General features: G+C 37.6%; 1 long non-coding RNA gene and 3 pseudogenes across 3 annotated transcripts; 2 read left to right on the top strand and 2 right to left on the bottom strand.

Annotated features, from left to right (window-relative positions):
• The first annotated feature begins 5,771 nt into the window (after positions 1-5,771).
• On the top strand, positions 5,772-6,546 carry LOC102135634 (peptidyl-prolyl cis-trans isomerase A pseudogene; annotated as a pseudogene).
• Positions 6,547-10,366: 3,820 nt separating this feature from the next.
• On the top strand, positions 10,367-43,267 carry LOC135968184 (uncharacterized). Of its 3 annotated transcripts, none has more exons than XR_010582746.2 (4): positions 10,367-10,585; positions 20,083-20,233; positions 38,134-38,207; positions 42,861-43,267. It is a non-coding gene; the product is annotated as an uncharacterized lncRNA (long non-coding RNA). The 3 variants fall into 3 exon arrangements; XR_010582745.2 differs by lacking the exon at positions 38,134-38,207 and adding an exon at positions 38,081-38,101; XR_012427060.1 differs by lacking the exon at positions 38,134-38,207.
• A 15,174-nt stretch (positions 43,268-58,441) lies between these two features.
• Positions 58,442-67,900, bottom strand: LOC135968209 (pre-mRNA-splicing factor RBM22-like; annotated as a pseudogene).
• Positions 67,901-91,019: 23,119 nt separating this feature from the next.
• LOC102144620 (proliferation-associated protein 2G4 pseudogene) lies at positions 91,020-92,493 on the bottom strand (annotated as a pseudogene).
• Between the last annotated feature and the right edge of the window lie 29,403 nt (positions 92,494-121,896).

The following is a 121,896-nucleotide window of genomic DNA, read 5'->3' as shown; positions in this document are numbered from 1 at the left end:
AATTCCAGTGCAAAGAAATTTTTTATTGAGTTCCTATTATGTGGCACATACAAAGCCAAGGAATGGGGGTACAAATATAGGTTTAAACATGGGCCCTAATCTTGGAGACCCTACAATAAACTGCAGGTAACCTACTCATAAAGCGATCATTTTAATATCATAATGAATACCTTCTACACACTAATATTGTCAATTCCAGTAGGAGAGATAGAAGATAATATATTTGCTGCAATGATCTAAAAATAAGCAAGTTTATTCATTTGTGAGGCAAGAGATTGAGAAAGAACAGTTTTTAAGCAACCATGATGGTGAACTCTCATCTGAGAATTTTTGATAGATCATTCAAGGTTGTGGATAATAAGCCTAGACACAAATATATATAAATATATGTGTGTGTGTGTGTGTTTATGAAGAAGACAGAAGTCAAATGGCACCCACCGAGTGTGTTGTAAACCACTTCAGTAAACAGGGTTCTGCAAAAACACCTTCCCTTTCTGTTTCCCAAGTGCCCAATCACATTTGACTAATTGCTAATCCTGTTTCATTTGATAATATTCTATAGGAGAGGAAAATGCTGAAGAATTGTTCTTTTCTTCCTGTGCATGTCTCTCCTCATAGAACTGCATTTTCTATAGGATTCCCATTGGTAGTCCATAGCAAAGACACAGAATAAAGATAAAAATGTAGAAGAATGGCTTCCAAGAATGATGATGAACAAGACGAATTGTGGAGTTAGAGGTCACTGTTGTCTGGTGCAGTTAGAGATGGAGGCCCTGCCAGTGTGTTCAGGAAGCCTGCACCATCACTCAGGGCACTCTGTCAGCTCTGGGCACAGTGCGAATCCCTGATGCTGCTGCAGCACTTTGCACCACCCATTACAGCATCTCAAGGGCAGACCCAAGCAGCAGAGAGGAGCGTCTGCAGTTGGCAGTATGAAAGATAAGTTTGCACTTGGTGCCACAGACCAAGAAATGATAGTTTAATATCAATCATCACAGACAATTGTGAGAGAACTGGATGTTCATACATAGAAGATGTATTACCCATTATGAGGCAAATCTATCACAAACAGTACCCCAACACTTACCAACTGAAAACTGAATAAGCATCATATCTCCAAGAGAAAATAAGTTTAAATATATGCATTTGTCAAGATGAAATTGAATTGACCTTCAAGTGCCTTGTACTTCTAGGTTACCGACTATAGAATACCATGATTTAGGGCTTCATTATCATAAATAAGTAGGAGGGAAACTTTTGACATTGTTGTGAAATGCTAATCCTTTTCAACCTTACTTCATCATTGATATATATATACACATTTTTTCCTACTGTTGTATTCCTGAATCACAGAATCTGAGATCTAGACAGAACCTCAGAGATCACCTACATATTGGTACCAAATCTTACTCATAGCAGAATCACCAGGAAGGGTAGAGTCTTTAAAATACAGATTCTCTAGTCACATTCCTCAACATTCTGAGTTAGCTGTTATGATAACTTCTGGGGCTGCCATAATAAAGTACCATAAGCTAGGTGGCTTAAAACAAACAAACAGGGATTATTTTCTCATAGTGCTGGAGGTTAGCAGCCTGAAACCAAGGTATCCACAGGGCCATGTTGCCTCTGAATCCTGTATGGGATCCTTCCTTGCTTTTTCGTAGTTTCTGGGATCCTTCCTTGCTTTTTCGTGGTTTCTGGTGATGACCAGCAATCTTTGACATTTCTTGGCTTGCAACTGCATTGCTCCAAACTCTGCTTCAATCTTCATATGGCCTTTTCCCTTCTCTGTGTGTCTCTGTGTTTCTTCTTCTCTTCTTACAAGGATAACAGTTATACTGGGCTAAGAGCTCACTCTACTCCAGAATAATCTCATCTTAACTCATCTGCAAAGACCCTATTTGCAAATAAGCTCACATGGTCAGGTACTGAGGGTTAGTATTTCAACATACTTTTGGGAGGATATGATTCAACCCACAACATAGATTTTGGAGTAGGACTTGAGAATCACTTCTGTGATATGGAGATAGCTACATTTGAGAACCAATGGTTAATCATTCCAATTCTCCTGTTCTACAAAAGAAGAAACTGAGGCCTAGAGATGTCTAGAAACTTTTAAGTGACAGAACAGACCATGAATAAACCATTCACATATCTATGTAAACTGCCATTCTCTTGATTCTCACTTTAATCATTATGATTAAAATTATGCCTCTTTGAATTTGGATTAGGATCTCGTGATATTCTTCTATTTTAATCAAAAGCTCTGTAGAAAAATACTCTATTTTGAAACCTATTGCATAATACTTAACCTAAGGGTTTTACATTAAAAAAAAATTCTGGCAGCAATATTACTCAGGTAGTCAAGCAAGGCTGAAGAGGTCAAGGGCATTTGCAACTATAAAGAAGCACACAAAGGCAGAGACATATACATTTTATCAAAGAAAGTGAAACGTTTTACTTGCTGGATTCCTTTGTAGAAGGGGAAATCACTTGGGGCAACACACATATGATTAAATATCACTGATTTAAATAAAATAGTTTTTAGGTATGTGGAACATGTGTATGGAAAATCTTAATAGTAAAATAAATGTAGAGTAGCTTTGAACTCTGCCTGATGTATGTGCCTCTTAAAGTTCTCTTTCCAAGCTATGCTCAGGGTAAGGAAAGTTTGTCAAGTGGTAATAAAATTAATTCAGAAACAGGCTTATGGTTTAGAGAAAAAAGACAGAAAATGGTTTCTGTACAATTGGAATTATGCACAATCACTGTCATGAAAAAGTGCAAAAAATTTGAGTGTATGTTACAAAACATGGGACAGAACAATTGAAATAAGGAATAAATAGGGAAGTCATGGCATCTGTGCTAAATGTGTAGAGGTTACAATAGCTTCTAGAAGAGAAAAGGAAGGCAAAATGTAGGTCTGTGTTGATATAAGATCAGGGATATCAATTCAGAACACAATTGTACTTCCTGCCTATTCCCTGACCAACTTCCCCAATAAATTAAGAAGAAATCTTTAACTATTTTTCTTAATATAAAAATAAAAATGTTGGCCAGGTATGGTAGCTCACACCTATAATCCCAGCACTTTGGGAGGCTGAGGCAGGAAAATTACTTGAGGTCAGGAGTTAGAGACAAGCCTGGGCAATATAATAAGACTTTGTCTCTACAAGAAACAAAAAAAATTAGTCAGGTGTTGGGAGGTTGAGGCATGAGGATTGTCTGAGCCCAGGTTTCGAAGCGGCAGTGAACTATGATTGCACCACTGCATTCCAGCCTGGGCAACAGAGCCAGACCCTGTCAAAAGAATGATAGAGAGAGAGAGAGAGAGAAGGAAGGAGAGAGGGAGGGAGAGAAGGAGGTAGGGAGAGAAGGAGGTAGGGAGCGAGAGAGAGATGGAGGGAGGGAGGAGGGAGAGAAGGAGGGAAGGAAGGAGGGAAGGAAGGAAGGAAAGAAGGAAGGAAGGAAGGAAGGAAGGAAGGAAGGAAGGAAGGAAGGAAGGAAGGAAGGAAGGAGGGAGGGAGGGAGGGAGGGAGGGAGGAGAAAAGAGGAAAGAAAGAAAGGAAAAAAAGGAAGAAGGACGGAAAGAAAAGAAAGAAGGAAATAAAGGCAAATATGTTGAATAAACAGAATTTACAATAGCAGAGTCATCAACTGGGACAATGTACTCTTTGAAGACAAATATTTATATCTAGCCTATAAATTTATCATGATTGAGAGGCACTCAATCATGTATGTATGTACATTCTTATGGTTCTGAATACAATTTAATGAAGGGAAATGACCTGGAGAAACTAGAAGATTTACACATGGGGGAACTTGAAATTTGCAACCTGTAAATAAAAAGTTGCCACATTTTGTGATTATGAAGTTACCTCAAATTCATTTTCTTAAAAGTTGAAAAATTTGGTTGTGATATGACCCATGTATTTAGAGAACAGGATGGCACACAAAATAACATAAAGATATTAATCAAGTCACTTTCAAAATATTAGTGACTGACCGTCAAGCAATAATATACTGATAATTCTCGAGCAAAAGAACACAATTAAACATTTTAAGATAGGCATTTCCAACTTCAGACATAGTTAAGAAAAAACGCAGGAAAGTTGAAAGATAAATAATGAACCTCAAAAAACAAAGAAGTATCATAGATCAGAAACAATGAAGAGCCGAGGTCAAGCCTGCTAAGAAACCTAGAGAGGAAACTCTGAGCAAAGCTCAGAGATTACAGAGACCAGCATCAGAATCTTCTGCTTCATTTGTTAAGATAAAAATTTCTGGACACCGCCCCAAACTTACCAAGTCATAACACTGCTTCTCGGTACATCTTATCAAATTCTCCCCTGTGATTCTTAAGTACCCTTAAGTTTAAGAGACAGTGCCTTAGATTCTATAAAACAGAAAGTGCAGTTCAGAGGTGAAAGCTATAAAGAATATAAAGAAGCTGTATAGCATGGAATTGAATAAGAAATTGTGGATGGAATTGAATAAGAAATTGTAGTACATAATTGAAGAGGTCTATATGAACTTCTTTAAAGAAATAGAAAAGATAAAGGGCAAAGTGCAAGTTCATCGACTGACACCTGATTCCAGGAAAGAAAATAAAATCAATGATTTAGAAGCAGGGTCTCACGTTCAACAAGGAAGGTGGCATGACCAAGCTCGGAAAGAATGGCAGTGCCTTGGGACGTGCTTCTATAACTGAACGCCTACGACTTTTGAAAATTGTTTGAACATACTTTTGGGTGCAGCTTTGAAAGGCAAACAGGAAAAATATGGTGAAATGGTCAATGTGTAGAGAGAAAGGAGTAAAAAAATGTCTTTATAAAAAAGGCAGAAAGAAGTGTGAAAGGAAAATAAATCTTAGGGCCCCCAAATTACTACGCTAAAGAGAAAAGTCAAGTTGGGAACTGCTTAGTGTCAACTTGCCTCCCATTCTATTCAAAGGCACCCCTCTGCTCACTGAGATCAATGCATATCTCATTGACTCCTTTGGAGAGGCTAAGCAGAAACTCAAAAGAACGCAACCATTTGTCTCTTATCTACCTAGGACTTGGAAACCTGCTCCCCATTTCAAGTCTTCCCACCTTTGCTTCAAGATGTCCCACCTTTACAGACCAAACCAATGTTTATCTTGCATATGTTGATTGATGTCTCATGTCTCCCTAGAACGTATAAAACCAAACTGTGCTCTGACTACCTATGGCCCATGTCATCAGGACCACCTGAAGCTGTATCAAAGGGCGCAAATCCTCAACTTTGGCAAAATAAACTTTCTAAATTAACTGAAACCTGTCTCAGATTTTCAGGGTTCACAGAAAACATTAGAAATCAGTGTTATCTCATCATTATAATGTACCTATAGAGATACTGCAGCAATTCTTATAAGAGACAGTGTTTAACTCAATTCTAAAACCATCTATAGTTAGGGCATAAATTAAGTATAAAGCTTCATAGTATATGCTCAGGGTTGTATACCAGTTCCTCTTCTCCAGTAATTCCAGTTCTTGAGTAACTAGACATTCAAGCACAAATGAAACTTCATTAGTTTCAAATAGTATTTAAACACATATGTGCCAAGCACTGTACTGACTCCTGAGACCAGAAGAATGAGTTAATAAACTGCCGTCATTCCACGGTAAGTGTGAAGTCAAAGACAGAGCTATGCACAGGGAAACAAAGTATAAGAACAACTAATGGATACAGCAGGGAGGTGATAACTGATTCGAGCGATAGAATGAATCAGATAAAGAAATGTGGAGGAGGCTTTGCAGACACTGCCCCCGAGGAAAGTCCTGTACTACTAGCCATGGTCAACCCTACCGTGTTCTTCGACATTGCCGTCGACGGCGAGCCCTTGGGCCGCGTCTCCTTCGAGCTGTTTGCAGACAAGGTTCCAAAGACAGCAGAAAATTTTCGTGCTCTGAGCACTGGAGAGAAAGGATTTGGTTATAAGGGTTCCTGCTTTCACAGAATTATTCCAGGGTTTATGTGTCAGGGTGGTGACTTCACACGCCATAATGACACTGGTGGCAAGTCCATCTATGGGGAGAAATTTGAAGATGAGAACTTCATCCTAAAGCATACAGGTCCTGGCATCTTGTCCATGGCAAATGCTGGACCCAACACAAATGGTTCCCAGTTTTTCATCTGCACTGCCAAGACTGAGTGGTTGGATGGCAAGCATGTGGTCTCTGGCAAAGTGAAAGAAGGCATGAATATTGTGGAGGCTATGGAGCGCTTTGGGTCCAGGAATGGCAAGACCAGCAAGAAGATCACCATTGCTGACTGTTGACAACTCGAATAAGTTTGACTTGTGTTGTTTTATCTTAACCACCAGACCATTCCTTCTGTAGCTCAGGAGAGCACCCCTCCACCCCATTTGCTCGCAGTATCCTAGAATCTTTGTGCTCTTGCTGCAGTTCCCTTTGGGTTCCATGTTTTCCTTGTTCTCTCCCATGCCTAGCTGGATTGCAGAGTTAAGTTTATGATTATGAAATAAAAACTAAGTAACAATTAAAAAAAAAAAAAAGAAAGAAATGTGGAGGAGATGTAATGGGAAAGGGGTTTGGGATGAGAGCCCAGGCAATAGGGAACAGCATCAGGGCAAGAAACTGTTGCATATGTTTGGGGAACTGTAGATGCAATGCAATTTTATTTTACATAACCGCAATCATGTAAATTAAAAATAGTAAAATACAAAAGTATTAATGAAGTATGACCTTATGTACAAAATTTGAAAGGTAAAAAAATTCCCTAAACTTAAATGATTCATTTCAATGCTGACGAGCTGATAGTTTCCATTATCGCCATGTGGTCACTTTAGCTAGTAAACAGAAATAACTTCCGCCCTGTGTCTAATCACAGGATGTTTACCTGTATTCACACTTCCATTAACGCTTTCAGTGACTTTCATCCTGTAACTTTAGCATTCGCCACTCTAGAATTTAAATTATTTCCTCATGTCCTTTAACAATAGAATCGAAGTCCTCATTAAATAGTGCTGCTAGGGCTAAGGCTAAAATTCGGGCCCGAGATAATACCTGAAAATCCATAACTTTGAAACAGGATTTAAATGCAATAAAATACCATGACGAAGTTTGAAAAAAAACCAAAAACCAAAAAAACCCACTCTCCTTTGTTCTTTTGTAAATATAAGAGCATGTATGTTATGAAATAATAATAGATGCAATGTTAGGTCAAAGAATGTGGAAAGAAAAATAACTTATAATGGCAAAAAACCACCTGCTTCAAAATGCCCCACCAAGGTTAGATTTTTTTCCACATGGGAAAATTTTAATTTTTGCATAACAGTTTTGAATTGCATAGGACTTCGGTAATTCATCACTTGTGTAAGATAAAAATCCCTAGTGCTGCTGAGGCCTAAAGCATATAACAGGAAGTTGCAGACAAGTGGCTGGAGAAGGGGGGAACAAATCATGGGGGCTTCGTATGTCATATAAAGTCTATGGAATTCAGCCTCTGAGAGAGAGAGATGACTGCAGTTTTTAAACTAGTGTGACATGTTCAAGTTCTTGTTCTGGGGAGATCATTCTGACACCAGTGTGGTAGAAGACAAGACTGAAGGCCAACTGGTCTGTTAGGTTACTGGTTCTGTGAGTAGATCAAAGAAGATGGAGACCTGACTATCAGTGGGGGCAGTTTTGGAGAAGAAAGCATCATTTAAGAAGTATTGAGCTAGTCAGTGAACAAATATTAAGTGAATGCCTACTATGTGCCAGCGACTATTCTTTGTCTTGAGAGGTGAAATTCATAGCACCTGGAGCTTGACGGGATGTGTTGCTTATTGCACAGAGTAACTAACAATCTGCTAGGGGAAGAGGAGAAAAGGGAGAAGGCCTGTAAAGGCTATTTAGAGCAGATGGAATTTGAGTTTGATCATGAGTGATGGGGAAACTTTTCAGAGGCAGAGACTGAAGAGCAAGGGTACAGCTGGCTAAGCAGACGTAACAAGCTGAGCCAGGGCTGGGATGTTCCAGGTTGGACAGTGTGAGGCCAGCTTGTCTAATTGGATACTGGGGTCTTTCTGCTTGTGATGGGAAATGAAGCTAATCTTTAAATAAGTCATACATTGGGAAGACTTTTGAAAGGCAGGATAAGGCCTTTGGATTTTATTCGGAATGCAGTGAATGGTCACTGAGATATTTCATTTCACAACAAATTCTAGATCATACTTAATAGAATATTTAAGAATGAGATGAAGACCGTGTACTCTAGGGTGAATTCAGCACTGTGTTAAGCAGATAGTTGACTTAAAAATAAACTGTATCGGATAACAGTTATTCAATGATGTCTCTTATGCATATATAGGGTATTTTGGATAGACTGAGTCAAGTTGTTTATAACTCACACAGTGTATTATTATCTAGAATAAGATTATGTACTGTCCCAAGACCTGCCGGTTTTTCTTCTATGTTGAGGACTTTGTATGGATTTGTTAGATTAAACGACAAGACAGTTTGATATAAAATCTTTTACTTTTCTAAATCACTACATTATGCTATTTTGTGTCTCATTATAAATGTCTATTTCATATCAAATGCTAGTTCCATTTCAAAGAAATCATTTGCATTAAATCAAATGTTGCATTATTCTTCCTGTTCTAAAATCATAACACAGGTATTTAATCAGAAAGAAGACATTGCCAATTTTAGAACTTTCTTGTCTTTTAATTTGCAATTTACACATTCCTGCTAATAGCTCATTCAGTCCTATGCTAATACAACTAATGATTTAACAACAGTTGGAAATCAATTTTAAGACTAAGATTGAAAAGGTATATTTATATTTGTATGCAATTTCTACCCAACAGTGTTTAGACTGGTCTGCTGCATGTACTGTAGTGGCCTATACCTTTAAGCGAAAGTATCAATTATTTTTTTCTAAAACCTCATTCAGAACTCATTGCCTCTAGGAAGCCTTTAAGGACTAATTGTTGGCACATGTTTTTTCCTTATTCTCAGTAGCACCTCAGAATTTAGTCATTTTCTGCTTTTGTAAGTCATACCCGTTATTTAGTGGGAAACAGGCAGCAATCATATAGGTTCCTCAGTAGTGTTTAAGACTAACCCCTCCCTCCACCACACAACTGCAAATACATAGAACATTTAATCACTAATAACTCCAAGGAACAATTGATAAGATAAACATATGGCAACTTGAATGTTCCTTCCGGGCAAAAAATGTCTTGTCAATTATATTGAGTCCATTACAGAACCTAAAGAGAAAGCATTTAATACATTTCTCATGCCCTCCACCAAGTTCAAGGCAATCCTGAGCTGGATCTTCAGAATTGGATTTCATGGGAAAGTGAGGGAGGAGAAACACTTTGGTTCCTAGGGAGCAAAACCTTTGTAACCTGCTCCGAGAGAGAGAGCTCAAAGCATTCACGGGGAATGCTTCTGGTTATCCATGAGCTCAGGCAGTGGCCACTGCTTTGGATTCTCCCTAGGGTTGAGGTTTCAGTGCTTCTGAAGATGGTAGCAAAATATCTCAACCATTTGTAAAATATGACAGGCTCCTGCAGTGAAAACCGATTCTGGCTAGAAGAATGATTAAGTTAGGAAACATGAACATGATGGGGAAGTCAGGCTGCCAGCATGCCCGTGGCCCATGCTACCCCCTCACCTCTGAGCACCTCAGACATGTGAAAGGAACTCAGTGGGTTATTTTGTTAGACTTTTCATTTGTGGTGTTTGGCTCTTTTTCTAGATTTATCAGAAAAGCATTTTCTTTAGCCAAGTGTTCACAGGTCAATAACTACAGAGCCTTATTGATCACTTTCTATTTTTCTCTCTATATATGATGAAAAACTCTTTACAGACCGTGTTTACTTTGGTATGTTTTGCACAAGATGTCAGTCTTTCTGCAATCCATATATAGAGTATATGTAATTTTTTCCCTTTTAAAATCTTTTCACAAGGTGTCAATTCTTCTGTGATCCACACAGACAAAGTAATACTCGATGGGTGATGGAAAACTAAGAAAGTGCAATCATAAAACAGCTTAAAAAATGGGCATATAACATGGCATTCTTGGGCTATGCTGTTTACAGAAAAGTCAAATATCCACATTGTAATCAAGTGCTTAACTTGAACCCATATCCATAGTGATTGGAACTCTGGTTCTATCAACCTCCATTCCAGTGACCATGGTAACACTTTCGAGCTGAGAAAATGCCCTTTTTAAAGGTAACCCAAAAGAGCCAGCAGTTAGGTAGAAGCATTCATTGTAGTGAGCCTGTGGCATGAAGGTCCTCTCCAGTAAATGTCAGCCTGCAAACAGAATCACTATGCTGAGCAACAGTGTCGTAGTACTACTGGAATGGTGGTAGAAGGATCTCTTTACCCGCTAGACTACCATGGAAGATTGGAATCCAGGAATCCACAGAGAGAACATAAGATTTCTATCTAGAAAAAGGGAGCAAAAGAGAAAGGAAGGGAGTGGAGAGGGCAGGACTCTGTAGTTCAGGAGCCTGAAGTCTCTGCACCAGGCCACCAGGAGACCTGACTCAGAGAAGAGACTAGAAATCAGCAGAAAGAAACTAAAGAGCTGTCTAGTAAGCCAGTGATTAGTAACAAAGACATCTTCAAAATAAGTTGAGCATTATCTATTAGTTATCCCTGAAATGTAGCCTGGTCAGATACTAAGCTGCAGGGACATACATATCTCTTGGGAATTACCAAAGGGGAGAGAAGCACAGCCAACATCCATTCTTCCACCTTCTCCAGCGATAACCGGGCTTATCACCTCCTGTTCAGCACTCAGACTCTTTCTCTGCGACACACCAGAAACACCGTGATCCTAGACTCCTGCTGCGGAATCCAAGGCAACTTCTAAAGAAACATCTGACTTACAACTCTTCAGCATGGGGTGGCTATACAAATAAGGAGGTCTTCCAGCTGCTCTAGCCTGAGGGAACTGGATTTGGGAAAGAGAAATGACCAGTCAAGCCTTGGCAAGTCCTCTAGACCTGCACAGGATCAGAGAGTGGATCTTTAGTGGCCTGAGAACATTTGCACCCACTTTAAAGTTGCTTGTGTTATATACAGGCTAAATCAATATGTGAAGAGTAGTACTGAGTTTAAAAAATGAAAGAATAGCCCCATGGGTATAGCCCAAGAAGAAACTTCCTTACCCAAAAGCCTGAATGAATGAAACAGGAACGGAAAGGTGGAATTTGAGACTTCATGGCAACAGCTCACGATATGATTTTGATGGACTCTCAGTTTTCAAACATAAGACTAAAAGAGGGAATAAAAGGCTTGAGAGAGATGAAAGGGAAATGAACCAGAGTGCATGCACAGCCTTCTCTCTTGTTACCTCTACCAAACGAACCAGGAGAGGGGATAATTGAGGGCCTCCATTTAACCATCACGGGCAAGGTTAACTTAGGCAGTCAGTGTTTACTGTAAAGTATGTAACCAGTAAGTGAAGTTAACATTGACCTTGGCAGAGTTACTTAACTACCCTTTGCCAGTGAGACTCCTCCTTGAAGAAAGCTCACTTTTTCATCCAAAAAAATGCTTTCCTTTGATCCCCAAATCCTCAGAATTTTGCAAAAACATATTTTTGAATCTCAAAGGGCTATCTTTAATTAAACATATCAAACATATAAATATTCTAAAAAGGAAGTTATGGTATGGAACAAATTTTGGCAAATAGCTTTGTCACCACCTACTATAATGGTTCTTCACATTAATTCCATATACATATGGAATGCATACATATATGTAGATTTTCTATAATGCATACATTATAGAAAAAATTCTCAATTGTCTGTATATGTTTTTACATGTTAATTCCTATAAAGAATTGAAAAGTCACAGTTCAAGGGGCAGGAATTACTTCAAAAGAGTCTTTTTAATATGTGGAAAGAATGAATCATATAAAAGAGTTCATCTCTGCTATGACTACGTTGACTTTTTGTAAAAACATGATACTCTTGTAAGTTAGATCTATGGAGATTATAACCTAAAGCAAAGGATGTCCTTAAAATTATCAATTACAGGAAAGAGATCTTCCCATAAATTGTTAATTGACATTTTCTGTCAAGTCACCTTTGCAAATGACCCCCAGGAGTCGTACATGCTGTGAAAACATCCTCACATTCAGAATCTGCCAATCTGCAGGTAGGGAGCTTCTTAGGAAAGTGGATAGAAACCAGTTACCAAGAGGTGGGAATGCTTAGGTAGACACCCTTGCCGCAGGCTGACCAGGAGCCGGCATTCCTCAAAATCAAACTCCAGGTTGAATTCATTGTTTTCAGCTACGTTGCTGCCTTCAGGTTTTTGTGGTTTAACCCAAGGATTTTCTGAGCCAGCCAGCCCCCAGATTGAGTACTAGCTGTGTATGTTGTACTCTTCTAGGTCTTTGGAAAATGAAGTAGTATTTCTAACAGCTATAAAAAAATAAACAGGGTCAAGCAGGTCCTAGTTAAGAAAGAGAACTTTATTTTCCTTAGGTCTTAAGGAATCTAGAAATAGAGGATTTTCGTTTGTCATAGTGAAGAAGGATGACTTTTATATTATAGAAGCAGGTTAAGAGCTAAGCAGAATATATCTTAAAGTATTCCCCAAATGAAAATGATTTGTATCTAGTTATACATTCATCTCTGGGTCTCTCCATTTTCTTATCAATAGGCTTTAAATAAAAGTCTTATTTAAATATGTAGCCTCTTTTCAATTTTGCTACGAAAAGGTATACTGGATGATGAAGAAATGTCCCCAGAGGCCAAGGAAGTGTTGATGGCAGGAAAAATGAGGGGTCCTCATGGGAAAGGTGTAGTCAGAGGATTAGAGCTGGGGATAGAAGAGTGGATTTCCCCCTTCAATTGGAAAGTATTTTTCCATGGCCAGCTTCCAAGCTTAGGGTTTGATTTTATTGGTTGTGGCAGTGTTTTCTTTTTTTTAATTGATTTTATATAATGTGAAGAACTGTGCTAGGTTCTTGGAACATAAAACAGATAAGACCTAGGCATTTCCCTAAGGTGGTCAAGTTATCTTGATTAATTTGACTTTTTTATCAAGGAAATTTTGATTTGCAGGGCATTTGTCATGTCATTGCATCAAAATATAAAATGACCATTTTAAAATAGCAATAATATTCATAATCACACCTTACCTAATTTCTACCCCTCTTCCCAATTCTTACTCCTCCTACTCACGGGGCAGGAATGGAGTGGAGCCAAAAGTAGGAAAAGAAGCACTCATTTTTTAATTTTGAAAGTTTGAAATATAATGGCTAATCGTTAAGGCCATGTAAAACTAGCTGTTTCATTGTAACTATATCTAAATGGCTGCATGAAATTGTTTACAGGGAACTTTCTTGGCCTCCTGACTCACAGGTTTCAATAGAAATAAGAAGCTGTCAGCCTGGTCATCTGGGTTTTCCAGGAGAAATGATTCAGAGCTGTGGTTTCCAGCTGGGGGAGGTGCAGTACCGTTGACTGTTTTTGCAAATACTTAATGTTGGAAAAGTTAATGATTACATCTGCTTTAAATCTAGAGCAACCTTGGAGAAGAAAGGTTTCACCCACAATTTATCTTGTTTGATTTGATCAGAATCTCAAATGAGACCAACAACTGACTTGTTGACTTGGTTGATACTTCCTAAGAGTTACTTTTGGCCAAATAGCTCTGTGCACTTCCGATTTACAAGCTAAACTAGATTTGATCCTCTTTTAAACCTGTCGCACCAAGGCATGCATTTTGACTTGTGTGTTCATGCTTGACCACACACTGAATTGCAATCAACTACTTAGACAGTTCCTTTCAATGTAGTGAGATGTGATATCCCAAACTACTCATCTTCCCAGTGTAGAACTCTCCAAAGTATGTGCTACAGAACATTAGTGGCCTGAGCTTTTAGAAACTATTCTATGAACAACAAGATTTTTTTCATCAAATGAGTGTGGAAAACCTTGGTCTAAACAATGTGGAGTGGATTTATTTACTCCAGGATTTCTCGAAACTTCAAATAGCGAAGTGAGGGAAGTGAATTAGCTCTGAGTCCTAGCTCTACCTCTTCGTAATTTTTACCTTGAGCAAGTTATTTAATCTTTCCAAGGTTCAATACACTTACCTGTAAAATGGGGATACAAACACCTATGTCACAGAATTGGTCAGTGGATTAAATAAGATAAAATACCAAAAGCGATAATTTTTGCCATTTGTTTTCGGGTGTATTTTGTATCACTGTGTTTCTACATCATCATACAATTTAGGTTATGTTTTGGCATACCAAAATGTAGATTCAACTTTATTTTTTAAAATTTTATATATTTTTCTTTACTTTTAAAGAAAGGGTCTTGCTCTGTCACCCAGGCAGGTGTGCACTGGCGTGAGCATACTTCACTATAACCTTGAACTCCTGAGCACAAGTGATCCTCTCACCTCAGCCTCCTGAATAGCTGGGTATACAGGCATGTGTCACCACACCCTGGGTCTACAGGCAGGATCTGCAGGCATGTGTCCTCTCACCTCCAGCTATTCATAAGTCTGGGGTGAGAGGATCACTTGAGCTCAGGAGTTCAAGGTTATAGTAAACTATGATCATGCCAGTGCACGCCAGCCTGGGTGGCAGAGCAAGACCCTTTCTCTAAAAGTAAATAAGAATATATAAAATTTGTTTAAAATTCTATTTAAAATCAAATCCTAATTTTAATTTGCAAACAAAGCAGAGGTATTGCTGAGCATTTAAAATTCTACTTAATCACTCTTCTGTTAGATGCCCCATTGGAAATCACACAGCAAATCTCTGGGAATTATCTGACCATTTAATGTCCATTTTTATGTGACCTTAGTATTATCTTATACTAGTCATTGATTTTTCTATTGGAATTCTATAGACCTTTAAATGGCCTTCCGCTGATGATGCCAATGTGTTTTAAAATATTGGAAAGGTAAAGCAGTGCTTCCTACATACAATGCATCCTCTTGCTGAGAAGCTGAATCTCATCAGAGGCCCTGATCTTTGGTCTCATATTACACTGAGTTGAGTTGCCCAGATTACTACTCAAGAGCCATCAGGATGTCTGAACTCTGGGTTTCCAGCCATTTACCATATTTATTGTCACATTATCCACCTTCATCAGGGTACAATAAACATCTCTGCAGAGGGTACTATCTTTAAAATAGTTCACGTATTGGATTCAGCCAAAGAAGAACTTGAGTAAATCATACCTTTTCTGCTCTTTAGAATCTTTCCAGCCCGTTTCATAATAGATCCCATTTCAGAGATGGAGAGGACTTTATATATCCTTCAAATACTACCTTGTAAGCGTGCCCTTTGGAAAGAAGAGAGAATTGTGACTACACGTAAGAAACCTAGTGATACACTATTGTTCACCTCATCGCGTTCTCTCTCCCCCATGACTGCAAACAATAGGCATTACATTTTCAGTTATTATATGAAGATTCTGAAGAATGGTAGCATATAAGTCCAATTCCTTTTTTGTACATGACTGTATTAGATATGAAACCTAGGTAAGAGCTAAATAAACAGTGTTTGCTGTTTCCTATTAGGCATATATAATATCAAAGATGGGGTGTCTCATCCACCTGTGGGGCAAGCAGGTTATAGTCAAGATTTTCAGGGAGGCTATGGGCTCTGTGTGGCGGGATGGTGATCCCTTCTAAGTACACAGCTTAGGTCAGTCATAGTGTATTGAGGACACCACAAGTGCCTTCTATATGCCAAGCTCTAAAGAGTAGCACAAAGGACCTCTGTCCTCAAAAGTATATTTATAATACTAGGACATTCGAATGATGAAAGGCAAAAATAAGGCAACAGATAAATACATGGTGCATCTGCAGATGCTTCAGGAAGTCAGAGGAGAAGAGATGCTAGTGGGCTGTAGACAAGCAAAATGACTTTCTTGGAAGAAGAAAGTCATTGGAACCTTTGAACCAGAGTAAGATTGGATTGGCCAAAAAGAGAAGGAAAGGATTCCTGGAAGTAGGAAAGGAGTGGCAAAGAGCAGAGTGTGAAGAACCCAGTGAAACAATTGCTGCGAGTGAAATGAATTAAGAAAATAGCAAACGCTTTGGACAAATAGCTTAGAGCAAGTTGAAGAAAAATTCTGAATCTATAATTTGGCTTTGATGGGTAGATTATGGGTGATATTGTAGGTTCTATAGTGAAGAAATGACTGTAGGAAAACAGAGCCTCAGGAAAATGGATTGGGTAGTTTTATGCAGGAAAATTGGAAATGAAGAGTAAGGAGAGAGATTGCTGGGATGACCTAAGGGTGAGGTTACTGAAGACTTGGATGAGGGTCAAAGGAGGTGGGTGAAGATGAGATAAACAGAGAAACATTAAAGATAATATTTTGCAATGCATGGATGATATCCTGAAATGCTTAGAAAGTGTAGTTAGTCAATGATGTGAGGAAAGTGTTTCATTTGAAACGCACATGAAATGCTATAAAAGTTATGGAATTTAGAATTGTACTTGAGTTTGAATCCCAGCTTGCTTCTTCACAACCAACAGTGATCTCAGGAAAATCATTAAATTATTTATACTTAAATTTTCCCAAATCTAAAATGAGAATAAAGTTGTTTATGTTTATTAAACAAACTAACACATAAAATGCCCAACACTGGTAGGCACTCAAAAAACATTAGGCCTTGTTTCTCTCAGGTAATCCTAAATCACGCCACAAGGAGCTAGAAACAAGAAACTGGAAATCAGGTGTAAGTTCAGTAGCTAGAAGTGAAGTTAACCACCATCTAAAAAGAGGTGGCAGTCTGAAACATAAGTAAGGTCCACAGTTGTGTTGAGGAAATAAGTAAATAAGGAAAAGAAGAAAAAGTGCATAAGATTTAGAGAAAACTTAAGATGAGAGAAAAAAAGGAAGCACTACATAAAAAGATGAGCAGTACATAAGTGGTGTCTTTAGTATTGTATTTAGAACCTAGTCATCAATCAGTAAAAACTAGCTGTTACTATTGTTGCTGTTATTATTGTTAGAGATGATCAAAGGTGTAACAATGAACCCTGGCAAGAGCAATGTCATGATCATAAACTGCAGTCAACTAAGAGGTGATTCTCTGTGTCCTAAGCTGCCAAGAGATTAGGATAGGATTGCAAAGTCATTTCATTCAAATGAAAGTAGTTGGCGACCAAAGTGTTTGACCTTTGTAATTCTCATCTCTAGTGGAAACTCCATCTTAATTTAGGAACAAGACTATGTGATGCTCACATAACCACCTGAACATGAATGATGCATGATTGGGTTAACCATCGCCAAAAATACCTCGCCAGCTGATACCCAACCTGCCACAGAAAGAACAAAGAATCAGTGTCCCTAAAATAAATGCAACTGGCAAGCTATTCTAACATAGAGAAAAATAGGAAATTATGAATTTTCAAAAAATATAATTCCCTGTGATGATTTTTAATAAAGCCAAATGCCAAATACTGGCTTTCCCTTTTGTTGGAAAATGAATAAACAGTTTTGCAGTGACCTGGAGGCTTGGATAGAGAGAATAAATGAATTATTGACACATGAGGAGTAGACAATTCTCCATCCACTGTTGAGCTTTTCATTTTTTTGTGGAGCAGATGGTCCAAATAAAGCAGCCAAAAATAACAGGTGGGTTTTATTACATTAAGCCACTGAAAATACTAAGCATTTACAGTTTAAGTCATGTTCAAAATATTAAGCCTTAAAATAACTTTTTGAAAATAGTCTTTCATATTTGTAAGACACCTTTGTCCATCATTGATGATATCAAAGCACAGGGACCAAAGCATATATGAAAACATTTTTAGGGACAACAGGGGAAAGGCAGATAGGAAGAAACAGCTGCTCTTCATAGAAATGGTTTTACACGGGGTTGTTAAACCATGCGGATAAACTCTAACTGAAATGGATAACATCACCTCTTCTGGGGCCAAGCAAAGCTTGAGTCTAAGTCATTGTTATCATAAGTCTGCTGGTTTCGCATGTCCTACACATCACCATTCAACATATGAACAGCAACTACAAAGAACTCAAATACATTATCCCTCCTGTAATTTGTCAAACGCATAACTTTAATTAGAATTCAAACTCCAATCCAATAACACCTAAGCTATATGCTATATGCTATGTATGTGCCTTTTAAGGTATATTTTCACAAGTCACGGAAGGAAAAAAAGAGTCTGCAAGGTGGGAAGAGATAAGAGAAAACACACTGCTTGGTTCCTCAACAGAAGAGATAGTGTAGCTAACACTGTTCAGAGGTTGTTGCTGTTGTTGTTGTTTGTATAGTATTCCTTATAACTTAAATACATTTGATGACTAGTTTTAAAAATAAAAATCATGTCTTCTTACCATCCTTCTCCAATCTCCCACTTCCCTGGAATAACTACCATTAACATTTTCAAGAGTAACCTTCAGAATCTGAGCATGTACTTTGACAGTTGAAATGCTCAAACCATTAAGCCCACAATGAATTTTAAGAATCTTTTACATTTATAAAACATCTTCATCCCTATTGAATAATTTAAAACCATAGGCACCTTCCTGGGTATGAAGCATGAATTATAAAAAATGGGATTATGTCTCCACTCAATGTTTGAAACTTTCTCTAAAAAATTTCAACATCGCTTCATGGATCACTTTTACATGTACATGGAGATCTACTTTTCTTTAGGTATATCCCAGTTTATTTGATTATTCCCCAAAGGATAGGTATTTGTTACCTTCAAATGTCACTAACATAAAGCTCCAATTAATACCCTTGCTTATGTATGCTCTTACTTGTGCAATTGCACAAGTATTTCTAAAGAATTTATTGCTGGAGGAAGGCTGGATAGATCAAAGATTTTGTGGATTTTTATTTCAATACCTCTTGGAATACCCATTTTCAAAACTTCCTCAATTTTCTTTTACTTTCAACAAGTCATACTACATTTTTTTCTCTTTAAATCTCAAGTCCCTATTTATTTAGGAGACATTGATGCCTCTTATTCTTTCATCTCAGGTTGGCTGCATTTGAGAATCACTTAAGAATCACATATTTTTGCTGATCATATATGGGACAGGGAAGAGGATCTGGTGAAAGATAAAACAGTTTAAACTGTAAGACGTGAGCTCAGATAAATATTGGCATTGTCACTGGGACATGGAAGTAGTAATAATTAGGAGTAATAGTGTATATTTCATTGATAAATCACTTGATGTGTAAATATGCCTTTTGGGCTTTGATTGTCAAAAAATCTATCCTATGTAAGCTCAATATGAATACAGATGCTTGTAAAAGAAAATATAGGTGGTGGGTATGTGGTGGTGGGGGGCGGTTAAGAGATCATTTCTGCCTGACATAACAAAGGAAAGGTGTGACAAGTTGTGATTATGGTAGTTGGAATGAGCCTATATATATGAGAATAAGCACAGGAATGAGAAAAATAAAGAAATCGATCCTTTAAGAAGATCCTGAAGAACTGGAAATAAGAGCACTTTTTGATATGCGGAATACAGAGATGGTAACTAGCTATGAGTGTCAATGAGCTATCTCAGGCCTTGTCTCCCAATAATCAAATTATATTACATGAAAATAGACAGTGGAATTGTGGTAGAGGCAGACTAGAATTAGAAAGCACAGCAAGTAAGGTCTGAGTAGGACCAGCCTCACAGCAGGGGACATGAGAAGGAGAATCTGGAACTCAGAAGATCTGGAACTTGGAAGATTCTTCAGTTGCTTAATGCAATAGTCCGGTGCATCTGGACTCTGAGGAGTGTCTGCAATGTGATTTATTTTACATAGGTTTTAGACTCAGCACAGCAAACATAGATAGGGCAAATAGAACTGTCCCCAAATAGTGAGCAACTGAGGCCAAGAAGGGTCACATCACTCAGCTCTACTGAGGAAAGAAAAGACAAACCTGGAGCACACTACTTTGACTCAAATAAGTTCAATTAACTTATTTTCCCTTAGCTGGGATCTCACTTCCAGACCCACAGAACACTTCCTTTTTGTAAGTAATATTAGCATCGAGGCTAGAGGATATTAAGTATTGTTGGCTTATGTTTTCCTAGTGTAGACTGAGTATTTTGTGGTTTTGCAGATACGTATACAGACACACAGTTGTACATGTGGATCCCAATTTATAGCTATGCAGAATATTAAATGAGGAACAGACTATGGGGTCTTTGATCGTCCTTCTCATCAAACTTGCATCCCACCAACTTCAGGCCTTTTGCAGCTAGTTATTCTTGGTGAGTCAAAGTGACTGAGTTCTCAAGAGTTATTTTGGTCCATATGGAGTACCGTTGTATTCTTCCCATGTTTACACTTTCTCCAGGTGTTCAATAAAATGATTGGTCCTTCTGTGACTGGCTTGTTTCACTAGCCAGTGCCTTGCAGATTCATCCATGTTGTCACACATGATAGGAATTCCTTTCTTATTAAGACCACATAACATCCCATTGTATGTGTATATCTCATTTCATGTGGGCTAAAACAGTTCAACTCATAGAAGTACAGAGTAGAATGGTAGGTGCCAGGGACTGATGGGAGGGAAAGATGGAGAATTGTTCAAGAGGTGTAAAGTTTCAGATATCCAAGATGAGTAAGTTCTAGAGGTCTGCTGAACAATCTTGAAGTATACTTCACCATACTGCATTATGGACTTAAAAGGTTTGTTCAGGCCGGGCGTGGTGGCTCACGCCTGTAATTCCAGCACTTTGGGAGGCTGAGGTGGGCGGATCACGAGGTCAGGAGATCGAGACCATCCTGGCTAACACTGTGAAACCCCGTTTCTACTAAAAATACAAAAAATTAGCTGGGCGTGGTGGCGGGCGCCTGTAGTCCCAGCTACTCGGGAGGCTGAGGCAGGAGAATGGCGTGAACCCGGGAGGCAGAGCTTGCAGTGAGCCGAGATTGCGCCACTGCACTCCAGCCTGGGCAACAGAGCGAGACTCTGTCTCAAAAAAAAAAAAAAATGGGGGTGGAGCAAGATGGCCGAATAGGAACAGCTCCAGTCTCCAACTCCCAGTGCGAGCCACACAGAAGACCGGTGATTTCTGCATTTTCAACTGAGGTACTGGGTTCATCTCACTGGGGAGTGCCTGACGATCGGTGCTGGTCAGCTGCTGCAGCCCGACCAGCGAGAGCTGAAGCAGGGCGAGGCATCGCCTCACCTGGGAAGCGCAAGGGGGAAGGGAATCCCTTTTCCTAGCCAGGGGAACTGAGACACACAACACCTGGAAAATCGGGTAACTCCCACCCCAATACTGCGCTTTAAGCAAACAGGCACACCAGGAGATCATATCCCACACCTGGCCGGGAGGGTCCCACACCCACGGAGCCTCCCTCATTGCTAGCACAGCAGTCTGTGATCTACCAGCAAGGCAGCAGCGAGGCTGGGGGAGGGGCGCCCGCCATTGCTGAGGCTTAAGTAGGTAAACAAAGCTGCTGGGAAGCTCGAACTGGGTGGAGCTCACAGCAGCTCAAGGAAACCTGCCTGTCTCTGTAGACTCCACCTCTGGGGACAGGGCAATAACAAACACAGCCGAAACCTCTGCAGACGCAAACGACTCTGTCTGACAGCTTTGAAGAGAGCAGTGGATCTCCCAACACGGAGGTTGAGATCTGAGAAGGGACAGACTCCCTGCTCAAGTGGGTCCCTGACCCCTGAGTAGCCTAACTGGGAGACATCCCCCACTAGGGGCAGTCTGACACCCCACACCTCACAGGGTGGAGTACACCCCTGAGAGGAAGCTTCCAAAGCAAGAATCAGACAGGTACACTCGCTGTTCAGAAATATTCTATCTTCTGCAGCCTCTGCTGCTGATACCCAGGCAAACAGGGTCTGGAGTGGACCTCAAGCAATCTCCAACAGACCTACAGCTGAGGGTCCTGACTGTTAGAAGGAAAACTATCAAACAGGAAGGACACCTACACCAAAACCCCATCAGTACATCACCATCATCAAAGACCAGAGGCAGATAAAACCACGAAGATGGGGAAAAAGCAGGGCAGAAAAGCTGGAAATTCAAAAAATAAGAGCGCATCTCCCCCGGCAAAGGAGCGCAGCTCATCGCCAGCAACGGATCAAAGCTGGACGGAGAATGACTTTGACGAGATGAGAGAAGAAGGCTTCAGTCCATCAAATTTCTCAGAGCTAAAGGAGGAATTACATACCCAGCGCAAAGAAACTAAAAATCTTGAAAAAAAGTGGAAGAATTGATGGCTAGAGTAATTAATGCAGAGAAGGTCCTAAACGAAATGAAAGAGATGAAAACCATGACACGAGAAATACGTGACAAATGCACAAGCTTCAGTAACCGACTCGATCAACTGGAAGAAAGAGTATCTGCGATTGAGGATCAAATGAATGAAATGAAGCGAGAAGAGAAACCAAAAGAAAAAAGAAGAGAAAGAAATGAACAAAGCCTGCAAGAAGTATGGGATTATGTAAAAAGACCAAATCTACGTCTGATTGGGGTGCCTGAAAGTGAGGGGGAAAATGGAACCAAGTTGGAAAACACTCTTCAGGATATCATCCAGGAGAACTTCCCCAACCTAGTAGGCCAGGCCAACATTCAAATCCAGGAAATACAGAGAACGCCACAAAGATAATCCTCGAGAAGAGCAACTCCAAGACACATAATTGCCAGATTCACCAAAGTTGAAATGAAGGAAAAAATCTTAAGGGCAGCCAGAGAGAAAGGTCGGGTTACCCACAAAGGGAAGCCCATCAGACTAACAGCAGATCTCTTGGCAGAAACTCTCCAAGCCAGAAGAGAGTGGGGGCCAATATTCAACATTCTTAAAGAAAAGAATTTTAAACCCAGAATTTCATATCCAGCCAAACTAAGTTTCATAAGTGAAGGAGAAATAAAATCCTTTACAGATAAGCAAATGCTTAGAGATTTTGTCACCACTAGGCCTGCCTTACAAGAGACCCTGAAGGAAGCACTAAACATGGAAAGGAACAACCGGTACCAGCCATTGCAAAAACATGCCAAAATGTAAAGACCATCGAGGCTAGGAAGAAACTGCATCAACTAACGAGCAAAATAACCAGTTAATATCACAATGGCAGGATCAAGTTCACACATAACAATCTTAACCTTAAATGTAAATGGACTAAATGCTCCAATTAAAAGACACAGACTGGCAAACTGGATAAAGAGTCAAGACCCATCAGTCTGCTGTATTCAGGAGACCCATCTCACACGCAGAGACATACATAGGCTCAAAATAAAGGGATGGAGGAAGATTTACCAAGCAAATGGAGAACAAAAAAAAGCGGGGGTTGCAATACTAGTCTCTGATAAAACAGACTTTAAACCATCAAAGATCAAAAGAGACAAAGAAGGCCATTACATAATGGTAAAGGGATCAATTCAACAGGAAGAGCTAACTATCCTAAGTATATATGCACCCAATACAGGAGCACCCAGATTCATAAAGCAAGTCCTTAGAGACTTACAAAGAGACTTAGACTCCCATACAATAATAATGGGAGACTTCAACACTCCACTGTCAACATTAGACAGATCAACGAGACAGAAAGTTAACAAGGATATCCAGGAATTGAACTCATCTCTGCAGCAGGCAGACCTAATAGACATCTATAGAACTCTCCACCCCAAATCAACAGAATATAAATTCTTCTCAGCACCACATCGTACTTACTCCAAAATCGACCACGTAATTGGAAGTAAAGCACTCCTCAGCAAATGTGCAAGAACAGAAATTATAACAAACTGTCTCTCAGACCACAGTGCAATCAAACTAGAACTCAGGACTAAGAAACTCAATCAAAACCGCTCAACTACATGGAAACTGAACAACCTGCTCCTGAATGACTACTGGGTACATAACGAAATGAAGGCAGAAATAAAGATGTTCTTTGAAACCAATGAGAACAAAGATACAACATACCAGAATCTCTGGGACACATTTAAAGCAGTGTGTAGAGGGAAATTTATAGCACTAAATGCCCACAAGAGAAAGCAGGAAAGATCTAAAATTGACACTCTAACATCACAATTAAAAGAACTAGAGAAGCAAGAGCAAACACATTCGAAAGCTAGCAGAAGGCTAGAAATAACTAAGATCAAAGCAGAATTGAAGGAGATAGAGACACAAAAAACTCTCCAAAAAATCAATGAATCCAGGAGTTGGTTTTTTGAAAAGATCAACAAAATTGACAGACCACTAGCAAGACTAATAAAGAAGAAAAGAGAGAAGAATCAAATTGATGCAATTAAAAATGATAAAGGGGATATCACCACCGACCTCACAGAAATACAAACTACCATCAGAGAATACTATAAACACCTCTACGCAAATAAACTGGAAAATCTAGAAGAAATGGATAATTTCCTGGACACTTACACTCTTCCAAGACTAAACCAGGAAGAAGTTGAATCCCTGAATAGACCAATAGCAGGCTCTGAAATTGAGGCAATAATTAATAGCCTACCAACCAAAAAAAGTCCAGGACCAGATGGATTCACAGCTGAATTCTACCAGAGGTACAAGGAGGAGTTGGTACCATTCCTTCTGAAACTATTCCAATCAATAGAAAAAGAGGGAATCCTCCCTAACTCATTTTATGAGGCCAACATCATCCTGATACCAAAGCCTGGCAGAGACACAACAAAAAAAGAGAATTTTAGACCAATTTCTCTGATGAACATCGATGCAAAAATCGTCAATAAAATACTGGCAAACCGGATTCAGCAACACATCAAAAAGCTTATCCACCATGATCAAGTGGGCTTCATCCCTGGGATGCAAGGCTGGTTCAACATTCGCAAATCAATAAACATAATCCAGCATATAAACAGAACCAAAGACAAGAACCACATGATTATCTCAATAGATGCAGAAAAGGCTTTTGACAAAATTCAACAGCCCTTCATGCTAAAAACGCTCAATAAATTCGGTATTGATGGAACGTACCTCAAAATAATAACAGCTATTTATGACAAACCCACAACCAATATCATACTGAATGGGCAAAAACTGGAAAAATTCCCTTTGAAAACTGGCACAAGACAGGGATGCCCTCTCTCACCACTCCTATTCAACAGAGTGTTGGAAGTTCTGGCTAGGGCAATTAGGCAAGAGAAAGAAATCAAGGGTATTCAGTTAGGAAAAGAAGAAGTCAAACTGTCCCTGTTTGCAGATGACATGATTGTATATTTAGAAAACCCCATTGTCTCAGCCCAAAATCTCCTTAAGCTGATAAGCAACTTCAGCAAAGTCTCAGGATACAAAATTAATGTGCAAAAATCACAAGCATTCTTATACACCAGTAACAGACAAACAGAGAGCCAAATCAGGAATGAACTTTCATTCACAATTGCTTCAAAGAGAATAAAATACCTAGGAATCCAACTTACAAGGGATGTAAAGGACCTCTTCAAGGAGAACTACAAACCACTGCTGAGTGAAATCAAAGAGGACACAAACAAATGGAAGAACATACCATGCTCATGGATAGGAAGAATCAATATCGTGAAAATGGCCATACTGCCCAAGGTAATTTATAGATGCAATGCCATCCCCATCAAGCTACCAATGAGTTTCTTCACAGAATTGGAAAAAACTGCTTTAAAGTTCATATGGAACCAAAAAGGAGCCCGCATCTCCAAGACAATCCTAAGTCAAAAGAACAAAGCTGGAGGCATCATGCTACCTGACTTCAAACTATACTACAAGGCTACAGTAACCAAAACAGCATGGTACTGGTACCAAAACAGAGATATAGACCAATGGAACAGAACAGAGTCCTCAGAAATAATACCACACATCTACAGCCATCTGATCTTTGACAAACCTGAGAGAAACAAGAAATGGGGAAAGGATTCCCTATTTAATAAATGGTGCTGGGAAAATTGGCTAGCCATAAGTAGAAAGCTGAAACTGGATCCTTTCCTTACTCCTTATACGAAAATTAATTCAAGATGGTTTAGAGACTTAAATGTTAGACCTAATACCATAAAAATCCTAGAGGAAAACCTAGGTAGTACCATTCAGGACATAGGCATGGGCAAAGACTTCATGTCTAAAACACCAAAAGCAATGGCAGCAAAAGCCAAAATTGACAAATGGAATCTCATTACACTAAAGAGCTTCTGCACAGCAAAAGAAACGACCATCAGAGTGAACAGGCAACCTACAGAATGGGAGAAAATTTTTGCAATCTACTCATCTGACAAAGGGCTAATATCCAGAACCTACAAAGAACTCAAGCAGATTTACAAGAAAAAAACAAACAACCCCATCAAAAAGTGGGCAAACGATATGAACAGACATTTCTCAAAAGAAGACATTCATACAGCCAACAGACACATGAAAAAATGCTCATCATCACTGGCCATCAGAGAAATGCAAATCAAAACCACAATGAGATACCATCTCACACCAGTTAGAATGGCGATCATTAAAAAGTCAGGAAACAACAGGTGCTGGAGAGGATGTGGAGAAATAGGAACACTTTTACACTGTTGGTGGGATTGTAAACTAGTTCAACCATTATGGAAAACAGTATGGCGATTCCTCAAGGATCTAGAACTAGATGTACCATACGACCCAGCCATCCCATTACTGGGTATATACCCAAAGGATTATAAATTATGCTGCTATAAAGACACATGCACACGTATGTTTATTGCAGCACTATTCACAATAGCAAAGACTTGGAATCAACCCAAATGTCCATCAGTGACAGATTGGATTAAGAAAATGTGGCACATATACACCATGGAATACTATGCAGCCATCAAAAAGGATGAGTTTGCGTCCTTTGTAGGGACATGGATGCAGCTGGAAACCATCATTCTTAGCAAACTATCACAAGAACAGAAAACCAAACACTGCATGTTCTCACTCATAGGTGGGAACTGAACAATAAGATCACTTGGACTCAGGAAGGGGAACATCACACACAGGGGCCTATCATGGGGAGCGGGGAGGGGGGAAGGATTGCATTGGGAGTTATACCTGATGTAAATGATGAGTTGATGGGTGCAGCACACCAACATGGCACAAGTATACATATGTAACAAACCTGCACGTTATGCACATGTACCCTACAACTTAAAGTATAATAATAATAAATAAATTAAAAAAAAAAAAAAAAGTTTTGTTCAGAGGGTAGATCCCATGTTAAGTATATTTACTGTAAAGAAAAAAAACCCAAACAACAACAACAACAAAAATAACCCAGGGGCATGAGAAAACTTTTGTAGGTGATGGATTCATTTATTACCTTGATTGTGTGAATGGAAACAGATGTATTTCTATGTCCAAACTCATAACATTGTATACATTAAATATGTGCAGTTTGTTGTATATCAATTGTATCTTGATAAAACTGTCAGTCATTTGATCTGTCCCTATTAACATATTTAAAAGAAAAGATAAGATAAGGAAAGCCAATGGTAGTTAGGAAGGCAGGGATTAAGAAAAACACCGAACAATTTAGAGGCAAATATTCTCCCTGTATCATTGTCTAATCTGCCTATGTCCACAATTACCTGCTCACCACTGGCAGACTGCTATTGATTTCTAATCAACTTATTTTTGGGTTGGCTTTTTTGTGTGTGCTTCACGCTCCCTGTGCCCCTAGTGCCAGAGTCTCTACAGCAAATTTGTGCTTTTCCATTGCTGCTCCAAGATCAACCTTTCTTCTTTTCATACTACAATGCTTTAGAACCTTAAAATCCTTGCTATGTCAATCATTACTCTCACTGTAGCTTCCTTTCTTCTGTCTTTCCCTTCCTCCTTTTTTCTATTCATGGTGGTTAAACACACGCACTCTAGAGTAAGATAGCATTCAATTTTGGCTATATCTATTAAACAGTAGTGTAATTTTGGTTATTTACCTTTCTGAGGCTCAGTTTCCTTATCAGGAAGATCAGGAAGAGTAAATAAGTTGTCCATTTTGTGTGAGAATTAAAATGTGATAATGCATAGCAAGTGACTGGCATAGCATCTGGCACCAGTATGCAGTAACAAGAATAATGACCTATTAGCCATATTGTTTATTAGTCTTGTTAGTATTAAGCAGTTTGTATTTTCTAGACACTGTGTAAGGCACTGAAAATATAAAGTTAGCTTATTATTTAAATAAACTATGGTTCCTTGAGAAATGTATAATCTGGTCAATGTCTCCAGCTAGACTTTATTTATTTATTTTTTGAGACAGATTCTTGCTCTCTTGCCAGACTGGAGTACAGTGGTACGATCTCAGCTCACCCAACCTCCGACTCCCTAGTTCAAGTGATTCTCCTGCCTCAGCCTCTCGAGTGGCTGGGATTACAGCCATGCACCACCACACCCAGCTAATTTTTCTATTTTTAGTAGAGACAGGGTTTCACCATATTGTCCAGGAGGTTCTCAATCTCCTGTCCTTGTGATCTGCCTGCGTCAGCCTCCCAAAGTGCTGGGATTACAAGCGTGAGCTACCGTACCCGGACGACTTTATTCTTATTGCTGGTGCAAACACGTGGCTAGGTTTCTACCTACCTTTAAAAACAGTTTGAACAGAACTAGAACCTCCAAAGTGTGTTGCTCATATTTTAGCTCTATAACAAAAGTTTATTTCATACAGAGTGCAACATGGCGAAACCAGCCCAGTCTTTTGGACATACAGTCAAGTTCCTGACTCCGAATTTCCCTTCTTACATGGGCAGAGAAAAAGTTCTTTATAACCATATTTATTGTGTTTTATCCTGTAGTCATACCTCTGGTATCAGGACAAATGATTCTATCCTCCTATACCCCACGTTTTCTTGGGCAGAGGTAGTTGGAAGAATTGGGAAAATGATCCCATGTTCTTAGTTCCTACAATCAGTTTGTTCTAAGCATTTGGTCACTCCCAGGGAAAGGAAGCCACTCCTACTGAGAACTAATAGAGCAAAAAAGGTTTTTACCTCCAATGAAACAAGGAAGTTTTCACAACTTCAAACTGTAAGCACATCTACCAAATACTGCAACAAATATTCCTGTATCACAGAAACATTCAACCTGTTAGGTCTCAAAGAAATGATCTCTGAAAAGGTCTCTGCAAAGATCTCAGGGTAGATGTAAGGCTTCAAAGAAGAAATTATAAGACAAAGCATGAAGAAAAAAAAAATGACCTAGCATGATTCAGAGGAAATATAAGAGAAAACTAAACTATGATAAAGATAAAAGTCATATTAGGAAGAAAACGATCGATGGAAACAACAATGATGGCTTGGAAGTTGATATGTATGAAAGAAAAAGAGATCCTGTCTATGCATAACTGGTGTCTCTGAAGAAGAGTATGGAAAACATGGAGCAATTAAAATTACAAAGCAATAGCACAGGTGAAAATGTCACAGAAATGAGAACAAACCTAATCTGCAAATTGAAAGTGCAGTCTGTAAAATTGACACAGAATCGTCCGAGACATTTTGGGAAACTTACTGAACTTTAACAATGCAGAAAAACATAACGTGAATGCTATGGACTGAATGTGTCCCTTCTGAAATGTACATGCTGAAATCCTAATCCCCAATGTGACGGTCTTAGGAGATGGGACTTTTGGGAAGTAATTAGGTCATGGAGCTGGAACCCTATGAATGGGATTAGTACCCTTATAAAAAGACAAGGGGCCGGGGAGAGGACACACGAGTGGGCGCTTGTTTTATCTCTCTCTGCTCTCCCTCATGAGAAGGTACAAAGGTAAGAAGACCATCAACAACCAGGAAAAGTGCCCTCACTAGATACCCACCAGGAGCTATTGGTGTCTTGATCTTGGACTTTTTATACTCTGATGGTGAGAAATAATCTCTGTTGTTTAAGTCAACCATTGTGCGGTATTTTTGCTACAGCAGCATAAACAGACTATGACAATGAGCATGGGACAAGAAAGGCAAATAGTGTACAAATGGGAAAATTGGGTTGGCTACAGATGTCTCTAAGGCAATGTTCAATTCCTGAAGACAGTAAACAGTATCTGAAAAGTCCTGAACGAGTAGCCCAGTAGTTTATACCATCTACTCTTCAAACAAAACACCACGAGACATTTCCATGAAGTCAGCAACTTTGTTAACAACTTAGGGACCAAAGCACTCTTTAGTAGAATGGATACCAGTCAGACAAGAGATGAAGCATAATAAAAATTCAATGATGAGCCAGACATGTGGCTCACACCTGTAATTCCAGCACTTTGGGTGGCTGAGGCAGGAGGACGGCTTGAGCCCAGGAGTTTGAGACCAGCATGGGCAACATGACAAGACTCTGTCCCTATAATTTTTTTTTTTTTTTTAGTTAGCCAGGCATGGTGGTGTGTGCCCTTAAGTCCTAGCTACTTAAAAGGTTGAAGCTGGAGGATTGGTTGAACCCAGGAGTTCAAGGCTGCAGTGAGCCATTGTCGCATCACTGCTCTGCAGCCTGGGTGACAGAGTGAGACCCTGTCTCAAAATTAAAAACCAAAAACTTACATATGGAGAAGATATGGTAAAAAGACTGGCTGTAAATAGTGAATCAATTTAAGCACAGAATTATAGTTTCAAATCAAAAATAAAAATAGATACAATTTAAAATACAAAAGTAATTTTGTATAAATCCTTTTATATTAAAATGTAAAGATTTTTAAGGGATTAAATATCTCTTGAAGAAACCATTATTTTGGTTTTACTTAATTTCTTTTTCTTTATTTGGATTCCACAATTTTTATTTTAAACAGTAAATATAGCATGATAATACTTTACAATTTTTTTTTTTCCATTTTAGGTTCTGGGGTATATGTGCAGGTTTGTTACATGGGTAAATTGCATGTCACTGAGACTTGATGGATGAATGATTCCATTGCCAAAGTAGTGAGAATAGTACCTGAAAGGTAATCTTCAAACCCATGTTTCCTCCCACCCCCTACACTCAAGCAGTCTCCAGGATCTATTATTTTCATCTTTATGTGTATTCTTGTTTATCTCCCATTTATAAGTGAGAATATGTGGTTTTTGATTTTCTCTTCCTGCGTGGGTTTGTTTAGGATAATGGCCTCCAGCTGCATCCATGTTGCTGCAAAGGACATGATTTCATTCTCTTTATGGCTGCATAGTATTCCATGGTGTGTATATACCACATTTTCTTTATCCAGTCCATTGTTGATGGGCATCTTATTTGATTTCATGTCTTTGCTACTGTGAATAGTATTGTGATAAACATACAAGTGCATGTGTCTTTTTGGTAGACTGATTTATGTATATAACCAGTAATGGGATTGCTGGGTTGAATGGTAGTTTTATGTTCTTTGAAAAATTATACTGCTTTCTACAGTGGCTGAACTAATTGACATTCCCACAAGCAGTGCATAAGTGTTTCATCATCTCTGTTACCTCGCCAGCATCTCACCAGCAACTTTTTAATAATAGCCATTCTTACTGGGGTTAAATGATATCTCATTGTCGTTTTTATGTGCATTTCTCTAATAATTAATTGTGATGAGAATTTTTCATTTATTTGTTGGTCACATGTATGTCTTGTTTTGGAAAGAGTCTGTTCACATTCTTTGCCCATTTTCAATGGGCTATTTGTTTTTTGCAGATTTGTTTAAGTTCCTTATAGATTCTGGATATTAGACCTTTGTTGTATGTAAATAAATGTTTGTAAACATTTTCTCTGATTCTGTAGGTTGTCTATTTACTCTCGATAGTTTCTTTTGCTCTGCAGAAGCTCTGTAGTTTAATTAGATCCCATTTGTCAATTTCCTGTTTTGTTTGTTTGTTTGTGTTTTTTTTGAAATAGAGTCTCGCTCTGTCGCCCAGGCTGGAGTGCAGTGGTGCAATCTCGGCTCACTGCAAACTCTACCTCCCGGGTTCACACTATTCTCCTACCTCAGCCTCCCGAGTAGCTGGGACTACAGGTGCCTGCCACCATGCCTGGCTAATTTTTTGTATTTTTAGTAGAGACGGAGTTTCACCATGTTAGCCAGGATGGTCTCGATCTCCTGACCTCGTGATCTGCCCTCCTCGGCCTCCCAAAGTGCTGGGATTACAGGCCTGAGCCACCGTGCCTGGCCAATTTCTGTTTTTGTTGCAATTGCTTTTCAGGACTGGGTTATAAATTTTTGCCAAGGCTGATATCCTGAATGGTGTTTCCTAGATTTTCTTCTAGAGTTTTGATAGTTTGCAGTTTTACGTTCAAGTCATTAATCAATCTTGAGTTAATTTTTCTATATGGCGAAAAGAAGGGGCCTAGTTTCAGTCTTGCCCGTATGGATAGCCAGTTATCTCAGCATCATATATTGAACAGGGAGTCCTTTCCTTATTGTTTGTTATTGTCAACTTTGTAGAAGATCAGGTGGTTATAGGTGTGTGGCTTTATTTTTGGGATCTCTATCTTGTTCCATTGGTCTATGTGTCTGTTTTTGTACCAGTACCATGCTGTTTTGGATAATACTTTTTGCTCCATTTCCTATTGATCTCTCTGTAAGGAGGTGTATGAAATGGTGCTCAGCAAATAACTAGAGTAATTTGGAGGTGGTGAAAATTCATATGGTTTAAAGAACATGTTTTCTTTATACTTTTTGAACTGCTTGGCTTTTTCTAAACAAGCAACTATTAATTTTACATAAAAGGCATTTACTTAGCTTCAATTCTAATAATGTAGCAGAAGAAACGTGAATGGAAAGGAAATAAAGCAGTAACCATTTACTCTTTCTCTAAAATACCATAACTCAATCAGTGAGTTCAAAATCAGTTTAAAGACTGGTCACAGAATCATTCTATTCTGCCTACATTTGTATTTGTTTAATACTTTCCTTAAGACACATTTTTAAAACACTCAATTTGTAAGTTATTGAATAAAAGACCAAACTTTGGCATACATATAGTCCCAGAACATCTTAATATTGTGCCCGAGTTTCACTGTGAAAATAAAATGTCCTTTTCTTTTGTCTAGTTTGGCTGTTTCTCATATTAATGACAAAAATATTGGAGTCAATCAGGGATGAAAATTATTACTTCTATAGCTTTTCATTTATAGAGGTGAATTTGTATATAAATTTTTTAGTCAGAAAAGGCTGAGTTATACAATCTTTCTTTATAGTTCTCATTTTAAAAAATTGTTTTTCATTTGATTTAAAACTAGACTAATTCAATGACAAAGTTACAAGGGAAGTAAAATTATGACAGCTGAGGTTGGGCAGGCAGATGAATTTTGATGTGGTATCTGAAGCTAAAACCATGTTATAAAACTCATGTGATTCTATTTGTTTTAGTGGAATTGCTAAGCATTTATTTGCCTCTCATTAGCAAAGTGTTTCATTACTGAGTTATAGAATTTTCATAAAGTCCAACAAGCTTTTGTGTGCCAAGAAAAGAGGGAGGGAGGGTTGAATAAAAATTTAAAAAGAGCAAACAAAGTATTTGTCTCTCTTTTACAAAACCATTTAAAGTTCATTAAGTCCCCTTTATTAGCTAACCCAGTGTCACAAACAAAATACAAGGGAGAAGACCGTAATGTAACTTTCTGAGGTCATGGAATGATCAGATTCATGAAATGCTGAAATAGGAACTTTACTCTTCTGACTCTTCTTCCTTGTAGTCAAGCCATGAAAGGCAAGAATGTTCAAAGTGACAACTTTCGACCTTATTGGGTCTCTGAGTGGTACAGTGAATGTGATGTTAGGGCAGAGAATAGAAAATATTCTATCTGCCATTTTCTTCAAAAGATTTTAAGAAGTGCTCACCAAGTCCCTGCACTACCTAGGAAATGACACTAATATATTTAAGCAGATACAACTCCAGTTTTTCCAGGACGATGGTTTTTAACTTGGGGACCATGGATCTGTTGAACCAAGAATAAGTTTCAGAGGGTCTATGAAATTTTTACATTTCTATGTTTCTATATATATGACTTACAGAAGAGAGGATCAGAAATTAGAAAAAATGCTCTAGAAGTTATTTATCTGAATAATATTACAAGAAGTAAATAATGTTTTAAATTACATTAAATATTAATTTTTTTGGAAATAGCACCCCATAAAATGTTGGGCTCAAAGGAAACCTCCGAATACTAAAACGGAACTTGTTCTATACATTTTATAAACCTACAAACTAGGTTCTCCCAACCAAGGACACTCACAAACCTGACCTGATGACAACATACCTCAAAAATCCTAAGTGTACGTATATCTTCTGGGCTGGTGAACATGGTCTCTGACTCCTCAAGTTTTATGCACAGTAGTAGAGGTTAGAAGAGGAAGCTCAATTTGAATCCCAGGTGAGTCTTTCCCAATTCCCCCACAAACAAAATGCAATTAACATTTACAGAATAGAACAGTGCTATTGCATTCTTTTGGAATTTTAGTAAACTATTATATGAGCCACGATACTTTCTACTTCTTCTCTTACAAGACTTATCTCTGAGAGGCCAAGAAAAAAATAAAGTGTGTTATCAACATTACTTAAAACTCTATAAATCAACTTTGTGGGTTGCAGGTATGAAGGGAGGGTTATGAAGCCCACCAGCTAGAACTTTTCATATATCTCAGGAGAACATCTCTTGGGTCATATGTAAGAGCATATTCAGGTTCTAGTTCTTTTCAAAGTAGTATATCACTGATGGTCTTGGTCTTCTGTTGGCCTTTGTATTATTCAACAAATACTTCATCTGTCCTTGTGATGTTGACATGTCAGAATTTCAAACCTAACTGTAAGAATGTTAAGTTGGAGGAATAATAAACTAGATCACCTTTGGAGCCAAAAACTGATGTGATCATGCCAAGAAAACATGAAGTTATAGTTTAGTGTTTTTGAAAACACTGAACTCTATACTTCCATTTTTGTTCCTCAGCATACCAAAAGGCATTTATTATGTTCTCTAATTGTTTGCTGCTTATATATGATGGAGTATTAAGTATAAAAATGGCACATCTCTTTTTCTTTTTTTTCCAAATTGGACATGATGTGGTAGAAATGGGAGGGAAAAGAAAGGAACAAGTTAGTTATGTTCTTCCCTATCCCTATGTCTCTTGTCTTTGCAAGTGTGAGAATATTGTCTTTCCAATTCCTTCCATTAAGTATGCCACTTTTGGATTCTGTATTTGTTCTGTCTTTCTAAGAGTAGCTGACATGATACTATTTTCATTCTCATCTAGAAATATAGGAGACATTTTTCACTGAGAAAAATTCTTAGCTGAAAAGCTATGAAGTAAGTTAAAACCGCAGTTCTTCTAGACAAAGATGTGACTACAACAGCAATTGGCCTAACTGGCAATATTCTAAGCCAAAGAATATGATTAATTACTTTTCTCTATTGTTTTCCACCTTTTAACAGGTGTTATTATAAATTGTGAAACAATGGGGTTCCAACAGCTCATGAATTGTTCAATGTTAATGCTGTCCATGAAATATTGTGTCCTGCTTTCTAAAAGCAGTGAATGTGTTTGCTTTCTTGTAACACTCTCAAATTTATTAGCATATAGATTACAGTGTGAAACACACTCATCATTCCGCCAAGTTGCTATAACCAACGTGCCTAGAAGACCAGCACTATTAAGTCACTTCATATATCTTGGTGACTGAATGGTTGATCTTTCTCATCCCATTGACTAATGAAGAGACACTTGAAGTGATCTCTAAATTGGTATGCAACATGCTCTTGATTTATAGCAGCACCAAACTTTATATTTATGAGATCTACACTGCAGAGGTGCCTGTAACTATAACATTTCTTCCAGGGAAAATAACTGTGGCACATTGACAAGTCAGCAGAATCTCTTGTCCTCAACTCTTCTTTTTCTCCCCTCTTTCCTTCAACCTTTCAACTATTACCCAAAGTCCAATGGGACCACATTTTGATATTTTTATTTTGAAAGCATTGTAATTCTAAGCTTTTACGAATTGTCTTTATCACTAGTAGATAAAGTCCAGATAAGGTCATGGGGGGCGATTATGGTATAATGGTGGCATTGACAATACCTGTTTGCAAAACACATTTCAGTTAATAAAGTTTTATCACAAGCATAATTATCTCAGTATTACCCATAATCAGACTGGATCTCTAGGAGATTAATTGACATGAGCAATGTCATGGCAGACTGATTGGCAGATCCATGATTTGGGCCAGTTCTTTGAGGTCTACTTGGGTGCTCTTTCTACTATATCATATTGTGACTATGCAGCCATTTTGTTCCCAAAAGCAACATTTTCAACAAGGAAAGAGGATTTTATAAAGGCCTACATAAGGAGACAGTGACAGAATATGATTTGAGCACTGCTATGTGACAGCGTGACAGAAAAACTCACTCATCTTTAAATCCCTCTTCAACTAGACTATAACAAATGTCTAACATTTTAACATTAGTAATACATTCCCTCAAGCAAAGACTTATTTTTCATGCATACCCCTGTTAAAATGCAAATATTCCAAAAAGGCAAAAATTCAAGTGACGAAGAGAGTCAATTTGTTAAATTTATTTTTAATGCTAGGTGAGAAGAAATTGAACACAGGCAGGTGAGTATTGAGTTTAGGAAGATTTGTTGTAAATGTGTCCTGCTAAGGAGGGCAGTTCTGAGCATTTTGTGACAATAGGGTTTTTTTCTGGATGAAATCTTGGCAACATTACAGTGCTTATGTGGGCCTCGAGTGTTTTTTTATTACTGTTTATTAGTCTTGAGTGTTTGTATTAGTGTTTCTTAACCAAGACACTAAAAAGAAGCCAGATTTTCCTAGCAACAGAGTCCAAGGGAAAGAATCATAAAAAGGAGTCAGAAAAATTGTGAAATTATTCATCTGGCATACTGTTTAGTGACCACTCTTACCCACCTCCTTTTTCAATCATTCTTTTCATATTTTCTTGGGAAATTCTACTGCTCAGGAGAGAAGGTAGACAATAGGGACAATGAAAGGAAACTATAGGCTTGGTGTATTACTCAGGGGTTTCCAGAGACACAGAACCAATAAGATATAGGTAGGTAGGTAGGTAGGTAGGTAGGTAGGTAGGTAGGTAGGTAGATAGATAGATAGATAGATAGATAGATAGATAGATAGATAGGGAATTGGCTCACCAGAAATTGTGGGGGAGGAGAAATCCCAGCATCTGCTGTCTGCAAGCTAGAAAACCAGAAAGCTGGTGATGTAATTCAATCCCACTCTGAAAGCCTAAGAAGGAGGTGGGGGAACTGCTGGTATAAGTCCCAGTCTCTGAATGCCCCAGAACTAGGAGCTCCCATGTCCAAGGACGGAAGAAGACGGATATTGAAGTTCAAGAAGAGAGGGAGAGAATTCACCCTTCCTCCTCTTTATGCTCAGCTCCTCAATGGATTGGATGATGCCTGCACACATCGATGAGGCTGGATCTTCTTGACTCAGGCTATGATTCAAATGCTAATCTCTTTGCATAAACACATTTAGAAATAATGTCTTACAATCTCTCTAGGCATCCCTTAGCTCAGTCAGGTTGACACATAAAATTAATCATCACACTTGGGGTCTGGAATAAGGTGGAAGAAGCAAGACTAAAGAAAGTCTGTTGAGATCTCTCTGAGATGGAATTATCATATCGGCACTTCCTAGTGTTTCGAGTTATAGACATCTTTATATATTTGATAAAAGCAATCACTCCTGTCTCCAGAAGAATGTATATAACATGGCACAAAATTTTACATGGAATTTTGAAAGAATCATGAGCTACCTGAACACCAAACATAGACTAAGGGACCTATGGAACTTACATATTAAAATTTGCACTAGAGGCCATGATTCATAAATATAGGCACATCAATCTTTTTGTTATTGTACCCTCAGTGCCAAATATCATGTCTGAGCACATGGAAGGTACTCAACAACTAATTTCTAAATAAATAAACTTCGATAGTAGTAGGCACCAGTAAGAAAAGAATAAATGGCTGCTATATACAAACACATGTGTTAATCTTAAGAAAAAATGTTGAGGTTGGGAGGGAGACAATTTTCCTTGGATATCTCAGGATGTATGCCTGATCTAGGCGTTCTGAGTAAAGGAGATGTTTTTGCAAACATGCCCTAGAAGCTAGAGATGGTGTCTCCCTAAAGATACAAACCCCTAGAGATATGGAAATTAATAAAGTCTCTTTCTTTTTCAGATACATTTGTTCACATTACAGGTTAGTAATCTTATCTTCTTCTTCTTTCCCAGATGATACGTTTAAATTGCAGAGTAAAGGTCTTTCTCTCTGGGAAGGAGAGTGACAGGTGTACCAGCCAGTATATGTAAGTTGCAAGTCTCATAATTCGGGGTTCCTCCCTGGTGATGCAAGCCCACTGCATATGTCGGTAAGCATTTGGCTCTCACTGCACCAGTTTGTGGGGATTGGGGAACAGGAAACTGCTGCTGAGATGCTGCTTTGTCTACTCTTTTTCCTGTAAGTAATAAACAGTCTGTGTCTCTTACACAGAGCTTTGTTTTCTCTTGTCAGCACATGTATATAAAACGATGACAAGCTAACCTGTTATATCACACATGGAGGTAATCACAGTTCTGTTGTAGTTTCAGACAACATGAAGGAAGCCAGACATTAATAGAGAAAACTTTGTATGATTTCTATTACATTCAGGAAAAAGCAAAACTAATCTTCAGTGATAGAAATCAGAGTTGTGTTTTTCTCTGGGGTATATGAACTGAAAAGAGAAATGCAGAAGTCTTCTAGAGTGTTTAAAATGATCTATACATTGCTTTAGATGGTGGTTACATGAATACAAATATTCAGTTATCACCTAAGATTTGTGTAATGTACTGCATGTATGCTACACCTCAATAAAAATATTCCATAATAGAAAGGCCAACAGAAAAATGCCCTTTAAATTTCAGCAAGTTGAGAAGTTAAGTTTAAGAAAAGAGCATATGTCTCCAAAAGCTTTTTAAGAGGTACTTGAACTTCTGTGACCTATTTTCACTGTTACATAGAATCAGAGTGTGCCGTAAATCACCTAGTTAATTATTCCTGCTGCCAGAGCTGGGAAACCTGGAAGGCTTGTATAATGGCTAATTTTATACGTGTTGACATGGCTAGGCCATGGGTTGCCCAGATATTTGACAAGATCAAACACTATTCTGGGTGTTTCTGTGGGATGTTTCTGGATGAGATTAACGTTTAAGGTGATGGACTTTGAGTAAAGCAGAAAATCCTCTTTAATGTAGTGGGCCTCATCCAATCAGCCAAAGGCCTGAATCAAACAAAAAGATCAGCTTCCCTTGAGCAAGAGAGAATTCAGCAGACTGCCTTCAGCCTTCATCGGCAACATCAGCAATTCCTGATTCCATAGCAGATGGCCTCAGACTTGAACTCGAACATCAGCATCAGCTCTCCTGAGTCTCCAGCCTGTCAGCCTATACCCTGCAGATTCCGGACTTGCTGGCCTCCATAATAATGTGAGCCAATTGTTTATAATAAATATTTTTATACACCCTCCTGTACACAAAGATGATCCCTGACTTACAATGATTTGACTTATGATTTTTTGGACTTTACAGTGATACAAAAGACATACAAATTCAGTAGAAACTATGCTTTGAATATACATAGAACCATTCTGTTTTTCACTTTCAGTACAGTATTCAATACATTATATAAGATATTCAACACTTTCTTATATGATATGCTTTGTGCTAGTTTTGCCCAACTTCAGGCTAATGGAAGTGTTTTGAGCACATTTAAGGTAGGCTAGGCTAAGATATGTTTGTTAAGCTAGCTGTATTAAATGCATTTTTGTCTTATGATGGGTTTATCAGGATATTACCCCATCATAAGTCAAAGAGCATCTATGTGTACACACACACAAACACACACACACAAACACACACATTCTATATATATATGTATGTGTACATACACACACACACACACACACACACACACACACGCACCCCCCACACATGTACCCTATTGGTTGTGTTCTCTTGAGAACTCTAATGGAGCTTATCAATCTCAAAAGTTCAATATCACCGTTGCTTTTACTAATTATACAGCCTTGCCTGTCCTGTCTTATTGTCTCCAAATATGGCAGAAAACCACATCTCAATCCTTACTACATTCCGCCTAAAGTCCATTCCTTCCTTCTCATTAACGATCTCTACTTCTGCTTGTTTTTTACTGAAATATCAGGTGTGCATGGACAAAATCATGAAATCATACTGAGAACATCATGTGATTGGGAGCTCAGAAGGGCCAAAGCCTGGGATGTCATCAAAAGTCAATCAAAATTATCTAGAAATCAATATTGTAACAGTATCTTTTTCTTTTTCTTTTTCTTTTTCTTTTTGAGACAGAGCCTTGCTTTGTTGCCCAGGCTGGAGTGTAGTGGCGTGATCTTGGCTCACTGCAACCTCCGCCTTCCGGGTCCAGACAATTTTCCCTGCCTCAGCCTCCTGAGTAGCTGGGATTACAGGCACCCGCAACCATGCCCAACTAGTTTTCATATATTTTAGTAGAGATGGGGTTTTGCCATGTTAGCCAGGCTGGTTTTGAACTCCTGACCTCAGGTGATCCGCCTGCCTCAGCCTCCCAAAGTGCCGGGATTACAGGTGTGAGCCAATGCACCTGCCTGTGATAGTATCTTTAAACTAGTCTACTCCTCAGTTTTCCCCTCTTCTTTCTGTATTTTGCTGTATTCTTCATTACATTCTTGCTAAATATGCTATCTCCATTGAACATATGACAAGATATAGCATTATTCAATAGTGGATGACGATTGGAACATATAATTCTGGCTTCCTGATTATCATGACCCTTTATGTCCATTTACCTAATGTCTTTAGAAGGTATAACATATCGAATACATTTATTTTAGTCAAGTTTTATATCTGGTAACAGCTATTAAATTTTACATTTAATCCTAACTGGACTAGTTCAAAATTCATAAGACTAAACATATTTCTCCGTTTTTGCTTTTTTCTCTTAGTTGATTTTTTAAAGCTATATAAGACCAACATTCACATAAAAGACAACTTTTACCAACTATTGTGTTTTCTGGCTCCTCAGGTAATTGTACTAATACATATTTTAAAAGAAATTTGTCAATCAGATAAATGTCTTTTTATATGACAATATAAGAGCAGCAGTGATGGCTGCTGACATTTATTGAAATATGCACAAATGTCTCATCACAGCTTGTTAAATAACTATTTTCCTGCTGAAAATATGTTTAACTTTTACCACCTCAGCAAAAGTGGATCTGATAGCAATTCTCAGAGCAGGTCTCTAATTTGGCAAATAGCCCACAGAGGTATTTTATTTACATGTTTCAAATCCTTTTTTCAAAAAGTAAGGTCTACATCAATAAAATGGAGGGATATTTTACACACACACACACCACACACACACGCACACTCTCAGACTTTATCTCTAAGAAGAGTATGGTGGCCATGAGAATGTACTTTACAAATCACAGAGCATAATTTTCTGAAGGCTTTCACTTCTGTATTCTGAAGTTTATCTCCACATTCTGACTGAGGCTATGGCTTCTACCAGCTGCACCCAGCCAGTGCCTGATCGCATCAGGGATACTAAACCAGGCTCATTCCTGATACATGTAGAACTCCTTTGGTGAGTGACTGTGGCTCAAGACCTCCCCCTACTGAACTTGGCTTAGAACTACACTGCAGGCTAGGGGCTTCCACCCGGAGCATCCTCAACTCCGTCTCTCCTCTCAGGATGAGACCTCCACCACCGCGGTCTAATGACTTTCCAGGTCTCCCCAGTCTCCCTCTCCATTTTCTCTGCCTGGTATCTTCCATAATAGGTCATTTGCATGTTTAATTCTTGATATCTGATTCTCAAAGGGCAAGAACTAACAAATATAGAGTTATATTTCATTCTTGAAACAGTTTCTTGAGATGAAGACTATGTTTTTAATGACTTCTGTATAGAGAAAGAATACACTAAAGGATAACAGAGAAAGGGAAATAGAAAAAAGAAGATGGTACTCAAAGGGCTGGCAGAAAAACAACATCAAAGAGAGGAGAAAGATAGAAGAGGTGAAAGCCAGAGATTCCCAAAAAGGGAGATAGTAAAAAGGAAATAGCATCAGATGATGAATACAATGGAAAGAAAATCTGACTCCATGTTCCCAAACTTGGCAATGCTGTCAGCTTCTTGCTTATCCTTCACCCCAGGGTGCTGTGGATAAGGAGGTGAAAGAGAGGGAAAAGTTACTGAAGAGAACAGATACTCATCTAACATCATCTTTCATCTCTAGTCATTCTTCAGGTAGTTTATCCTTCTCAGTCAGAATAAAAAACTTTCTCTAGAAGCACCAGTGTCTACAATTTCAGATATTAAAAGGCAAAATTTGCACCTTTTTTTTTTAGTTCTTGTAAACATCTAGTATATTTTATAATTCAGATATCTATTTAAAGACTGGTCCTGGTTAAAATGCAAGATTGATAAATTAAGGGACATTTTCCCTCATCTTAAAACATTTAGTCATTCTTAGTCAATCTGGACTGCTCAAACAGAATGCCATAGACTGGGTGGCTTAAACAACATTTATTTTTCACAGTTCTGGAGGCTGGAAAGTCTAAGATCAAGGCATCAGCAGATCCAGTTTCTGGTGAGGGCTCTCTTTCTAGTTTAAAGACGATGGTCTTGTATCCTCATATGGCGAAGGGATATCATTTCTCTCTTGCTCCTTCTTATAAGGGCCCCAATACCATTCATGAGGTTCCACCCTCATGACCAAATTATCTTCCAAAGGCCTTACCTTCCAATACCATCATAATAGGAATTAGAATTTCAACTGAATTTTGGAATGATACAAACATTTAGGTCATAAGAGTAGCCAAGATGTTCTTTCATTTAATCTTTTTCTTTTCTTCTATTCCTTTATCTCCTGTTGCTTAAAGGAATCATCATTTTTCTTTTCTAGGTGTCAACAATTTTAGCATTGCAGAAGACCATGGAGACAACTTTTTTATTTCTCCATCACACATGCACTGAAGATACAAAAATGAGTTTTTCTTTCCTATGGCCTTGGACTAGCTATATACTATAGTAATTAGCAAGCAGGCTCTGAATCACACAAGCCCCTCCCACTGACTCTTGTACTTTTTAGCTATAAGAACCTAAGCATGAACTTCGCAGAGCTCCAGTGCTTCTGTTTTGAAAAGAGATAATATTTCCTATGGGATAGGGTTGTCTGGGGGTACTAAATGAGAAATACATACAAGGTACTTAATGGAAGGCGAGGCATGTAGGACTCAATAGAGGTAGCTATTAAATGGTATGTAAGTAACAAATCCTGATAATGTTCAATTCTGAATAAAACTTAACTAGGTAGTTTTATTGTCTTTATTATTTTTTACTGATTAGAAAACTGATCCTAAAAGAAGTTAGTTAATTTTCCCATAGAAATACATTTGGTGTACAAATTGGTGATTTTCGAACCCAGATCCATTTTCCATTGTCTTGCAGCAATGCTCTACAGAGCTGGGCCCGCCTCATGCCCTTGGCATAGCTGTGAGTTAGCGTGTAAGCTGTGTTCACCTGCTAAAGAGTTCATCTTCCAGAAAAATCAGAGAGATACTATGAGCAAAAGCCCAGAATTCCTTAAGAGTATAGGAGGAAGATGTACAACGAACACTCCCACCCACTAAGTAGGCAGAACAATTAAAGACTGAACTATGGTGATGCCATATTTTTACATCTGAAGGCACTGCACCACAGGCCCACAATGAACATTTAGCTCTCATAGTCTCCACATTCTTTATTCTGTTTTTGGAAAAGCTTCCTGTTTCTAATTTGACAAGCCATCTGCCTTGTTAGCTTTGCTTCCTTTATCACTTTTTTTTTTTACCTTTGAAAATAAACTCTAGAAGCAGCCCCACGTAAGGCAAAGAAAAATAATGAAGAAAAACATGTGCCAAGGGCTCCACTGCCACAACGTTCATCCCTAGTGTTTTTAATTTGTCCATTTGTTTTGCTTGATTGGAGGTCCACTGAATAGGAACATAATTTCTATGCGACTGCCTGTATGCAAATACAATCATTCACTATTTCTTAATATAAAATTGCAAGATGGCTTACTTTTAGAAATACAGAGGGAAATGTAATTAAGTATGAAAAAGAGTTTCTCTTTTCCAGTCAAAAGTGTCTTAATAACTTCTATTTATATACTACTCTGTAATTGCCAAAGCACTTCTATATGTATTGTTAGACTTAATCCTATTTACCATCTCTGGGACTAAATTAGCTTATAGTTGAGGATGGGGTGGGGTAGATTTTGTGAAAGTTCTACAGATTCTGCCGTGTGCTCCCTTCTTCTTGTTTAAATACTGGGATTTTAGGAATCTGAACAGGTCTCTTAATTTATCACATAGGCCTCAGGTAAAAAAACTGGTTTAGGCACAGGGTAAAAACAAACTTAACCTGTCCCTTCCAGGTAAACATCTGCATTTTAAGTGCGTTTAATTATCTCTGAAGTTCTGCCTTTGACCCTTTCACCTTCCCCAAAAACTTGCTGGGAAAGAAACCATTGGTCTGTACTCCTTGAGAAGCCTCATACAAGTTGCTTAATATTTAAAGGCTAAAAAATAATTACTTGGGCTCAAAATTAACAGGTTTTTGCTTGTATTCCCTGTGATCTATGAGCAAATTACTTTATTAGAAAATCATTAGAGCATAATTTGCTTCTACTTGTTGCTGTCATCAATTTTTATTTCTTATAATTAAAATACAGGTTCTTATAATATGTCATTATTGTAAATAGCGTGCTGCCAGATATTGATGTGAAATTGTCATTAACCCTAACACCTATGCCTTTTTTTAAAAGTGTGTGAGTTTACCAAGGTTACGCCACATTTAGACCCCTTCACCCTACTTATACACAAAGTGCTCTTTCTCCAGACTGCCGGGGATGGGTCTCACAATGAATTTCCATAAATATTTCCTTTTGCGTTGTCTTGCTTTTATTCTTGAAAGCCACGAAAACCCAACTGAATTTGTCTGGATCGTTCTGAATGAGTTTCTTACTGATGTAGGAAACACAATATGAGCAAAAGCAAAATCAGAGTCTAAGCAGGACTGAAGAAGATGGGAAGTCTGTTATTTATACTATTGTAAGAGGGAGGCTGGAAATCAGGACATTTAAGAGACAAGGATGCACAGAACCCCAGCTTAAACTATCTGTTAGAGTTTTAGTCTTGTCATCAGTCTTGCCTTAAGGGACAAATATGCTGTAGTTTTACAGTTCAACATGCACCAAAAATTCTACCTAGCGAGAGTTTCTAGGCTATTCTCTCCTTGGAAATAAATTATACCTCTCAGAAAATTCAGCCCAAGAACCAGTTCTAATGCTTCTGAGAGGGGCCCGTATGTGACTTGAGAAATAGAAATTGGAAGAAAAAAAAAGTTGATTATTTTAACATGCACACTTGGTAAAAAAAGCATGTGAGTATATGCATGCAGGCAAAGTCTAAGTCTTCTCCTGTGCACACTTTCAAAATAATTAGTTTTTTAAAGTTTAATAGTCATTTTGTGCATGCCCCTTTTCTTCATTGCCCGTGGTTTCACTTGGCTATAATCAAATAAAAATGGATTCACTGGTCCTCTTAACAATACAGCAGATTTGAGAGCAGAAAATAGGCCTTTAAAATATCAGATCATCTCAATTACTTGGGATTCAGCATGTGTCCTGCTTTGAGAAACCTTGAACTTTAGCAAAGAGTTCTTGACAATATATTAAAACTTCTGCAGCCTCTTACAGACCCATTTAACTCACACTTAATCTCTTTTTTTAAAGGCATGAGTCCATTTCATGAGGCTTTTTTTCCTTTTCATGATAGCTGATTTGTAATGCCTTCATATGTGTCACATGATTGTAGAAATCATTAGATAGCATCATATTTGTGGTTCTCAGACTCTAGATGATAGAAGAAAACGTAAGCATTCTATGTCCAATTCTCTGTGCATGAAGAAAAATAAGCTAAACGATGTGCATCCAATAGCTATTGACTGTGCTGGAATTAAAATTTAAGCTATTTACTCTGAAATACTATGCACTGTACTATGCTGTCTCAGGAACTTATCTTCTGAAAAAAGACTTCTAGGAAGGAAAAACTGGGTACTGTTCTATTGGAAGCTCCTCTCTGGTAATCTTTGTTCCTGCCCTGGTCTCCAATCTGGGAGTTCCCAGTTGACAAGTGTGTTAGTAGCCTCGCCTCTCCACCATTTAGGAGCTGTAACACGGTGGTTCTGTATCTTAGCTACACATTCCAAATCACCTGAGGAGTCTAACAAAAAAAGAGCTTCTATTTCTGGCCATAATTCAACAACTGGTATTGAACTTACCCTAAGTGAGTTGTAAGTAAGTATAAAATTGAACAAAATACCAGGCAATTGTTTTCATATATTAGACAATCAGAGTCAGAGGACTGTGATATTAGAGAGGATGAAAATTTAAGAGATATGAATCATTTTGCCCCAGGTTTTGCCTGGCAGTACTTTCCCAATCTAAGTACAGGAAAATGGAATGTGAGTAGAAGGCAGGTGCCTCTCTGAGCCACTGGGCTGAGGATGGAAGACAGAGAAGGCAGCTTGGGATTGCTGAAGGCCTTAACTAAACTACAGGCCTTAATGATTCTACTGGTGAATTCTTTCAACCATTTAGGGCAGAAATAATACTAATGTACAAAGCTTTCAGAAAACAGAGATGGAGGGAGGGAGCACTTCCCAACTTATTTGATGAGGTCATCATAATTACAGACCAGTATTACTCATGATCCCAATATTACTCAAAACTCCTCAGACCAATGTTACCCAAAAATTATTAACAAAATATTCATAAGTGGACCCTAAAATATCTAAAACAGTTTATATTTAAACTTTTTCATAGGAATGCAAAACTAGTTTGTTAATTTGAATGTGAACCAATACAATTCATTGTGTTAACCGAAAAAGGAAAAAATGTTTTATAATCACTTCAATGGATACAGGAAAAGCATTGAACAAAATTCAATATTTATTCCTGAAAAGATAGTGAAATTAAGATTGGAGGTAAATTTGTCAATTTGATAAAGGCCATCTATGAAATATGTACAGCTAAATATTTTACCACTAAATAGTAAAATATTTAATGCTTCCTAAATACATGCAGTGATATATCATGCGCATTGATGGATAAACACAATATTGTTCAGATGTACATTGTCTCCAAAGCAATCTATAAACTCACAGAGTTCCAACTTCAAAGGAATTCTAAATCTGATTCTAAATTTTTACATGGAATAACAAAGATTCAAATAGCCAATACGATCTTGAAAAAGGTCATCTAAATCGGAGTATTTATACTACTTAATATCAAGAAGTACTATAAATTGAAGTACAGTGTGTAAGGGCAAATAGATTAATAGAACAAAGTGGAGTACAGACATAGACCCAGCTGATTTTCAGCAAATGTTTCAGAGCAATTAATCCAGTGAAGAAAATACAGCCTTTTCTATAAATGGTTATGAAATACTTCTGTGGAAAAGTAAATGTATGAATGAGTAAAGTTGATCTCCTTCTCATCTCATATACCAGGGGTTGGCAAACTTTTTCTGCAAGGTTGGCAAAGTAAATATTTTTACCTGTATGATCTCTGTTATTACAACCATTGAACTCTGCCATTATAGGGCAAAAGCTGCCATTATGTAACTACCTGAGTAAAACAGTTTCAATAAAACTTTATTTTTTTAAAAAAGGTGATGGGGTAGACTTCATTGGCATGCTGTAGTTTGCCCACCCTTGACATTAGAAAAAGTTTTAGAAGAATCTCATATCTCCATCCTAAAGCTAAAATGGCAAGTTTCTGGCACAAAATGTAGAATATCCTTGCAACCTTGAGGTAAACAAAGATTTTTAGATAAGGCACAAAAGTCTCTAACCATAAAAGGAAAAATAACAAGATAAATTGCACTTCTTTAGCATTCAAAAAATCTGTGTATCAAAAGACACTATAAAGAAAATATAAAAATGCAATCCACAGGTTAGGGAAAAAACAGCTACAAGTAAAATGACTGGCTACACAAAATAGAAAAACCATTTGTAAACATTTGTCAGCACTCACCTAGTTACACACTAAAGATCAGTGCACTTTGCTATATGTGAAAATTATAAAGTACATTGAATTTCAGCTTTCAAATGAAAACAAATGATAACACTGATTCCACAGCTCCCTTTACCCATCTCCCTTCCCGAGATTCTGCTTTGATAGATATGGTGGGTGGAACTTCAATGTCCCATGGCAGGAGAGGATGGATGTCCCGGTTCAAGAAGACAGAGAGAGAGAAAACCATTTTTCTAAAGGTTGGATTTTGTTCTATACGGGTCCTCAGCAGATTATATGATGTCCACCTGTACCAGTAAATGGTGAATTTTCTTTATTCAGTATGGTGATTCAAATACTAATCCCTTCCAGAAATATCCTCAGACATAACCAGAAATAATGCATAATATTTTACCAACTATCTGGGCATCCAGTCAAGTGGGGATATAAAATGAACCACCACATCAATAAAATACATTTTTAAATCTTCACTAATATTACCCGTTATTTTCGAATGGGATTTTCTAACAAACGCTGTGCTCTTCTAATGGTGAGGACATTAATAGGAATAGAGTTCCTCTACTAAAAGTACAAATTCATTTTATTATATCGCTAGTAATACAACTCAAAAAATTAATGGATTACATTCTAATGATTTGTTTCCTAATGAAATTCTTTATATTTTAGTAAAAAAGCTATGCAAACCCTTGAATGCTCTAGACAAGCAGATAACAGGAAACAGAAAAAGAGGTAGCTAAGGAAAAGCAATGGTCTAGACTATTGTTATTTAAATAACTTAACTACATATGCAAATTATTTAGTAAAGACTTATTAGAAATGCTTAATAAAAGTATAAGAAAACCTCTATAGTTCATAAATATGTATTATATAATTGCAAAGAGCTAAAAAAATAAGAGCATATTCCTTTTCTGTAAATACGTTCATTCTTTAATTCGACAAACATATTTTTAGCCATCTATGACGTGTCTGGCATTGTTCTGGGTCTAGGGTTTTATCAGTAAATAACACAGCACCTTCTACCCATGGAGCTGACATGAGAGATCTGAAATGTTGGTGAAATATAATAGATTTACATGATGGAGTTCTAGTGCTTACAGAAATAATTTAAATGGAAAGTAGCACCTCTGGTATAAATACCAATCTAGGGAATCCAAATTGAAAGGAAAATATGAAATGCCCAGAAGAAGGCCATATATAAGTTTGGGAATTTATAATGTTTGGAAAAAGTGAGACTAACTCCTCAAAAATTTATGTCTACTTTTGAAAATCTAACCAAGATTATGAGCATCATATATAATGCAAACAAATTCCATAGGGTAAATGAATATTAAGGTAAGATGAAATGTACTAGATGTTGGGGTATTATGAAAAGTGAATCCTAAAAATAACCAATTTCCTTTGAAAATACTGTGAATTCTACATACATGACTATCTTTTAGCCTCGTATATTCTGGAGAACTGTTGCAATGGAAGACAGACAATGAGTTCCTGGTTTTCCAGGTGAAAGATTTTACCACTTTAAACATTTTAAAATCTTAGGAAAATCTACATGATATCAAAACCATTATTTGTTGAATACTCCTTGTATTCTATGCATTACAACTGATTTATGCACATTATCTCATTCTATCTATTCTTCTGACATACCTGTGGAGTAAGTTTTATTGTGCCACTTCATAGAGAAGGAATTTGAAGAGCAGAAAAGTTGTTCACCTGTGATCACAAATGTAGTAAATGGGAGAGCTGTGATTCAAACCCCTATTATGGTGATACCCAAAACACTGCCATATGTTATAGGCTCCCCAGGCTATCGTTCATGACATTTGTTCATGTGTTCATTCAACAAATATTTTATTGAACATCTACTATATTTTAAGCCAAGTGCTTTGCATTCCATCCTATAGTTTATTTAACCCTTGTGACAACAAGGATAAATACTTCTCATTATCCCAGCATGGCTAGGATAAAAGCAGGCAGAAGAATGTGGAAGGACTAGACTGACTGAGTCTTCTGGTCTCCATCTTTCTCCCATTCTCAATGCTTCCAGCCCTCAAACATCAGACTCCAAGTTCTTCAGCTGTTGGACTCTTGGACTTACCCCAGTGATTTGCCAGGGGCTCTTGGGACTTTGGCCACAGACTGAAGGCTGCACTATCGGCTTCTCTACTTTTGAGGTTTTGGGACCCAGACTATCTTCCTGGCTTCTCAGCTTGCAGATGCCCTATTGTGGGACTTCACCTTGTGATTGTGTGTGAGTTAATTCTCCTAATAAATTCCCCTTCATAAATTCATCTTTCCCATTAGTTCTGTCCCTTTAGAGAACTCTAATTCAGTAGGTGAATAAATGTTTCTCGAACATTTGAGCAAAAGCTCCTTGTCTATTTGGTATCTGAAGAAGACAGACACCTAGGATATAAATTAGTAATTCGGGCTATCATTTTAGCAGAATAATAAAGCCTCAATGGGAAGAAATAGAAGCTAGTGTCCAGACTGATTTCAAGAGAGTGGTCCCAGGTGCCCAGAGATAAACAGACACTGCCAAAAGGCAGTTTGCTTCAAACATTTATAGGAAAAATTTCTGTGGGAGTTACAAAGAACCGTGTCTCTCCTTTTTTTCCCAGGAGGGATGAGCACAGGGGAACAGAATGACGGCAGTAACAGGCAGTCGCAGCTCTACGCTTGTTTTTCTCTCTGAGGCTCTCATCAATGTCACATGCTATAAATGCAAGCTGGTGTCTTTGATGGAAGAAATGGCGAAAAGGTAAAAAAGGTTGAAGAATGCCTTGCAGGACTCTGACAAAATAAGAAAGCCAGGAAGAATAAGTCCCCGAGGAAACAACAGGAATGAAAACAGGTGTCCAGAGTTGTAGCTATAAAAATGCAACACAGAAGAAAAAAGAAAGTTCGTCCATCGCAAGCATAATGGGTGGTAATTTCAGGTGGCATACTAAACATAAACAGTGTCAAAACTCTGAAAAAAAAATAAAGTGATTAACTAGTGCTGGAAGGTGCAAATGTAATCTAAATGCCTTGTTCAGTAAAAGGTTAAGGGCAAAGTTATTCTCCAGTTAAATGGTAAGCCCTTTTGAGGGCAGGAACCACGACACATTGTATTAGTCCATTCTTGCACTGCTATATAGAAATATCTGAGAATGGGACTGGGTAATTTATAAAGAAAGGAGGTTTAGTTGGCTCATGGTTCTGCAGGCTGTACAGGAAGCATGGCTGGGGAGGCCTCAGGAAACTTTCAATTATGGTGGAAAGGGAAGCAGGCACTTCTTACAGGGCTAAAGGAGGAGGAAGAGAGTAAAGGGAGAAGTACTACACATTTTTAAACAACCAGATCTCGTGAGAACTCACTCACTATCACGAGAACAGCAAGGGGAGAAATCCACCCCCATGATTCAGTCACCTCCTACCAGGCCCCTCCTCCAACACTGGTGATTACAATTCTACATGAGATTTGGGTGGGGACACAGATTCGAACTATATCACACACATAAGTTTCTATGTTTTGAAGCTTGCACAATACCTAACACATTAGTGTCTGTTGAATTGACTAAACATAAACGCATACAAACAGGAACTGGAAGGTGTGGTAGATATCTTCGAAGGATATAATAGCTCTGCAGATCTCAGAGTGCTTAAAAGAAGCAAGAAATACAGAAATAGCTTATCCTACCAGGAAGAACCAATCAGCAGTTACCAACAAAATGGAAAATCATGAACTACAGTGAGTAATACCTAGTGAATGATAACAGCCTCAAAAGTATGAAGTCAGTGGTTCATTGGGAAGGACACAAACAAAGAGAGCCAACAACTGAGAGCCCTTCTGAAGGCCTGGGGTCCAGAAGCAGAGAACAAATATTAGAGGAAACAATAGCCAGTTTGTAGAGAGCAAGAAAAAAAGTGTGGAAAGTATGAAGGAGAGAGAATTCAGAGAATTCATAAGAGAAACTGACTTCATAAGGGATTAATTAAATAACAAGTGAATTGCAAAGAGTCTGCCAATTTTCTGAAACACAAATAACAGAGCAAATGAAACATATGAAAACCTAGAAAATCAGCAGTGTCTTGAGTCACTAGCCTAGTCAGGCTGTCTAATGAACTGTTACTGACCATCAGTGTGGACCCCCAAATTTAAATTACCAGATCGTAACTGACAGAGATATGGGTGTAATGAGTTTTTGGAAAATAAGGAAAACTATAATTCACAGTATTTAGTTTCACTATATAAATTTTGTGTTCACCCACAGCACAAGTTGTATTTAAATAACCCTATTTTGCCTAAATGCATAATAATGAAACTATAATAAGGCATCTCAGAGTGAACTGAATGGAGTGAACTTTGATTGCCTTGTTATAGGTCATCGAGGCCATGCCTCGATGAATTTGCTGAACCTCTAATCATTTGGCAGACAAGAACAAGGGGTTACAGTCTTGGTATCTTGACATGAGGAGACATTCCAATGAATCCTATTAACCATGAACTAATAGTTGAGGGAAGTGGTAATTGCTGGGTCTCTGTTAAAGGGTATAGAGGTAGCTCACCAGGAGGCAAAAGCATGAGGTAGGATGGAGAGAACTTTTAAAATTCATCACTTTCTTTAGGTGTCATTCACTTTTCAGGAAAATTAGAATTGAGGCTATCTTCCTAAGAAAGTTGGAATGCATTTCTAATGGATGGTTAATAGATTTTTTAAGGTTATGAATTCATTTGAAAGGTTTGAATTTTCTCCCTGGAAAAATTCACAAAAACAAAAATGAACAATTTTATGAAATTCTCCAAATCCTCTGAAGTTTATCCATGAAGTCATATAGATTCCATAGAAGTTGGGTTAAGAAGCCGGGCTCCAGTGACTTTCATGTCTTTAGTTAAAAGCTAAGAGGCTTGGAAAAGTAGAGAATTTATATGTTTGACTGTTTTAAATTGAAAGTTGTGATTTCACAAGGTATGAGAACCTAATGATGTCAAAATTACAGTTTAATTTTTGAGTCCAGATAAAATTTTTTTGACATTGAGACTAACTTTTTTTGAACCTTTACCTGATAGTTTTGAGGCTAATATAAACTAAATAAAATAGATTGCCTCTCTAAAGGTTTAAGTTAAGAACTTTGTGTTATATCAAAAGACAGAATTGAGTCATTTAAAAATAAATTGGACAGAATAAACTGTAAATCATAGAAATATTTTCTCTAGGAGTGAGAGTCTGAATGAGGAACAGAACTAAGAAATAGTGAAGATGCTGACCTAAAGAACAATAAGAAAGAAATTAACTCAAAAAAAATCAATGCTCTAACAGAGAGGGAGAAAGAGAAAGAGAGAGGGAGGGAGAGAAGGAGTGAGAGGCAGACAAAGGGGGGAGGGGAGAGAGAGAGAGAGAGAAACTCCTGCTTGCTTTGTTTTCCAGACAGTTAATTTTCTGTAACATATTAACAAATTGGAAGAAAAGAAAAACCATCAGAGGTATCAAAATCACCAGACAAGGCCTAAATCAAAGCAGGAAAAACCAAAAAGTCCTTTCACCCTTGTCAAATTTCAGATTCCCTTGAAATATGAGCTTTAGCCTCAGTGACACTAATGGGAGTTACATGTGCATCTGGAGAAAGGAATCACCCAATTATGAGAGCTGCATAACTAAACACCATGAATCACGTTGGACAAGTTCCTAGGAGCCAGATCCACGGCCAAAAGCCATGCAAACCCCCAAGGAAGGAATGAATCCTGACTTTGTAGAGGGCTGACTGTTGGGAAAAATGAGATCCCATTAAATCATTTCAATGCTGCTTTTTCAGATGGTAAACCCCTGACATAGAAAGAGAGCCCGAGTAGTTTGTCCCCTATTCTGAATATAATTTCTAACAATGCCAGAAGAGGAAGTCTTACTTCAAACCACGGGCAGAGGACATAGCCTGAGGAGTAGAACAAAACAATTTTCTTAGCTCTTCGCAACATACCAACAAAATGGATAAAATTGAACTATCCTTACCATAAGCAGTTTTAAACCATTCTAACAGTAAGCAAAAACTGGTTGTTTGCCTAAACGCTAATGATGATTCTTCACTATCATGGTGGATTAAACTCTATGTAGTTTGGTGTTTTGATTTTAGTAAGGTATATTTCCCAGGATCGTTGGTGCAAAAATGATTAGTCCATTCATAGTGGTGAAGGGTTAGGGCTGGCCTTGTGTGGGGGAAGTCATACATATCATTTCAAACCCACTGGAGGGTTCCTTTGCTGTAACAGTGACCTACGTATCTGATGTTTAAAATGTCAAAAGTATATTCCTTTATTTTTTGGTTATACCAAATGGACACTTTGCTCTGTCTTAAAATGTAAGCATCTCTTAAAGAGGGAATACTTTATGCTGTCTTAATCATTTTCAACTCACAAAGATATTACATGCAATATCTTTTTTTTGCAATTCTCTCTTTATGGATCCGATTCCTTACACTCTGTGGCAAGATAAAGAACCAGAGCTGGAGACACTGCAGGTGGCCAAACAGTGTACTGTGAGGATGGCCTAATACGTATGCGGAGTAGGGAACGCCCATGAACCTGTTGGAAATTTGCGTGTTACTATGATTCTCAGTCTCTGAAATAATATTTTCCACAGGCAAATATTTGGAGTCTTTTTTGTGGCAGAGTCACCATTTTGGACATTCTTACATATTAGATACAAGAGGGTTAGTGAAATGCATTCTTATTTCTTGGTCTATAATAGTATATTTTTAAAATCTTTGATATTTATATTAAAAATAATTCATGTTGAAAAAAGTTGCTATTTTTTGTGGAACAAAATGCGGTTAGCACTTGGTGGCTAAACCAGCTGAAAGTGCATTATTAATGACATAGTAGAGAACAAAATTTTAATATATTTATTTTTAAAATGTGATTTATGCCTACAGTTGAGCATGGATATGAAATGTCCTTCAAATTCATTTCAAACAGTCTTTCAAAACGCACTATTTGTATCAGTCTGAACACTGGTGCACATATTCATGCTGATCTGCTATAATTTTTTAAGGATTCCCTTAATTTAGGGAAAATAGCTCCTTACAGACCAATGTAAAAGCGCTGCCTGAGATATCTCCCATTACTTGTTTTGCAGTCTACTATGCTCTATGAAGTTATAACACATTAAAGTTGCATAAAAAGATTTCTGAGACATCTGAAAATTTGAAAGAAAAAAGGCTCTAAAGGCCAACTGTGCCTACTGGTACAGAGATTTGAAAACTATGGCCATCATGCCTATACACCTCATACTGGAACGAGTGAGTAGTGCAAAGTTCACCAGAGGGCCAGGGAAGCAGAAAACAATGGCTGTAAGTGCTTTCTTTGTACCTGGATTCCTGGACCTAGGGAACCCTAACAACTGTGTGTTAGATCTAAAGGTAAAAAGGCCTCTGTAGGGAAACTGAGTAGAAACTGTACTGAAATGTATATATCATGATCATTGTATAAATGACCATACCAAGACAATCAAAGTGAAATTGATAACATGAATGACCCTACAACCATTGAAGATTAAATTTAAAATTAAAAAGCACCTAAAAAGGAATTTCCAGGCCCAGATGGCACCACTTGATAATTCTGCTAAACATTTAAAGAGGCATTAACATAAATTTTATACACTCTCTCCCAGAAATAGAAGTGGACTAAACACTTCCCAACTCATTTTGTGAGGCTAGCATTTTGCTGATACTAAAATTAGACAATCAGGTAAAGATAGCTTTAAAAAAGTAATAAAGGAAAAAAGAAAGATGGCTACAAATGAGTATCTCTCATGAATTTAGATTCTCAAATAAATATTAGCAAATCAAATCCAGCAATATATAAAAATAATTATACACAAAGATCAAGTGGGATTTATTCTAGGTATGCAAAGCTGATTCAACATTAAAAAATCAATTAATCTAATCCACCATATCAACAGGCTAAAGAAAAAATCATAAATCATGTAATCATATCAACTGATGCAGAAAAAGCATTTGACAAAATCCAGCACTCCTTCATGATAAAAGCTCTCAGAAAACTAGAAATAGAGGGAAACATTTTTAAGTTGAAAAAAGCCCTATACAAAAACCCTGCAGCGAACATCATACTTAATGGTAAAAGACTGAATGGTTTTTTCCTTAAAATTAGGTAGGTAGAATGGAAGAATGTCTGCTCTCATCATTCTAAGTATTGGAAGTTGTAGACAGCACAATAAGGAAAAAAAAGAGAGAAAAGAAAAGAAAAAGGCATCCATATTGAGAAGGAAGAAACAAAACTGTTGTTATTTGCAGGTGACATGATTGTCTATGTAGGAAATCCCAAGGAATCTACAAAACACCTCTTAGAACCGATGAGTTCACCAAAAGCAAAGGATAGAAGTTCATCCTAAAAAAAATTAATAGCATTTCTGTAAACTAGCAATGAACATTTGGACATTTAAAATATAGTATGATTTATAATTGCTCTAAAATAAAATATTTGATGTAAATCTAATAGAACACATACAAAATCTGAATTCCAAAAATTACAAAATGCAAATGAAACAAATCAAAGATCTAAATAAATAGAAACTCATACAAAGTTAATGGAATGGACAAATTAACATAGTAAAGGTACCAATTGTCCCAAAGTTGATCTATAGGTTGAATGAAATACCTATTAAATTTGAAACCGGTGGTTTTTGGCACAACACAACAATCTTAGTCTAAAATTTATATATAAAGGCACTGGAGCTAGAATAGCTAAAATAATTTTGGAAAAAGAGAATACAGTGGTAAATATAACTCTACCTGATGAAAAGGCTTATGTATAGCTACAGTAAAATCAACACCTATCATAGACACACTGATCAACAGATGAGAAAAGAAAACTCAGAAATAGACCTATACCAATATGCTGAAGTTACTTTAGATTTTCGACAAAGGTGCAAAAGCAGTTCAATGGGGGATAGTCTTTTTAACAAATGATGCTGGAGCTATTACAGGCAGGCAAAAAGAAAATGAATTTTGACCTAAACCTCACTTTCTTATACGAAAATTAACTCAAAATGGATGACATACCCAATGTAAAACATAACATTATAATAGTTTTAGAAAAAAATATAGGAAAATGCTTCAGGACTAAGCTAGTCAGAGTTCTTAAACTTGACACCAAAAGCATAATTCATAAAAGCAAAAACTGATAAATTGATAAAGTAAATCTCATTAAAATTAAAAACTATTGCTCCACATAGACCCTGATAAGCAGATAAATAAAAACAAGCTACAAACTGGGTGAAAATATTTGCAAACAACCTATCTGACATAGGAATTGTATCTAGAATATGAAAAGAACTGTCAAAATCCAGTAGTTAAAAAATCAGTTTTAGAACATTTTACCCACTTCAAAAGAAACTTAATGCTCATTAACAATCATTCCCAAACCTACCCTCCTACTCTTCTACCCAGACCCAGGCAATGACTAATCTAATTTCTGCCTTAATTGATTTACCTATTCTGGATATTTTATATAAATATAATCATACAAGTTTTGACTGGCTTCTTTGACTTAGCATAGTGTTTTCAATGTTCATCCATATTTTCACATGCATCAGTACTTCATTCCTTTTCATAGGTGAATAGGATTTCATTTTCTGGATATATCACATTTTGTTCATCCACTTATGAATATGAATAATTGACTTGCTTCCACGTTTGGCTATTAAGAATAATGCTGCTCTGAACACTCATGTCCAAGCATTTGTATGGCTGTGTGTTTTCCGTTCCCTTGGGTATATATACACAGAAATTGAATTGTTAGGTCATGTGATAACTTCAGGTTTAATATTTTGAGACGTTGCAAAACTGTTTCTGAACTGGCTGCAAATTTACATTCTCACTAGCAATTGTACAAGAATTCCAATTTCTCCATGTCCTGGTCAGCACTTGCTATTGTTTGTCTTTTTGATTATAGCCATCCTAGGGGATGTGAAGTGGTATCTCATTGTAATTTGGATTTGCATTTCCCTAGTGACTGAAAATGTTGAGCACTATTAGCGATACATATTTTATCATTTGTATGTATTCTTTGAGATATATCTATTCAGATACTTTGCCCATTTTAAAATTAGGTTCTCATTTTATTATTATTATGAATGTTTAAAAGCTTTTTTACTGCAGATGAATTCCCCGACCCCCCTTAAAAAGAGACAAAATGAACGTGTACATGGGATGGGAACTCTGTTGGATCATTCAATTCACCCAGCCCTTTGTTGACCACAGAGGTGGGGGGAACAGGGAGTAGGTGTTATTAGTCAGGCTATCATAGCAGCCAGATGTTTTGATGGCAGTTTATTTGAGGTCCACCGATGCTTTGAATATGCATAGAAAAGCATGACTCTCATTTCTTACCTGCACACATCTTAACACATTCAGATGCCATGGAAGCTACAAAGAAATAAAAAAGTATATTCATTCCGAGATTCATTGATTGAGATTTTTAAGTGCCCCCTTTTTCTCACAGAGGTCCCGAGCGGTGATAATGTGCCAGAAGTGCTGTGTTTTCTGGTGTGAGCTCCCATCTTCGGGTGGTCCTGAGACAGTAGATTGATCCTGGAGTCTTGCTGAAATGAGCAGGTGGTCCAGTTGGGTGGGATATGTGTAGCCCGAATCCTGGGGGGTGGAGGTGGAGCAATGTTCACCATAGCTGGAGGGCCACTTGAGAGTAGGTGGAAGGAGTTGGCAGATGCATCTTCTGCTGCTGCAGGAGGAGAAGGAGCTCCTAGCAGAGCTGGAATGAGCTCTAGCTGGATCCCAGAGTCTGTGGTTCTGTCCTTTTTTTCTTTTCCTCTGGCTGCTTGGGATTTTCCCCATTTTACACTGAGTCTGCAGCCACTGACAGTCAGTTTATTAAATTGACTTCTCAGCAGCCACTTCTGCAGCCTGCCCTGTGGAAAAGCAGCACACTGCTGGCCAGGCGTGGTGGCTCATGCGTGTAATCCCAGCACCTTGGGAGGCCGAGGCGGGCAGATCACCTGAGGTCAGGAGTTCGAGACCAGCCTGACCAACATGGTGCAATCCCACCTCTACTAAAAATACAAAATTAGCTGGGCATGGTGGCATATGCCTGTAACCCCAGCTACTTGAGAGGCTGAGGCGGGAGAATCGCTTGAACCTGGGAGGCAGAGGTTGCAGTGAGCCAAGATCATGCCACTGTACTCCAGCCTGGGCAACAAAGAGTGAAACTCTGTCTCAAAAAAAAGAAATTAAATAAAATAAAAATAATTACATAAAAATAAAAGCACACTGCTGTCTCTGCACAGTGATCGTCCAGATCTCTCCACATAGGTAGAGATGATTTGTTAGCTTGGTCTCAGAAATAATACCCTCCAGACCATCAACATATAGTGAGGTGATAGCCTTATCCTCTGGTGGATCTAGATGTCACATTTTTAAAGTCTGCCTTAGAAGCTTCTATGCTCCAGCTCCAGGGTCATTGATTCTGTAATACTGGTCTTTAATATTCTTATCAGCAAGGGTATTATCTGGATGTGTAGGCCTCTCATGTCTATATGGACGCTCCTCTCTTCTCTCACTCTCTCCTTTTATCCAGAAGGAGCAAATGTGTGCCTTATTTCTTAGGTGGTAGGATATGGCCTGGGCCAGTTTGTTCAGCATATCATTGCTAGATGTGGCTTTCCCCAGCAGACCAACCGGCTGTGTTCCATCAGAGTTGGAAACCTCTCTTTCCGTATTCTGAATGGAGTACTTTTGCTGACCTCCAACTTTGGCATGTCATCTTTTAAGGATAGTCCTGCATCATGAACCTGGATGGGTGGGCCATACTCTGCCACTAAGAGGCAGGCCTGACAGAAATTAGTTAATTTGCTGCAGCTTTGGTACCCTTCAGTCTTCTTGAAATGCATGTGAACCCCAGGGCACCAGCCAAACACTGAATGGTTTGGCACAGCTTTTGCATTCCTTCCCACACTTTTCCTTGGTTATTTGGATATCTGCGTTTTCTGCAAGACGTGTCTACCACAGAACGGGGAAGTCTGCTTCTTCCCAATTCTTCCTGCTGTAGGTGTGGAAATGCAGAGAGGTCACCATCTTAAGAGCATCTGGAGGCAGTGGTAGCTTTCGAGGTGAGAGAGAGGACCACTACAAATCCCATCAGGCCCAGCCCTAAATTTCATGATTTTTTCTTCAAGAATAGTAAAATGGATGATCTTGAAGTCCAATTTCTTCGTAAGTGACTTTATGCAATATGAGATTAATTTCCCTGTTAACAATAGTTCCAAGACAGAAGTGAATGTAGAGAAAAGCGGATGAAAGAGGAGATTTTCGGTTTATAAAGACCTTTATGCTTTGTCTTTTTTTTTTTTTTAAGTGCATGTACCTCTTTTATAATTGGAGATAGAAGAAATATGATGGCAGATGCTGTTTGGCAGCAAAGCAGCAGTGTTACCTTCATCACTATTTGTATTCGGATAGCAGGAACCTTGTGATTGTGACAGTGTCTCCGTGAAATGCTGCGTTTGTGACTAGTTGTGCGCAAAGTTTGATGTCTGACAGATCAGCAAGGGACTGGGATCCTGCCACAGCCTGTTCAGGGTTGCTATGATTATACTTGCCTTCCAGGAGCTGGGTGCGCCTCGCCCCTTCCCTCTGCCCTTCCTCTTCGCCTCTTATTTTGTTATTGAGTTATAAGAGCTCTTTATATATGCTGGATAACAGTCCATTATCATATGTATGATTTGCGACTAGACAGAATTTTAAGCATCCACAAGCATAATCCATCTTTTATAAATGTGTGCCAAGGATTAGAGACATTAAAAGACAAATGATAGATCATTGATTTGGGGCAGAAACAGACTTGCATCCAGTTGTCCCTACTATCAGTGTGGGAGGATACTGCAAATGCAAAATAAATGAAGAAGCAAAATATCTTCCAAGCTTCATACTTCTTTACTTCAGCTCAGCACTAAACTAAATGCTCTCATGAAGTAACCGAAGTGTTTAACTCCACTGAGCCCAATATTAGGAGTCACAAAAGAACTTCTCTGTGAATTTCATTTAACCTTCCTCACCAAGGAGATCTTTTCCATTGAAATAACATCTAATGGAGCAATTTCCAAGATATTTTTTATTGATATGTGTAGCAAGAGATCCATCCTGATTGTACAAACCCCCTTAAAAGGAAAACAGGTACAAAACAGTATATTATTAATGAAGATTGTACTCAATGTATAAGACCACACGAGGAATGTTAAAAATCACAGAGATTGTGTTGGTTTCATTCTGGGGCTTTAAGAAATACTGTGTCATTAGAGCATATGTGACAGTCTAGTTTGAAAAATATAACAAATTAAAGTGGGACTTTTCAAGAGGGATTTCTTTCCGAAAAGGTCAGCTATAAAAACAAGGAGTGGGGGAGATTTCTTACTCCCAAGATCACCAAAATAACATCATTTATTGGACTTGATGCCCATATGTGAAGTTTTACAATGTTCATCACTAAATGTAACAAATGTAGTTAGAAAGCAGTAAACTTAGAAAAGAATCAATACCAATGATATAGGTAATAATAACAGAGAAAATTGAAAATTTTTTGTCTTTTCCCAAATACATATATTATTTTATTTTTAGGTTAGTCATTTTAGGATAAAAACTAAGATTTTTATTTTGGGGGGTGGTGGTTTGCAACCTCCGTCTCCTGGGTTCAAATGATTCTCCTGCCTCAGCCTCCAGAGTAGCAGGGATTACACCCGCCACCACGCCCCGCTAATTTTTGTATTTTTAGTAGAGATTGGGTTTCACCATGTTGGCCAGGCTGGTCTCGAACTGAGCTCAAGTGAACCACCTACCTCAGCCTCCCAAAGTGCTGCAATTACTGGTGTGAACCACCGTGCCTGGCCGTGTGCACAGATAGTCTGTCTTATGGTTCACCTTTTGATGTAAAGAGACAAACCACACCTCATTTTAATGCTAAAACCCCACCGTAAAGTGAACACGTGATGTATGTTACATATGTCACATGTATGTTTACCTATTATGCATGCGCTCAGCTCCCCTCATAAATATGTATAGCTTTTTCCCCAAACATGCTGAATATGTATGACACAGACCCTGTAAGGCATAAAACCCAATCTGTCCTTCCCCTTATCAAAGAGAGAGCACCTTTGTTCCACACTGGAGACCTTCTTTTCCCAGCTTGGAAACCATTATCACCAATAAAGCTCTCTTCTACTGTTTAGCCATCCTGGTGATCTTTTGGACAACAGATGCCAATAGCTATTTCTGCACTTCAGCTCACAGAGGCAGCATTTTGGGGAGAAGAATTATACTTTCAGGGCTGTTTGGCCCCAAACTTTGGACGGAGGAAGAGATGGAAATAACTAAAAGGAATTTATCTAGAAATAGTGAAAGAAGTCTCTTGCACGGTAAGGATTGGGGTTGAATTTCTGCAGAAATTCCTAAGGTATGTGAAAAGTTTGGAGTTGTTGCTGGTGGGCCCAAAGACTAAGAAGTGAGAAGAAAAGAGAAACCATGTGTACCTAAGCAGGAGAGGGGCTCTGCAATGTGCCAATATGCTGAGGCCCAAGAGAGACAGTTAGCATGACATCTCTCCATCTTTGACAAAGCATGGGTTAGGGGCCCTCTAGGAGCAGCTGAATTCTGACTTGTGCCTTTTTGTTAATTCTCTTATGATAGTCTCAAGTCACTTATAAAGCTTTTTGAACACAAAAGTCTAAATTCAGTGGGGCTTAGGGAAATGTAAGCTGGAGCTCTGCAGGTAGGGCAAAGCAGACCAAGGAAAGTCATGCAATACAGGAAGCAGTTCAGGAGACAGCAGGAAGAAATGAAAGAAGATGCCCGGGTGGCAGTCTGAAGGGAGAGGTGACAAGTGACACCCAGTTTGCATGAGGTACTCCCCAAGCATTCTTAACATTTCTTAGGAAAGGGCCCAGAACATCTTCTGAATTAGGGACTAGAGTTACTTTATTTCCTCCAAATAATCAAACCCACAATAAAATCTGAAGAAACTTAGGGTGCATTTGTAAATTCTAGATTTGCAGTGCTAAACTGGAAAAGCTCAGGTCTTCTACATCACTTTAACACTTTAACAATGCCATGCAGCCATATGCTGGCCTCATTTCCAACAACAAAAAGAGAAGAAACAAAAGCTGCAGATCCCTTTGTCTGAATTTTCTGATATCTATTTTTTATAGAATGATCTTTCTTTTCCTCCTGGCCTGATCACGTCACTCGTGGTGCTCAAGAGTGCTTCATAGGGAGACTAGCGACTTTCTCAAGCACGTGATTGGATGGCACAGAATTCTCTTTGGCTGAAGGAGCAGTAGCGTCTTTACAGTTGAATAGATTTCACAGTCAGCAATCTCAGAACTATATTAGAAGATAATTTCTTGCTGACTAAACAAATCATGGTACAATATAAGTTAGACACCTTCTCTGGAATTAAAGCAGCCTTGGCTGCTCTAAATATAAAAAGAGAACACTGACCTTTCAATAGTGACCATACAATGGCCGAATATCTTTGCTGCAACATTTGCAATTTGCAGAACAAGGAGCTGCCATAGCTCTGTTGAATGATCATTTGTTGGATTCCATTAATCTCAAAAAAATGAAAGGATCTCTCTTTAGGTTTTTCTGTGGCTATCAAAGTAAACAGGTCAGATGAATTATTGATAGGCTTTGGATCAATGAAGTGCCACTGGAATTACAAATGATAAGCACAGTAAAACTGTCACAATCCTTATTCCCCAAATACTGTTCACCAATTCCTCCCACCTAGCCTTACTTATATCAATCTATCTCAAATGACTTCTTCCCCTACAGCCACCACACACATTTTTCCAACGTCAACTAATTCTGTCTTGTCTCGTAAGACCTATTTGTAGGGTCAGCTACCCCATGAAACCTTCTTCAAATAATCAAACCCACAATAATTTTCTATCTTCTCAACACTCACTTTTAGAACTTCTATTATTTGTACTAGGAATTAAATTACCTAAAATCTATAAGGTTCCTGGTACATTCTAGCCCACCCCGTGAAAAGATCATTGAGTTAAAGTCTAAAGCCTTCATAAAATTGTTAGTTCCCTCTCCACCTACTTCTCTATTGGCACTTAGCATAGGGGACCATATCTGCGTATTATGGCTTCTTAAGAATCATGTCTTCTAACTTTTTCTTTCTTTTGTACCTACTATCTATCCTCCACAAATATAAAGATTATTTTAATTATCCATTTCTGCCATGACACTGAATTGCAGAGAAGTGTTGGACTAAATATTGCCATAGATCAATATTATAAAAAGGTCCTATTCTTAATCTGGTGCCATCCATGAAATGGAACAAATATTAAGTAATATGAAAAGTGACATTCACCTATGGATTGTGCCATAAAGTAGTGAGCTGTATGTCAAACATAAATGCGTTTCAAATGTGTATTCAAATTTCAGGTATAGTTTATGGAAGTTTACCTATAGCTTCTCATCCTTGGCCTTTTGTGTATATATTTATAACTTTTATTAAAAGTATATTAAAAGTTCTAGGAGAGCAAATCTATGGCAATGTCAGACTTACTGTGTCCTGAGACGGGCCTCTTTAAGAAGCTCTTAGGAATTCCAGGAGCCCCACTAGTATCCTTTTTTATTCTTAGTTAAGTGCTACAATTCATTAGTATGGATGGGTTGCAGAAATTCTGTCATGACATATTTGCACCAGTAAGCTGAATGTTGAGTTTCTTAAACTACAGCTAGCAAAAAACAAGGGACACAGGAATGCCTGTTTAATAGAGCAGAATCTCCATCCTCCAACCCCACTTTGAACCAAATATGTTAAGAAATGCTTTACAACAGAGAATTACTACAGGGTGTAAAGCACTACTATACTTCAGTATGAACTAACAGCATTTTTTGTTGCTACCTTTAAGAAACTAATTTTAGTTATATAGTACATATACATAGGCTTAGTGAAGGAGAACCCCCACCCTGCCCAAATATTTTAAACGTAGAGTTGATTTGATAAATAATCTAGGTCATTCACAGCTCCCCCCAGAAAATATCCACCCCAAATACTCTAAGTTGTAATGGTTTTATACTGAATTTTTCAGATGATAAAATCTGTGTAAACCAGGGTTTCATAAAAGATAAAACAATGTGACTTATTAGCTACAGAACAATGATAAAGTGAGATAGTCTCCAGGTATAAATATCACATGAGAAAGCTCCATAATATGATGGTGCTTGTTTCAGCCTCATTGACACCCATTGACAAAAACCATTCTAGCCCATAAATGGTTCCTCAAGTTTATATACCTCTGTCCTCAGAGACTATTTGCTGCTACTGATTGCATGTCTTTGGCAATGCTGTCGCTCCCCATTTGCATTTGCCAAAGTTGGGTTAAAAGGATTGGATGCCTTGGTGTAACACTTTAAACCTACTCCCTGCTGTGGTCTTTAGATGTTGGTCTTTAGAGGCACATTTGTTGATATATGGTTGAATAACGGCACTGCACAACTGCTTTTCTAGAGAATATATTCCATAACAGAATTCCTTAAATTCATATTTTCAGTTATTTGCTACAGAGACATACAGATCCACTTTATTGCACCCTATTATCTACCCCCTACCGTGCCTTCGGCACTTTAAAACCTGCTTAGCACAAGATAAATTACATTTGTACACTTAAACTCTCACTGTCCTGGGGAGTTTTCAAATATAAAATTTATTTTTTTAAAAGTATATCTTTGAAAACAACCAAAATGTGGTGAAACAGTCTTTGAAATGCAACATGGCAGATGGACAGAAAACTTTACTAGCATGATGGATGGTTCCTTTATTTATTCCTCTGTGAATGGCTGCTGATCATAATCACTTTTATAGCTTGACTGCAATGAAAAGGATTATTTCTTTTGTCCTGGAATCTCAGGATGAGCATATTTGTTCAGAGGATGAAGGGGACCAAATTAGACCGAACCACTGGGGCATAATAAATTCACAGCAGTCACAAGCCAATGTTCTTTAATTCTTAAGACGCTATCAACTTTAAATATTCTGATCCTCTCACAGTTAGCTCGCTTATCCTTTTGTCCTTATTGAATTAACTGCCTTTTCTTTTACATTGTCTCCTGAGGGGACCTCATTTTAAATCTTTTCAGTTTAATTCCATTAATTGGCATATTGTCTGGTCTCATGTTCTCCTCTTGGGTCTTGAACTTATGTTCCCCTCAGTTCTTAAACTCCTTAGCTATATTTTGTAGCTTTGAATGACAACTTGCTCCATCTGTAGACAAAGCATGTGCATTCTTATCTTTCACTTCCAGGCTAATGTTTAACAATGAATTCACAATCCTGGCAGTTTATCAGCCCATTAAGTAAACCCAAATATAGAGTTCCTTGATTTTAAAGCCATCATACTGAAATCCAGGGAAATTTGCTCACTAATTTGAGCATAATTTAAAAGCTAACAATTCTAAATTATGGTAAGTGGATCCAAATAAGACATATTTATCTTTGCAGGTCCTCCTGCCTACAACTAAGACAGATCTAGGGGTCATATTATCTTGGGCTTATATCCATTTCATCTTCACCACTTATTAGCTAAGTAATCATGGGAAGGTTATATACATCTCTAACTCTCAATATTTTCCTCTCTAAAATGGGGGTAATAATAAAAGTTCATTTTAAACCATAGAGATGTGATGAAGATTTAATAGGATAATTGTCATGGAATGCTTAATATAATGCCTTGCACATAGAAAATAATCAATGCTAGCTATCATTATTGTTATTACTATTAAAGTACCATCACACCTATTAGTGGTGTACTTATATCCTTCCTGCAAAGCATATCTAAGTCTTACCTTATCTGAACCCTCAAACTCCACATGGAGAATGTCATGTTGGGAAGAAGGCTACATACAACTTGTCACTTATTCTGTTCCACTGTTATAGTCATCCCTTCTCTTTAATTAAACTGCAAATCAGTTACATAGAGAGACTTCGTCATACCTGTTTACAAACCATGCTCTCAGCACAATATCTTATTCTCACAAAAAAGGTGGCATACTCATCTATTATCAACAATAAAAGTATGAGAAATCAGATATTATTTTCAACTTAGTTTTAGAAAGAGGCCAAAACTAGAAGCAGATGGTAGGTTATTATAGGGAGATGTAAGGATTATTGAGTTAATAAGAGGGGAACAGTTTAGGGAGATAAGAGGAGAGATGAACCTGTCTCTCAGGCAGTCTTGATTATCCATAGAAGATAAAAAGAACAATTGGGTGATAAACAGAAATCATAGTGCTCACTTTCGCAAACTTATATTTAATAATTACATGATCTCATTGCATTCAGTCATCAAATACTTACACAGAAGATTCGGAATTGACAGTGATGTCTGCACAAGGGCTGACTAGAAGCTTCTAGTGCTCTTCTCCCATATGAAATAACCCAAAACAATGAATAAACAACTACATTTTGCCCAGCATAACTAAAGGAGTACCAAATAATAGCAAAGCAGCAGCAGAAATCCTGTAGAACAAGAAATCTAGAATGCTGCATAGAGAAGGGCAGGAAACAACTTGCTTTCGCCACGCACTGCTCTGGTTGAGATCAGCTCAGCACCAGGAGGGACTTCTGTCCGTGGAGAAAAGGTAAGCAAGAGGACCCCAGAAGCCCCTACCACTGCTGCAGACACCTGCAGTTCTCACAGGTTGGAGCCCAGCTGAGGGAGTTCCCCAGAGTCTACATGCCAAGCTACCCTCTGAGAAGGAGCCAGTAATGCTGTGTCTCCCCTTGTGTAGTCAGTGCTGCTACTGCTCTGTGTCATTTTGGAACTGGAGCCACTGCTAGAGTGCATCCTGCTTCAGGGACAAGTAGCCCTTGCATCCCTCCATCCCTGAGGCTCAGCTTCCATTGCATTATGCTCACTGACAGTGCATCATCCCAAGACCAAGTTATCGCCAACTCCCTAAGGTTAAACTTCCACAGAGCCAGTCCCTCCCCATCATCCCAGTCACTGGTGGACCCTCCCTTTATGTGCCCTACCCCCATGCACACAGAGCCTCAAACTACCAGAGCAGTCATGCCTCCAGTGTCATAGCTGAGGCAGCACCCCTATTCCCAGGGACCTCATGCCTCCTACACACCAGACAGTCACCATCTTCAAACCATAAGAATCCAGAAGCTCCACTGGCCCATGTAGCACTACTTTCTGGATCCAATCACATGCAGTGCCTTGCATTCCAGGGAATTAGAATCTTGGCTGAACTGTGCCACCCACCCTCCAGAACAAACAACTGCAGCACCCTGCCTCCTAGAACTGGACTAGCTCCCCTAGTACAAGCTGCTGAGGCACCCCACTTCTCCTGAGAATGGAGTCATCACTGTGCTGCTCTCTAACCACTAGGGTCCAAGCCACAGTGGCATCTTGTCATTCTTGGGTCTTTGCTCCTGCTGCAGCTGGCTTCACAGAGCCTAACATGCTGCCATATCCCACTATCCCAGGCCCAGATTCACCCCTGGATGGTACTTCATTCCTTGGAGCCTGAGCTGCTAATGTGCCCTGTTGTTTCTGAATCATGAATTACAGCTGTCCCTAGGGCTGAAGCTTCCAGAGAACTTCTTCCCTGGAGCCATACGAGTACCATGCCCTGCCCTTACAGGTCAGCACTACAGCTATATCCCAGCCCCCTAGGTCTAAGCTACTAGGTGTGTCTCAGAACAACAGATCCTAGCTTAGTAGAATTGCATCCACTAATGGCTATGCCTCAAGTCCTTGGTGCTACAGTAGTTTTATAAGACCCCAACCGCAGGAACTGAGACTCACAGCTGCTCTGAGCCCCTGTGCCCTGGATCCCAGTGCTGCTGTGGCTGCCTGTGAGCCATGTGACCCAGAACCAAGGAGGTTCTCTCAGCTGATTCACCACTATGAGAAAGACAAGAACAGGATAATCCCTAAAGCCTTGCTAGGGTGGCCACCATAACGTAGGTGGCCACCATAATTGCCACAAAATCCTGCAAACTAGATGACAGAGGAACCTCCCATCATTGCTAACACTGATCACAACTGAAGAAGCTGCATAGAGACTCCATCACTGCACCCACACAGAACCAAAATCACTGCACCCTGCCCAGTGTGCACCCTCAGGTTCATCTACAGGTGAAAATCTTCCTTTATGAAAACCACTTTGTAACATTTGGAAGACTGCACCACCAGATGCACAGATATCGAGGCACAAACACAAGAAACATGAAAAAGCAAAGGAACATAATGCTACAAAAGAAACGCAGTAATTCTCCAACAACTGATCCCAAAGAAATAAAAACTTAAAAATTGCCTGAAAATAAATTCAAAATGATGATCATAAGGAAACTTGGATATAAGAGAATACAAACAGACAATTCAATCAAATCAAGAAAGCAATTCATTGTCTAAATGATAAATTCAACTGAGACAGATATCACCAAAATGAACCAGACAGAAATCTTAGAGCCTAAAACTTCAATCAATAAAATAAAAAATAAAATCGAGGGCTTCAACAACAGACTAGATAAAGCAGGAAAAAGAATCTGTGAACTTTAATATAGGTATTTTGAAATTATCCAGTAAGAGGGAGGAAAAAGAATAAAAAAGAGTGAAGAGAGTCTATGGGACATTAAGTAAACAAGTATTTGTACTATGGTATTTCTAGAAGGAGAAGAGACAGAGAAAGAGACACAAGCTTATTAAATGAAATAATTGCTGGAAATGTCTCAAGTCTTGGGAAAGATATAGACATCCAAATCCATGAAGCTTTAAGCCTCCCAAATAGATTTATTCAAAATAGGTCCTCTTCAAGGCACATTATAATAAAACTGGTAAAAGTCAAAGACAAAGAGAATTTTTAAAGCAGCAAGAGAAAAGCATCTAGTCACATACAAGTCAGTTCCCACTAGACTGTCAGTGAATTTCTTTGCAGAAATCTTACAGGCCAGGGGAGAAGGGGATTATGGTATCAAAGTGATGAAAGAAAAAAAAAACAAACTACTGTCTGCTAAGAATACTATACCCAGCAAATCTGTTCTTCAGAAATGAAGGAAAAATAAGTCATTGACAAGCAAAAATTGAGGGAATTCATTACTACTAGGCCTGCTTTACAAGAGTGCTTAAGGGAGTTCTTCAAGGGAAATAAAAAGATGACAATTACTTGCATAAACACATGTGACAGTATAAAACTCACTAGAAGAAGTGAATATACAGTCAGATCCAGAATACTCCTGTACTGTAATGGTGGTATATTAATAATACATACCTCAAGTACAAAAGCTAAAAAGAAAAATGGTCAAAAACAACAATAAGTTGTGAAGTATTATATGATGAGGTAAATTACGACATACAAAATGTAAATTGTGTGCATAAGGGATAAAGGTCTAAGGTTTTTGTATGTGATATAAGTTAATTTGTTATCAGCTTAAAATACAGTAAGTCCTCACTTAATGTTATTGACAAGTTCTTAGAAACTGACTTTAAAAGAAACGATATATTAAAAAACCAATTTTACCATAGTCTAATTGATATAAACAAGAGTTAAATTCCCATGGCATATTTCTAGTCACAAAAGCATCACCAAACTTCTAAATAAAGACCCCAAATACTTCTAATGTTAAACATTGAAATAAATATGAGTTAAACATACGTTTAAGAAAGATTAATTAAAAACTAAGATAATTATTTACCCAATTATTCCAGTTCAGTTTCATGAGTGGCTAGAGATATTGTATGATCTCTATTATATGTGAAATCTTAAGAAAATTGCAAGTTACAGAGACAACAAAATAGTGGTTATTAGAGGTGGAGAGGGGAAGTGGAAACATGGGTCAGAGGATAGAAAGTAGCAGATACATAGGATGAATAAGTCTAGAGAACTAATGTACAACATGAGAAATATAGGTAATAAAAGTTTACTATATATGGGATTTATGCAAAATGGGTAGATTTTAGCTGCTCTTATAACAAAAACAAAAATAACTAGGTAACTATGTGAGATGATGAATGTTAATTTGCTTAAGCACAGTAAACATTTTACTATCTATGTCTATATATCCCATAATATGTTGTATAACTTAAATGTATATACTGAAATTTATTAGAAAAATAATTTTGATGAATATGTTCATTTGCTTCACTATAGTAACCTTTTAACTATCTGTATGTCCCATAATATTATGCTGTATAACTTAAATTTACACAATGAAATTTATTACAAAATAATCTGGAACATAATCTAATACATAATTTAGATAACAACCCATCAAAGAGACTAATACCCAACTTAGGTAAGTGAAAAGTGCTTCAGTGATAACATACTAAAATAAAATGCAAAGCTGTATTTCATCACTCGGACTATAAAAATGGTGCTGAAGGATGGTGTTCTTAAAAAGGTTATGTCCTGGAGAGATCAAATTCTCAAACAATAATCAACGCTCACCCAGTTTCCTCAAGAATCTCTTGTGGTGACATAGAACAAAACTGGATTGATGAACCTGTTGGACAATCCAGTTGTTCCCCACATTTGAAAATTTAAAGGTGGGCTTAGTTCAGGTTATCATGGGTTTAATCTTATTTCACCTCCATTTCTGCTCATTAACACACTCCATCAGCATAAAGATAGTAACAGCCAAAAAATGAATTCAAAGGTTTCATAGCATCTACTTAGAAAATAACAAATTTTTGATATTGTAAGTACAACTACTTGGAGGTAACTGAATTCAGGACTTTGAAATCAGATTACAGAGTCAGAAACTTACGACTTTGAAAGGGTGGTAAAACAGCTAATATATAAACATAATTAGGAAGAAAAACTAGTAGAATTTCATCTTGGACCAGTCATTTCGTAAAGTCAAGCAACAAGCCTAATGAAATTAGCTTGCAGGACACAGTTCTCAGGTAGGCAAGTCTCCTTGGTTTTATCCCCATGGCCCTGCTAAAACCCAGGGGGCCATCTTACCGTTACTAACAAGGGGGCTGCATATGTATAATAAAGACAGACAAAAAATTCTTCTATCATGATTACTATGGTTTAAACATCCCCCTTTAATAACGCTTGTTGAAATTAACTGCCACCGTGATGGTGTTGAGAGATGGGACATTTAAGAGGTAGTGCTCTCATGAGATGGTCAATGCTCTCATTTCAGGAGTGGGTTAATTATAGCAGGGGTCTGCCTACTTTTTCTCTCTGTTTCTCATGATTGCTTGTCCTTTGTCACCATGGGATGAGGTCCTAACCAGATGCCAGTGCCCTGCTTCCCAGCCTCCAGAACCATGAGCCAAATAAACTTTTATTGTTTTTAAGTTACCCAGTTTGTGGTATTCTGTGATAGTAGCAGAAAACAGATTCATGACTTAGATGGCAACTTTAAATGCAGACATCAGAAATGCCAGACCAGGATCACTCCCTTTGGAAATAAAAGAAAAGGAAACAATAAGTAGAAGTTTGAGGATTAAAAAAAAAAAAAATCACTGAAGTAAAAATTATAACATTAGGATTCTGTTTAGCTTTATATAACAGAAACACAAATAATGTGTTAATTGAGTAGGAAAAAAGTTTATTTCTCTTTCTTTTTTTTTTTTTTTTTTTTTTGAGATGGAGTCTTGCTCTTGTTGCCCAGACTGGAGTGTAGTAGCGCAATCTTAGCTCATTGCAACCTCCACTTCCCAGGTTCAAGCAATTCTCCTGCCTCAGCCTCCCAAGTAGCTGGGGTTACAGGCACCAGCCACCATGACTGGCTAACTTTGTATTTTTAGTAGAGATGGGTTTCACCATGTTGGTCAGGCTGGTCTTGAACTCCTGACCTTAAGTGATCCACCTGCCTCAGCCTCCCAAAGTGCTGGGATTACAGGTGTGAGCCACTGCTCCCAGCACAAGTTTATTTTTCTTACACAATGAGATGGCCAGAAGTTGGAAGTCCAAAGCTTGCCTGGCGGCTCCATAACACTATAAGGAACAAGACTCCTGTTCTTCTTCTGTTTCCCCACGCTTAATGAGCAGATGCCATCTTCATGATTGCAAGGTGTCTGCTATATCCCCAGGTATCTGTCCCTACAGATATTTTAAAAGTGGAAGAGCAAAGGCAAAGGGGAAAATGCAAAATAGTGCATGCTGTGAGTGTCCCTCACTTAAGGAGTTTCCCACAAGTGCCATCTCATATCTTTAACCTACATGCCACATGGCTTCCTTGAGAGCTTGGGAAACTTGGTTTTTCTGCTGGGCATAATACTGCCCAAGAAAATATTTAGGGTCAGTTAGGAAAGAAGAAGAAGAGAAAGGATCTGGGATAGACAACAGTGTCTATCAAAAACTCCTAGCTTGTCAACATTTTTCTTTCAATGAATAATGTGTTTCAATTATTTTACAGCCTATATTCTCTTGTGAGTAACAGGCTCAGAGATCCAAATGGGAGTAAACTCCAATGCCCCTGAGTTTTCCAGCCCCCAGGGGTTACCTGTCTATTTAATGTCTAACTAAACAATCTAAATCTCATAGGAAATGACTTCACAGACTCTACATTCTCTATGGGGAATTTGTTTTCTATTATCATTTCTGAGAATCCCACAAGACCACTGATGTTTTTCACAGATTTATTTTGGTTGTCTTTTACCATGGGCCTTGTCCGGAGATTCTCTTCTCATCACTTCTAGCTAGTTCACAGCTGCTTTTTCAGACATGCACACAGTTTCTCTCTGTTGATTACCCCAAAGCACAGTCAACACAAGTCTATAGTTTAAATCTTTGTTAGTTTGTTTGGTTTAACTGAGGCCTGAATTAACATAAGAATCTTACAGCTCAGAAGTGAAGACCTTATGTGAGATATCGGACATCATTGTTCCTAGAGTCTAATTGCCATGTCCCTGTAAGTGCTCATTCCTTGCGTAACTCTCCGCTAATTTCCTGCCTGATACCACATTGCAGAGATCAGATCATTTTGCATAGCGGAAGCCCCTTTCCCATGATCTTTCTTCATTAAGCCTAGAAAACCCCATTTTTCGTTTTCTACACTAGCCTCTTTAAACTGACTGCAAGTTACCATTATAAAAATTCATGCAGGGATGCCCTGATACAATTAATTCTATGGAGAATGATTTAAAGTTGGTACTTCGAACCATCATCTTAACCATCTGCATTTGGATCATTTTCCTCACTTGGGGCTTTCCCAGGAGTTATTTGAGAATAAAGCAAATGAATACTTTTTGCCTAGAAAATTTATGAATATGACTAAAAGGCTTGCTCCTAGAATAAAGTGAGGGCCTAAACCCTTTCAAATATCACTTTCCAGATGACACAATTTTAAGATCCAGGCTCCAACTACAATAGGAAAACAACATTAGCCTCTCTAAAAGGCAGTTTGTTTACACTATTTAGGAATCTACAGTGCTATTAACATCCAACATCATGAATTTCAGCCCCACAGGAACCACAGAGACAATCTAGTTTGGCCTCTTCATTTTAATTTGAACCAACTGAAACTTGAAAGGGTACCTAAGGTTATTCTGAGAGTCAAAAACAAAACCAGAGATGAAGGACCTGGAGTTTTCAAGCACTGTTCATTGATAGCAACAACCAGGATGGTGGTGATCTCTGACTGCTAGAGGTAAGGGTGGTTATTTAGGAAGTCCATGACCCTAATACTTCAGGTAATTTTCTAAATCTCTTCTTATATGAATGCTTCTGTTGTTTCTAAAAGCTCCAGAAGGTGTACTTCTGGGCATGGGAGGAACACAGAGTGAGAAATATCTGTGATAGAGCTCTCTCTAACACCAAGAAAATATTTCATCAACACCCATGTTCAAGAAAAATGTTATACAAACATCCATGTTCAAGAACCCTATCATTTCTTGTAATCAGCTAAATCTTATCCTGGATTTCAGTATGCTTCCCTTTACAAGAGAAATTCTCAGAATAGTTTCTTATAATCATGGATTCCAACTCGTCTTCCCCCATCCTCTTTAAACTGACTGCAATCAGACTTTTACTCCCATTACATTACAGCTTTCTTACCATAGTTACCAATGACCTCCATGGTACATAATCCAATGACTAACCTTTAATCTTCCTACTTGACTTACCATCAGCAGTTTGGAATAGTTGAACATTCCATACCTAAAACACTTTTTCCACTACATTCCACAACTGATTTTTTGGCCTACTTTACAAACCTGGTTTTTGTCTTACTTTACAATCAATCCTTCTTAGTCTCCTTTGCTAGTTCTTTAATATTCATGTTAACCTTTTACCACTGGAATTCTCTAGTGATCGTTCTTGGGTCTTCTCTACTCTGTCCTCTGTATCTTGGTGATCTCTCTCAGTTTTATGACTTTAAACACTGTCTTCATTCTCATGATTCCTGAGTGAACATTTCTAGCATGGAACTTCCCCCTAAACTCTTACTTTGAATATTCAATTGCCACTGGCTATTTCCAATAGATATCTAATAGAAATCATATAATTCATGTTTTAAAAAACAAATTCTTGTTCAATTCTGTCCCATTCAACTTGCTTCTCCTATGCTTCTTCTCACTGGGATCACTGCAACCTCTGCCTCCTGGGTTCAAGCGATCCTCCTTCCTCAGTCTCCCCAGTGGCTGGGATCACAGGTACCCACCACCACACCCAGCTAATTATTTTTAGTAGAGACAGGGTTTCACCATGTTGGCCAGGCTGGTCTCAAACTCCTGACCTCAGGTGATCCACCCACATTGGCCTCCCAGAGTTCTGGGATTACAGGTGTGAGTCACTGTGACTGGCCAGTTAATGGCAATTTTGTAGCCCAGCTGCTCAGGCCAAAAAGTTTGGGTCATCCTTGACTTTCTCTTGTATGTAGCACTGAATCAATAAGCAAACCTTGATTATATATTATATTATACATATTGTATTACATACTCCACTTGTATTTAGGATCTGTCATCTTCTCAACACAGCACCCCCTGAGGCTACCCCCGATCCCTAGCCTCAGTTATTGCAATAACTTCTTAAGAGTTCTCCCTGCTTTCGCCCTTGCCTACTCATCTATCCCAAATAGTTTATTTTATTATATAAAGGAGAAAGATTCTGTTAATACATTCAGATCCTGTCACTGCTCTGCTCCAATCCCTGCAGAGCTCCTCACCATTGATTAAAAGCTGGAATCTTCAATGTCCCCACCCCAAGGCCCTCCAAAGCTAGAATCTTTTCAGTGGTCCCAGGCCCTCCTGCTCTGCCTATACCTCTCCTACCTCCTCTCTGAACCTGTCTCCTCCTCATATCCTCACTGATTCTGCTCCACCACGCTAGCCTTCTTGAAGTTCCAAGGCAGTTTCCTCTCCTAGAACTACTTTCCCTGAGATGTCTGCAAGAGTTCTTTCCTTCTTCTCATTCAAACCATTGTCCAATACCTTTTCCCTGATCATCTGACTTAAAATTACTCCTCTTCTCTCCCCACAGCAATCTCCTCTCCCCATAGTGATCCTTGGTTTTATTGCACTTCCTATACTCCACCTTTGCACCTCTCTCTACTTTATTTTCTTCTAAATTTCTATGTGGTTTTCTTGTGTATTGTCTAGCTCCTCTGCACCTTAGAAAGTAAGCTGAATGAAGGCAAGATTTTGTCTCTTTCATTCACTGCTGTCTAGATAGTTATGGGTGTAGAATTATTAGTGCTTAATACGTATTTTGGAATGCATAAAGAAATGAATTAATTACAGTGAATAACAGTATAATTAGTTCAAATGAAACAAACCAAAACGGAAACAATCTGTGACCTGGAGTACCCTTGGTAAGCACTGCCTTGAATCTAAATGATATTGGACTTTTCCAGGAGGTAGATGCTGTCAGTCACTGGGTGTTCAGGGGGCTGAATTCAGTTAGATGGCAGATTGAATGTGTGAAAATCTGTACTCGTTTTAAAAACTAATTTAAAACATGAGACTTCTTGTAGAGAATTCATACATAATGGGTGACTCTGAGAAGAATTTCCTATTACAAAATCTCTAAAAGCAGTTGTGCATTTGGTTAGAAAACTCCTGTAAATTTGACCTTGCAACAAAGGGCATATTTTAGACCATCTAATAAATAAAGCGTACCTGCATTTAAACTTTTTCTCTATAAAAACGTTAAAAAGAAAGGTTTCAAAACATAAATTCAATGTCTGAGTGAATTGGCTGCAGTTTTATGATCAACAGTAAAAGCTGTCATCTGGTTTGTCAATTATATACAAACTAAAAGGTCTTCAAGAAGGTCTCTACACAAAGGGCTTTAATGACTCACAAAAAGTCTACATCAAAGTATGTGTCAAGCAACAGCTAATTAATAAGTGTCTGGTAAAGAAAGACTGACATTAATGTAAATTAATGACATTATGGAGTTTAGCAACAATTTGCAATTGGGGATTTACATAATCAGTCATTATAGTTCCCTGTTGTCTCTCAGGTCAATAATGTACAGTTTGAAGACATGCTAATACATATTTACTCATTAATCTACAATGCCTTCCAAGAGACAGACATTGAATTAATTCACATTTAAATTATAATAGCAGATAATTGTTTCACAGATTGGAAGAAAAATACACGAACTCAAAGATGCAGATTAAACATAGGTCATTTATAAAACTCTTTCTGTTTATGATTAGCGTAGTAAAGACAGCTTATGATCTACCAAACATCATTGTAATTAGAGGCTCAAGTGAGGCAGTGTCTCAGATCTCTATTTGCTTTGGATTGCCTGAAAAGACTGAAGGGTATCTTTGGTGAGGATGGAGGAGGTAGAGGTGGGAGGTGGGGAAGAAGAGAGAGATTTGTTACATTTTATTTGGTCATAAAAGCACAGCAGAGTCTCAAAGCAAAATGGCAACAGTGACGAGAACAAAATATTCCAGGTCCTAGGTATTCTCTGTGACCCTTAAAAGTGAAAAATCACTAAGTGATAATTGCATTTGACACTTTCAAGTAAGTAGTCTATTTTTTTTTGCTTCCAAGTTACTGCAATCTATCACAAAAATGAATTATAAATAAGACTTGCTACTTTGATGGGGCCAATCATATTGACCTATTTGTTTACATAAATTCAATACTCCCTAAACAATGTACTAGCCAGACAGACTTACTCCTACTTTTTCCAAGTACAAATTTCCTATGTGTTGTACGGTACTATTTCATAAATATCTAGGGGCTATTCTGCTGCCAGAGTCTTTACAGCCCAACCTGGAATATGAAAAATATGTGATTAACAGTGACTATGGTCATTGTTAAAATTACTTAAACATGAAAGCTAAGCACTACTTCTTACTGCTAGTGATAGGGGCCAAACCTCTTCTTTTAAGATCTAAGCAAAATAGTGTAGGCTTTTCTCCTAGAAGCTAAACAAAATGTTTTCACGTTCCCAAATGGCTTATGTTTTGGATGAATGGCCTTTCCTGCTTTTCTGAGTTTACACAGACCGATGTGAGGAAATTTATCATATCATGATTGAAATGCCTCTTAAACAGGTTGCAAGGCAATGCTGTCACAGCATTTGGCTGCACCAGCGCTTCATTTAGGGATCAGCATTAATCCCTCATTTGCATGGACACTGACTTTGCTCCTCACATGACATTAATAGTCATTGTAAATCTACTTTTTACGTGCTATCACTGTGCCAAGATATAATGCAATGGGAAAGAATTATATGGGAATTGCTTTGGACAGCTACTCTATGTACACGGTCAGCATCATTCAGTGTCCCTGACAGTCAGGATTTGATAGCTTAAAGACAGGACATAGAGCATACAAAAAATAATCATTTATTTGCACAAGTAAAGGAAAGGCTGGTGCATGAAAATGAAAACCAGACCATCTCAGCTGACTGACTGCTAAAGGCGGCATACTAGGCTTTTACATTGTCCGAGAACTTCAAAATCCAAGCAGGAGAGAATTTTTGAGGGGATGAAAAATGGGGTAAAATGTATAATAACGAATGACTCCTAGGAAAGAAAACTGTGTAATCCAAAGCATTAGATAATTTATAATTAACTCTATAAATTTGAAGATTGTGCCCCAGATAAAATGGTTGCATACTATATTAATTAGCCATTTTCAGCGGCAATAGCATACATGTTCGGGACAATGCTTTCTTAAGAGACAAGGAGGGAAGGGAGAGAATAGGGCAGTTTTTGGCCTAAACCCCACAGAAACTTTTTACATAGGCATTGAAATAATATCACTAAAAATGAAACTTCGCATAAAACTCAGCTGGGTATAGGTCTAGAGTGATCATGTACAGTGGCTATCCTCCAGATTAGTCTTGTTTGTCCTTAAGAGTTTGGAGTTATTTGACTTTTGTTACTCTTCCATAGGATGGATCATGCCTGAGTGCCCTGCCCAATCACCTACCTCAATCTACTTTTTAAAAGAACTGTTCTCTAAAACAGGTCTAAGAGTAGCTCTCAAAATCCATAGAAGTGTGTATTTCCTGATTAGGAGGATTCCTTTGTGGCAGATCAATGCACACACTATGAACAACTGTATGTAAATACAAAATACAAGAGTCATTTTTTTTTTTTTTTTTTTGAGACAAGGTCTTGCACTGTCACCCATTCTGGAGTGCAGTGGTGCGATCATGGCTCACTGCAGCCTTAACTTCCTGGGCTCAAATGATTCTCCCATCTCAGCCCCCAGAGTAACTGGGACCACCTGTGTGTACCACCATACCTGGCTAAATTTTGTATTTTTTGTAGAGATGGGGTTTCGCCATGTTGCTCAGGCTAGTCTTGAACTCCCGGGCTCAAGTGATCTGCCTGCCTTGGCCTCCTAAAGTGTTGAGATTACAGGCATGAGCTACCATGCTCAGCCCCAAAGTTATCTTCTAAAGGGTACCACAGAGTTCCCTAAGCAAGGAGTTGATTTTAAAGGATTTTAAAGCAAGGAGTTGATTTAGCTGATTCTAAAAGTTATATGGAAATACAAAGACCTAAGAGTGGTCTGAATAATACTGAAGAAGAACAGAAGAGAATTGCAGTCAGCAGTTTTCCCCTGGAGGCACTTGCCCATTTTGAGTATGGGATACAGGCTATGCATCTAAGATTTATCTGTGTGGAGAGTCAATGCAGGGGAGAGAGAAACCATGAAGGCTCCCAAAGAGTTTATGGAGATGGAGTGATCAAACTGGATAGTTGATTGACCTCTAACCTCTAACTTGAGAGGGGCAAAACTGCCCCTCAAGTTATTTGCTGAATTTTGAAGGTACACAAAGTGGGAAAATAAATAGCTAAGCCACAGACCTCTGAGAAGCAGAGTCGAATTTTCTTAATCGTGTAGTATGGAGAAGACAAAGATTAGAGTTCAGAATCTGTCAGGGGTAAGGACCTCAATAAACACTCCAAGGTCTCATTTGAAAAACCTGGTGGGCTATGGCCTAGGAATCGGGGTGGACAACAGACTGAGACATCACTACCAAATCATCACTACCATCATGCCTGATTAGACTAAGGTGATGAGCTCTCTAACCCCACTTGCTGAGCAGGAGAAAATGTTATTTCGCTTTGGAAAACGGTAGTATTATTTGTAATCTCTGTAGTTTTTTTAGACCCAATGTCTACAATTCCATATTTAAAAACATTACTAGAAATGCCAAGGGAGGAGACCATTTAACCAAGAGAATTAAAAGAGACTTGTGACTATCCAGATATGAAAGTAAGTAGACATTCTGTCCTAGTATACTAATAAATGAATAAAACTTTATAGGCAGGATTTAAAAATAATTATAATACATATGTGCAAGAAAATAGACACAAAGACACACAGATGAAAAGATAATTTTATCAAAAAGTTGGAACCTTAAAAATTATCAGTTGGAAATTATAGGCCTGAACAGAACACTAGCCCAAATTATTTAAAGGGGTTAATAGCAACCAACACAATAAAAGTTAAGATTAGTGAACTGGAAGAGGATGTCAAATCAGATCTTCCATGTAACATTGTACTAGAAATTCTAATCAGTTCAATAAAGCAAGAAATAGAAATAAAGTGCATAAAAAGTGAAAAAGAGAATAATGCTTATTAATTACAAATGGCATGTTAGCATACAGTATGCATCAAAAATGCAAAAAGATTTTACAGACAACTATTGGAACCAGTAAATGAAATTATCAAGGCCATTAGATGCAAGACATTATATGACATTCAATTGTATTTCTATATACCAGCAACAAGCTAATAGAAAATAAAATTGTAACAATTTTACACTGCATCAAAGACATCATATATTTAGGAATCAATAGTATGAAAACCTCTGTAACAAAATTTAGTGAGATTTTAAAGACCTGAGTAAATGGAGGGTTGTGTCATGTTCATGGATTACATTCATTATTGTAAAGTTATAGATGGTTTCCAGATTGATTTATGGATTCAGTGAAGCCTAATCAAACTCCTATCAGTATTGTGTGTGTATGTGTGTGTATGTGTGTGTGTGTGTGTGTGTGTGTGTGTGTGTGTGTGTAAAATGACAAGCTGATTCTAAAAGGTATATGGAAATACAAAGACCTAAGAGTGGTCTGAGTAATACTGAAGAAGAACAAAACTAGAGGATTTACACTATCAAATATCAATATTTTCTTTACAACTCTAGCTATCAAAATAGTGTAGTATTTGTGCAAGCATAGACAAATAGATCAGTACAGTAGAAATAGAGCAAAATTGCAATAGTTACGTTGCACTACAGTAGGGGCAAGATGATCTTTTTTCATTAAATGATGCTGGATCAATTGGATGGACATATTTTTTAAAATTAATCTGGACACCCTACCTCACAGCACACTAAAAATTCAATTTCAGATGGACTCAGGTGTAAATGCAAAGAGTAAAATAAGGATTCTTAACAATAGCAGAAAAATACCTTCATAACCTTTAGGTCTGAGATGATCTGAAAAGAACAGATATCTCTAACAGTATATTTGGAAACATGACCATCATCCCAAAGAGCTTTGACACCCTTGTGGGAAAAGGATAATAAGTGAAGGAGAAGCAATAAAAATTTAGAAAATGATGAATCCCTAAAGGCCAAGCACTCTGAACCCAGCCACTTGCTCTGCTTTTCCATCTCACTTGATGTCCCTACGAAGGACGAGGAACAGAATCTGGGTGGAGCTTTATGAAGTATAGAGAGTCCCTGGAAAAGAACTCATTATATGACTTCTCCAGGCACGTGTGGTCTCAGGCAATCTCAGTGAGCATCTCTGGACTAAGTGTGGGCGTATCTGAGAGGCAGGGCAAACACTTAGATTCCAGGTATAAGCTGGGCCCAGTAATATGAGAGATGATGGAATTCACCATTAAGTCCAGGAGCCAAATTCAGAACCATATGGAGAATTAATATCTTCAACATCTAAGATGCAGAGCTGCACATGTCTTCCCTGTCCTAACTCTATCAACTTTTAGTTACCAACTATTAACTTGGTAGTGCCACATAATAATACAAAAACAATAGCTAGAATTTATTAAGGGGTTCACTATGTGTTAGTTCCATTGTAAGTGTTTTTCATATGTTAACTCATTTGATCGTCACATAATTCTATGATGAAACTATTGCTATTATACCCACTTTACAGGTGAGTACCATAAAGCAGAAAAGGTAAAATACTTTGGACAAGAACGTAGAAATAATGACTGATGGAACCAGAATTGAAACTCAGGCAATTTTGTCCCCACAAGAAAACATTTTCATTGTTTGAGAAGTAAGACTTGAGGATGAACTCAGATTATAGTTTTTATCCCACAGGAACTCAGTACCCTTGAGTTCAGCATTGAGTATTGGACAAACTAAAAAATCCACATTATATTTCTTACATGTTTGTGTTTGTGGACTCAAGTCTGCATTTGCTTTATAAGCAAAAGTAGAGAATATGCCCTGAAAAGTAGGCATACTATATGCCAGGCATTTTTACCTATGTAATCTTGAAAAGGAGAAATGTTTGCTCTAATTTTTGAATGAAGAAACTAGAAATTCATAGATATACAAACATAGAGTTTCTATATATATAAAGTGGAAGAATTAAAATTAAATTTCAGGAATCTTCATGTCTAGTTTATTATTCTTTCCATAATGGCCATTCTCAAACCATTCTGAAAACTAGTTTAACAAAAACTAAGCATCATTAATTAATAGATAAGAAACATTTTATGTTAAAATCTCATTTGACTTCTAGTTATAGGTGGTTAGGAAGAAAAACATCAGTAAGTAATCAACTAATTGTTTTCTAATTTAGATTATGTGACTTAGCCAAGGAAAAGTAATTAGATATGATTTATTGCATTTTCTATTTTTTCTTTCTTTCTTTTTTTTTTTTTTGGCAGGATCTAGCTCTGTTGCCCAGGCTGGAGTGCAGTGGAATGAATATGGCTCACTGCAGCCTTGATCTCTTGGACTCAAGGATCCTCCAGTCTCAGTCTCCTGAGTAGCTGGGATGACAGGTGTGTGCCAGCATGCCCAGCAATTATTGTGGTTTCTAACCCACCTTCTGGGTAGAATGGTGAAAACCTAGAGATTTTTTTCACCCAAGATCCTAATTTTCTATGAGTTTTCCAAAGCTATTTTCATTTTAAACCATATATTTCCAGAGAAGAATGAGATTTTTCCATAGCGATATCTACCTTCTGTTATTAAGAAGTAAGAAATAAGGGGTGGTGGCATGTGAAAAGATCCTATCAGGAGAACAATACAGCTTCTATGGCCTTGATTTTGTCCACTTCTGAACTTCACATTCTTCACAACTCAGTGGCAGGTGAGATATATTTTTCCAGCCAGATCAGTCTTCTTTCTTTAGAAACTTTAATGTAGGTTTTGGACCTCAAGTTAAACCCTAGATCTTCAGGACTGACAAGACTCTCTGGGATGAGGGTTTCAATGCTGAAGATGATGCCACCTTGATGATATTCTCAGATAATCAGTGATCATCTTCATCTCATTATATCTTTACAACAAGCCTACAGAAAGGATTCTTTCCCCATTTACAAAGGCTTGGGGAGATTGGGCTGCTGCCTTAAGGTCACAAAGTCAACAAATGGTAGGGCTGGGATTTGAACCTGCATTCTCTCTGACTTCAAAATCCAAGTTCTATGCTACTGCCCTTCTGGAAAATTTCTCCACCACTTTTATAAGGTAACAAATGGGGATTTTGTGTATTGATATATTGGAATTAAAAAAAAAAGACTTAGAGAAATATGACCCTCAATTAACAATTTGAAGCTGTTAACTTGATGAATGATGTATAATGACAGAACATGAATTGTACAGCACCTGTTAATAATTTCCTGAATAATTGGACAGCTCATTTATTATCTTAGTCCTTTCAGAACCTTTTGGGTATTCCAAAGGCACGCTGCTTTGGGGACCAGCCATGTTCAGCTGAACAGAATCCTAAATCACCTAACATGGCCTCAGAGTAGGATGATTGTGTTTCACTTTAAAATGACTAGAAATTTTGTACCTTAAGCTAAATGAATATACTAAATTTTAGCCTATGTTGTCTAGTTCTAATGAAATAGTCACTCCTTCCACCAATCTAAGGGCATTAATTGCTCTAAGTCCTGGGGTTAATCAGTGTATTAGTTTATTAGTTTCCTATTGTTGCTGTAACTAATTACCACAAACTTAGTTGCTTAAAGTAACACAAATTTATTATCTTACAGCTCTGAAACCAACAAGGGTTGAAACCAAGGTGTTGACAAGACTGGGCTCTCTCAGGAGCTCTAGGGGAAAATTTATTTCTTTGCCTTTGTCAGTTCCTAGAGCTACGTTCTGCAGTTCGTGGCCCTTTCTCCATTTTCAGTTAGCAGTGGAGCACCTTCAAGTCTCTCTTTGCTTCCACTATTCTGTAGCCTTCAGTCACCCTAATTTCCAGCCTCCCCATTATAAGGATACCTGTGATTGTATCAGGCCCACCCAGATAACCCAGAATAACTTCCCTATTAGAAAGTCCTTAACTTCATTACATCTGCATTGTCTATTTTGCCAGATAAAGCAACATTCATAGATTCTGGGGTTAGGACATAGACATCTTAGTGTGGGAGAAGAGGGCATTATTTACATACCAAGTCAGACAACATTTTTCTATTTTACATTGTAAGATAGTGGAAAAGAGGTTTTAGGTCATGTCTTAGTTTGTTTTGTGTTGTTGTAACAAACAGCCATAGACTGAATAATTTATAAAGGATAGAAGTTTATTTTCTAACAGTGCTAGTGTCTGGGAAATCTAAGATCAAGGTACCAGCATCTTGTGCGGACCTTCTTGCTGCCTCATCCCATGGTGGAAGTGGAAGAGCAACAGTGAGTAAGAGAGAGCAAGATGGGAGCCGGACTTGACCTAAAAAGAACTCATTCCCACAATAATGAATTGATTCCCACAATCACAGCATTAATCCATTCATGAGAGCAGTGTCCTCATGACCCAAACAGCACCAAATTAGGCCCCACTTCCCACTTCCTAGGCTCAAGTGATCCTCCAACAAAGCCTCCTGAATAACTGGGACTACAGGTATGTGCCACCGCATCCACCATGCCCAGCTAATTTTCATTTTTTTGGTAGAAATGAGGGTCTTACTATGCTGCCAAGCTAGTCTTGAACTCTTAGGATCTAGTGATCCTCCTGCCTTGGCCTTCCAAAATTCTGGAATTACAGGCATGAGCCACTGTACTTGGCTTCATTTCCATCACAGGAAGTTTGGGAGACACATTCAAACCACATCAGGGTATATTATCAATATTGAGCTATTGGTAAGCATTTTAGGAGTGGTTTATTTTTCAGCTAAGCTAATTGTAAATAGTCATTATTATAGAATAAGTACTTTATTTGGAAAAACTAATCATAAACTAAAGCAACACTAATGAATTAAAAACCACTTCTTGAAATACACATGGTAATTGTTCTTCAAAGATACACTGCTCTTCACCTCATTGGTGAAGTAAATAAGAATCTTGCCTCAAATAGTAAAGAATAATAAACATAAAAATAAAAACACTTAATGTTAGCCACTTGTGATTCAGAGGGTTTTTACAGTGTTAAAAGCTTTTCACAAAACCAGGAAGTTGCAATAATATTTAAATCAATGTCATTCAGATGTCTTTGCAAGGCAAACAAAGCTCTATCAATTGAACAACCAAACCACTGTTCAAATTAATCAGTAAGAACTTGATAAATTCCACTGATGTAGAAAATTAGCACTTTGCATGTTTCCCAGATTTTGATTTCATTTGGGCGTCTGGTCATGAATTATAACCACTCTTCTTGGACTCGAGCTATTTCACTTGAAATCCATTATTTCTAGCAGAATTATGAGTCTTGTTAAGGAAATGCCAGCTATTTCCATTTTGAGCATCTGCACTGCAGTTCTATTATTAACATGGAGTTCATTTTAAAAAGAGGGAAGAATTAGATTTGTGTCTTTGGGGCAGTGGGGGAGGGGGCAGGTGGTGGTGACTGGAGCTTCAGTGAAACAAACAAGCTCACAAGGCTGCTTCCAATTGACACAGCTGTCATGTAAATATCTGTCCCTGCTGTATAGCTAAGGGATCCTGGGCTTAAAGACCTTATAGCCACATGTAAACAATGCAGTGCTGATGACAGGTCTATAGCACTGGAGAAAACATGTGCAGCTGTTTCATTCTCCTTCCTACAGAGAGATACAAATGTTCAGGAGGCAGATCACAGATGCTTAAAACTCAGTTTTAGAAGCTTACAAGGCTAGTCCTGCTTTTGTGATGCACTTCACATCACTGCCTTCCGGGTCATGCTGTAACAGCCCATGGTGTGAATGCTTCTGTGCAGGCTCCCTACTGGGTCTCTCACTCCCTCTCTCTTCTGCTCCTCCAGCTTCAGCCTGATTGTTTCCCCTGAGTGGCAGTTAGGCAAAGCATCTCTTTCACCACTGGATGCAGAGGGAACCCTTAACCCGTGCCTCTGCATGCTGCATTGATCAGAGGTTTCCCCAGATCAAAGAATCGAAGATGCTACTGCTCAGATAGGTCATTTACTCTGTTCTCTGCTTATTGCTCTGCTGTCTTCACAGTATTCTTTCCAGTATTTAGCCCAGGCTTATTACAAAATAATCAAACAGGAAACAAAGTATTGTTTCAGCCAAGGTTCACTTAGTAAAAGCAAAAGCACCGTGGATGTGACATAAGAAATTATTATGCACCTGTCAGTTTGAAGGCAATACATTTTTGCTTCCTCTTTCAGTTCTTCAAATTAAAACGGAGGTGACTAGGCACAATTTTTCAGGTAAATAAACTCGTGTTGCGCTTTGGAGACTTACCTGGATTCTTTGGGTTAGCGTAGTATTTCATGACCTGAATCATTCAGAGCCCCAAATTATTTTAGTATATTTTTCTGGTCATGTTATGTGTTTATGGACACAAGTCCAATAGCAAGGCTGATTTTTAAACAGGCGTTTTCTTTCTTTTTTTCTTATTTGAGCTACTTCCTTAAGCAGTAGTTAGATGTTTGAGCTCTACTAGCAGACTAAGTCAATTTAAATCCAGACATAGCCACTTATTAAATCTGAGATTTTGGGCAAGTTATTGAAACTATCCAAGCTTAAAATTCCTTTTTGTAAAATGGGGATAATAACAGTACTTATCTCTTAGGGTTGTTTTGAGGATTAACTGGATAATCCATACCAAGTCATTAGTTTAATTTCATGCACATAAAACCACCCACTAAATATGAGCCATGATTATGATTCTCATATTTGGAAGAATACCAGCATAAGCTAGAAACTCTCAGCTACAGAAAAAAAAAAAAAAACACTTAATAGTAATCCATACATAAATGCCTTCTCCAACTTCCAAACCTGTAACCTCCAAAGATTTACACCGAGCTGTAGTCTCCACTGGGCATCCAAGTATGGTATATTATCCAGGAACCCCCCGCCTCCATAAATCTAGAATTCTTACCCTATCTTTTTAATTCAAAAATGCTGGGGCAGAGATTCAAAGAAAAGCAATTCAGAACTCATACAGTTCTACTTTTATGAGAATGGGTAGAAAGCTCTAACTGGTATACCTAACATATTGGGTTTTTTAAATACTAAGTCCAGATGCTCAGCTATGGACTGAGCTGAAAAAGCTTTTGTAGATGAAAACAGGAATTTAAACAAGCTGAGAACGTTGTCTTAAGAGAAAAAGTTCAGTCGAATTAAATGTAAAGGAGTTTAATTGAGCAATGAACAATTCACGAATCGAGCAGCCCCCAGAATCCCAGCAGATTCAGAGAGACTCCAGCACAGCCATGCGGGGGAAGATTGATAGACAAAAAAAGGGAAGTGACCTACAGAAATCAGAAGTGAGGTACAGAAGCAACTGGATTGGTTACAGCTCAGCGTTTGCCTTATGTGAACACAGTTTGAACACTTGACAGTGTATGAATGGTTGAAGTATGGCTGCTGGGATGGGCCAAGACTCAGCCACTGTTACAGGTGCACACCCCCAAGGTAGGTTCTCAATTTTGTCTACCTATTATATTAAGTTAGGTTGCAGTTCCTCCACAAAGACTCAAAAATAGAAGTATGGAGTCCTTCTCAGGCCATATTTAGTTCCATTTAACAGTTGTCTCTTTGGAAAAGTTTGTTCTGAGTTCCAACAATTGACATACAAGTTGACCTGCGAACACAACCTCTCCGTGAAGTGATCAATCACTGAAACTCCACAAAATAAGATGAATCCATTTACATTTTTAAAAAAAATAGAGGAATGTAATGGGGATGCATCTTTTTTCCTGTTTTTTTTTTTTTAAGCAGACTTTATTTTCTTAGAGCAGTTTTAGTTTCACAGCTAAATTGAGCAGAAAGTACAGTGCTCCCATACACTGGCTGTCCTTACACTTGCACAGCCTCCTCTGTAATCAACATCTGACACCAGAGTGATGTATTAGTTACAATCAATGAATCTGTATTGATGCATCATTATTATTCAAAAGTCCATAGTTTACAGCAGGGTTTACTATTGGTGTGCTACATTCTATGGATTCTTAAAATTCTACGGATTAATAGTAGTGGTACATCGTTAAGGGTTTTGACAAATGTGTGACATGATCACCATTACAGTATCATACAGGATAACCCCATTGCCTTAAAAATCCTCTGTACTCCAGGTATTTACCCTCCTTTCCTACTAATCCCTGGCAATCACTGATTTTTTTTTACTGTCTCCATAGCTTTGCATTTTCTAGAATGTCATGTAGTTGGAATAATACTGCATGTAACCTGTTTAGATTGGCGTCTTCCGCCAATCTGAATGCTTCTAAAGTTCCTCCATGTCTTTTCATGGCTTGATAGCTCATTTCTTCTGAGTGTTGAATAATATTCCACTGTTAAATTAGATTATCAGTTTATCTCTCCATTCACCTAATAAAGGATATCAGGGTTGCTTTCAGTTTATAAAAATTAAACTGAAATTTACAGAAATTTATATTTAAATAAATAGAGAGTTTATGGAAATTAAAGCTACTATAAACATCCATGTATTGGTTTTTGTGTGGGCATAAGTTTACAGTTTATTTGGATAAATACAAAGGAGCAGAATTGCTAAATTGTATGGTAAGAAAGTGCCAAACTGTTTTCCAAATTGGCTGTGCCATGTTGCATTCCCATTGGCAATGAATGGGAGGTCCTGTTGCTCCATATCCTTGTCAGCATTTGCTCTTGTCAGTGTTTTGTATTTTGGCCATTCTAATAGGTGAGTAGTGGTATGTCCTTGTTGTTTTAATGTGCAATTTTCTAATGACATGTGATGATGAGTACTTTTTCATATGCATACTTGTCTTCTGTATCTTTTTCATGAGGTGTCTGTTCAGGCCTTTTGCCCATTTTCAACTGAGTGGTTCATTTTCTTATTGTTGAATTTTAAGAGTTCTTCATCCATTTTGGATACTAGTCCTTTGTAAGTTGTGACTTTTGCAAATGCTTTCTTCTTGTCTGTGGCTTGTCTTCTAATTCTTTTAATTGCACATTTTGCAGAGCAGAAGTTTTCAGTTTTAATGAAGTTCATCTTATCAATTATTTCTTTAATGGATCATGCCTCTGTTATTACATATAAAAAGTCATTACCAAGTCAAAGGTCATTTAAATTTTCTCCTATGTTATCTTTTTGTAGTTCTGTAGTTTTGCATTTTACATTTACATCTATGATTCATTTCGAAATAATTTTTGTGGAGCATGTAAAGTCTGTGCCTAGATTCCTTAAAAAAAATTTTTTTTTTGCATGTAGATGTCCTATTTCTCCAGCACTATTTGTTGAAAGACTATCTTTTCTCCATCATATTGTCTTTGTTTCCTTGCCAAAGATCAGTTGACATTTGTGTGAGCTTATTCCTTGTCTCTAACTGGTCTCTATGTTATGTTCCATTAAACTATTTGTCTTTTTAAAATTTTTAATATTTAGAGACAGAGTATCTTTTTATTCTCCTTCAATATTGTTTTGGCTATTCTGGGTCTTTTACTTCTTCACATAAAATTTATAATTAGTTTTTTGATAACCACAAAATAACTTACTGAGATTTTGATTGGGATTATGTTAAATCTATAGACCAAGTTGGGAAAAATCATATTGAGTCTTTCTAGGAATAAACATGGAATATCCCTCCACTTAGTTCTTTAATTTCTTTCATCAGAGTTTTGTCATTTTCTTCATATAGATCTCGAACATATTTTGTTAGATTTATACTTAAGTGTTTCATGGCATTGTTGTTAATGTAGGTGATATATTTTATTTTGAAATTCCACTTGTTCCTTGCTCGTATATAGGAAAGTGGTTGATGTTTGCATATTTACCTGTATTCTGCAACCTTGCTATAATCACTTAATAGTTCCAAGAAGTCTTTCTGTTGTTCTAAGACATTTTTTTGTTGTTGAATCTGCGGGAGTTTCTTTCTTTCTTTTTTGGTTTTTGATTCCTGCTTTTATTATTCAATTTCTTTTTCTCATTTAAAGTAGTCTTTTGCGGTTGGAAAGCCTCACCTCCCAAGACCAGAGTCAGTTGGAGTTGGTTATTGCTGGAAGGGGGTGGGTTGGGGAACTGGGATGGGGGCAAGGAGACCCCCGCTTTGCAGGTGTTCCCAGGTGGAGAAGAAGAACTGCACTTCACAGAGCCTGGGATACAGTGGGAAGGGGATGAGGCAGGAGCAGCAATCTGGGGAGAAGGCCCCACCCCAGTTGCCAGCTTCCTTTTCTTCTAATGTTTCCTCACTGGTGGCATTCTCTGCAGCCTTGGAAGCCTTCTTTTTTTCTTTTTCTGGGTTTTTCAGCTTGAAGAACTCTGTAGGAGGGTCTTTAGCTCTGGATCCTGGACCTCTATCTCAGACTTGTAGAGGTCAGGCTCAAAGGGACCACTGCTCATCAGCATGGAGCCATTGGGCATGAGCAGAACTGCAAATTTAAACTGGTCAACAAATTCACCCTTTTTCTGATAGAGAACATTAAATGGTTGCAGCAGTCCATGCTTGGTACCCTCTACCACGCCTATCCAAGCCTACTTCTCATCTTCAAATGCTCTTAAAGTAAATGACACAGCATCAAAACACCTTTCCACCTCGCAGAAGAAGGCGTGTGAAGTTTGCATTTGTAGTCCGTATTATTTAAAGGGGTCTCCTCTGTAAACAGTAGCCCTGCATCCTTGGCCTTGCCCTCTCCTATGCTGATGAAAACACCAAATTCAGCTTTTTCATGGTCCTTCTTCTGCTGTTCTGCAGGGTTCCGGATAACGGTTTTCTCACCATCAATGACATGCTGCTTCAGTTGGTGTGACAGCATACCTTCTACTGGCGTGCAGTTAAATGAAGGAGCAACTTTGTTCCAGGCTTCTGTCACTTGTTTGTTATGGTTTCCAGGTTTGCCCCGACACAGGGCAGCTTCAACACAAAGGTGAGCTGCCTTAATAACATCTGCTTTCTGCCCTGTTGTTTGGATTCCCTGAGCTACATCCACCACAAAAGTATGAGCTACATTAGCGATGAAGGCATCCACGTGGACACCAAGGACAATTTTTACCATGTCACCTTCTTTGAGAATACAGTCTTTGTCACTCCTCAAAGGAGAGAAGTGACACACACAGTTATTTACCAAAATGCTGGTGGGACAAGCCATACCTTTCCTCATTTCCTTTTCTTTCTTGAAGATTTTCCCTGTTTCTGCCATAATCATGGCATCACCTTCCTCACACAGGCTCAGTATCCACATACCTGAGCTGGATGCTTCCACCAAGGACCAAAGTACCCAGTTGGTGATGTCACCCACCCATCTGATACTTGGTCATGACCAGGTCCTCAGCGATAGTTTGCTCCTGCTGCTCGTCCCTGCCCATCATCTTCCTACCACCAGCACTGCAGTCTCATTTTCCCTGAGCCACCTCCTCTGTCTCCCATCCCAGCTGCAGGCTGTGGTCAGAGCACCTTGGATCCTCGAGAAGGGGACAAGCGAAAGAGCAAGTAAGCAAGAGAGCAGCCAGGCGAGAGTGAGATTTTGGGGGTTCCTATGTATGGGGATATATTTTAATGTCAATGTTTATTTTTCAGAGTCTGTTAGGAAATTTTTGTATTTGTTAAACCTAGTATTCTCCCTATTATGTATAATGTATAATTGAATCAGCATTAGTAACTTGATTTTTTGTTGTTGTTGTTTTTGGGTACTTTGGGTTAAGGAGAAAGCAACAATTTGTTGAAAACATATCTTTAACACGTTTCTAATTATTGCTAGTACCCATTCTTAAAAACATGAAAGCCATTATTGACCACTGATCAGGAAATTGCATCTAAGTATGACTCAACGTTATTATTTGGTTTTCATTGTATTTATTTTTATGGTTACCATACATTTATGGCAAACAGTATTAATTTCTTACTTATGGTACTGATTTAAACTTCACATTTTAAATAATTGTGTTGCAGGACTTTTCATTACTTCAGCTAAAGATGAGATTCTTGTTTGGCCCATGGCCATGAAAATTTAGGTTCGCAGATGGTTTAAAGGGTGAGTAAAGCAGGGTTTTATTGGGTGAAAAGGGGGAAAAAACAAGGGAGAAATCCTCCGCTACAGTGCTTCCTGCCAGACGGTTGGAATCCTAGGTTTCACACAGGAAGAGGAGGGGCCAAGCTCCACCCAACTGCAAAGGGCATGAACTTCCCGAGGCGTCACCTTAGTGGGGAGGCTGGTTGGAGTTTCTCCAGGAACTGCCTCCCACCTGGCTGTCTCAATTGTTTTTAGGTATAAATAGCAAGTTGATACAAAGAAAAATACATAAAGTAAATCATCATGGAGATTATATGTGATTTGGCAAAGGCCATGAAGGATACTATCACTGAAACTAAACTTTGGAATAAATTAGTCTTATCAAATTACAAAGGAAAGATAATTTTTTCTTTTCTTTTCTTTTTTTTTTTGAGACCGAGTCTCACTCTGTCGCCCAGGCTGGAGTGCAGTGGCGCGATCTCAGCTCACTGCAAACTCCGCCTCCTATGTTCACGCCATTCTCCTGCCTCAGCCTCCCTAGTAGCTGGGACTACAGGTGCCTGCCACCAGGCCCGGCTAATTATTTGTACTTTTTTTTTTTTAGTAGAGATGGGATTTCATTGTGTTGGCCAGGATGGTCTCGATCTCCTGACCTCATGATCCACCCTCCTCGACCTCCCAATGTGCTGGGATTACAGGCATGAGCCACTGTGCCCGGCCTGGTAAGATAATTTTTAAAGGTGCTTAATAGTTTAACCATGATCTAGGCCCAATTTTAAAAGTGGGAATTGCTGGTCAGTAAGCTCTAATCACTTTAAGACTGAGGACTATATTATAATTGCATGTGCTGCAAACTTGTGGCTAGCATAATGCCAGAATTCAGTAATTATTTGTGGAATATATGAGCAGATGAACAGATTCTGCATTCCCATCTTCTTTCTGACGTCAAGTCTCAATTTCAAAAATTTATTCTTTGTCTACCAAGTACCTGGATACCTGACTCTACCCCTTGGCTGTCACAATGCCTCTGAAAATCTCATCTGTACTGTGCAGTTCACAATTGTATTTCCTCCTCTCATGGCCAAAGCTTCCTCTGTTTTGAGATTGATATTAAAATTATGAGATTGTAAAGTCATTCATACTAAGCTGCAGAACTGACATGTCTAATTGCCACAAAATGGATGTCGTTTTAATTGATGTCTTTTTGAATCCAAAGTAATACCTAATTGACAAAATGCATTAATAACACTCATCTTAAGACTAGGGACTTTCTAGATGTAACATTTATATACTGCACAAAAAAGCAGAACCATATCATCCACTCATTCACTGGTTTTTCAAGTTCTTGTCAGTGTAAAAGATTTAGGAGAATTGCTCACAGTCCTTGTAACACTGGCTGGCTAGGTTTTAGTAATAAAAGCACCTAAGGAGCTTTTTTAAACTGCAAATTCCTGGGCCTTATCTTCTGGATATTTGCTTTTCATTTTACAAGTGAAGATATCATGACCCACTAAGTTTCAATGACCTACCCAAGGTCATATAGACAACTTGCTATCAGCTAGAACCAACTTTCCTAGCTCTTACTGTAGGGTTCTTTCTATTGTAGAGACTACGATGATTGAAAGCAGCTCTAAAACTTTTGTTAAATCCCTGAATTCTTAGTTTTTAAGAAAAGGAGACATGTTACTAATGAGATATTTTTGAAAAGGGCTTGACATTTTATGTTTATGTGTTTTGCTGGCATGGTTAATAGGAAAGCATCTTACCAAGCACACACTTATGTTTGTACAGTTGGTTATCCATGGAATATGTTTCATAGGTGTGAATACTTATGTGTCTTACTGATCATTTTTACATAGCATCTACCTGTCCATAATGGATTCTAACAATTATTTGAATAATTAAATGAATAATAATAATAATAATAACTAATGTTTACTGAGCTTTGATTACATGCTAGTACTATTCTAAACCCATATACATGTTTTACGGGATTAAAAACCTCAGAGGTGGCCGGGCGCGGTGGCTCATTCCTGTAATCCCAGCACTATGGGAGGCCGAGGTGGGCTGATCACGAGGTCAGAAGCTCAAGACCAGCCTGACCAATGTGGTGAAACCCTGTCTCACTAAAAATACAAAATTTAGCTGGGCGTGGTGGCACATGCCTGTAGTCCCAGCTATTCAGGAGGCTAAGGCAGGAAAATCACTTAAACCTGGGAGGCAGAGGTTGCAGTGAGCCAAGATGGCACCACTGCACGCCAGCCTGGGCAACAGAGTGAGACTCTGTGTTAAAATAAATAAATAAATAAATAAATAATAAAAAAATAAAAGCCTCAAGAGGTAGAGAATGTTGTTATAAATGAATTAGTGACTAAAGAATAAATGAAGGACTGCTAAAGGGATGAATATAAGCAATTCATCCACTATTTTGGATTTAATAACTATGGTTTACTGGAAACTACATCAAACATTTTAAATGCACAAGAGAATTTTTGTGAAATACATTGCTAGCAAGAGGATTCACAAATAAGTATTTGTTCAATTGTGATGAAAATACAAATGAATACAGCAGCTGAAAAAATGAAATGTAGTCTATAAAACAATAACTAAAGTTGTTCAAAAAAGAAGAACTAATTAATAACTCAGGTTATGTGATTATGAACTTTCAAAGGCATCTGGATTTGCCAATTTTGTGTGTCTCTAAGATAACCATTGAAATTTTAAAACCATGTCTTTCATCTCAAAAAGCAGCATTTGCTTTAGCAGAATAAATTCATTAATAATGTCAAAATCAATTAATACTATTAGATACATCCTCCATCAAGAGCTGGAGTTTTCAAATATTTCTAATTATAATGTGGTTCTAGTGAACACGTTATAAGCAATGTGCCTACCTAAAAGGAAATTCTCAAGACATATTAAACTTCATAGTGTATGCAGTTCTTACAGTTTCACATTCGATAGACTCATAGCCTCACATTTGTTGTAAAAACAGTGGTTATTTACTGTGTTTTAGCTTGTGACTTTAATTTGAAGGTTTTCATATCCTTGTTGATACTGGTAATTTTCAGTATGTGCTAGAAATAATGACTATATTTATGACACACAGAATATTTTTGTTCTGTGCTCTCTCTCTAATGGGGTCGCAAAGTATTTAAACACAAGAAATTTGTAGTCACTCTGCTATCTACAAGCAAAACAGAATGCACAGAATTTTAGTGTAAGATCCTAATAAGTAAGAATTTCTTGTTCCTAATGCCAGATACAGGTAGTGAAGACAATTTGATGGAATAAATTGAGTCCTCCTTAATTGAAAGACTTCTCCTGGAACAAGGTTTAATGTATTATGGATATATAAAATCAAGAAGGAACTGTTTCAAATTGCTAATCTATTATGCATGCATTATCTTATATTCTATAACTCAATGGCAGCAGACCAGAGCCCTGCCAACCTCTGCAGAATGCGGTCGTACTGCTCCCCCATGGAATGAAGTATAGAACAAATCTACCAATCCTGATATGTCTGTGCTAATGAGATCTACTTGGTGAAGTGCTTGTTCATTAAAAATCTAAGAACAGAAATAATGGGATACATGGGAATTGAAGTTCCAAAATGTCTCAACACTAATAAATAATAGTCAAATCATATTTAGTAAGTAGCCACATGTATTCAGATCATTTAACCATCGTGTAGCCAGGGGTCCTGCAGTAAATAAATTCTGTCCACCTCACTTCTAGGACATAAAATCCGGGCAATGCCTTAATTAGATAGTGACTAGGGAACAGGAGGTGACAGTAATGGATTCACAGCAAAAGCAAGCATTTTGCTATATTTCCAATACAGTTGCTATACACAAATTAATGCCAAACTCAAATCAGATAAATATTTATTTTATTCCTTTTTTTTTCACTTATGCAAACATTTATTTTCAAGGAGCAAGGAGGTTTTTATCAAGACCAAGCAGAAATCACCAAAAAGAAAAAAATTCCATATTTTTCCAGGGAAATTTGAAAGCTCCCAGCCCCATTCTATAAATGTGTTGCATTAGTAGTGAACCCTTACTAGACTCCTCAAGGGAATAATAGATTATGCCAAAAAATAAAATGGTGTTTATTTTATCATTCAGTAACTACCTGGGAAAAGGAAAGAGTGAAAAAAAGGGAGGCAAAAAAAAATGTATTGAATATCTTGTAGGCATCAGATATTTTCATGTTTAATATTTTATCAACCAGTTATGGCAGGTATTAGGATGATGATCATCACCACTTAAAATAAAAGGTGAAAAGAGGGTCAAAGAAGATAATGAATTTGCCTGTAGTCATGGGCCATAATTCATTTATTTAAATAAATAGTTAATGAGTAGTTACTCTGTACCAGGCGTCATTCTTGGTGTTAAAGACACAACAGTGATTCACAAAGTTCTACGTTAAAATAAAAATCGAATAAAAGTAAAGATAATTACAGATTGCAGTAAATGCAGGATAACAAGTAAAGATGGTGTTGTTCATAACATAGAGGAGGGAGTGGGGAAGTCTGTTAAGGTGGGTGGGCAGGCTAGGATGTTTTGAGGAGGAAATATTTGAGCAAAGATAAGGATGTGTGGGAAGAAATCATTTGGAAAGCTCTGGTAGTAGTGTTCCAAGATGAACAATAAATGCAAAGACTGAGTGACAGGAGGTTCTATGGTGTGTATGAGGAACACAAAGGCTGATCTGGTAGGAGTCAGTGAGTTCAGGGGACATTAGTTAAGTTTGAATAAACAAGCTGTGTCCAGCTTTTGTGGGACCTTGTAGAAATACTAATAATTAGGTAGTTCGATTGTATTTGAAATGTATCATGAAGTCACTGATTTTTTTGTTAGTTTATTTTTAGGTTTTTAAAGATATTGCTTATGTTGAGTTTGGAAGTCAGATTGCAGAGTTTCTGTTTTGAGGAATGGCTGACAATGTGTTGTAGAATAACCCCCTTGCTGAGCACATAAGAAAAGAAAGACAACTAGCTATTCTTCCTGATCCTCTCCCTCTTCACTGAACTTAAAATAAATGTTGGAAATTAAAAAAAATAATAAAATCATAAAGGAAAAAAAGAGGGACAAAATATAAAAATCATCTGCTTGAATACCTAACAGAGCTAGCAAAGCATGAGAAATTACAAGTCTTAAGCCCTTTGAAGGAAGAAAATCCAGGTAAATGAGCCAGACATCTGGGGATAACTTTTCTGCAAGAAGCATCTGCTAAACCAGAAGAAGCATTTGAGAGAGTGAGACATTGAGTAGACATTTTAAAGCTTTCTGAGCGAAGAGAACAAAGATTGCTCTTCAGCATCTGCCAAAGATGAGGAGCTCTAATAAAAAGTGCAACTTTAGATGGAGATTCTGATGGACTCTGTCTTATTTGTAAGTGTGAACCAGAAAGAAATCAGCTGTGAAACCTACTAAAGCCCAGCTTCAAGGAGTCTCAGTTCCTAAAATTTGATCAAAATGATCTGTGGCTGCTAGTGGCTCAGACTGTCTACCAGAAGCAAAGGCAAACCTTCTCTAGATTAAGATGACATTATCCTAGGCTTCAATTTTTTTTTACAACTCTTCATATACAGTCCCATACCAGAAAAAAAGGAGACAAGACAATGTGGTAAAAATATGAGAAATAATAATAATGGAAGATAACAGAATTAAAAATACAGAGGATCCAAAATATGGAGTTATCAAACACATACTTTATTATTTATTTATTTATGTATTTATTTTTGAGACAGAGCCTTACTCTGTTGCCCAGGCTGAGTGCAGTGGCGTGACCTCGGCTCACTGTGACCTCTGCCTCCTGGGTTCAAGCAATTCTCCTCCCTCAGCCTTCCAAAGTTGGGATTACAGGCATCCGCCACCATGCCCAGCTAAGTTTCATATTTTTAGTAGAGACGGGGTTTCACTATGTTGGCCAGGCTGGTCTCAAACTTCTGACCTAAGGTGATCCGCCTGCCTCAGCCTCCCAAAGTGCTAGCATTACAGGCGTGAGCCACTGCGTCCAGCCAAGCACATACTTTAAAAGACACAGGCTATTTGAGAACTTGGCAAAGGACTGAAAATCATAAAGAAACTAAAGAAAATTCTGAACTAAAAGGTACAGTAACTTAGATCTCAATAGGTTAAGGAGATAGCAGGTTTAACAACAGTTTACACACAGATAAACAGAATAAGTAAAGAGAAAGTTGGTTAAAATAAAATATCTAGAATGGGGGAGAAACAAAAGAATGGAAAATATACAAAACAAAGTAAGGAGTATAGGGGATATATTAATAGTTAGGGTATAAAATAGAATTTGAATTCCAGAAGAAAAAGTAATAGAGGAGACATAAGGAATATATGAACAAATAATTTTCTAAAACTGATGACATCAAGTTAAAGATTCACAAAACCCTGCAAACTCCAAGCAGCATCAAAACAAAGAAAATCATACTTATGAGAACACTCAAAAACATAAACACAAAACAAACAAAATTACCTAAAGAAAACTAGAGAGAATGACAAATGATCTTCAAAGTTGTAAGATTAGATTTTATTTTTTCTTGGTCTTGCTCCCTGTGGGATGCCTTCAAGCTAGCTGTATCCTTCTACAGGGAAAGCTGTGTTCTTCTCAAGGTAGCTAGAGCTCAATCCTCTAAGGTTCCTATAACCACTTCCTTTCTAGGGTAGTAACAACTCTGCAATTACCATCCCTGGTGGTACTGCAACTATATCTCTCATGGTGTCCTTACACCCTACCAATACATTTTCATTTTATTAAACTCTCTCAATTTATCCTAATTTGAGAATGTTATGAGGGACATTCTCCTTCCTTCCAGAGCTTATAGTTTCTTGTAACTTTTACAAATATTGCTGTTGCTTTTACATTTAAAGATATTGCTACTGAATCATGTAATTTTTTTTGAATTGTAAACTCATGGAGATAAATCATAAATGAGAAAGGCAGAAAATAATAATAAAATTTGGATGTTCATGGTTAAGGCCAAATGTAGCATTAACTTGCAAGAAAAAAATAAGATTGGACTGACAGCTGGTATCTCAACAAAAACTGTGAAATCCAGAAGACAATGAAGATACTGTCAAAATGTTGAAAACAATGATGCTAACAATGTTTTGCTATCTGGTTTTAAAATATCCTACCAAAAACAATGAAATAAAATCATTTAAGACAAAGGAAAAACAGAACATTTGTCATCAGAAGACTTGCACTAAAGTAAATATAAAACAGTGTTTGGAGAAATAAACTGATACTTGATAGAAGCTGGGAAGGAAAATGGTATATCCAAATGAATACTGGCAGTGTTAAAAAGTAGTAACTCAATGTACAGTGAGAGATCCATTTCCAGAATAGTGGCATGAGAAACTCCATAGACTTGCTTTCCAGGGAAACAACCGTAATTGGTGAAAATTATATTTTAAAAACTGCATTCATAAAATCCTCTGAAATTTCTTCCCAAAACATAGAGCAATTTTCTATTAAATCTTGGTAAGAACAGTAGGAGTCTATGGTTCCTGAGTCACAGCCTATACCTCTCTCTATCCTCTGACATCTCAGTGTGACAGAAGGTCCACTCTGGATGGGTGTGACCAAGAAAACAGAGTTTCCATGTCTCTCAGTCCCAAGCTATGGTATCTTTTGGGCAGAGGCAGTCTGCAAGCATTTCTCATCTGCCTTAGTTCCAGTTGCAGATTGCTTTCTCTCTCCAGTTCCAACTCATAGAGTGGTGGCTCTACCCCAAGAACCTCACTCAGGCCAAGAATGTTGTGGCCCCAGTTACCTTGTCCTCATCCATGCTCCCTCCCCAACTTGCTCATAGGTCAGAGGTCCACATCTGGAGAGTTAATGTAAGACACCAGAGGCTACCTCCCCCACAAAGTGTCCTGATTATAAAGCAGAAGTGCCACTGCAAGAGAAGTGGGTCATTGCCCCACCTCCAGCTCCAGAGCAGGACTCAGACATTTTACCCAGGTGAAGCAAGAGCATAAGAACAGAGAGCTCCTAAGCCCTCACCAAAGTAACTGTCTTTTTTTAAAAATAGAATGTCAAGATATTCAAGACAGAGGGAGCTCTAAATTACAATGGAATTTGGATGATAAGCCATTAAACCCCAATAAATGTAAAATAATTGAAATCAAACAAAGATTGCCCTCAATGGAATAAAATTACAAATGAATAACAGAAATTTCAGAAATTCAAAAATATGAAGAAATTAAACAGTGCACTTCTAAATAACCAATAAGTCAAAGAAATGAAAAGGAAAAGTGAAAATGGAGGCACACTGTACCAGTAATTCCGGGGTGCAGCTAAAGCCGTGCTCAGAGGAGAACGTGTCTGTGAATGTCAATATTCAAGAAGAAAGTGTTAAGTCAATAGTCTGGTTTTCAACCATAAAACACTGGAATAAAAGCAAGCGGAAGGAAGGAAATAATAAAGATTAGAGTACAAGTTGATAAAAATATAAAATTGAAAAACAATAGAGAAAAATCAATGAAATTAAAAGTTGATTCTTTGAGAAGTCAACTGAATTGTCACACTATTAGGCGATTATGAGCAAGAAAAAAAGAAAGAATAATAAAATCAAAAGTGAAAAATGGGACATTACAACCAAATTAACACAAATAAATACATTATAAGGAATAAAATTAAAATCTGAATGCCAATGAATTAGATAACTTAGATAAAATAGATAAATTCCTGGAAAGACACAAGGTACAAAACTGACTAAAAAAGAAGCAGAAAATCTGAATAGACCTATAGCAAGTATAGAAATTGAATTAGGAATTTAAAAACTACAAAGACGAGAACAAGATGGTTACACTGGTGAATCTGAATTCTACAAAATTAACAAAACAAAACAAAACTGATATCAGGTTTCCACAAACTCTTCCAAAACAATAGAAAAGGAAGAACACTTTAAAACTTATACTATGAGGCCAGTATTATCCTAATACCAAAACCAGATAACGATATTACACACAAAAAATAAAACTATAGACCAATATCACATAGATGCAAAATCCTCAACAAATTACTAGCAAACATATAATAACAAGAGTCAAAGTGACCTTTGTTTTCTAAGACCAGAAACAAGGTAAGGATGTCTCCTTTCAACACTTCTGTTCTACAGTGCACTGAAGACTCTTGCCAGAGCAATAGTCAAAAAAAAAAAAAAAGAAACAAAAAGGAACCCAAATTGGAAAGAAGTAAAACTATATTTACAGATGACATGATCTCGTATATAGAAAATTCCAAGGAATTCACTAAAAAATCTGATCACTAATAACTAAGTCCATCAGAGTTGCAGGACACAGGATGATATTACAAATATCAATTGAAGTTTTATACACAATGAAAAATCTGAAAATTACATTAAGAACAAAATTCTACTTTCAATGCTATCCCAAAGAATAAAATACCTAGAAATAAAATTATTTAAGGCAATGCAAAAGTTAGACTCTAAAAAAGTACAAAGCATTGTTGAGAAAAAGTAGATCTAAATAAATAAAAGATTTCTCTTGTTAATGGATGAGAAGACTTATTGTTCTGACATTGTTATAATACTGTTTTAAAATAGCAATACTCTTCAAACTGATCTGCAGATTCAATGCAATCCTTATCAAAATCAGAGCTGGCTTCTTTGCAGAAATTAGCAAGCTAATTCTGAAATTCATATGGAAATTTAAAAGACCCAGAATAGTTAGTTAAAACAATCTTGAAAAACATGAACAAAGTTGGAGGACTCACACTTCCCATTTACAAAACTTATAGCAAAGTTAGAGTAATCAAGACTACGTGGTACTAGTATAAGTACAGACATACAGATCATTGACATAGAATCAAGAGTTTAGGAATAATCTCTCACATTTACATTAAATTGATTTTTAACAAGCCTGCCAAACATTTAAATGGGAAAAGAAAGGTCTTTGCAACAAGTGGTGCTGGGACAAGTGATTATGCAGAACGACAACAAAATGAATTCAAAACCCCTCTTTACATCATGTATAAAAATCAACTCAAAATTGATCATAGACCTAAATGTAACAGCCAAAACTATTAAACTCTTAGAAGAAAATAGAGGCATAAATCTTCCTGACCTTTTGCAAAGCAAACCTTCTTAGCTGTAACAGCAAAATCATAAGCGACAAAAGAAAATGTAAGTAAATTGGGTTTAATAAAAAATTAAAACCTTCAAAGGATATCATCAAGAAAGAATAAAGAACACCCACAGAATGGTGAAAATATTTGCAAATTATATCTGGAAATAATCTAGTATCCAAAATATATAAGAATTTTTATAACTCAACAACAAAAAGATAAATAGACCAACTGAAAAATGGGGAAAGAACCTATGTAGGTATTTCCCCAATGAATATATATAAATGGCTAAAAAGCACATGAAAAAAATGTTCAACATAATTAGTCATTGAAGAAATGCAAATTGAAACCACACACAAAAAGATCACTTCATATCCACTAAGGTGCCTAGAATTTTTTAATTCTAGAATTAAAAACAAACAAACAAACAAAAAGCAAACAAACAGAATACAGGGGTTGACAAGAACATTCAGAAACTGGAACCCTTGTATATTCCTTGTGGGAATGTAAAATGAGTTCGGTGGAAGTAGTTAGGTAGGTCTTAAACATGGAATTACCATATATCCTAGCAATTCTACTCCTAGGCATGTGCTCAAGAGAATTACATATATATGTCCATACAAAAACTTATACACAAACGTTCACAGCAGTGTATTCATAATAGCTGAAAGTGTGGAAACAAACTGATGGTCATTCGTGACCCATCAATGAATGATCAGATAAACAAAATGTAATAAATACATACTACGGCATTATTCATTCATAAAGAATGAATTAAGTCCTAATGCATAATATAGATTGAAAGAACCTTGAAAACTACGCTAAGTGAAAGAAATCTGTCACAAAAGACCACATATTGTGTACCCTTTTATGTGTAGTATCCAGAATAGGTAAAGCTACATAAGCTCAAAGTAGATTAATGGTTTTCTAGGGTGAAAGGTTTGGGGAAAAATGAAGAGTGACTGCTAATGGCTATAGGGTTTCCTTTTTGGAGTGATAAATGTTCTAAAATTGATTACAGTGTTGGTTGCATAACTGTTAATATACTAAAAACTATTGAATTATATACCTTAAATGGGTGATTTTTGTGGTATGTGAATTTTATCTCAATATAGCTGTTATATAAATGTACACACATATAAATACAATATATACATATATACATACATATATAGAGAAAGAAGGAAAACGAGAGGGAGATAGAATATTAAATTACATTTTAAAATATACTAAATCAGGAAGTATATAAAGTTAGGTGAAATGACCAAATGAAGATACAAATACCAATTAAATTAGATTTCGATAATTCAAGGATGCATGTTTGAATCTTGAATGTAACCATTGAAAGGAAAATAGTATAAAATTTCTAGGTTAATGTACAGGGAAAATGAAATAATTAAAATAATTAAATAACAATAAGACAGAAATCTTTTTTTAAAAAAACGTAAGACTGATGGTAAGCAAAGAATAAAGTACATATATAAGCAAATAAATCTGCAATTACATTAATGTAAGTGAACTAAATTCTCTAATTATAAGACAGATTATCATACTGAAAAGTCCCACAGTATGATGCTTACAAATGACACAACTAAAATATAAAAATACTGGAAGGTGGAAAGTAAAATGATGGAAAAATATTACCATGCAATTATTTGTCACAAGAAATCTGATGTATCCGTGTTAATATGGTACGAAGCACAGAACAAAACTACAAATACAAAATATCCTTTACAGTGACTAGTTTAATTCATCTATCACATACAGAAATTCTAAATTTGATTTTGTCTAGTAATACGACCTCAAAATGTATGAAGCAAAGATGACAATACTACAAGAATAGACAAATATTGACTCCTGATAGAGATTTACATACCACTCTCAGAAAGTCATAAAAAGAAGCAGACAAAAACTAAAATTTCAAAAAAATTTTGAAGCACACAATTAATAATCTTTATCTACCTGACATATGTAGATCACTATAACCAAATACTAGAGCATATATTTTATTCAAGTACTCATGAAACATTCATAAAAATTGAACATCTGCTGAGATATAAAGTCTCAATTTCAAAATATTTAAATCAGAGTATGTGTCAATCATATTGCAATTAAGCTAGAAATCAATATAAAAAAGGTAAGTTAAAAAACCTACAAGCTTAGAAATCATATTTAGAAATTTCTAAATAACCCATGGAGCAGAGAAGGAATCATAGTAGAAGTTAGAAACTATTTTAATTTAATTATAACTAAGATACAATATAGCAACATTTGTTGGATAAACCTAAAACTTTGCTGAGAGAAAAAACATATAGACCTAAATACATAGATTAGACAAAATCAGTAAATAAACAGCTCAATAGTCAATAGTAAGCATGCATTTCAAGAATTTAGAAGAATAAGGCAATTAAAAGCAGAGAAATTAGAAGAAAGAATGTAATAACTTTAAGAATAGAATTAGTGGAAAAAATATGATGGGCTCCACAAAGCCAACCGTGGGTCCTTTGAAAAATAAATTTGGTAAACTTATTGTGATGAAATTCTAGAAAATAAAAGAAAGGTCACGCACTCACCTCCTACCCCCCTCCCCCATCACACACAAACAATATTAGGAAGGTATGACAGAACTCTACATATTTTTCAGAAAATAAAAAGATAATATTATGAACGATTTTATATTAATAATTTGAGAATTTAGGTAAAGGGGAAAAAATCTAAGGAAAAAAAGGAACATAAGAAGACAGAAAAATATGAGTAATCTTATGTGTGGTAGACACAGAGATGTGCTGTCCAGATTCTGTTTCAAGGAAGGGCTTGTCTCATCTGCTGAGTGTGCAATGAATGAGTACCCATCAGCTCTTAGTCACTCCAGATATTGCTTCAGTTGCAGAAAGCCACCTTACAACTCTGGAAAGCCATATTCAGCGACCTATTAAGTAGAGATTTTTTTCTCCATTTTATTTCATTAAAAAAATTCACAAAACAGATTTAGCAATTTTTTTTTTTTTTTTGAGACATCTTCTTGCTCTGTCACTCAGGCTAGAGTGCAGTAGCATGATTGTAGCCTACTGTAACCTATAACTCCTGGGCTCACATGATCCTCCTGCTTCAGCCTCCTGAGTAGCAAGGAGTACAGGTGCACTCATTTTTTTATAATGTTTATTTTTGTAGAAAAAAAGGTCTTGCTATGTTGCCCAGGCTAGCCTAGAACTCCTGGTCTCAAGCCATCCTCCCACTTCGACCTCCCAGAGTGTCAAGGTTCATCTACATTGTAGCATGGATCATCATTTCATTACTTCTGAAGACTATTTCACTGTGTGTATATACTACAATTTGTTTACCATTTAATCTATTGATAGACATTTGAGCTGTTTTACCTTTTGGCTATCGCAAATAGTGCTGCTATGAACACGTGTGTGTATTTAAGCAGGTATTTGTTTAAATACTTGATTTGAATTATTTGTATATACCTATGGGTGGAATTACTGGGTCATGTGGTATTTCTTTGTTTAACCTTTCTTTGAATTGCCAAACTCTGTTCCACAGAAGCTGGGCCATTTTACATGCCTACCAAAAATATACGATGGTTCCAATCCTGCACATCATTGCCAACACTTATTTTCCAATTTTTTGATTCCAGCCATTCTAGTGGGCAAGAAGTATTATTTCACTGTGGTTTTGATTCACATTTTCCTGATGACTGATGATGCTGAGTATCTTTTCCTGTGCTTCTTGGCTATTTGTGTGTCTTTACTGGAGAAATGTCTATTCAAGCCCTTGCCCATTTTTTAAACTGGACTGTTGGTGATTTTTGTTGTTGAGCTGTAAGAGTCCTTTTATCTTCTGGATAGTAGATCCTTATCAGATACATAATTTGCAAATATTTTTCTCCATTTCTATAGCTTACCTTTCCCCTTTCTTGATGATGTCCTTTGAAGAATAAAACATTTTAATTTTGATGAAGTCCAAATTACCTCCTTTTGTCGTTGTTTGTGTTTGGGATTTTTGCATAATACCTAAGAATCCATTGCCAAATTCAAGATCATGAAGATTTACACGTGCCATGAATTAGCCAGTCCTTGTTAAGTCCTACTCTTAACAGGAGAGACATGATGATGCTTTAGGTCTCTGGATATTAATATCAGCAGAGACCTTGTGTCCATTAATCTTTGAAATGCTTGGATAATCCCCTTTTCTCAGGGTACAGACACGTGAGAAAGTCAATGTAGATCTGAGTATTGGGGTCCCTGAAGATTTTATTTTCAGAAAATGGAAGAATTGACAAGCATCTAAAACCTGACAATAACAACGTATTCTCGAGGATATGGGGAAATAGAATTTGATACCTTCTGGTGAGAGTGTAAATTAGTAAAATTACATTGTTCAGCAGTTTGGCAAGTTTAGTTAAACTATATTTCTTTTAAGAACTTTGTGATTCAATCAAGAAGTATTTGTATGTATGGGAATGAGATAGGGAACACTGTTTATTTTTTCCATATGCAGTTGTCCCAATAGGATATGCTTGAATACCTTACTCTCCCTATTGAATTTTTATCTCCACTTTCAAAATTAACTGACTCTGCATAGCTGGGTTTATTTCTGGACTCCCTATTCACTTCCACTGATCGATTTGCCTACATTTATGACAATACCACACCACAGCCTTATAGTACATCCTGAAATTAGGTAATATGAACCCTCCAACTTTGTTCTTATCATATAAGTTGTTTGATTCTCCTTGATCCTTTCATTTTCATGTACATTTTTAATTCAGCTTATCTTTTTTTTTTTTCAAGAGAGATTGCTGTGACTTTGAATTCTTTGGAATCTACACATCAATTTGGGGAGAGCAAAGAACTTAACAACGTTATATCTTCCAAAGAACATAGTATGTAGCTTCATTTATTCTGATGCTCTTTAATTGCTTTAAGCAGTATTTGTCATGGGTGAGGGTGAGATGCTGTTCTGTGCTATATAGAATGTTTAGCAGCACATTTGACCACTAGATGCCCGTAGCACCAAGTTGCCACAATCAAAGTGACTCCAGGCATTACAAAATGTCTTCTGTGCAGCAAAATTAAGTGTGGTATTAACAAAACGATGGCCATATTAATCAGTGGCAATGAAAACTATCAACTCTGGATGCAATAGCAAACAAAACAAGAGCAATAACTAAACAACCTTCTAAAGGCTCTGGAAAGTTCAAAAAAAAAAGATCAGAAAGATTTTAGAGAGAGTAAACATTTGTTGCCGTGTCATTTCCCTGCTTTGGCTGTTTTTGCTGAAGTGCGGACTGCAGTTGAAGCATGACTCGAGGAAGTGGAAATCCCTGTGCAAAACTCAGCATTTTACTGTCTAGGTTACCAGAGGATGGACTAAGGGCACTCATGGCCATTGCAAAAGTAAACGGGGAGTCCCGGGAAGGAGAGAAACTGAGGATGGCAACCCCACCTTATGGACTGAATTGTGTCTTCCCCAACCCCCATTTTGTATGTTGAAGCCCTAACCCTCAAAGTTCAATAAATCACATGTGTATATATGGTTCAAAGCAGTATTTAGTTGAAAAATCAGAACTGGGATGAAGTTGCCACCCACCAAAGCAGAGCTTTCCGACTTTGAAATGTTCCTCACCCCTGTGGCCCTGCCCATCCTTCAGCAGGCTTCTGCAACGTGATTGGCAAAGACAGCAGAGAGGCGGAAATTGGCTGTCCCATCACAGCCTGCAGCAGGCCTTGGCCCTGGAGAGATGCAGACCTCCTAAGACTCCTGAGGGTAGGAAGCTCTCTCTGCTCTCCTGCTCTGCCCTTACTTAGTCTTAGATGGGCTGTTGCCTTGCACTCAGTGGGCGGTTTCACATACTTCAGAGGGCTCAGTGCAGTTCCATGAGAAATAGTGGCTCATTGGGTGATGACAATCTCTGTGGCTGGATCTCTTCAATATTCTCTCTCATGCCAAGCCCGTACACTGTTAGTAATTAAGTTTGTAAATTTGGGACGATTTCTCCTTTTCCTTATTACCATTATCCCCAGGGAATAAAAGCAGCCATGGGATTGCTCTTCTTGTAATTATTCATCCCACCATTTAGCTTTCTTATTGTTTATCTTTCTATTGGGTTTAAAAAAATGTTACAAAAGCTATTCTGCGTTGCTCTCAATCTTAGTTGGAGTGTGATCAGTTTCATAATGTTATATTTTCTAAAATAATAACAATTTTAAAGTTTATATTATTCCCTTAAAAAGGAATATTTCATGCTTCTTTCTTCTATAGGTACTAAAATTAAAGAGTATAGAAATTGTATCTAGAAAACTTAGATGATTTTCTTATACATTGTAAATAATTTTTAATATAAGCATTTTTTGGAGGAAAGATAAATGAAAATTGAATTAATAGAACTACTTTTCTTCAAAATGCTTAAATATATTTGGTAGGAATGAACTCATCATGTGTCATATTTTCAAGACTTTAATAATTTTTAATCATTTGAATAGGGAATACATCATTACAAAGCTGCCCAAGGAATTATCATTTAAATGAAGAAGGTGAGGCAGGGAGGAAGAAAATTATTCTTCCTCATTAAATGAGAAAGAATTTTGTCAGCGTAACTTTCAAGAGGGCATGACCCAGACAAGATTCTAGTACCACAGACTTAGTTTTGCTTGCTTATTTTGAAGATATGTTCAGAAATCTAATGCTGAAATGTAAGGAAACTCCTAAACACATAATCTAGGAAGGTGGCTGCAGTTAATGGTTAGGCTATTACTAGACCAACTAGTACAGGGTCCCAGCCCATGATCTGACTTTTTAACATAGAGATGGCAGGTGTGTGTGTGTATGTGTGTGTATACCTATTTTGCTCACCATTATATATCTGAGCCTTATTGCATTGTATGTACAAAGTATAGAATCAGCTTTTCTTTGTAAATCACCCATGAATTGACACTGGCCTGAAGTTCTTCTCTATTTCTACAGATCTGAAGAATAAAAATTGAGACAAATAAGAAGTTGAAAATACTTAGAACATTAAGGGGCCTTAGTTCAGTCTATGTGTGTACACACATTAAGGCCTATTGAGTTTATGTAATTTGCTCAGAGTAACATAGTTAATAATGGCAGAGCTGAAATGAGAGTCTTCTTAGATACACAATTCTGTGTTCTTTATCCCATAACTAGATAAGAACATCAGGTTTTGAAATTAGTCAGATTTGAATTCAAATTCTGGCTTTGCCACTTACTAGGTGGATAACTTTTAGCAAGTGATCTTCTAATCTCAGTTTTCTTATTTATGAAGTAGGGATAATAATAGTCTTCTTTGGATCAGTGTGAGGATAAAGATCCCAGTATAGGGCCATCATTTAGCACCTAAAAATCATCATAGTAGTAGTCACTGATGTTACTATTGTTAGGTACTCTCTTCACCCAGACATAAGCAATACGCTTGCTTCTCTGTATGAAAGATAAAATAAGCTGATTAATTTCCCACAAATCAGATAATCAGCAATCTCAAAACAAGATTATCACAGTGAAATTTGCTCCCTGTTTAGAGATTAAGGAAAGTTCTTTGATCCTTATCAAAATAATGGTTTCTTTCTTTAAGCTATCAGAAGTTCCATTCTCTTCAGTTCTAATTCATGTGAGTCGTGGTGCAAGATACACAACATTTACCATGTTCTGGATTAAATAGGACATCAGTTGGATACCTAGCCCACACACTTTAAGTGCATTTCTTTACTTTGTGTTAGGGATTCCTGAAGAAAAAAAATCCAGATGTTTGCAGAAGATTTTGAGAATACTTGCATACAAACTCAATAGCTCTTGAATAAAAATGAGAACCAGATTAAATTCATGGAGAACATGGCTACATCAAATGTATTTTATTTTCTTTTAGAGATACTCACATAAGTCATGTGTGTTTTTAAAGAACACCTATAGTTACATAATCTCCTGTGTGAATTTAGGGGTTAATTTAAAAGAAAGTGAGTTTAAACTTTGAGCCGACAATGTAAGAGTGATTAGGAGAAAAGTGATCACTGGAGCCAAAGGAATGAATGAAATTACCCCAGGAGAGCAAAGAGCCCTTGCTAGATCCTAAGAGAAAGCCTAAATATGGGGACCAGCAGAGACAAAAGAGTCATATAAGGTGAGCACTCAGGAAGAGAAATAGAAGAGAGCTTCATCTTGGGGGCAAGAAAGATTTTCCAGAAGTAGATATCCTTCAATATCAAATACTACAGTTCTAATGCCTACAGAATTTCATGTACCAGGTGCTTAGCAATAAGAAGGGAAGCTAATTGACAGATTAGCCTTTTCACTGTATTTTTAGAGGAAGAATACCATTTTTATCTAGATTGCATTGTGTGGAGGATAACTTGAGCCGGGTGGGGAGTGGTAGCAGAAATCATGGTGATAGAGACTAAAAGCCTCCAAGCCATATTTGATGCCAAAGCTATTCAATGGCAAGCTGGGTTGTATGAAAATAAGAAAGAACCACAACTGATTTTAACAAAATGGTCATAAGTGACCTTTCCAATGATAGGGGAGTTTGGGAATTATATATGGTGTTAAAATACAGTGTTTGCTAGAAAGTTGTCTGGAAAGAAGATAGAATGGTAGCATGGTGGGGGAAGAAAGAGAAGAAGAGAGATAGAAGAGAGGGTGAGCAGGAATAATCTGTGAAGTCAGAGAGGTTTACAAAGGGCAGAAATCCACATTAGTTACCATTGATTGTATCACTGAAGTAGGAGGCAAAGTCAGCTGAGCGTGCAAGCACCGAACTGCAGTTATGAATTTGCAATGAGTGTAAAATGTTCGGATTATCTGTTGTAAAGAATAAGCTAGGGAGTTAAGTAGGAGTGAATGAGAGGAATGATGAACTCATGGAAGGCCTGGCTGAGGTTGAGTAATAACTACAAGTGGCATTGCACCAAATTAAGTGGTATGATTTTAACAAATGACCCAATAAGGTAGAGTCTATCATTATGTGGAGCAATAAGACCTCACAATGGATCATTGAGTTGGAAGTTAATCTTTGAAAGCATATCTGAAGTTCCTTTCATAACGTTAAGTGCTGCCTCCAGACAGCATTTAAATAGGGATCGTTTACAGACTGATGAACATAATTTTAACATTCAATCTAAAAGCTATACTTTGTTTTCACAGAAAAAATAATATGTATTTTTATTTCAATGAACTTCTAATGTACATAGAGATGTCCACATATAGTGTATATAAAGATATTATAGTACCTTTATCAATTAACTATTGCCAGATTTGTATAAACAAGAATGTGGTTTAACTTCCCTAAACTGGAGGACTGGTAAGTTTATTACCAAAAGAAGGCCTTAAAAGGCCTGATCTTTAAGGAATAAGCTTTCAAAATAATTTATTCATTTCAATTTGCATTTTCTTTCTTTCTTCTCTTTCTTCCTCCTTTCTTTCTTTTCTTTCTTTCTTTCCTTTCTTTCTTTCTCTCTTTCTCTCTTCCTTTGTTTCTTTCTCTCTTTCTTTCTTTCTTTTTTTTTTTTCAGGCTCTCTGCCTGTTACCCAGTATGGAGTGCAGTGGCACTATCTCAGGTCATTGCAATCTCCGCCTACTGGGTTCAAGCAATCCTCTCACCTCAGACTCCCGAGTAGCTGGGACTACAAGCATGCTCCACCATGCCTGCCTAATTTTTGTATTTTTTGTAGAGACAGGGCTTTGCCATGTTGCCTAGGCTGGTATCGAACTGCCCAGGTTCAAGCTATCCACCTGCCTCGGCCTTTCAAAGCACTAGGATTACAAGTGTGAGCCATCGCGCCTGGCTCAATTTGCATTTCTAATTGCCAGGTCTTATATAAGACCACTCTGTGCCAGGTCTTACATAAGGCTCTGAAGATAGCAGGATGAGTGAGTTGGAATTGCTCAGTTAGAATTGGAATTATTAGAACTTCAAAGATCTCACAATGTAGATGAGGAGCCAAGTTGGAAAGACATAAAATGTGTGGGCACTATGATTAATGTGCCCTAGAAACCATGGAACACAACATGATTGCATGGATCTAGAGAGACTTGGGAGCCCTAACAGGGAGATGATGGTTTCTAACAAGCATCAGCCCATGCATCAGGCACTGGGCTAAACCAAAAGGAGAACGAACGTGATGAATAAGGCACAGGTGGTCTCAGGCTGTTGAGCAGCACAGACACATAAACACATTTGCAGTACACTCTGTTAGGTCTAATAATGGTGCTGGAGGTGTGGGAAGACAGCAAAGTCACTTGCAACATGGAGACCTAAGCAGAAGAGGAAGAGGATCACCGGCACACAGGAAAGCCTTCTTGCAGAAACAAACAGCCGAGCTCTAAAAGATTCAGGACTGAGCCAGGCATGGAATTGGTGGAAGAGTGGAGGAGAACCTTTCAGGCAGAACACAGCTTAAAGGAAGAGAAGTGAAAAAGAACATGATATACATCATTCTATTACAAAGATACATGCACACATATGTTCACTGCAGCACTATTCACAATAGCAAAGACATGCAAACAACCCAAATGCCCATCAACGATAGACTGGATAAAAAAAAAAAAATGTGGTACATATACTCCATGGAATACCATTCATCCATAAAAAGGAATGAGATCATGTCCTTTGCAGGGACATGGATGAAGTTGGAGGCCATTATCCTCAGCAAACTAACACAGGAACAGAAAACCAAATACCGTGTATTCTCACTTATAAGTGGGAGCTGAACAATAAGAACATATGGACACATGGGATGGGGACAACACACACTGGGGCCTCTTAGGGGGTGAGGAGGGGGAGGGAGAGCATTAGGAAAAGTAGCTAATGCATGCTGGAGTTAGTACCTAGGTGATGGGTTGATAGGTGCAGCAAATCACCGTGGCAGACGTTTACCAATGTAACAAACCTGCACGTCCTACACATGTACCCCAGAACTAAAAATTAAAATAAAAAAAAAGAACATGAAGCAAGTAAATGTTTCTGGCACATAGATTTTCTAGCGGAGAGGAAAGTTGTGTCAGACAGGGTTTATGTCCACTTCATAGATAAGAAATGTGAGGCTCACCGAAGTAAGGAAAAGTATGCATTGCCACACAGATCAAAGCAGCAGGAACAAAATTCCAACCACATCTGTCAGAGTCACAACCTCTGCTGTTTACATTTTTCAGACATACGTTTTGCACATACTTATCTATAATGGTTACATTATAACGTAGGAAAAATATGTGCTAATTTTGATTTTATCTCTTTTGGTTTAGAAGAAAAAAATTCCTCATAATCAAGATGATATAATGAAATAAAAACCAAATGACAAAATACAAGGAAAGCACAATAAACAAAATATTTATGTGTATGAGAGAAATGATGCAAGTTTTATTAAAATAGCTCAACTTGTCTTTTTGTCCATTTGTCAAAAATAACTATATCAAAAATACTACTATTAGCTAAGAGCATAGTGATATGGTTTTCTGACAATATCAATTAGAAAAATAAAATAAGCCATTTGAAGTCATTCTGGTTGTCAACATCTCTGCTTATGTTGAAAACTGCCTCAATTTATGATTCGACTATTCGATCTATTTAAAATGTTGAAGCTATGGATTTTTTTCTGCCTTCTTTTGGCAGGCTCACAAATTCACAATCAACAACTCGCCATCAGCTGGTCTTCATGAGCAACTTCACCATGACCCATCTAATTCTCATGCTTAGAAACAGAAAGACCAGGGAATGCCTTTTTCCCCCCATTAAAGTAGCTAATAAATTAAGCATGAAGAGAAATTATGGCAGTGAGATAAAAATGGGAATAGGTAATTAAAATAAAATCATTTAATGGTGTATAACTTAGGTGAGAGGAGAATGAACTTCTAAAACATAACCCATTAAGCCACAGAGGAAGTGAAGGAAGCAACCAAATTCTGCAAATGCTATATAACCCTGGAGCTCTCCTAGTGTGGCCAAGCAACAAACCCCTTGATTAAAAGTGATTTTTATAAACTTCAGGAACTGGACACATAAGCAGAAAAGAAATTATATATTGACCCATCATACTAGATGAAAATATTCATAATCAAAAATGGATGATACAAATAAAAGAACATGTGAAAATGACTACTTGGGTATTTTCCATCAAGCAAAAGAAATTGGAAGTTAAGACTCTAGATTGCCTGTGAGCAAAAGCATGAAGATGGGTAGGCTAATTACTGACCAGAGTCTACTTAAAAGGCCTAGTCTTTAAGGAATGAGATTTCAATTTAGGACAATTTCGTGGCTAGCACAGACACTAACACTCTAGATAATACAGTTTATTTAATTTCTTGTTTTCCTGTTGTTTGTTTTCTATAGAACATTTAAGCTGAATAAAAAGAAAAAGTCAGGAAACCTTAGGCACAAGACATAAGACCCTTAACTCCAGCCTCATAGCATTTAACGCATCAAAAGACCTATACCCTTGTGTGTGGGTTTTGGTGATCAACGTACCACACACTTTTAAGAACGTTTAGGGGATTTCTTTCCAATCCATGTTGCATGGAATAATAAATTTCAGAAAAGATAAAACTTTTCTAATAACACAATTGGAAAGGAGACCAGACTAAATTAATAGAATATCACTTTTATAGAAGGTCTTAAATTAAATTTCATTTCCTGACCCAGAGTTATATATGCATACAATTAATGGCTAATGAATGCTGAAAAATAGAGGTCCTTCCACACTGGCCTTAATATAAGGAAGATGATTATTTATGAACAAGTACTTTATATAAAATTTGGTATGATCAAGATGCTGAAATGGATTTAAATTGTGTGATTAAACCTGCAGATTAAATTTGCATGCACTCAATAAGAATGCATGGTGCCACAAGAATAAATGGTAGTTCTAACTAAGTCTGAATTCATACACATTCTAAATTTGCGTGGTTGGGAGTCATGAGGTCTTATTATATTGAGCATGGTATTTGTGCCTTCTAATTGCTGCAAGGAGATATCTAGCTACAACATGAAATTATGTACTGTAAAAATTCTCGAGGATGGAAGGCAGGGGACACTTAACAAAATAAGATCTTTAAATGATACCTAAATTCAAAGGTTTGGAAAAGAAATTTCTTGAAATGGTGAAAACTAACTGATATACTCTTTATGTAGTATCCATCCATCCAAATGTTAAAAAAAAAAAAAAAAAAAAAGGAATGAGGCCAGGCATGGTGGCTCATGCCTGTAATTCCAGCACTTTGGGAGGCCAAGGTGGGCAGATAACCTGAGGTCAGGAGTTCAAGACCAGCCTGGCCAACATGGTGAAACCCCATTTCTACTAAAAAAAATACAAAAATTAGCTGGGCGTGGTGGCACATGCCTGTAATTCCAGCTACTCTGGAGGCTGAGGCAGGAGAATTGTTTGAACCCTGAAGGCAGAGGTTGTGGTGAGCCAAGATCATGCCACTGCACTTCAGCCTGGGAGACAGAGCAAGACTCTGTCTCAAAATAAATAAATAAATAAATAAATAAATAAATAAATAAATAAAAATTTTAAAAAGGAATGAATGAATCAATGAGTAAGTGGAAAACAGAAATACAATTTAGTATTGGTATATGTTCTACCCCCAAAGACTAAATAAACTATTGGTTACAATAAATAAAATCTAATCAAGAATACATTAAAATATATGGCTTTTGACTCTAAGAGATACATTATGTAACAATTACAAAGAGTGAGTCATTACTGCATTCTGTAATCTGGTTGGGTTGGGAGAAGGGAGTAATTAGCATCTCTGTAGACTTGCATGTCGTTTGAAGAAGTCCTCCCTGATGATTCTTAGATAGTAGTCACTCCCCACTTTGGATTTAGATGCACTACTTTAAATTTAAACAATGATGATATGCTATAGCATATTGTTTCTTTGATTTCAGAATTAAGTCACATGGCACCTTAATTTAATTCTAAGTATTCCATGTAGCTCATTATGCCTATTTGCCTTTCACCACTCTGGAAAACATCCTCAGCCCTTTCCAGTTAGTACAATGTCCAAAGAGCCCTGCTGTGGAATCTCATGTCATTTTACTTTTCTCAGTTGGCCGATTTTTTATATCACTTCTCATTTCCTCCACATTTCTATTATTCCCTGTGAAAACATACGTAGTCTAGTCCTTCCCTTTGTTTTTCAAGATTTAGCAATCTGAAAAAAGTTAATTCCCCCAATTATAGGGTGTCACCGAGTACTAATGATTCAATATACTCACCTCACACACCCACTAAATAACTTTTCATGGTGAAATTTGAATATTCAGCTTCACATAAAAGTCAATAAGCCAAATGCATGCTGTGATAGTTTATGGGACTCAGTGGGATAGGGAGCTACTGACCAATGATTTATAGGTTCATGCATGTTCCTGGAGTTCAAAGTAAGAATTATCCTCTAGACTCACACCACCAATATGGAAGCCACCAGACACAGGAAGCTATTGCGCACCTGAAACGTGGGTCATCCAAATTGAGATGAGCTGCAAGTATAGCCTACACAACAGATACTGAAGGTGTAGTATTTTAAAAAGAGCAAAATTTCTCATTCATATATTATATGTTGTTTACATATTAAAATAGTATTTTAGATATATGATGTTACATAAAATATATATCTATATATTTGGTTTTTTTTTTTGTTTTTTGAGATGGAGTCTTGCACTGTTCCCCGGGCTGGTACGATCTCAGCTCACTGCAACCTCCACCTCCCAGATTCAAGCGATTCAGCCTCTGGAGTAGCTGGGATTACAGGCACCCGCCACCATGCCCGGCTAATTTTTTGTATTTTTAGTGGAGACAGGGTTTCACTATGTTGGCCAGGCTGGTCTTGAATGCCTGACCTCGTGATCTACCCGCCTCTGCCGCCCAAAGTGCTGGGATTACAGGCACGAGCCACCGCACCCAAGCAAAATATATTATTAAAACTAACCTCATTTTTTTTTTTTTTTTTTTTTTTTTTTTTTGCTTTTCAAATGTGCCAGCTAGAAAATTTAAAATGGCACATGTGACTCATATTATATTTTCATTGGAGAGCACATCCCTGGACCCTTGCAATTCATGGCATGTTCCTCTGATAAGCAGCATTGCATCAGTAGGGGTTTGTGAGAAACACAGAATCTTGGGCCTCACTCAAGAACTACTGAATCAGATAATAAGATGCCCAGGCTATTTGTATTCATATGACAGCTGAAGAAGATCTTGGTTGACTTTAGGAGAGTTTCAATGCAGACACTGCTCTCTTTTCTCTCCATATCTTTGCAATCATCTTTCCTTAGCACCTACAATATGCCTTCATTTGAGGGCTTATTCAATATTTATTTATTTATTTATTTATTTATTTATTTATTTTTTTTGAGGCGGAGTCTCGCTCTGTCGCCCAGGCTGGAGTGCAGTGGCGCGATCTCGGCTCACTGCAAGCTCCGCCTCCCGGGTTCCCGCCATTCTCCTGCCTCAGCCTCCCGAGTAGCTGGGACTACAGGCGCCGCCACCACGCCCGGCTAATTTTTTTGTATTTTTAGTAGAGACGGGGTTTCATTGTGTTAGCCAGGATGGTCTCGATCTCCTGACCTCATGATCCGCCCGTCTCGGCCTCCCAAAGTGCTGGGATTACAGGCTTGAGCCACCGCGCCCGGCCTCAATATTTAATCTTTATTTCACTAAATAAACAGATACTCTTTTTCTTATTACTGTGACTGTTGTTTCCATATTGAAATGGCAATGGCTGCAAATACTCTCTGTGTGAAAGTTGGTTCCATTAAGAGCTAATAAATTTATATGATTCATACACTAAAAATAACAGGAGGCGATGGTCAGGTGAAAGATATGTGGATTTCATGTTATTATATTTCCCTTCTTGAAATAGAAAGGAAAATGAGCAAGTCTAACAGTGCTGTGAAGTTCTAATTGCCAGCCAGCTCTCTTTGGGAGCCGAGTATACAAAGGTTATTGTTAAACAGTGCCAGCAGACAGGTTGCTGCTTTTGTCTGTTTTGCAATTTGCAATTTGGGAATGGAGGAAAACTGGGCAATATCCCTTTCTGTTTTTGGTTGTTCTTATTGTTATCAGTAGTTCTCATTTTGGTCCACAACTCTGCCACTACTTACAGAGGAATTTATATTGAGTTTGTTAGTTCTGAAAGCAAAGTATCATAATAATGAATTACTAAAAAGAAAGCTGGTCTAATTATAGCCAAATGGTGCAAAATAACCTTACTTATGATTGCCCCTGATTAGGTAGGTGTAGGATGCTGTGCTCGCTGCAGGGGGCTGTAGATTATCACTGAAATACAAGGTGCCCACTGACAGCCAAGAGGGGAAGAATTTGCAGCAAACAAAATATTGCAGCTGTACTCTTATTATTCTGTTGTAAAGTCATGTCCCAGTTTCCTATACCCAATAGCTTGAACTTGGCATTGTTCAATTCCTGCTTATTGGTGAACTGATCTCATGTTTGATCAATAAATATTAATCAACTGATAATTAAGTATTCACCCTTAGGCCATGTAATATTATAGTCAGACTTTTTGCATTGGAGGAATGAGGATTTGTTTAAGCTACTACCAACAAAGGACGATTTGTTTTAAATCCAAACAAAATCCCACGGGACTCTAATGGTGAAGCCACAGAAGTGTGGGTCTTAGGGATCTGGGGATTCGCTCTAGATCCAAAATGACTCTAGAGAACTAGGCTGTGAGAGATCTTCGTTCTGGTGACCTGCAGTTGCTTTCCATCTACTCCAAGTGGGAATGCTTCTTGCTCTTTCACTCACAGTTGCCTTCCTCTGTTGACTTCTAGTTCCTTCCCTCCCTACTCCTTGTCACAGCATCCTCCAGTCACAGTCCTGCTTCATAATCTTTCAGAGGCAGACTTAACTGCTTTTTGGCAATTCTTTCTTTATTTCCCAACTCAGATTCCTAGAAGAAACCCGATTAGCCAAAGTCATCTTTTCAAGTCAGTTCACCTTGGTAACAAGTCGCATCTCAGACCCGATGACTATGCACTGGGACCATTGGTAGAGATGTTTTTCTAATAAATGGTGGAGTAGGGCTCAAACTCATAACTGACATATCTCATATGCATACTCATTTATTGAGAGCATCCTCTGTGTAGGAACGATTCTAGTGAATAAGATAAATATGATTCCTAAACTTTTCAGTAATAATGAGTGACAGGCAGAGAATTACAGCAGATGGATAGGAAGGAGAGTGACTGGCAGGTTGGCTAGATGGAGTGAGCAGAGAAGGATTCGCGGAGCAAGTGACATTTAAACAGGCACCTGAATGAAAAGAAGGAGCTAATCATAGGAAGATCAAGGTAAGATTATTCCAGGCAGAGGACATAGCTAGTGCACAGGCTCTGAAACAAGAAGGAACCTGACATGTTTAAGAATTTTTTAAAGGTTATAATAGCTGAAGATTGTGATCCAGAAGGAGACTGACATGAAATTAGGTCAGTGAGGTCAGCAGGGACTGGGACCAGATCCTATCAAGGTTTGCAATCCAAAATAAGATGCTTGGATTTTATTCTAAGCGAAATGGAAGCCACTGGAATGACATTAAATAATCTTAGCCCCCCCAACATTAAAAATTGTGTTTCATAATTTTCATATTTTTTATTTACTTTAATTTGATTTTTATGAAAATAGCCAAGAAAATGGTATGAGAAGGTGCTTAACTTCATTAATTACTAAGAAGATGCACAATGAAATCCCACCGTATACCTAGCAATTCTATTTCTAGGTGTATATTTATTAAGATTATGTATATATTTGCACCAAAAGACATATACTAAAATGTTCCCAAGCCCCAAACTGGAAGTTTTCCCAATGCCCTTCAACAGTTGAATGGATAAGTGCACGGCAGTGCAGCCACATCATACTGCTATGGAGCAGGGCTGACAAACTACGGCCTCCTGGTCAAATACAGCTCACGGCCTGTTTTATTCCTGGCATTTGAGCTAAAAATGAATTTTACATTTTTAAAGGGTTTTAAAAACAACAACAAAAATCAACCAACAAACAAGAATAACAACAACTGGGGACTATAGGCAACCTGCAAACTCTAAAATATTTACTGTCTGACTTTTTATAGAAAAAGTTTGCTCTCCCTGAGTACAGCAAAGAGAATGAATAAACAATAACTACAAGCAACAATATGGATAGATTCCCAAACAACATGTTGGGTGAAAGAAGTTATACCCCAAAGCATACCTGCTATATAAAAACAGACAAAATTCAACTATGGTCTTAGAAGTCAGTTTGGTGGTTACACTTGACCAGGGTGGTAAGTGGAAGAGAGGATGAAGCAATGCTTTCAAAGAGCTGTTTATGTTTCACAGGTGTGCTCCGTCTGTGAATGTTTTCACAAACTGTGCCTTTATGACACATGTAAGCATGTAGTACTTGGACTACCTCCATTTGACATTTTATAGGGAAAGGTAATTTAAATCAATAAAGTTTCCCCCCTCCCCCACACTTGGGTCATGAAAAATTTGAGGGGTTTCTATGGTACCCAAAAAAATCAAGAAGAGGCTTTTCATCTTTGGGTCGTTACCAGTGACGTCCTCATTTTCCAAATTAGTGTATTCCTTTCAGGCACTGCTACTTGCTCGTGAAGCTGGTATGACTTTTCTACAACACTAAGGGCCCTATAGCCGAGGCATTTGATTCTTTATTATCGGTTGTGGGCTTTCTCTTCCATCTCATATCCAAGGCAATCCTTCAATAGTTCTACCTTCATCTAGATCCACAAT

This window comes from Macaca fascicularis, chromosome 18 (assembly GCF_037993035.2).
Source record: "Macaca fascicularis isolate 582-1 chromosome 18, T2T-MFA8v1.1".
In the NCBI taxonomy this organism is placed as follows: domain Eukaryota; kingdom Metazoa; phylum Chordata; class Mammalia; order Primates; family Cercopithecidae; genus Macaca; species Macaca fascicularis.
The sequence above is the reverse complement of the archived record's forward strand: the minus strand, read 5'-3'. Positions and strand labels throughout refer to the sequence as shown.